At 46.3% G+C, this 139,277-nt stretch overlaps 7 protein-coding genes across 26 annotated transcripts; 5 read left to right on the top strand and 2 right to left on the bottom strand.

Annotated features, from left to right (window-relative positions):
* Positions 1–22,762: 22,762 nt before the first annotated feature.
* On the top strand, positions 22,763–64,271 carry SLF2 (SMC5-SMC6 complex localization factor 2). 5 transcript variants are annotated; one of them, XM_043475705.1, is made up of 20 exons: positions 22,763–23,464; positions 26,018–26,061; positions 26,564–27,288; positions 28,411–28,468; positions 32,394–33,382; positions 34,364–34,434; positions 36,996–37,118; positions 37,996–38,163; positions 39,013–39,115; positions 42,968–43,043; positions 43,844–43,985; positions 49,251–49,353; positions 49,963–50,139; positions 51,502–51,599; positions 52,177–52,264; positions 53,895–54,026; positions 54,474–54,551; positions 56,637–56,723; positions 58,874–58,942; positions 60,995–64,271. In XM_043475705.1, the coding sequence occupies exons 1-20, from the start codon at positions 23,325–23,327 to the stop codon at positions 61,028–61,030; spliced, it is 3,507 nt and encodes a 1,168-aa protein (XP_043331640.1). In that variant the 5' UTR covers positions 22,763–23,324; the 3' UTR covers positions 61,031–64,271. The 5 variants fall into 5 exon arrangements, with proteins under 5 accessions (XP_043331640.1, XP_043331644.1, XP_043331641.1 ...); XM_043475706.1 differs by having other exon boundaries at positions 23,047–23,464; positions 32,397–33,382; XM_043475708.1 differs by lacking the exon at positions 26,564–27,288 and having other exon boundaries at positions 23,367–23,464; positions 32,397–33,382.
* Positions 64,272–69,325: 5,054 nt separating this feature from the next.
* On the top strand, positions 69,326–83,129 carry SEMA4G (semaphorin 4G). 2 transcript variants are annotated; one of them, XM_043475692.1, is made up of 17 exons: positions 69,368–69,455; positions 70,183–70,250; positions 72,414–72,879; positions 72,975–73,123; positions 73,389–73,451; positions 76,419–76,517; positions 76,622–76,715; positions 76,863–76,976; positions 77,181–77,350; positions 77,435–77,604; positions 77,870–78,014; positions 78,117–78,339; positions 78,749–78,864; positions 79,008–79,183; positions 79,379–79,440; positions 80,828–81,885; positions 82,013–83,129. In XM_043475692.1, exons 3-16 carry the CDS (start codon positions 72,756–72,758, stop codon positions 81,655–81,657), a joined length of 2,535 nt encoding a protein of 844 aa, XP_043331627.1. In that variant the 5' UTR covers positions 69,368–69,455; positions 70,183–70,250; positions 72,414–72,755; the 3' UTR covers positions 81,658–81,885; positions 82,013–83,129. The 2 variants fall into 2 exon arrangements, with proteins under 2 accessions (XP_043331628.1, XP_043331627.1); XM_043475693.1 differs by lacking the exon at positions 70,183–70,250 and having other exon boundaries at positions 69,326–69,455.
* Positions 83,130–83,918: 789 nt separating this feature from the next.
* On the bottom strand, positions 83,919–85,114 carry MRPL43 (mitochondrial ribosomal protein L43). The gene is made up of 3 exons (XM_043475703.1): positions 84,922–85,114; positions 84,726–84,832; positions 83,919–84,610 (listed from the first exon to the last, which is right to left on the bottom strand). Exons 1-3 carry the CDS (start codon positions 85,050–85,052, stop codon positions 84,369–84,371), a joined length of 480 nt encoding a protein of 159 aa, XP_043331638.1. The 5' UTR covers positions 85,053–85,114; the 3' UTR covers positions 83,919–84,368.
* A 44-nt stretch (positions 85,115–85,158) lies between these two features.
* Positions 85,159–90,551, top strand: TWNK (twinkle mtDNA helicase). 2 transcript variants are annotated; one of them, XM_043475695.1, is made up of 6 exons: positions 85,165–85,524; positions 86,852–86,978; positions 87,171–87,411; positions 87,545–87,652; positions 87,954–88,095; positions 89,303–90,551. In XM_043475695.1, exons 3-6 carry the CDS (start codon positions 87,290–87,292, stop codon positions 89,621–89,623), a joined length of 693 nt encoding a protein of 230 aa, XP_043331630.1. In that variant the 5' UTR covers positions 85,165–85,524; positions 86,852–86,978; positions 87,171–87,289; the 3' UTR covers positions 89,624–90,551. The 2 variants fall into 2 exon arrangements, with proteins under 2 accessions (XP_043331629.1, XP_043331630.1); XM_043475694.1 differs by having other exon boundaries at positions 85,159–86,978.
* A 2,374-nt stretch (positions 90,552–92,925) lies between these two features.
* On the top strand, positions 92,926–102,840 carry LZTS2 (leucine zipper tumor suppressor 2). 6 transcript variants are annotated; one of them, XM_043475697.1, is made up of 5 exons: positions 92,926–93,039; positions 98,216–98,665; positions 99,284–99,946; positions 100,476–100,733; positions 101,501–102,840. In XM_043475697.1, exons 2-5 carry the CDS (start codon positions 98,258–98,260, stop codon positions 102,182–102,184), a joined length of 2,013 nt encoding a protein of 670 aa, XP_043331632.1. In that variant the 5' UTR covers positions 92,926–93,039; positions 98,216–98,257; the 3' UTR covers positions 102,185–102,840. The 6 variants fall into 6 exon arrangements, with proteins under 6 accessions (XP_043331632.1, XP_043331635.1, XP_043331637.1 ...); XM_043475700.1 differs by having other exon boundaries at positions 92,939–93,029; XM_043475702.1 differs by lacking the exon at positions 92,926–93,039 and adding an exon at positions 95,654–95,790 and having other exon boundaries at positions 99,284–99,931.
* A 40-nt stretch (positions 102,841–102,880) lies between these two features.
* PDZD7 (PDZ domain containing 7) lies at positions 102,881–122,546 on the bottom strand. 7 transcript variants are annotated; one of them, XM_043475687.1, is made up of 17 exons: positions 122,469–122,546; positions 121,458–121,842; positions 116,716–116,856; positions 116,230–116,404; positions 115,264–115,440; positions 114,880–115,027; positions 113,642–113,702; positions 112,866–113,267; positions 112,204–112,401; positions 110,373–110,423; positions 109,601–109,776; positions 106,193–106,284; positions 105,976–106,067; positions 105,753–105,824; positions 104,641–105,240; positions 104,255–104,355; positions 102,881–103,843 (listed from the first exon to the last, which is right to left on the bottom strand). In XM_043475687.1, exons 2-17 carry the CDS (start codon positions 121,675–121,677, stop codon positions 103,628–103,630), a joined length of 2,922 nt encoding a protein of 973 aa, XP_043331622.1. In that variant the 5' UTR covers positions 121,678–121,842; positions 122,469–122,546; the 3' UTR covers positions 102,881–103,627. The 7 variants fall into 7 exon arrangements, 4 of the variants coding, with proteins under 4 accessions (XP_043331622.1, XP_043331623.1, XP_043331624.1 ...); XM_043475688.1 differs by having other exon boundaries at positions 110,373–110,420; XM_043475689.1 differs by lacking the exon at positions 116,716–116,856.
* A 154-nt stretch (positions 122,547–122,700) lies between these two features.
* SFXN3 (sideroflexin 3) lies at positions 122,701–130,996 on the top strand. 3 transcript variants are annotated; one of them, XM_043476227.1, is made up of 12 exons: positions 122,706–123,158; positions 123,779–123,943; positions 125,257–125,420; positions 126,062–126,232; positions 126,534–126,632; positions 126,978–127,053; positions 127,204–127,289; positions 127,490–127,617; positions 127,814–127,863; positions 128,741–128,790; positions 129,256–129,303; positions 129,625–130,996. In XM_043476227.1, exons 3-12 carry the CDS (start codon positions 125,260–125,262, stop codon positions 129,719–129,721), a joined length of 966 nt encoding a protein of 321 aa, XP_043332162.1. In that variant the 5' UTR covers positions 122,706–123,158; positions 123,779–123,943; positions 125,257–125,259; the 3' UTR covers positions 129,722–130,996. The 3 variants fall into 3 exon arrangements, with proteins under 3 accessions (XP_043332164.1, XP_043332162.1, XP_043332163.1); XM_043476228.1 differs by having other exon boundaries at positions 122,710–123,158; positions 123,779–123,963; XM_043476229.1 differs by lacking the exon at positions 125,257–125,420 and having other exon boundaries at positions 122,701–123,158; positions 123,779–123,963.
* The last annotated feature ends 8,281 nt before the right edge of the window (positions 130,997–139,277 follow it).

Below are 139,277 nucleotides of genomic sequence, written 5' to 3'. Positions count from 1 at the left end.
TAAACATCAGGCATTTTGCCAGGCATATAGTAAGGATGGTAAAAATAGATATAAATAGGTGGCTCCCCAAGCAGTCCAGTGGTTAAAACTCCACACTCCCAAGGCAGGGAGCATGGGTTCAATCCCTGGCTGGGGAACTAAGATCCTGCATGCTGCAGAGCATAGCAAAAAAAAAAAAAAGGAGCGAGAGAGAGAAATACACTCCCTTTCTTAGGCAAAATGGTGCTCCACATCAACTCTCCAATATCCTTCAGTGACACTACCTTTTCGAGAAAAGTCTGTCTCCTTAGAGAGACCGTGATGCCTGCAGGAGCATCCTAGTTCCATGTGACAGACTTCTTATTACAAATTGATAAATTCATATTTGCATTTTAGACATCAGTCTTTCAAGCCTGATTAATATGCTTTTGCTACCAGAACAAGGATCTGTTTTTAGTTGCACACAAAATGAGTTTTCTGAACCTGTAACGCTAAGGGTCAGACCCTGAACCAGGGAAAAGTCTTCAAGTTAGTGGCCATCCCCTAAGAAGCTTCCCAGAAGATAGTCTGATCACCACCCCCAGGATGACTGGTCACCCCCATCTCTGCCAGCCCTGGGCTTGCTGCCTCTTCCCCCATTTGGAACTGCTCCACACTGTGTAGGCGTTCACGTATAGCAGGTGTTTAGGATTGACTTGTTTTGTCAAGCGTGTGGCTAAGTGGGTAGACTGTTGAGGGGGTCACCGGGCATTTGTGCCTCTTCTTGAGGCTGGGAAGAAGCAGTTGTGGCCTAGCAACAGGGGAATCTGCCTAGCAACAGGGGCGGGAGGAGGGGCCTGTTGGAATCCTGTAGAATGGCTGAGGGAAAAGCAGACAGCAAAGAGACCTTTCTGGATCTTGTCAAGCTGAGGTCTCAGGCCAAAAAGAGAAACCAGATCCACAGAGACCAGGAGAGAAGCGTGGGAGGCCGGGCAGGAATGGAGGCAGCCTATCTGGAAATGCTACAAACCCAAACTGGAAAAAGCCCGGTGCCTTTCCCAGAGACCGCTGAAGCAGAAAGGAGCCCTCGCCACCTCCACCCCTAGTGAACTGATGCCCCCACACGGACACCTTTGAGGAGGCTAGCCACTTTTTCTGCACTCCAGTTTGCACGAGTACGACAGGACACACTTTCACACGTGTGTCAAGTCTGGAATTTGTTCAAGTCAGAAGGCCACAGCCCACCCACCCACCACCACCACAGAAAGTGTAATATAAAGACCTAGATACACTTAAAAATCAATCCAGAGGGAGATTAAGCAACTTTCCAACATAGGCTGTCTAGGGCAAAGAACCATTAAGGACTCAGACCCTTCTGGCAGGAAACGCTTCCTTCTTCCCTCTTTTCCACCCATCACAGGACAAGGGCTGGGACAGCCAGCCCTTGTCCTGTGAACTTTCCAGACCCTCCCCTGAAGAGAAGAAAAATTGTCGTCAGCCTTTGACCTGATTAATAATTAAAACTGCTGAGTTTGAGCTGCCCCTGACAGCGAGGTGCTCCAAAACCCCAGCAAACTTTAACAAATAACCAGCCCGCTCAGGGGAGAGAGGAAGCTTTCTTCACTAGACAAACTGACAATTAGCCGCTATTCAAATCCCCCTCTAGTCTTAGCATATTGGTTCTCCTTTGAAAGTGGCTCGGCATGGGGTAGAATTTTTGGCCTTGAGTTTAGAACTACTGTGCATAAAATCAAAGCAAGGAAGCCAGCGGTAGAGAGAATAGAGGTTATTTGGGGATTAGTGATTTCGGAGTTAGATTTCTAATAACTTGGTGAGTGGTGGGTTAGGAATGTCCTCCAGGAGCATCAGACAGTCAACACCGTGGGACATGTCCCCACATTGAACTGGAAAGCAGTGAGTCACTACCCTAGAGGGCGGAAATAGAAAATGGCACGAACAGCAGCTCAGCAGCGCTGCATGGTAATCTGCCTTTTGTAACCGCTGCAGGCTGCATCCGATGCTGACAATCTTGGGGTTACGTGTGAAACCCCAAGTGGGGCTCAAAGTTTTCTCCCCGAAGAGCCACAATACAAGCACCCCCACATCGGGGAACCATTCATCGAGAACAAAGGGAGGAGAGTGGGTGAGATGGGAGAAGGGAGGAGGGGGCAGGCATTCAAACTGCTCATTTTCCCCTAGGAAGCATAAGGCCCAGCCACTACGGTGGGTGAGCAAAGCAAATTGGTAATGGGTGATCCAGATTGCATCGCAGAGTCTTGCCTGCTTTCCAGGCACTTACAGAACTTTATAACTCTTTTGGGGGTAAGGCACAAAAATCCAGGGTTTCTTATTGACCAGTAGGGGAGAGGGAGTTCGAGCTGGCTGCTTTGAGCTGGTCCAGGTCTGCTGCTTTTCCACAATACTGTACTGTATTCCATCAAGAGATTTTTTTAAACATATTTTTTAAAAGGGGGGAGGCAGCTGGAAAATCTTGAAGTTGACAGCAGCTGCATGCACTTCAAGACTGCAATAGCTAAGCCTAAAAAGTACTAGAGAACTTCAGTTTTTCAGCGATGGAGAAGACAGAAGATGGGACTAGGCAGATGGTTGTTCACCCTAGGCACCTGAAAAGGAGGAAGGCAGTTCCATGAGGATGAATTCCCTTTTATTTATTTAATTTTTTTTTTTTTTTGGTTTTAATTGAAGGAAGACTTAAAAACAGTAAAGTGGATGGTGCATAATACATGGCCTGTTAAAAGTATATATGTATTCACATCATCAATAGTCAGATCACCCCAGAAGTTTCCCTTGTGCCCCTCTCTTTGTCAATATCCTCTAAAAGTAGCCATGTTCTACTCTATCTCAGGATAAACTTTACCTATTTTTGGACTTCATATAAATGGGACCATAGAGTATATACTCTTTTGTGTTCATCTCCTTATGCACAACCTAGTATCTCTAAGATTCATCTGCATTATGTATCCATTCTACTGAAAAAACATTGGTGTTACTTCTAGGTTTTTTTCTATTATACATAAAGCTGCCATGAGGTGTTTTTTTTGTTTTTTTGTTTTTGCTTGTTTGCTTTTTCTTTTTCTTGCATGAGTATTCTTGTACATTTATTTTGGTGGATTTTAGCACTCATTTCTGTTGGGTAGGAGAGTGGAATTGCTGGGCTGTTTATTTATTTAAAGAAAAAAAAAAACCTGAACTCAAAGAGAGCAAAGCCATCTGTCTTCTTCACTGCTATATCCCCAGAGCTTGTCACAAAGTAGGTACTCAGTAAATATCTTTGGAAAGAATATTGATTAAAATGTCATTTTTTCCAAAATTAATGTACACATTTGATGCAACTTTAATTAGATAATAAAGTTCTGATTTGGGGGGAAAACTGAATAAAATGATCTTAAAGTTACACAGAAGAATAAATGCTTTAGAATGGCAAATAAAAACATGGAAAACAAAAAGGGTGAGATCTGTCTTACCAGATATCAGAGTGTACTATAAAACTACTGTAATTAAATCAATTCAGTATTGGCATGGAAATAGATAAATGTATCATTGGAATAAAATAGAGAACCCAGAAATAGATCAAGTGTATATATATATATATATATATATATATATATATGAGAATTTACTGTATGACATAGTTGGTGTTTCAATTCCATGAAAAAGGATAGGTTATTTAATAAATGGTGCCAAGACAACTTCCATCTGGAAGAAGGTAAGACTGGACTCCTATTTTATACCACATACAAATATAAATACCATATAGATTAAAGACAAATTAAAAAATAAGACAATAACCATCTTGAAAATTTAGGAGACTGCATGTTCAATATAGGGGTGAGAGTTCAGGGGGCTTTGTAAACCAAGACTGGAATCCAGAAGCCATAAAAGAAAATATAGATATATTTTCCCTTGTGACTACAAAAAATTTGTATGGCAATAGAGAAAATAAAGTCAAAAGAAAAACAATAGATTTAGGGGGAAATATAATGTATAGGACAGAGAGATAAATAAAAACAACAATAAGCAAAAAGGTTTTATAAATGGACAAGAGAGAGACAAATAACCCAGAAGAAATATGAGCAAAAGTTATTAGGAAGCACGCCACAAAAGAGCATATTTAAATGGTCAATATGCTTAGGAAAAAAAGCTCAAAATTATTAGTATTCAAAGAGGTGCAAATTAAAGTACAATGAGATATTATTTTATACCTTTCAAATGAGCAAAAATTAAAATGAGGCTAATTTCCATTGCTAGCAGGGATGCACAGTTTTTACACTGTTGGTAGAAATTTCTACAGTCCTTTATGATCTGGCAACATCTTTTGAAACTGAAAATATGTATTCCCTTGATCCATCAATTCTACTCCTATATCCCACAGAAGTAAAAATACCAGTACATAAGGAGATACAAGTGTACACACACATATGTGTGTATGTGCATGTGCGTGTGTGTGTTTCAGCATTGTTTATTTGTACTGGCTCACTACACCTCCACCCAGAAAGACAAAAACCAAAAACCTGAAAACAAACTAAAAACCCATTCATAGAGATCAGTAATTTGCTAGTTAAAAAACCACTGGAAAAAGTCCTAATTTGTAGCTTTTGCATATTCCTATCATGTGAGTATTCCTTGCCCAATCTCAAGCGGCCATCCTAGTGTCATTGAACACCAAACTGGGAAGAGATGTGAGCAATCAACTCAAGAAAGCTGAGGTCTCCAGCACAGCCTCACCTTGGATGAATTATCACAAAGCCACACCTTACACTACTATGCAGCTATTAAAAATAACAAGATCATCCTATAGAAGTTTACTTGGTAGATTTCCAAGAGATATTGTTGAGGAAGAAAACCAAGGGGCAGAAAAATTTTCAAATGACACAATTAACTGTTTGTAAAACATCAATTGACAGACACAAAAAAACAAGTATATGTGTGCGTTCTAAAATTAATATATGGTCATAAGAATATGGGGTTTCCGAAGTGGTGCTAGTGGTAAAGAACCTGCCTGCCAATGCAGGAGGCATAAGAGACTCAGGTTCTGTCTTTGAGTTGGGAAGATCCCCTGGAGGAGGGCATGGCAACCCACTCCAGTATTTTTGCCTGGAGAATCCCATGGACAGTGGAGCCTGGCAGGCTGCAGTCCATAGGGTTGGACACAACTGAATCAACTTAGCACGCACACATGCATAAGACTATGAGAAGAGGGGGAGGGCAAAGACAAAGAAAAACAGTAAACAAAAAGGACACACTTATGCATAATATATCTGTATAAAAGTAAAACTAATTCACAAAAATGAATATATATATATTGAGCCTCCGATACATGCTCAGTTCTATATAAGGCTCTTGATAAAATAGGAACATGTGAAACATGGTTTCATTCTAGCTAAGTGTATAAAAGTAAATAGTCACAGGGCAAGTTATTTCCTCCTATGAGGTGTGAAATAAGTGCCACAATAGAGGGATAAGTAAAATGGGGTAGGGGCAAGAAAATCCCACAGGGAAAGCTTTTTTTTTTTTAATTAAAGGCCTCCTTTGCACAAGCTTAATGCTAGGTCTGGGTTTTCTCCATCTTACAGTGGACCCAGGAGACCAGCAGGCTTTTGTCTCTTTGGGGTGGTGCCTTTGCCAGCCTCCCCAGCTCCCCACATCCTTGCTACCCCCAAAGACAAACCCACTTCATTTTAAAGCTTTTGCTGTTCTACTGCTACTGGTTTATAGCTAATCACCTTAGAAACTAACATGGCAAAATATAAATACCACACCTAGGGAAGTCACACAACAGTTAAGAAACACACAGGTGTTGGACTTCCCTGGTGGTTCGATGGTAAGAATTCACCTTCCAGTACAGGGGATGTGGGTTCGATCTCTGGTCGCGGAACTAAGATCCCACCAACCCTGGGCAACTACTGAGCCTATGAGCTCCAGAGCTCGTGCTCCAAAAGAAGAGAAGCCACCTCAACAAGAGACCCATGCACTGCAACTAGAGAAAGCCTGTGCACCACAACAACCGGAATTCTTTTTTTTTTTTAATTAAAAGAAAAAAAGAATCATACAGGTGTCTCCAGGTTTGGTGCCTGGTCCTGGCTGTTGACTCCTTTCTAATACTGGAAGTGCTCACTGGCCTGCTTCTATCCCCTTTCTTTCCTTCTCCCAGTCTTTCTCAGAGCCTCTTTCTTTGTGTGGCCAGCTATCTATCAAGCAAAACCTACCTACTCTGACTTGCCATCAGCTCCACCTTGGAGAAGGACCCTTCCACCTCCCAGGAGTTCTGCTCTCCAATCTCTTTTACTGGGTTTTGTTCTCTGTATGACACACCCAGAAATAGGCCAGACAGGCAATCTGTGTGTTTCCAAGCCCAGGATTAGCTAAAGCCCAGTAAATGCCAGGTGGCCATAATAGCCTTTGTCTTCAGGAAGCTCAGACCCTGGTGAATTCTCCACCCAGAGAAGTCTCTCGTCTGTCAAAACCCCTCACCACCACACAGTATCCTCACCTCCCCAAACTGCTCTCTCCTCGCTGCCAACTAGCCACCTCTTATCTTGCTCTTGCAGTGGTTTATCCTTCATCCCTAGACTGTCAGGAAACTACCAAGCATCCTCTGCCTGGTATCAACCATTTCCCATTCAAGCGCAGCTTTAGGAACTTACTGTGCTCAATATCTTTAATGGATCACATCCACATTTTACATTCATCCAGCTTGCCTGAATGTTTACATAAAGTTATGAATCATGCACAAAAATGGCCAGAAGTCCTATTTACATAGGAAAAAGAAGTAAGATTCCATTAGAAGGTCTGCAGTAATGTCAATCCTAGGGGATTGAGCCAAGCTGGAAAAGAGAAAAACAGATTGGGATTCTTAACAGTTAGATGAATTCCCGCCAAGCCAAGCTAGACAGGGGGACAAGTACAGCATGTCCAGAGATCAGAGGTGGCAGCGAAAGGTCACAAAGATGTCACAGGAAACTGCAGTGCATAAGGGTGAGCTTTCAGGTTGTGCTTGTGGGAAAGATTGTGTAGCTGAATTTGGCAGCAATGTCTCAGGAGCTGAAATTGGGTAGTAAGACTATACAAGCACACAATTAATGAGTGATATTTCCAGAAAAGCCCTAACTGCTGCCTAAAATGAATTTGTTTTATTTTGTTCTTTCAATTTTCATTCTTCTCCTGATTACAAAAGAATTCCTACTCACTGTAAAAAATGTTAAAAGTTCCAGAAATCTGTAACGTGGAAATTAAAACTCTATCCTTCAGAGATAACCACTTTTAATTAGAGGTGTATTTAAGTTTATTTATCCAGCTTGCTTTTTCTGCATAGATGAACATCTACTATATATGTAAAATTTTACAAAATCATATTGTTAAATCATGGCCAGATTTATCAATAGAACTTAGGCAACCCTAATCCTGAAAAGGGTTACTATGATGTCCCCTACCTCACCCATGTTTCATTCAAAATAAAAATTCTAAACAGTAAAACAAGCATATGGAGATCAAAGCTGTTATTTTTCCTTTAATTAGTATTTCAGTACTTTAAACTAAATATATATTCTTTTGAAAATTGTTTTTGCTTCCTTGGCACACTAGGCACACACTTGGTTTCCACATTAGATCATCTAATACTACATATAATACATACACATTGTCTTATAACTTGTTTTTCTCTTTCATACAAGATATATCTTGGGCACCTGTCCATGTCAGTATCTAAAGTATATTGTGACTAGCAGGTGTGGGCTTCTCTCCAGAGGAAAACAGGATCCTTCAACATGCCTGTCACCATGGGTTAGGTTCTTAGAGGAATTTTATGGCTTTAATACATTAGCATTATAACCAATAACAAGGAAAGTTCCTCCATATTCAGAATTGAGTTCAAGCAACTGAACCATTTTCAAACCTTTACAGGAAGAGATGAGACAGAAACAAATAAACTTACTTGTTCATTTAGTCACAGTGTAGTTCAACTTAGGAGCAGTGAATATCCTCATCATGATTAAGGGTGAGGGTAAAAATCAGAGAAAATTCATTAATAGAAGTTTTTCTTTTACATTATCACTGTTAGAGAATTTAGAATGAGACTACATTTTGATTTGGTTACTTCACTACTGCTTAAATATGGTACTTTTGTTACTGATTTATAATTTTATTGCATTGTAGACAGCGAATGCTGTTTACATGCTATCATTTCCTTGGCATATTGTTGAATCCTGCTGTGACTTAGAACATGGTCATAAATATTCCACATGTGCTTGAAAAGAATATATTCAAACTGAAATTTTGGGGCCTCCCTGGCAGGTCCAGTGGTTAAGATTCCACACTTTCAATGCAGGGGATGTGGATTCGATCATTGGTTGGGGAACTAAGATCCCACATGCCATGTGGCCACCAAAAAATAAAAAAAAAAAACTGCAGCTTTGTCCACCATCCTGGGTGAAAGAACAAGAAATCACGAAACTAAAGTCCACATTCCTATTTGAAATTAGAACTGAAGGACAGCTTTCCAAAAATTGTAAATTCTGAAATTATCCTGGCTGAAACCCTTAGAAAATTTAAAAAAAATTTTTTTTAATTATAAATATTTTTTAAACTTTCAAACAGAATAAAAATTACAAAGTTGAAAGCAATAATTCCCCAATACCTCTCCTAAATCTCAATCCCACAGGTGGGAAGTGGCACAATTAACTTTTTAACATATTTCCTTCCAGACACTGTATATGTAAAGAAAGTGCAGATACATATTACATGCCTCACCTTATAAGGAAACACGATATAGAAATGGGATTTTTTGTATGTATACTGTTAGCGCTTTGCTTTTTTCACTAACATATCTCAGGCATCTTTTTATATCAGCACATTTATATCCTCTCCATTCTTTTTAATAGCTGAATGGTATTCCATAGTAAAGCTGCTCTATATTTCACAATCCCCTTTTGATGGACCCTTGGGTTATTTCCAATTTTCTATTACAGACAGTGTTGCTATGAGCAACCTTTGTTCACACATGAAATTGCTGCTGCTCAGCTGTTTTTTCTTGGGTGAACTATTCCCTCCCACTGTGTGCGTGTGTAAGATCCCCTGGTGTAGGAAATGGCAACCCATTCTAGTATTCTTGCCTGAAAATTCCATGGACAGAGGAACCTAGCAGGTTAGAGTCCATGAGGTCACAAAGAGCTGGACATGACTGAGCAACTGAGCATGCTTGCACATTATCATACCAAGAAACAGACACAGAATAATAAGAACAGATGCAGGGTGGTACAAAGCTTATAAAGTTTTTACTTTAATAGTTTCTGGCTCTAGTTCCTGACTATCTTAAGACACAGTAAGTGGAATACCTGATTTACAAGGTTTACCAACCCTTGATCCTCCAATTAGGGAAAGTCATACTGACTCTTTTTTTCCATCGTATTCCTTCTTCCCCATCCTGCAAATGCCTTATTTCAAGACAACTCTTTAAGGCTCTGAGGACCTTAGACTGGGTTCCCAATTCAGCAAGTCTCTGTCCTGTGTGGTCACCCCTGAGCATTTGTTCCAACTATAGTTTTTAATTATTATGCAACCTCTGTAGGTAGGCTGCAATGTCCTCTGACTAATAAACAGCTTGAAAATGTCAAAACTTTGAGTCCTAAAGCCAGCTAATCCTGGGTGAGTCACACATAACCTCCTGGTACCTGTAACGTAAGGCCAACAGAATGCACAATTTCCCGAGCCCTGCAGAGATTGGGTGATGGGAGTCAGACTGAGGGGGCAGATTTCAATGACAGAATTCAATCTCAAGGCAAGCTTTGAGTATGAGTGCCTTGTGGGTCAGTACATCTGTGGACACCTGTTGTTTTGCCATTTGCTCTGCTGAATTGGAGCCACCCAGAATCCCCCAGGCTGAGCACTTGACTTTTACACCTGTCTACATCTGAATTTTTCATTTGTGATCTAAGCCAGCAGCACTTCAAGGGACTCTAGAAAATCAGGCATGGCATTTCTAGGTTGTGCTCTAAAAAACAAAAACAAAGCATATTTTCCTGCTCCTAATCTACCCAGAAAAGTTTTGTTTCTGTTCTGGTCATAAGAACACAAAGTGAGAATTTTGTGCTTCAAAGAGAGCAGAGAAAGAACATATGGTAAAGACTATTTGAGGCCCTGACATGGGAAACTGGATTCTGGAGGAATCTTGGAATGGATGGCTTGGGTTTACCACATGTTGAGACCTCAGACTGAAGCTTGCTTCATGGGTGAAGAGAAGAGGGAAAGTGTGGGCTTGGTGAGTGGCTTGGAGAGGATTAGAGCGGAATTAGCACAGGTTTTTAAAGTGCAAAGAATATTCTCAGATTCATTTAATGTGCTGTATTTTTTTAATGGGCTTCCCTAGTGGTTCAGTTGGTGAAGAATTTGCCTGCAATGCAGGAGACTTGGGTTCGATCCCTGGGTTGGGACGATCCCCTGGAGGAGAGCATGACAACCCACTCCAGTATTCTTGCCTGGAGAATCCCCATGGACAGAGGAGCCCGGTGGGCTGCAGTCCATGAGGTCACAAAGAGCTGGACACGACTGAGCAACTAAGCAGAACACAGAACGTTTTTCCAATGCCTCCAGGTATTTCTGGTACGGTAGCTAGATGCTTGGGATGGATGAACTGGGAAAAGAAGGGAGGAGGCAGGGGCCACTACTGACCAAGACTCAAACCAGGATTGAGTGCACAGTGGGTGTTACTCCTGAAATTTTAGTTGGGAGATACCCAAGTGTCACCTAGGCTAGCAAGGCTCCTACACCAAGTATATCCTCTTGCCCTAGAAATCTCCTTCTGAGGAACTGGTCTGTGTCAGGAAATCAGAGGAAATTAGGGTTGGACAGGAGACAGACTAGAGGAACTGACCCAGCTGTAGGAGCTAGCCCCACTTGAAGATACAATAACTCAAGGACAGTGAGAATAATGAATGATTATTAATAATGTGTTGTTAATAAACAATCAGAATTAACCTTTACTGAGCACCCACTATATACTGGACATCATTATAAGCACTTTTTTCATTTACTGTAACAAAGTATACATAACATAACATTTACCATTTTATTTTATTTATTTATTATTTTTTTTAACATTTACCATTTTAATCTTCTTTTTTTTTTTTTTTGGCTGTGAGGCATTCGGGATCTCAGTTCGTCAACCAACGATCAATCTCAGGCCCTCAGCAGTGAAAGTATGGAGTCCTAACTACTAGACCACCAAGAAATTCCCTAGCCATTTTTAAGTGCACAGTTCTGTATCATAAAGTATGTTCAAACTGTTGTGCAATCGTCACTATCGTCCATCTCTAGACTGTTCATCTTCCCAAAATGAATCTATATCCATTAAACACTAACTCTTCATTCTCCCCTCTTGGCACCCCTTGGTAACCATCATTTTACTTTCTGTTTTTATGAATTTGACTATCACAGATATCTCATATAATTGGAATTATATAGTATTTGTTCTTTTGTGACTGGTTTCTTTGACTGAGCATAGTCTTCAAGGTTGATACAAGTTGTAGCACATGTCAGAAATTTCCTTCCTATTTAAGCCTGAAAAACATTCCATTGTATGTATATATATATGTATATATATGTATGTATATATGTATGTATATATATACACATTTGTTTATTAATTTGTGTTTCCTTGGTGGCTCTTTGGTCAAGAATCTGCAATGCAGATACAGGAGACTCAGGTTTATCAACACCTGACTTGCTTCCACCTTTTGGCTATTAATAAGCACTTTATATTTATTAACTGATTTAATGAAAGCAGATGAGATAGGTACTATTATTATCCCTACTTTACAAATGAGGAATCTGACACATGGAGAAGCTAACCAACTTCCCAAACTGTAACAGAGCTAAGATTCAAACCCAGGCAGTTTAGCTTCAGAGCCCACATTCCTAACCACTCTGATACACTGACTCTTGAGACCAAGAGACAGAGCCCTGTGCTATCGAAGCTTCCAGTCTAGAGAGAAGACATATATACAAAAATCATTTCAATGTGAAGTCACAAAGAGTATTGTGGCATTACCGTGACATGGAGCACAGAAAAGCTGTGTTGAACTGCTGAGAGTGAGACGCTGCTCAGTGCTTTGCTCTACACACTCCCAGCCTACAGGTAAGTCTAAAGCAACTGGGGCCTGGAAAAAATCACTCTTCCTTTGAGATTTCCAGGTGGTGCTAGTGGTGAGGAACCCACCTACCAATGAGAAGATGTAAGAGACGTGGGTTTGATCCCTGCATTGGGAAGGTCCCTGGAGGAGGGCATGGCAACCCACTCCAGTGTTCTTGCCTAGAGAATCCTATAGACAGAGGAGCCTGGTGGGCTCTAGTCCATGGGGTCCCAAAGAGTTAGACATGACTGAAGCATGTATGGATGTGAGAGTTGGACTGTGAAGAAAGCTCAGCACCAAAAAATTGATGCATTTGAACTGTGGTGTTGGAGAAGACTCTTGAGAGTCCCTTGGACTGCAAGGAGATCCAACCAGTCCATCCTAAAGGAGATTAGTCCTGGGTGTTCATTGGAAGGACTGATGCTGAAGCTGAAACTCCAGTACTTTGGCCACCTCATGAGAAGAGTTGACTCATTGGAAAAGACCCTGATGCTGGGACGGATTGGGGGAAGGAGGAGAAGGGGACAACAGAGGATGAGATGATTGGATGGCATCGCTGACTCGATGGACATGGGTTTGAGTAAACTCCAGGAGTTGGTGATGGACAGGGAGGCCTGGCGTGCTGCGATTCATGGGGTCACAAGGAGTTGGACACGATTGAGCGACCGAACTGAACTGAACTGAAGCAAAGCAGCATGCATAGTGCATATAAGAGTTGAGCAAAGAGCAACTAGGTCTTTTTAGGGATGTCAGAGAAATTTTTTCTAGGGGGACAAGATTGCAGTACAGGTGGGTGCGCAAAAGCCAAGAAGCATCAGCGAGGCTGATGTGTTCAAAGAATGGCCAATATCATTGTTCTGAATGGGTAAGAAGTACGGGGAAGAACACGGTGATGGCCTCTCACAGGTAGAGTGGAATCTGATCATGGAGTACCTATACGGTATACCAAAGAGTGTAGGCCTTTAAAATTTGTTTGGTGATTCTGTTGTGGATGGCGATGTTTTAGTTTTTGCTTCGTTTCCCCATCAGTAATGAATTTGGGAGTGACTTGCTCAGATGTGCTTGTTAGAAAGATGGTTCAGGCTGCAGTGTGAAAGATGGAATGAAGAACGGCAAACACAAGTCAGACAGACCAATCTGGAAGCTGTTGCAACATACTTTGCAAAGGACAATTAGGGCCTGTATCGGGGTGCAGCAGGGGAATAGAAAGAATTTTTTGAGTATTTAAAATATGCATTTTTAAAATTTTATAAACAATAAAAAAAGATGAGTTTATAAAATGGGTGAAATACAGAAATAGGTAGCTAACAAAAGAAGACTCTAAATGCCCCACTACAAAATTTATGAAGAGATACCCAGCAAAATAAAGCAGTGAGAAATCATTTTCACCCTTCAGATTAGCAAAAATAAAAAAAGGATGACAATATCAAATATTTGAGCAGACATGAGGAAAACAGTGCTCTCATATATTGCTAGTGGGACTGTAAATTAATTCAGCCATTTATGGAAAGCAACTTGGTAGCATACAATAAACTTGATAATGCAAATACTCCATGACCCAGCAATTTCTATTCTGGTTATATAACCCATAGAAATTCTTACACGTGGGTGAAAAGAAACATGTACAGAGATGTCCATGAAGTATTGTTTGTAATAGACAAATATGAACTGCATACATAAATAAAATGAACATATTTTTAAAACATATACAAAATCATCCTCTATATTTTTATGACTAGATATAAATACATGTGAACTGAATATCAATAACCTCAGATATGCAGATGATACCACCCTTATGGCAGAGAGCGAAGAAGAACTAAAGAGCCCCTTGATGAAAGTGAAAGAGAAGAGCAAAAAAGTAGGCTTAAAGCTCAGCATTCAGAAAACTAAGATCATGGCATTCAGTCCCATCACTTCACAGCAAATAGATGGGGAAACAGTGGCTGACTTTATTTTTGGGGGCTCAAAAATCACTGCAGATGGTGATTGCAGCCATGAAATTAAAAGACTCTTACTGTACAGGAGACAGGGATTAAGACCATCCCCATGGAAAAGAAATGCAAAAAAGCAAAATGGCTGTCTGAGGAGGCCTTACAAATAGCCATGAAAAGAAGAGAAGTGAAAAGCAAAGGAGGAAAGGAAAGATATTCCCATCTGAATGCAGAGTTCCAAAGAATAGCAAGGAGAGATAAAAAAGAAGCCTTCCTCGGAGAAGGAAATGGCAACCCACTGCAGTATTCTTGCCTGGAAAAGTCCACGGACAGAGGAGCCTGGTGGGCTGCAGTCCATGGGATTACATGACTAAGCATGTGTGCACGAGGGTGGAGGGAGATGGGTTGGTAGCAATAAAGTGGTAGAACTGAAAAAAAAAAAAAAGCCTTCCTCAGCGATCAATGCAAAGAAATAGAGGAAAACAACAGAATGGGAAAGACTAGAGATCTTTTCAAGAAAATTCGAGATACCAAGGGAATATTTCATGCAAAGTAGGGCTTGATAAAGGACAGAAATGGTATGGACCTAACAGAAGCAGAAGATATTAAGAAAAGGTGGCAGGAATACACAGAAGAACTGTACAAAAAAGATCTTCATGACCCAGATAATCATGATGGTATGATCACTCACCTAGAGCCAGACATCCTGGAATGTGAAACCTTAGGAAGTGGGCCTTAGGAAGCATCAGTATGAACAAAGCTAGTGGAGGTGATGGAATTCCAGTTGAGCTATTTCAAGTCCTGAAAGAAGATGCTGTGAAAGTGCTGCACTCAATATGCCAGCAAATTTGGAAAACTCAGCAGTGGCCACAGGACTGGAAAAGGTCAGTTTTCATCCCAATCCCAAAGAAAGGCAATGCCAAAGAATGCTCGAACTACCGCACAGTTGCACACATCTCACACACTAGTAAAGTAATGCTCAAAATCCTCCAAGCCAGGCTTCAGCAATACATGAACTGTGAACTTCCAGATGTTCAAGCTGGTTTCAGAAAAGGCAGAGGAACCAGAGATCAAATTGCCAACATTCGCTGGATCATAGAAAAAGCAAGGGAGTTCCTGAAAAACATCTATTTCTGCTTTATTGACTATGCCAAAGCCTTTGACTGTGTGGATCACAATAAACTGTGGAAAATTCTGAAAGATGGGAATACCAGACCATCTGACCTGTCTCTTGAGAAACCTGTATGCAGGTCAGGAAGCAACAGTTAGAACTGGACATGAAACAACAGACTGGTTCCAAATAGGAAAAGGAGTACATCAAGGCTGTATATTGTCACCCTGCTTATTTAACTTAAATGCAGAGTACATCATGAGAAACGCTGGGCTGGAAGAAGCACAAGCTGGAATCAAGATTGCCGGGAGAAATATCAATAACCTCAGATATGCAGAGGACACCACCCTTATCACAGAAAGTGAAGAGGAACTAAAAAGCCTCTTGATGAAAGTGAAAGAGGAGAGCTAAAAAGCTGGCTTAAAGCTCAACATTCAGAAAACTAAGATCATGGCATCTGGTCCCATCACTTCATGGGAAATAGATTGGTAAACAGTGGAAACAGTGTCAGACTTTATTTTGGGGGGCTCCAAAATCACTGCAGATGGTGATTGCAGCCATGAAATTAAAAGATGCTTACTCCTTGGAAGGAAAGTTATGACCAACCTAGATAGCATATTTAAAAGCAGAGACATTACTTTGCCAACAATGGTCCGTCTAGTCAAGGCTATGGTTATTCCAGTAGTCATGTATGGATGTGAGAGTTGGACTATAAAGAAAGCTGAGCACTGAAGAATTAATGCTTTTGAACTGCAATGTTGGAGAAGACTCTTGAGAGTCCCTTGGACTGCAAGGAGATTCAACCAGTCCGTCCTAAAGGAAATCAGTCCTGGGTGTTCATTGGAAGGACTGATGTTGAAGCTGAAACTCCAATACTCTGGCCACCTGATGCGAAGAGCTGACTCATTTGAAAAGACCCTGATGTTGGGAAAGATTGAAGGCAGGAGGAGAAGGAGATGACAGAGGATGAGATGGTTTGATGGCATCACTGACTCAATGGACATGAGTCTGGGTAAACTCCGGGAGTTGATGATGGACAGGGAGACCTGGCGTGCTGTGGTTCATGGGGTCACAAAGAGTCGGATGCGACTGAGCAACTGAACTGAACTGAACTGAAAAAATGAGGAATATGAGGCTTGCAGACAGAAAACCACAGGAGTAGGAGAGAAGAGAATTAAACGGGAGTGTCAATAAAAAAAAAGACTCAGCTACTCCCATAAATAAGGTTATATGTTGGTGGGCTGCAGTCCATGGGGTCACAAAGAGTCGGACATGACTGAGCGACTTCACTTTCACTTTTCACTTTCATGCAGTGGAGAAGGAAATGGCAACCCACTCCAGTGTTGGGGGAGCCTGGTGGTCTGCCATCTATGGGGTCGCACAGAGTCGGACACGACTGAAGCGACTTAGCAGCAGCAGCATGTTTTAAAAACATATAATGTTTTATTATGAAATTAAAGAAAACCAGGAACTTGTTTGGCAGTCCAGTGGTTGGGACTCTCCACTTTCCAACCCAGGGAGTGTGGGTTCAATCACTGGCCCGGGAGCTAAGATCCCACATGACTTGCGGCCAAAAAGCCAGAACATAAACAATGGAAGCAATGTCGTAACAAATTCAATAAAGACTTTTAAAAAATAAAGGGAAACTAAAGAAAACCAGAAAAGAGAAGGAAAAGATTAAAAAATTTTAATAGTTGTGAGTTCAGAATGGTGAATATGTTGTAATATTATTCTTTGTATTTGCCTATATCTTTGTTCTAAAAAGAATCAGGTGTGTGTGTGTGTCTGTGTGTGTGTGTGTGTGGTTATGGCTAAATTAATTTACAGTCCCACTGGCAATATATGAGAGCACTGTTTTCCTCATGTCTGCTCAAATATTTTATATTGTCATCCTTTTTATTTTTGCTAAGAAAGGACACAAGTTATATTTAGAGGGCAAAATCACTGATTTGATGACATAACAGGTGGCAGCTGAGGGTGACAGAGGGGAGAGATTAGTAGGACTCCCAGGTTTTTGGTTTGACCGACAGGTAAGGGAAGATGATGAAATCATTCACTGAGATAAGAAATACAGGAGGAGAGAAGCTTAAATCTGGAAGTCAGGGAGGGAAGATAATAGGTTCTGCTACAGACATGCTGAGTTTGAGAACCTAACCACAAATGTTTTTACTACCAAATCCCTGGTCAGGGAGGGTAACTTAATGGCCTCCATATTGCCCTCCAATAGGGGCAGTAGGAACAAGGGTGGCAGTGGCAAGTGGAAGGGAAATGAAGGAGAAATGAACAGAAGCTAATAGAAACAGTGGAGGATATATGGTGAAGTCTTCATGGAAAGCAATTAAAGTAACACAGTGTAACTTTTCATCCAAAACCATTGGTCCTTTTATTTTATGATAGATAGATGATAGATATAATAGATAGGAAGAGGTAGGGATATGTGTTTCTTTGGAAAAGTAATATATGCACTTGATAAAATAATTTTCACAAATAGGGGAAAACCTCTCTCCAGAGGCAACTGCTCTTATGAGCTTCTTTACCTATGCTCAGGTTAGACACTCAAAAGTACCAATGGATATGGTCTATCAAAATATAAAACATACATATCCTTTGACCCAGCAATTCCCTTCCCAATGTATAGAGATACGCTTTTATGCTTACAAAGGTGAGTATAAAGGTATAAAGGTATTCGTTGCATCATTATCAGTAATATAAGGCTGAAAGGGAACTAACTTAACTAAGTTATGGGCCAGTCCATACAGTAGAATACTATGTTGCATTAGGAAGTTACTTGGAAAGCACAGCATCCTTCCAGAGATAGTCTTTTTGGCACATACATACAAATAAACTTTTTATTTATATAAGCAATAGCACATGTATACACTGTAGCATACACTGTTCTGCAACTCAATTTTTCACTTAGCGTATCTCAGAGATTGTTAGTTTATATTGTTAACAAGGGTTGAGTGCATGCGTGCTCAGTCCTGTCCAACTCTGCAACTCCAAGGATTGTAGTCCACCAGGCTCTCAGTCCATGGGATTCTCCAGACAAGAATACTGCAGTGGGTTGCCATTTCCTCCTCCAGGGGATCATCTGGACCCAGGGATCGAACTCACGTCTCCAGTATCTCATGCATTGGCATGCAGATTCTTTACCACTGAGCCACCTGGGAATCCATCACAAGTGTTGAGAGTTCAGCTAAATTACTCCATTTTATTGCTACCTCAGCATCCATGTTGTGTGGCCAAGCAGGCTTTGGTGGCCTTGAACTGACCTGATTCACGTACTTATCTATCTAGCCTCTGTAGAAAGAAATATGAGACCCCTCTTTGTACTTCTTGGAGCCAGAAATCTAGAATTTTCTGCGAAATCTCTTGATTTTTAAATGTTACCCCGTAACTTTACAAAAGAACTCTTAGGAAGCTTAAAAAGAAGGTGATGAAAGATGGCTCCTTCAGGAGGCCATCTTATCACATCTGGCATAGAGGGTTCAGTATTTTGGTGCTGCGCAAGTTTACAGTTTAAGGAATAGTGGTGGTAGAATGCCTCTGAAGAGGTAAGTCATAACCCAATCAAGAAAGGTCTTACAGGTGTGTTGAATTCTGGGCAGAGCATTGCAAAAGTATGAGATCAGATGTATTATCCTCAAAGAGACTTCTTTGCAGGGTGGTAGGGTTTCACGTGAGGGGTGAGTTGGACAAGGTATATAAGGTCCTTCTACCTCTTTTGTATCATTTCCCCTTTCCTCCTATTTCTTCCTCAGTCTCAAGATTACTGAAGACAAGGAGGGGTCTGATAGGGCCACTTCAGCCACTTCTCCCCCTCTTGAAGTTCTTACAGCCTGGGAGGGGTAAAGGCACGCTCCTTTGAAAAGACAGTCTGTCTCCCTCTTCAAGCCTCCCCCACTCTTGGAAAATATGGTCTTAAAAGGGCATAAGGGGAGCCCGAGTTATGTCTCTCCACCCTCCCCACCAGCAAGAGTGACCACAGAAAGCCTATCTTTTGCCCTCCAAGCAGCTTCTGCTGTTCTATTTCACCAATACACAGAAGTGTGAAATATGAATACAGATTACAGCAACAACTTTCACAAGTTTCCACTACTGCCCACAGTAGGGCCACAGAAATACCTTTTACATCATTGCCATATAAAATACATCTGTGCAACTGAAATAAGTAAAAGTCTTGCAAAACAACACATACTCATACACTATGTGCACCCTCTATTCCGTTGTCTCTCTTTCTCTTTTCATGTGGCCTGTGACTCATTACATCAATTTCAAAACCCTCTAATGAGTGGCTAACCTAGTGTGAAAAACATCTGATTCAGGCTGGAGTTCCAAACCAATATCTACAGTGTCTTATTTTTCAGATAAGATGAATGATATCTATGCCTACAAAAGTAGTAAACAAGATGTCTCTAGAAAAAACATAGAGACTTCTTTCTAGTTATTAATTAGTTTTTAGAACTAGCTTTCATTTGGAAAGTTGTCCCTAAGTGGGAAAATGATTTTTAAGTTTTCTTCTAAAATAAATGTTTAAATTTTAAAAGTGATTTACAGAAAAATATTAAATATTAATATAGGAAACATTCAGGTATGTCAAAAATTACAAATATGTCACTCATGCTCTAAAGTGTGGGAAACAGTATCTTGCACCATTCCATAATGAAATAACAAGAAACTTTCCTTAACATTAGATCTGCTTCTGCAGTTTTTCTAATTAACTCTCAGGAAGTTTAAGTTTCAGAACATGACATGATATCATATTACATTTGGTTTTTTCCCAGCAGCCCTTTAAAACCAAGCTAGTGGGTCAGGTAGATCCCCTGAAATAGGAAATGGCACCCCACTTCAGTATTCTTGCCTGGAAAATCCCAAGGACAGAGGAGCCTGGTGGGCTATATAGCCCATGGGGCCACTAAGAGTCGGACACGACTGAGTGACTGAGCACAGTGCTTTTTCCGAGCCCTTGTTGGGTGGTTTTGAGTTCAGCATCTATTTGCAAAGTGATTCGTGCAAATCTTGAGAGGCTGGAGGTCGCCTTCCCTCCTTCATATCATCACGTGGTCTTTCTCAGTCAGGCTTTCAAGTTAATTATTTCCTGTTTTTCAGAGTCTGCTCCTTATCCCCCCTCCCAGGTCACCCTCTACCCTCCCCTCCACACACACATTCTTGGCCACCAGCAGGCATTTCTGCAGCAAACCCATCTTTGTCTCTCAGTCTGCCCTGGAGCACCCTCCATTAAGAGCCTTGGGGTTTCTTCCAGAGTGTAGCAATGTCAGAGCAAAACTGTGTCATTACTGTAGAATCAAAAGAGCTCCCAGCTTGTTAGTAACATTCTGTGTAACTTACTGACCTTTTGTTCTCAGAGTCCCCGCCTGCAAAGGTACTTCATGAGCCTATCTCCCTAAATCGTTTTCTCTCTTTGTGACTTTGTATCTCTGGCATCAGCTATACCCTCACTCCTTTCAGGATTCCCAGGCTGGGCTTGAGCTCCCAGCAGATTTGATCTGTTTTGCAGGTAACATTGTTTCTCTGACTGACTCTCCCTTCCCATCAAGGCCAGGGTCTGTGCTCCTCTATTTAACAATACAGGATGCTAAATTGTGCCATACCCCATAGAACCCTCATGCCTAGAAGCCACTTCTTCCTGTGGTCTTTGTTTCCTCATCCACAGAAATCTCAAACTAGCCTTTTATGGTCATTGGCCTTCAGTTCTTCATTTACTTTTCCAATCTTGGCTGAGATTTTGTCTTAAATCTCTAATTCAGTCTTGTCTACTTTATTCATCATCCTCTCGCCCCAGCCGTTTTTCTCTCCCCTGGTCTCCTCACCAGCAACATCTTTCACTTAGTACAGCTTCCAGGCCATTTATGTACATAGAGATAGAGATATATACACACACTAATTCAAAGTAAGAGAAGGGATTAAAAACACATAATAAGACTAACACTATTTACAGGAGGGGGGAAGAGCTTCAGAAGCTCCCAGCTGTTCTGGTTGATATGTAGAGCATATTTCACCCTGCAACCTAAATCTGCATCATTCTCAAACACAGTTTAAACAAAGAAGAGCCTTGATGCTTATTGAGGATTTAGATAACTACTTCCCTGTTAAGAAGAGATTTTTAAAATTGTGTTTTTATTATGACTCCATCTCCATTTATTGATCAGGGGATTTCTTGCCTCACTTAACTCCATAATCTGTTGCTCAGATTAAGAAAATTCGAAAACTATTGTTTGGTAGCATAAGTACAGCCTTTAAAGCGATACCTTGGAGGCTGGATGATTCAAATACTATAATCCAAGAAAAGCAACTGATCATGCAGAACGTGCTTTTATGCATTACTCTTTTTTATGGACTGAGCGTGCAATGAAACGAATCAGATTAAATGTTTTATAGGTGTGTAGTTACAGAAATAGGAACTTGCTAGTGTAGTAACATCCAGAACACAGTTATACAAGAGGTTGGAAATAACGTGTAAAAAACCTGTAAATATATAAGTCACTACCATCCAACACATTTTGAGCACCTATTATATTCTTTTTTATCTAAGAAACAATGCTAGGTATAGTAACTTCTCAGATATTGGGAGCAGAAAAAGGCCCCTTATTTCAGTAGCTCCTTTCCTATATCCCTACTACTTAGTATCCACCTATGTATATATACTTTGGGGATGAATGAGAGACCTGTATGTTCAGTTTACCTTCTACCCTCAACTTTGCCCTCCCTGTTAGCCACTTTATTCATTAATTCTTTCTCCTGAGGGCTAACAGGTGAGGGAAAGAGGTGAACTTCAGGCCAGTCAGGCGTGCTTAGCTACAGAAGCCGTTAAATCTCAGTACAATAAACTTGAAAGACCTGTCTAACTTCTTCAGTGTCATTTAAGATTTTGTTCCACCCAACTGATTGAACAGGCCTAACAGTTATGGCTTGAACATCATTAAGACTGATATTTTGGTTACTAGTTATTATAACAATATCAGACCCATCTCTGGAAGATTTTATAGTAAGTTAGAGAGTCTGTTTAAAGAACAATGGCAAGGGAACATTAATTCACACAGTACTTACCACATGAGAGTCTCTGAGCTGTGCACTTTGCATGGCTTATCATTTTTATAAGCAATTACCCAGAAAAGTAGAATGCCCATTTTATAGATGTGGAGACTGAAGCTCAGAGCTACTCAGACCAGCCTTCTCAGTTTGCAGGGAAAACCCTAGCTAACAGCCTCCAAAGCACAAACGTTTTACAAAGAATTGGAGACTGCTGGCACTTTTCACTAATCTATGTGTCCACACTTAACATGAGTGATTAAAAGCTGACCTTATGTTCCTTTCAAAAATCTCCAAGGAATCTGGCTGCACTTTATGGATAACTCATCACAGCAACTGAGAAACAAAATGCGTTTGTGTAATAAAATGTCTTTATTTCAATGAGGTTTTTTCCTTCTTATAAAAAGAGAGAGAGGAGGCACTCCAGCACTCAACAAGAACCCTCACACAATGAACAAGTCTTCACATTGGGTTGTGCCTACTACCGAGGAAATGGTGACAGCATCAGGGCACTTCGGCCTATGTTAAGAGAACGATGTAATGAACAGCTGGGGATTTCTGAGGCACAATTGTGTGACACAAGAAGAGCAACTATTGGCCGTCTTCATTGAGGGAAACTGCTGGGCTCGGGTTTGCTTCAGCAAATCTTGCCCCTCGCCCTCCTCAAGACGGGTATGGCCAGCTACCGCAGCGCCCTTGGCAGCCCGCGCCTTCCGGCCCCCGCGTGCCCGCCAAGGCGGACGCGGCCCGAACGCCGAGGCGCCCCACCCCCACTCCTTGCACGTGACGAGGGGGGAATAGTGTTCCTTCTCTCCTCCCCACCCCCCTCCCCCGAAACCCTGCCTTCTCTTGAGAGGCTACGGCTTTCTATTGCACCACTACTGGAATGACCCCCGTGCCGGCCAATAAGAACGCGCCGCTTCAAGTAAGACCCGCCCCCTGTGGGTCCTCAGGTTCCTTCCCGCTCGCACCGGAGTCACTTCCGAAGAGAGAGAACCGCCATGAAGAGGGAAGGGGGTGCCGCCCACCTCTGCTCCGACAGCATCCCCGAGTCCCAGCAGCAAGACGGCAACCACGCATCCAACTTCTCCAGCTACAGCTCATGCCGCCGTCGCCAGCGGCGCCGACATGACAAGGCGCTGCATGCCCGCTAGGCCAGGTTTCCCCTCATCCCCAGCCCCGGGGTCGTCGCCCCCGCGCTGCCATCTGAGACCCGGTAGTACCGTCCCTGCTGCAGCGGGAAAGAAAACAGAGAGTCCTGGGGACAGGTACCGTGCAGAGGGCTTGAGAAGGGGCCGGGTCGCGGGGGCAAGGGTATGAGGGAGGACTGCGGACGGTCGCTTTTCCAGTTCCCGCCATCCTCCGCGAGCTCAGGCCTCCGCGTCCGGGGCCTGGCAAACCCCTGCCCCGCCTCCACGCGGGGACTGCTGGGAGCTCGAGTCTCCTTTTCTGTAGTTGGGACGGTGTTCTCGGTATAGTGACCACAGCCTGGATGGCTTCGAACCACCCGCCTTAGGTAGAACGTGATTTTTGTCCTTTATTTTAGCTGGACTCTGGGCCCTAACTGCTAAATGCATACTTAAGTGGTTTTCTCTGCATTGTCAGTTCTCCTGATCCTAGTGGTTGAATGGTATAAGCATTTTCTATGTTGTGGGTGAAATTATGTAAGATGTGATGAGGAAAACACTTCCACGAATTGCTTTAAAGTCCAGTATACACGATAAGTCTTAATTTAAAGAACATGCAGATTAGGAATGTGTTGTTTTCTAAGAGGCCAGGTTTTCTTGTAAAGATTTTGTTGGAGCTATGTAAAAAGATGGAGAGTTTCATCAAATGACATTCTCTGACAATAAAACATGTTTAAATTCTCTTCGAACTTGGTACTGTCTTTTTTAAGTTTGAAAACTTGTAATGTTAGTTTAACAGTAAATTTATCTTCTGATATTGTGGTACAGGTCCACAACCCCTTATCTTAATTCTGAAAGCCAGAAACTTATGAAAACCGAAAGTTTCCAGTAAGTTTGGCACCACATGTAACTTGGCAGCCAAACCTGATCAGAACTAGAGGAAGGCTATAATTGGTCTTCTTCCCTTTAAATGAGAGTCTAAGTTTTGATGGAAAAACATTTACCTATTTGCTTACAGAGTGCAATCTCAGACCCCACTGGGGGCTTTCCATAATGCATCCAGGTTACCGCCTTTCTAAAATCCAGTAAATTCAGAATTCTAAAACGCATTGGTTCCCAAAAAAGTTTAAGATAAGGGTTTGTGTGCTGTTATAAATAATTTTGTTTAACTAGTTATAAATACATAATGGACCTTTCTGTGCATTTGAATTTAGGGGATTGTTACTTCTTGAAAGTTACATTCATGGTTATTTTACAGGTTTCTTGTGTTATACCCAAAGCCATTTTTCTCCCAGGTGTAATGAACAAAAAGATGTAATACTTTAGGGAAGAGATACAGTGTTACTTTTAGTAATTAATGTAAAAACATTCAGTATTATCTTGTTTTAAGTTAATTAGCTGCTTTTTAGCTCTTTCTCACCTCCCTGTACTCAACCAATAGCAAGGCATTATCCTTCTCCCCTTTGCAAAACCTGTAGTATTTCTTTACTCTGATGTAATTTATTTCATGAAGAAAAAAATGCATAGATTCTCCATTAGCATTCATTTCAAGGCTGCTTAGCTTTTCTATTAATATCTCAAGCAAACATTGTAGACTGTCAGTAAACCCTTAAAGATGGGCATTGCTATTCTGATGTGACTAGTAAAGAGTGCAAGATGTAAAAGCAGCATAAACTTCAGGGACTTACATTGTTCAAGTTTTCTCTGAGCAGTCCAACCTCATAGTGGATAAATGTTTGGGGGAACTTGTCTACTGCTTATTTTCTTTCAGCTAAAACGAAGAAATTTCAGCAAAATTTGCCAGAAAGGTGGTTTTTTTGCTCTACTTAGTAATAACACCGCTCTGTGCAGTTGGAAACTAAATACATGAACAAATCAGAGTACAAAATTCTGGTAATATGGTCCTACTTCACTTTGTGTTCATTGTAGAGTGCAGAAATCCTTAAAAATTAAAAGTTTGGTTTTTGTCATCCTTTACTCCTTAATGTCTTTTTCTCTGTTTTGTTTTTTTCCCCGGCAACACGTTGATTTTGTAAATATCTTAAGAATTCTTAGTAAATTAAGACTTTGAAACACTCCTTGTTCCAATTTTTGCTATTATTTAGATTAACATCCCACTGTAGTGTATAAAGAATATAGTATAAGGTTAGAACTTTTTCTGCCTTCTGCTCAGCACACTCTTTAGCTGCCTCTCCAAACCGGCAAAATCAGCCATATTTGCCATTCTACCATCTACTCTTAAGAGTCTGCTCAAGTTTTAATTGGTTTTTATAATCTCCATTATTCATTCAGCAAACATATCTAGAACAAATTTTGTACCTGTCACTGGAGATATCAAGGAGTAGGATCAGATCCCTTCAGATTCTTCTGTTCTTCCACATAGCAGCAAGCCTTTCAGTGCTAAAAAGCTGTCTACCAATTCCTTAGATCCACACTCCAGTCTTATCATTTTTGTACTAAAAAGTATATAAACTTCAATTTTGCTTTTATAAATTTACTCCTACAGGAACTATATTAAAGAAATTTTTTTTTATAATCAGCTTGGCAAAGTAGTATTGTCAGAACATGATTAAGCCAGATAGTGAAATTAAGCCTCTAATCTGTAAATCTACTAGTATTCTCAACTTAATCTGAATTATTGAAGTTTTAATATTTGCCAGTGTGATTCCATATTAGTTATGCTTTTATTTTCAGGAAACAGTCAATTATAGATTTCTTCAAACCAGCTTCAAAACAAGGTATGTATACTGTTCATGCATTTTTTGTGGGATCTTTTGGGGAGGGAGATGGAGTCGATTTTTAAATCTACTATAAACTTACTAATTTGATTAAACATGGTGTTCAAAATTGAAAATATAAAGAAGATACAGTGTTGTTTACAAAGATAAACAAGTTCTAAAATCATGAAGAAACTCTGCTGTTATGCTTTCTTACATTTAAAAGATTCAAGTCAATAATGTTCATTAAGTATACTATTTTGATTCTGGGTTAAAGTAACTTCATAAATAGAACCATGGAGAACATGATGTGGTGAAAGAGAGCTTTATGAAAGTAAGGCTTTAAAATCATGTCTTAATTTCTCCCCCCCCATAAAATGTGTATCATTATTTAAATATAAATTTGAAAACATTTGTAATAGCTTAATATTTTAAGTGTTAATTTATAATATTTATACAAGTGTAATAGTTTGTGCTATTTTTAATAACATACAATGTGCATTTGTTTTAATTGGCTATTCAGATAGACGTATGTTGGATTCTCCACAAAAATCGAACATCAAATATGGAGAAAGTGGATTGTCCATCAGTGGGACAGAGCAGTTTGAAAGGAAACTATCCTCACCAAAAAGTTCTAAACCCAAAAGAGTGCCATCAGAAAAGAGCCCCGTCTTAGAGGCATTCATAAAAGGTGTTAAAAAGCACCATAGAGACCATGGTGTACATGAGTCACATCAGCCTTGTGTGTCACTGGACACCAAATATTCAAAGGCAGTTACAAAATACGTTCCTCCTTCATATCTCTTGTCAAAAGAGACCAAGAAAAAACATCAGTCTTCAGAGGGAAGGAAGTCACATTTCATTCATGAAAATAGCAGGGAGAAGAATGATGGCAATCGAGGCAGGATCAGTGCAGATTCTAAGAAGCAGGCCACGGTGACAGAAGCTGACATCTTCAAGAACAGCTCCCGAAGTCTTAGCAGCAGGAGCAGCCTATCCAGGCACCACCCAGGAGAAAGCCCACTGGGAGCTAAGTTCCAGTTATCTCTAGCTTCTTACTGCAGAGAAAGAGAACTAAAGAGATTGAGAAGGGAGCAAATGGAGCAGAGAATCAACTCAGAAAATTCTTTCTCAGAAGCAAGCAATCTTTCCTTAAAATCTTCTAGTATAGAAAGAAAATGCAAACCAAGGCAGGAACTGAGTAAACAGAATGATGTCACACCTGGAAACAGTAATCTTTCAAACCTGGTATGTGCAATAAATGCTAAATTTGCTTGCTACTGTTTTATCATATTTAGAATACTAAATATGAAAATGTTTGATAACAATATGGTGCCTTTTGTTAGGGAAATACTGATACAGAAGCTAGTTTCATTAAGTTTCCTCCAACTGTCCATCAAAACATTTCTGATGGCTGACGTAAAGCAGTGTTTTCTGCCCTTAATTTTTTCAGACCAGGAACAAAGATGTTCCTTAATCAGGAAAATAAGCATTTTTTTTTTTTTTTAAGGTGAGTACAGTTATTTTTAAATTAGGCTGCCCTGAAGTTTGAGAATCACTGGTTTATGTTATGTATGTCTTAAATAATTAAATATGGGCCCTGGAAAACCTACAAAATGATGGCATCTTAGAAAACTATCCAAATAACATCTTAAGCTCATCAGTTTTCTCTTTTGAGAATAGACCAAACTTAGATTAGCATAAAAACTGTCCCTCTCCCCTGGAAAGTCAAGTTGTTAAGTGTACCTGTTTCAAAGAGCTTCTCTATGTATTGAGCAACTAAAGGAAGATGAGATAACAAAGTGCTATGTTAATATAAGATGCTATAGTTTTAAAACCAGATGGACCAAAAATAAACCAAAGTATGACTTTATAAGAGTGAATAGCTGGAAATATATTTATAAACTCATGGGTTTATTTGCAAGGACTTTGGTGCCTTTACCAGTGAGATTTGCTAATGATCAATAGAGGTAGTAATTGGTTCATTTTCATAAGATTTCGGTGTTTGGTGGTGCATTAGTACCTAAACAGAAGTATTGAAGAGGGAGTTGTACCTGTTTGATTGGCAAATATTAGGCTATTTCTTTTTTAAAATAAATAGTACAGTGCTCTAGTTTTAATCTTGAGCTGTTAATAAAAATTACTAAATTTACATTATGAAAACTGACATTTTTACATATAATACAGAAATACTTCATTTTTCAGGAAAAACTTGAGTTTAAAGTATTTTGCTGTAGAAGTTTGGATTTATCTCCAAATTTGATGCTTGCTTTATTCAGTCTAGAAATCTTTGTTTAAATATAATGAAGAAAAGTTCATATTCTTGACTGCTCTCAACTCCTAATTAATATTTTCTCATTTTGCTAATAGGAAAACGGACATCTCTCAAGAAAAAGATCCTCTTCTGATTCATGGGGACCTGCTTCAGGTAGAATCAAAATAAATTTGAAAATTCTAAATAAATTTGTGTCTTAATGGCACTGGTTTTTACTTTGTTTAAATGTACAGTTTCCTTCCTAGAGGTAAATTGGGTGTCTCAGGTTAAAGTTTGGGAAAGTTTTATTAAGAAGGAATAGTTCTTGAATTCAGTATGTATAAACAGTAGTTTGTCTTGACTCTGCCTTCTTGAACAGTTCCTTTCAGTGTGTTTCTCATATTGGAATTCAGTGTTCTGAATCTTTGGCTACATTAAGAAGCATAATCTTACATTCTTGAATTACAGACTGAGGTCTTGATATTGCAGATGCTTTGTTTAAGTGTGAAACTTATGGTTCAAGACAATGTTTCTTAATATTTCAAATATAAAGACCCCTTTTTATTATCAAATTCAAGGACACCTACATGATACTCGTTTATACTTTCAGTATCTGTTGATAAAATACATAACAAACAGCTACTGTTAATTCAGTAGTTCTTAAAGTATTCTTTTTAACTAGAAGATAAAACCCTGTGAAATTCAGCCACCACAAAAGTTTATAACATAGAAAAAGAAAGGCCCCCCAAAATGCCCGCTGTTAATAATAATCTGGTATATCTCGGTTTTTTCTGCTGTGACTGCAAACTTTGAAAAGCAGGCTTTACAGATTTCCACAATCAATAAGATACATTGGACGTACTGATAATAGCCAACATTTACTGAGCACTTACTATGTGCTTTGTGAATCATCATTTGATTCACATCCTTGCTTTTAGAGATGAAAAAACAGGTACAAAGAGACAGTTTTGACTCATTCTTCTGGTTTCATGTAGAACTCTGTTTTCTGTGCATTCTAGAAGTGTATTGCATTTTGACCAAGTGATCTGTGTTGTTTGTTTTAATTTTTACAACAATTTTGGTTTTAGTGATCACATTTTAGTGCATTTTAACATTACAGTAAAAGAACAATAAGTTCTCAGCCGTGAGATTGCTTGTGTACTCACTGTATTAACATATTTGTTGAAGGGAAAAGATATCTTTACACTAGCTCTGTTAGTATAAGGGGCCACTGGTGATGATGTTGCCAAAAAGGCTGTTCAGCATTTTTTTCTCTGATAATGACTAAGATAGTAGTTCTCTTTAGTTCATGGGTTTGCAGATTTCACTAGTGGTGACTGAAGTGGTTTCCTTTTATATAATCCCACATACTGCTCTTCTTGAAAACCGCTTGAAAAAGGTTCTTTCTATTTTCAGAGGCAGGTTTAAAATGATTGCTTTCACTTATATTTTTATTTTCATAATCCCCACTAATAATTATGGTATAATAATTTTAGTATACATTTATACTTCAATTGAATATCAATAGACTATAAAGAGAATAAGGGGATTTTTTTTTTTTTCTAGATAACATGAAGCATGTTTATCTGGTAGTGAATTTGTGGTTGTTCAGTCACTAAATGTGCCCAATTCTTTCCAACTCCATGGACTGCAGCACACCAGGCTTCCTTGTTTTTCATATCTCCCAGAGTTTGCTCAAACTCTTGTCCATTGAGTTAATGATGCCATGCAACCATCCCATGTAGCTCCCTTCTCCTCCTGCTCTCAGTCTTTCCCAGCATTAGGGTCTTTTCCAATGAGTTGGTTCTTTACATCACATGTGAGTATTCCCTACATAGTGAATAGATATTAATCCAGATGTTATGCTATATTTATATTATTGTTGTTACACTTAATAGTTGTGATGATATACATAATTACACATTCATTAATGACATACAAGTTCAGGGACTTCAGAAATGTTGGTAGGATAGGCATTTAGCTTATTGATCTTGCAGAGCCCTGTCCTATGGTTAAATTCTGAGGATCAACTTAATCCCTCCGTAATTTATTCTATTCTATTATTTAGTAATAGCCAATCTTCTATTGAGCATTTGGATTTTTTCTTTTTACAAACTCAGTCCTTGTCTTATCTGAGTATTTTCTATATTAATAGATATTTGAAATGTTGTAAAGCATTCATTCAACCTAAAGATTATACAGGAAACACAAAAAGAATCATGAAGACTTGTCTTCTCCAAGTCTTCTCTTTTCTTGGTTATTTGATTTGTCATCCTGCCCTATAAAGGATCCCTGTCATTTTAAGACATTTAACCCCAGAAAACTGAGAGCATGGAATGATTTATCAGCTAATAGGAAATACCTGTAGAAGAATGCAGACCGGAGCTCTTGGGGATTGAGTTTGTTTTTGTTTTAATTTATTAGCTGTACCAGTCTTAGTTGTAGCATTTGGGATCTAGTTCCCTGACCAGGGATTGAACCCAGGCCACCTGTATTGGGAGCCTAGTCTTAGCTACTGGACTACCAGGGAAGTTCCCCTGGGTTGGTTGGTTGGTTTGTTTTATATAAATTTGTTAATTTATGGCTGCACGAGGTCTTCAGTGCTGTGCACAGGCTTTTCTCTAGTTGGCAGCGAGTGAGGGCTACTCTTCAGTTGTGGTGCTTGGGCTTCTCATTGCAGTGGTTTCTTTTGTGGAACACAGCCTGTAGGGCACAGGGGCAGCAGGTGTGGCAGCTGGGCTCAGTAGTTGTGGCACACAGACTTAGTTACTCCACAGCATGTGGAATCTTCCCAGACCAGGGATCAAACACACGTCCCCTGCATTGGCAGGCAGATTATTAACCACTTGGACTGCCAAGGAAGTCCCAGAACATTTGATTATTAATTAATTTTTCATTCTTATATATTGATTTTCCAGACTGTGTATTGATAAGCTTATCCAAATAATTGCTTAACTCTTGAGTTTTTTTGTTTTTTAAATCCAGCTTGAGATGTGGGGACATCTGTCCATGTGTAGAAACTTGGTTTAGGGAAATTTGGTTTTGAGAATACTAATTATATAAATAGTGAATTTTTCAGAGTGAATTAATGAAACATCACATTTTTAAATGGAAATTAAAAAAAAAACTGGTTAATTCATGTATATGTGGTGTTTAAAATTAAAGTGCTTCTGGATGGAGTTCCTAACACAGAGTCAAGTTGTATTAGTTTCCTAGAGCTGCCATACAAAGTGTCTAAAACTAGATGGCTTAAAACAACAAAAATTTATTGTCTCATGGTTCTCGAAGCTAGAATTCTCCAACTAAGGTTATCAGCAGGGCCATGCTCTCAATAACTCTAGGGGAAGAATCCTTCCTTCCTTCTTCCAGCTTCTTGTGTTTATCTACAATTCTTTGCATTCCTTGATTTGCAGGTGCATCACTCCAGTCATATGGCATCTTCTTTGTATGTGTCTTCATATTATCTTCCCTCTGCATGTCTTTCTCCGTGTCCAAATTTCCCCTTTTTATAAGGACACCTGTTATATTGGATTAGGACCCACCCTAATGACATCATTTTAATTTGATTGCCCCTATAAAAACCCTGTTTCTAATTCAGGTCACAGTCTGAGGTTCTGGGAGTTAACACTTCAGCATATTATTTTGGGAGCTACAGTTCAACCCATAACACAGCTGAGGATTAGAAAGATAAATGGGAAAGAATAAATAGTAGGGGGAAATACGGGAATTTTTTAATTGAGAACTTACCTTACCTTGATACAGATACACAGCTTTTTAGTGTTTTGGCAAGTAACACCTTTAATTCTATTTAGGTAATAAACTTTTAATAGCTTTTGAGTGAAAATGAGCATTTGTCATTAGCTTTGACATGAGTATGTCAAAGAAATAAATACATTATTAACTTTTTCCTCATTCCATATGTGATATGGAATATAATTAAATACGATAGTAGCTGTTTTTCCTCATTCCATATGTGATAATCTCAGCCTAAGCTTTTAGAATTTAAATACTTTGTCAGGGTGTTCTAGACACTCTTTGAATAAACTTTAATAAGATAGAAAAGTATACTTTCACTAATCTGGCAAAAATTAAATTTTAGCAGGCTCTAAGCAGAATAAATTCCCTGACAAAAGAAAAAGGAACTCTGTGGACTCAGATCTGAAAAGCACAAGAGAATCTATAATGCCAAAAGCAAAAGAGTCGTTCCTTGAGAAGCGTCCTGATGGACCACATCAAAAAGAAAAATTTATAAAACATATTGCACTGAAGACACCTGGTGATGTATTGCGCTTGGAAGATATATCCAAGGACCCAAATGAAGAAGCTGATTGCTCCTCTGCAGACTTGACACCGACAAATTCTGGGCACCATTCTTCCAGGAGTAGTGACCAAATCCGTGTGGCAAGTACCAAAGAGACTAAGATACCGAAACCCCACTTATCTTTACCTCAGGAAAAGTCTGCAGTTAAAAAAGCTAGCAACCTTCAGAAAAATAAAACTGCTAGCTCTGTGTCATCACAGGAGACAAAACTTCTACCTTTGCTTTCTCATGTTCCAAGTGCTGGTTCCTCTCGGGTTCCATTAAATGCTAAAAATTGCACTCTTCCAGTTCCTAAAAAAGATAAAGAGCGTTCTTCACCTAAAGAATGTTCTGGGCATTCTACAGAGTCCTCCACACACAAGGAACACAAAGCAAAGACTAATAAGGCTGATTCTAACATATCTTCAGGGAAAATTTCTGGGGGATCTTTACGTTCAGAATATGGCACTCCTACAAAGTCTCCCCCAGCTGCTTTGGAAGTTGTGCCATGTATTCCAAGCCCACCAGCACCTTCAGATAAAGCCCCTTCAGATAAAGAGAGTTCAGGAAATTCTAATGCAGGTAGCAGTGCACTGAAAAGGAAACTAAGGGGTGATTTTGATAGTGATGAAGAAAGTTTAGGTTATAACCTAGAGAGTGATGAGGAAGAGGAAACATTAAAATCACTGGAAGAAATAATGGCTTTGAACTTCAATCAGACTCCTACAGCTACAGGAAAGCCTCCGGCTCTTTCTAAAGGGCTTAGATCTCAGTCATCAGACTATACAGTAAGTAGTTCTACGACATCTATCTTTACTTGAAGAGAGAAAAATGGATTGACTAGTGAAAGAGCGATAGATTTGTTAGAATTTACTTTAAAATTCAGTGTTTGTTACAACTCAGACTGAAAGCAGTATAGTTCTTTTTTGGTGAATGGGTTTCCCACATTTTTAGCTTTATAACTGTAAATCAGTGGTCTCCAAACTTCTTTGATCAGACATACTTTTATTAGTAAAACAAATTTAGAGCATGTACCCCAATATATATGTATACTTATAGGTTATATACATGTACTACTATACTACTATGTACTTTCTAAAGTATATGAAAAAAACAGAATTTGAAAGGAAGAAGAAAAAGTATTTTTCTATAGAAGTTATATAGAAGTTACTATAGAGTAAGTTCTACTGGAGTTTCTATAGAAGTTCCATATAAATAGAAGTTCTATTATTTTCTTCCTGCACCCCAATGGATCACCTTGCACACCCCCTGCTTTGGAGACCACTGCTGTAAATGAAGGTAGAGTGTAGAAATGTTGTTAATTGTGGTGTGCAATTTTATTTATGAAGTGCTTCATTCTATCTTGGGAATAAACTGAATTAAATTTTCATATGTGTGTAAAATTTGGTGGGGAAGGTGATACTGTTTCATAGTAACACCTAAAAATTAGTAGTTTAATTCCAGTAAAGTAGAATTTAAAAGTAAAGACAGGGTAGCCATGGAGCCCTTGGGTGTTGGCAGTCAGTTCCTAAGACTAGCAGGGTTTTTATAAGTAGTGCCTTTTCCTAATAGATGGTAAAATCAAATTGCCTGCACTACAGAATTCTCAATTTTTAAAGCATGATGGTGAAAATAATTAAAAAATATATATCCTCCTGGCCCAGGTTTTTGAAAAATAAATAATTTTTAGTTTCTGAGTAACTTAAAGCATCCCAGTTCTTCTGCTAAGATATGTTATGAAGTATTCCTAAATTTTCTTCTTATTTTAGGAACATGCTCATAGTGGGACTTACACAAATACTTTAGAGCGTCTAGTGAAGGAGATGGAAGACACACACAGGTAGGTTAGCATCATGACTGTCTTGCTAAATTTAATGTACTGTTTGTATGACTGACTTTTAATTTACCTTTTTTAAAAAAAAAGAAATTAGCAGGTATTTTGTGCTAATGCTATGATAGTTTCACAAGTCATTTGTGTTAAAAATAAGGTGTTCTTGTTTACAGGCTGTATCGGAAGATCCTGGTTTTTATGGTATACTGCATCAATTAGTAGTATGAATTCCTTTCTGCTTACCAGAGCTAGTATCTGGTAGCTAAAATTCTTGATCAGAAGCATGGGTAGAAAAGATTTTTTTGTATTTTGTGTGTGTGTGACCAAAAATATAACACATAAAATTGACCATTTCAATTATTTTTAAATACTTCACAGGCGTTACCTAGCACTCATTTGCATTGTTGTGCAACCATCACCACCATCCATCTCCAGAACTTTTTTTTCCCCTCCATTTTCCCTAACTGAAATTTTATACCCATTAAACAGTAACTCCCTAGTCTCTCCTTGCCTCTAGCTCCTGGCAGCTACAACTCTTTCTTTTACTATGAAGTTGACTGTTCTAGGTACCTCATGTAAATGGGATCATACTGTATTTGTCCTTTTATGACTGGCTTGTTTTATTTAGTGTAAGGTCTTCAAGGTTCATCCATGTTGTAGCATGTGTCAGAATTTCCTTCCTTTTTAAAGCTGAATAAGATTCCATTGTATGTATATACCTCATTTTGTTTATCCATTTATCTGTTGATTGATACACTTGGGATGCTTCTATTTTTTGACTACTGTAAATTTTTCTGCTATCAACATGGGTGGACAAATTCTCTTGTCAAGTCCACACTTTAAGTTCTTTTGCATATGTATCTAGAAGTGGAATTTCTGGATCATTTGGTAATTCTATGAATAATTTTTTGAGGAATTGCTATGCTGTCATCCATAGTGGCTGTACCATTTTTTATTCCTGCCAGTAGTGCACATAGGTTTCAGTTTTCCCACATACTCACCAACACTTGGTTTTTCTGATTTTTTTAATGATAGCCATCCTCTAACAAGTATGAAGCAGCACCTTCATACTTGTTAAATGTTTGTATGCCCACCTAGTCCAAGTTTTGAAACCAGTATAACTAGACATGGCGTTTTCACATCAAGTTACTCTTTTGAGAAAGAAGTTTAGAATTATGACTGATAGCCACCACCACCCACACATATACAGAAATCAAAAAGTTTGAAAATTATAATAACCCTAATGAAATTTATGTAACTAGTTGCAAACTGCTTTTGCTTATTAGAGGGAAAAATTAATATTCCTTATTAATTCAAAGACTATCCTTAAAAATAACTCAGAGAACTTCACTAAAACCTCAACTGGCCTGAAGTTGGTATAGATGTGTCTCCAAGTACCTAAGTATAGGAATTACAGACAATTAGTAAGTAAGTACTATTCCCCTTTCTGAGTTTAACAGAGAAATAAATTTGTCTCTACTGTAAAAGTCTTTTGATGAAGGAGTGGTGTGCATTGCACAGCATGTAGGATCTTAATTGCCCAACCAGAGGTTGAATTGGTGCCTCCTGCAGTGGAAGCGTGGATTTGTAGCCACTGGACCACCAGGGAATTCCTGTCTACTATAAAATTCTTTTAAAGTTTCATGATTTCATGTGATTTCTGAGGTCAAATCTGAAGTTTTCTCATTTAAAATTGAACATTCACAGACCAAGGGGAGAGATTCTGGTTTGATCTAATGATTCTCCTGTAGTGATAAAGCGGTGCATTTTCTCATATACTGTGGGGCTGGAGCTAGGAATAAGGACCTTGGTTAAAATAACTTAATCTTGGCAAGCACTCTGAGCAAGGACTCCAGAACTGGCCTCTCTAGTTGAATCCCAGCTCCTTTACATTGTGAGCTTGAGCAAGTTAGCTTTTCTATATCTGTTTCCTTGGTGTATAAAATGGATAATAATAAACTACTTCCTGGGGTTGTTGTGAGGGTTAAGAGTTAATAAAGTCCTTAGGACAGTGTCATAGTAGCTGCTTAGTAAGTGTTGAGTGTTGTGATCATGACAGTGACAATGGTAAAGACTACTGCTTCCTGAAAGCCTAGTTAACTGGAAGTCAAAGGAGCATTTAAGACTAGAAGGGGTAATCAAGTCAGTAGTTTTCATTCTTTGTGATTTTTTTCTTCTCCTTTCTCTAAATGATTTGGACATCATTGCTGAAATCCTGTATGGGTGCGTGCTTAGTCGTGTCCAACTCTTTTTGACCCCATGGACTGTAGCCCATCAGGCTCCTTGGTCCATGGAATTTCCCAGGCAAGAATACTGGACTACCTGGGTTGCCATTTCCTTCTACAGGGAATCTTCTTGACCCAGGATTGAACTCTGGTCTGTTGTGTCTCCTGCGTTGGCAAGCGGATTCTTTACCCACTGAGCCATCCAGGAAGCCCTGTTAAAGTCCTAGCCATAAAGAAATAGTCAAGTCTGTTAATGAGTTTTTGTAGGTACTGCTTTTAGACATAAACTAAAGATTTTTTATTTTTAGGTTAAGCCATTTATTATAACGTTCTTTTGATTCTCAGGCTAGATGAACTGCAAAAGCAACTACAGGAAGACATCAGGCAGGGCCGAGGCATTAAATCCCCAATCAGAATTGGTGATCACGACAGTACTGATGATGAAGATGGCCTCTTAGAAGAGCACAGGTATGTGGGGAATTAGTAAACAGCTAGAAATGGTGGTGCATGACTAGACTCGTCATGGTGATCATTTTGAGATGTATAGAAGTACAAAGTCACTATGTTGTGTAACAGGAAGTAGCAGTGTTGTAGGTCAGTTTTACTTCAAAACAAACCACAGAAAAAGATCAGATTTGTGATTACCAGAGGCAGAGGGTTCAGAGGAGGGAGGGATTGGATGAAGGTGATCATAAGGTACAAACTTCCAATTATAAGATAAATAAGTACTAGGGATGTAATGTACAACGTGAGAAATAAGGTGAACACTGTTGTATGTTGTAGTGAAGATGGTGGATGTTCACTAAACTTGTGATAATCATCTCAAGATGTATGTAAGTCACATCTTTATGCTGTATATTTTAAACTTATACCATGCTGTATGTTTTTTATACCTCAGTAAAACTAGATAAGTAAATCATTCAGAGGAAAAAGCACTCAGGTAATGTTTTTCATAAATACACTCTATTAAAAATACATTTAAAATTTTGTTTTTCATAAAATAAATGGACCATAGGTGGTGGTTTACTTTATGAATAATATATGGTGGGTTCTTAATCCATCTGGGGTGGACTTGAAAGGCAAATGTTAAGGCTAAGTTACATTTCTTTGTCTTTCTTCCTAGTTTTTCCTTTTGCACAGACACATTTAGTGGCTTTGCACTATTAACTACTAGCAAAAGGTGGGAGGGGCAGAACATGTGTTCTCATGTTCGCCTTCTAATCTAGGGTTAATAGTGGTCCTAAGAGAAGGGTTTTTTGCACCCAGTTTTTAAATACAAAACTATATGCAGTATAACTGTTCAGTACTCAATAACTACTTCTTTTTTTTTTTTCTTTTTTCCCAGAGAATTTCTAAAGAAATTTTCAATTACAATCGATGCTATTCCTGATCATCATCCAGGCGAAGAAATATTTAATTTCCTTAATTCTGGAAAAATTTTCAGTCAGTATACTTTGGATTTGAGAGACTCTGGTTTTATCGGACAAAGTGCTGTAGAAAAGCTTATTCTTAAGTAAGTAGGCAAATAGACATTTTACTTTTTCCTATATAAGAATTAAAAGATTACTGACTTGATGGACTTCTTCTGAAAGGTTAATTTCTATTATGACTTATCCCGTTTCTTAGTCATCTTATTACTGTTGCTCTTTGTGTTTATTATTTAATTACAGGAAGCAGTGTAATAACAAGAGCTTACATGAGAAATATAGTCTTTCTTCTTCACCATCTTTAGCACTTGGTTGCTTCAGGCACTACTGGAGCTCCAGCCTTTACACTAAATTCCCAGAAGCCCCACACAACACTTTAACTTAGGGTTAGTTGGGTAGAAGTTGGTCAACATGGCCACACCTAGTGACAAGGAAGCCTAGGAGTGATTTTTATTTCAGGCAGCCAGTGTGCCCAGCTAAAACCCCCAGAATTCATTTACCAAGAGGAAGGACATAAATAGATGTCAGAAGAGGCAGCTGACAGTCTCTGCCACAATACCCAGACTAGTCTAATTTCTCTCGTTGCATGGTTGTTCAGACCCAAAGAGAGAGAGCACTAATTCTGGTGCTGAACTTTTTGGAAGTACAAACCCAGGCTGGCAAAAGCAGACAGTGTTCTGAGACTTGATAGGCTCTTTAACACTGCCAGCTAATGTAGATTCATCCACCAGATAAATCTGGAGCCAGGCCAACAGGTTGGTTCAGTGTGAGGCCATTGATTGAATTTTTTAATGAATAACCTATCGACATTAGGGCAGAGTCCATCTCCATGGACTGCAATGGTTTGCTTGTTCATTTCCCTGATGTCAAATGTGGTGGTACAAGTTTCTTGCCATGAATATAGCAGTCATATTGATTTCACTGTATTTTTTCAGATCAGGAAAAACAGATCAAATTTTTTTGACAACACAAGGCTTCCTTACCTCGGCTTATCACTATGTCCAGTGTCCTGTACCTGTGTTGAAGTGGCTATTTCGGGTAAGAGAAATGTTTTTGAGACATCGTCTCTTGCTGTACTTTTCAGTCAAAAGTAAACTTTTAAAATATAATCTTACTTGCATATTGCTAAAGAAAAAAAAAATTCAGTGTATCAAACCCATGATTTTAGTGGGTTAAAATGAAGCAAAAAGACTGATATAAAGAGGTTACCAGGACTTCCCGGGTGGTATAGTGGATGAGAATCCACTTGCCAGTGCAGGGGACATGGGTTCGGATCCCTGGTCTGGGAAGATTGCACATGCTGCAGAGCAGCTAAACCCTTGTGCCACAACTGCTGGAGCCCACATGCCATAGAGCCTGTACGCCTCAGCTGCTGAGCCCAGGTGTGGTGCAGATACTGAAGCCCAAGTTCCTAGAGCCTGTGCTCTGCAACAAGAGAAGCCAGCGAAATCCAAGCACCACAACAAAGAGTAGCCCTTGCTCGCCACAACTAGAGAAAGTCCTGCATGCAGCAACGAAGACCCAGTGCAGCCAATAAACAAATACAAATTTAAGGAAAAGGTTTGCCAAAGAAATGCCAATGTAGACCGTGTGCAGGATAGGCAGTACTGCTAGTTGCGCCTAAAGACATTTCATCACACTGGTAAATCACTATTGTAGTTCACTTTAGAAAAGGTCTTCTAATGCTTATGTACCTGGAGTTTTTCTCCTTTTCCCCCTATTTTTATGCCAGCAGCTCCATACATTGTTAGGATTTGAATTGTATGCTAATATTCCCCCCAGTCATATTTGGGGAGGTGCAAATCCAACTATTTCTCTCCCCTGTTCATATTTAACTTTTAAATTTATTTTATTTTTGGCTGCACTGGTTCTTTGTTGCTGTGTGGGCTTTCTCTAGTTGTGGTGAGTGGAGGCTACTCTTCTTGAAGTGCGAGGGCTTCTCTTTTTGAGGGGCACAGGCTTTAGGGTGCACAGGCTTCAGTATTTGTGGGTCGTGGGGTCTGGAGCACAGGCTCAGTAGTTGTGAATGCACAGGCTTAGTTGCTCCACGGTGAGTGGGATCTTCCTGGACCAGGGATCGGACCCTTGTCTCCTGCATTGTTAGGTGGATTCTTATCCACTACACCACCAGGGAAGTTCCATATTTAACTTTTAAATCCACTTAAATAATTACCTTAATTTTGTGATATCCACATGGTAACTTCATAAATATCGGTGGTATCAGAGAACTACTATATGTATGAAGCGAGAAGTAAGGGAAGCATGCAGTTTCTATTTTGGACTTTTAAGATTGCATTTCAAAAAATCTCATATTTGGCAAGAACCAGATACTCCAGTATAGTTTCTCATTCATTTTTCATATAGCTGGCATATTTGAGTGCCAGCTGTGCCAGGTACTGGAGAGAGCAGTAATAAAAAACCTTTCTGATTTCTTGAAACCCTTGTTCTAGTATAGAGGAGAAAGACTGTAAATGTGTATACGTTTATATTAATAGATATGTCAAATGATAAATGAGAGAAGAGCATTCTAGGCAGAGAGAATAACAGGTGGGACAGACTATGGGGCAGGAACATTTGCTTCCTGTGGTGAGTTGCTCACTTCTTGGATTCCAGTGATTTTTTTTTGTTTGTTTTTTAAACAATCCTAATTAAATCAAAATTTGCCTCCAAATATTTTTTATCTAGTATTAATTATCTTTTCTGTAGCTCCCCACAATATACCTCATCTAACAGTCCTTCAGTTATTTTAAACAACTATCATGACTCATCACTTCCCACACTAAACATTCTCAAGTCCCTTTACCGGTCATCCTTCTGAATGACCTTTAGCTTGTCACTTTCTCTCCTAAATTGTTCTTTGTTCTCCCCAATAATGAACAAGTGCTCCATATAAGATCTTTATTGCCAGCAGTTTCCAGTAAGACTCTACCCATCAACCCCTGCCCCCAGATATTTATAACAATTCATAACCTCATTTGTTGTCAGGCCAGGATTCCATTATTCTCTGTAATATATTTTTTCTTAAACTTACAAGTAAGACTTTGCATTCATCTGTGTTTTCATCATGTTGATGTGGGCCCATCGTTACAGCCTTTAAAACCCTAATAATGACGTACAAACATACCTTCATGTAAGCAGTTTTTTATACTTTTTTTCATATTTATTCTTTGAAAAGCAAACTAATAATCATTTGTGCTTTTTTCCATGTAAGACACTTTGTCTCATTTCTTCTTTTCAATTCCAAGTCTGTTTTTCATGATGGAGAGACTTACCAACTTATATATATATATATATATTTTTTTTTTTCCCCCCAGAAAATGTGTCAGAATTCATTTTTTTTTTTTCAGAATTCATTTTAATCCTATAATCCTAATAGTTTGAAATTGAATTGTTAAAGTAATTGAAATGTTTGCCTCTTCATGGTCTTATCATGTGTCTAAGTGTAGTTGACCAGAAAGACAATGTGAACAGAATATGGGCTGTTTTATAAGTTTTTTTTTTTTCAGATAACTATAAATTATTGAGTTATTTTCATCTTGATACAGACATGTTATCATTCTTATTAATCGCTTTATAAGTATTGCTTTGTAGTGCTATATCATGATTGATTTATTTAACCCAATCTCAATTGACAGACATTAGATTGTTTTTTATATATATATCTCTCTACTTATTTATCTCCAAGTTCTATATTGCCACCAGGCTTTCCTGGTGGCTCATCTGGTAAAGAATCCGCCTGCAATGTGGGAGGACCTGGGTTGGGAAGATCCCCTGGAAAAGGGAATGGCTACCCACTCCTGTATTCTGGCCTGGAGAATTCCAAGGGGTCGCAAAGAGTCGGACACAACTGAGAGCTTTCACTTTCACTGTATTACCCACCTTAAAGTTCATCACCCCCTACAAAAAGGTTGTTTATCTAGAACTTGTCCTGTAACCAGGAGGCCTTTGAATGATTCTGCCCCTGCTGGCAGAGTGTAATGACTCAAACATCATAGCAGAGACTTCTTTTCACATAGGTTGATTTTGAAATGACACAAGTTATATGCCTGGCTGAAACCGGAGTTTAGGCTATTCATTCTTACATTTTAGATTTAAATTTAATATAATCTGTGGTTCCAAAACGAAATAGAAGCATGATATGTGTCCTCTACAAAACCACTTTAAAATAATTTTCGATACGTTATTGTTTTTTTAATGTCTGTTAAACTTGAGATTTTATTCCCAAAAGTTGTCTTGTAGAAATTACACTAATTATATGCTTCCGTATGTTAATTTTTGTACATAAAAAAGCCTGAGTAGATCAAAGTATAAGGACAATGACTTTGCATAAACATTACCAAATAGCCTTTACAGTTTTTACCAAATCACACTCACATTGGGCATACTACCTCTTTCCTAGTACTCTTGTGAACACTGAGTATTAATTATCACAACTCCTGATTTTTACCAATCCTGAAGTCAACTAATGATACGTCTTTTTTTTTTTTTTGCGTTTCTTTGATTATTAGTGATATTGAGTAGCTTTTAAAAATTCACATTGACATATTAATTTGTATATTTATAGAATGTTTTTTACTAGTTCGTGATTTGATTTTTGCCCATGATGTGACGATCAGCTTAGTAGCCTTCTCCTTTATGGTCTTTTGGTTTCATGGTATGATATGAACTAGAAATGTACTTTTGATCACTTTAAATATTATATTTGTCTAATTATAAGTGAAAGTTGTAAAAAAAGAAAAAGCAGCATGTTAGAATGGAAAGGGCTCTGACTTATGAATCAGATATGTGTTTAAATTCCAACTCATATATTATGTTGGGTGGAGTATGTTAATCTCTCTGACCCTCTTTGTTCTTTCTTCTCTCTCAATACGCTTTATCTACTTTGAACAGATGATGTCAGTTCATACAGACTGTATTGTATCTATGCAGATTCTAAGTACATTAATGGAAATAACAATAAGAAATGGTGAGTATACAAATTTACTGTGATTAGTAGCATGAATTTTTGGTTGCTTTCTACATGATCTCTTTCATATTACTGAACGTTAGGATATTTGGAAATATAGACTAAAAAATTATTTTTAATATAAAGTCTTTAATAATAAAATGAAACTCTAATAAAGAGAGTGCATTCTAGTTGCATTGAGAAAAGGGGTATAAGATCTTACAAGTGGCAGCCGTTACCTAATTTTTACCAAGTCATGGCCTACTGTGCTGGGTAAAGAGAAATAGTTTATTATTTAATTAGCCAATTAACTTTGATGGCTTTTTGGTGAGCAACAGTATTGTACTGATTATGCCTGAGAAGATTGAAAGTATCCACTGTAAGAGTATGACAGTTGCATTCTCACCTTTGGGATCCCTTATAATGAAACAAGCATTATGATTTACCTGTAAGACTTGCGACTGCATAGACCCTGTACATGATAAAATCTTTGTGTTAGCAGTATTTGGTTTCTTACTGTTGTTTTCCAGTCTTCTCAAAATGTTCCTCCTATGTTATACCTTTTTATCATCCATCACTCAACAGATTTTGTTCATAAATGTCATTTCCTTCATATTTATTTGAAAATCTATAGTTCCTTATAAAAAAAAGAAAAATCTATAATTCCTATATGATTATTCTAAATAACTATATAGTTATTACCAGCTGCCATTTCTGTGAAATCATGGTAATAATCCATGTTTCACATGCAAACTATCATCTTAAAACCGAGGGTTTGTGAACCCAGGATTTGGGATAAAATATTTTCTTCTGTTAACTAGATACCTTCAGTGATTCACCAATTTGGCCCTGGATTCCATCATTGTCTGATATAGCTGCTGTGTTTTTCAATATGGGAATTGATTTTAGATCTTTATTTCCTCTGGAGAATCTTCAGCCGGACTTTAATGAAGACAATCTAGTGTAAGTGTTCTTTTTGCTATTAACTCCAAAAATGATCTTTTAAACGATTTATATAACAACAGTTAAAATTCATTTGATAAATTCAGTATTCATTCTTGATTTTTTAAAAATCTCTCAAAGTTGAAATGGATCTTGAATGAGAGACATTCTTAACATCTAAATCTAAATGCCATCATCATATTTAACAGGGAAAAAATGGAAACATTTTTAAATTAAAAAAAAAAAATTTTTTATGAGACTGTGCATTGTTATTTATGACTATTTGGGGGTTACTGGCCAAAACAATTAGGCCATGAGTAGCTACTTCTGCTCAGTCACCTCAGTTGCTTCAGGCTTGGTTGCTTCTGGCTTACCCCCAGCCCCACCCCAGCCACCCTCCTGTGAGCCGGCCCGAAGGCACGCCCTCTGCCCCAGAACAGGGCTGCCTACAGAGAGAAGCTCTTCACGTGGTTCCATCTACCTGATCATTTTTGTATCTGAACTCATCAAGTAAAATACATGGAGAGGCCCAGGACTTTGGAGAGGCTGAAGGGAAGATGTGGGAACTGAAGGAACTGCAGGCCTAGCTGCTTGCCCACACCAGCAAGGCTCTTCTGTGTAGTGGAGTCCATGAGCTATAAGAAGAAAAGGAACTTTCTCCATCAGCTCCCCTTGGAAAAATTCTGAACTACTTCATACAAACGCTTTCTCTATTCTCCGTGGAAAAAATTGTTTAATTCAGGGGGAGAACAAGATGGCAGAGGAGTAGGTGGACATTGAGTACATCTCTCTCCACAGATACATCAGGAATACACCTTCAGACACAGAAGTGCGTGCCAAACATCAAGAGCGGACAGGAGTACCTGACCAGCAGAAAAGAATATACAGGCCCCCACCCAAAACTCGAGATCAAGCCCTGAGGCTTTGGAGTGGGAGCACTGACTCCAAGACCCTAGACTACCAGAAAACTAACCCTAGGAGGTATTAAATAGTGAGAACTCACAGAAAGGAAACCACTGGAATAGAAGACCTAGCATCACCCTACCACCAGTGTGCAGGATGCCTCATCTAAACAACAAACAAAACAAATATACAAACCCAATCAGCAGACAGGATTACCACCTCACTCATCAGAGGAGAAACAAACAAACCAAAACTCAGCACAGATCTCACCCTATAGGAAGCTTACACAAGTCTCTGGACCAACCTTAGAGGGCAGAAACCAAAAGGAAGAAAGAATTCAGCCTTGAAGCCTGGGGAGAGGAAAACTCAAACACAATAAGTCAAAATAATTAAATAAGAAAAAAAAAGATAAAAAGATTGGAAATGGTGAAAGATTCACTGTTTGCAGAAAAGGTGATTTAAATGTATATACATAGAAGCCTAAGAGTCAACTGAAAAGCAATGACAAACTAGTAAGAAAATCTGGTATGGATGCCAGGGTACAATGTTAAAGAGAAGTTACTAACCTTTGGATATATAGGATATATAGATATAACCTATGGATATATAATTAAAAGATATACTTAATTTACAATAGTAAGAAAGAAAAATATGTTAAATACCTAGGAATAAGCTTAAATAGAAGTAGTGTATATGTGTGTAAGATTACTAAAGAACAAAAAAGAACAGTAGGAAAATTCATCATAAATACATTAGAGCTCCCCCTAAGGTAAACTGTGAACTTGGTGAGATCTTAATTAAAAATTAAAACCAACACAACAGTGTAAATCAACTATACTTCAGCAAAATTAAAGAAATGCCACTCAGGTTTTTGTTGAGACAAGGGGAATTGGGACTCTACAAGTGATTCTAAAGTCATATAGAAAAAATAATACCCAGGAAAGTTTTGAGAAATTATGAGGCAGGACTGACCTTAGCAGATAATAACATGGGACAGGTATAGAGATTCAAAGCTCCCATCAGTGGAAGAAAATAAACCGGAAAAGAAACAAATACTTGGTAAATGCTAAAGATAGTGTTTCAAAAAATAAGGAAAGGGTGAGCTATTCAGTATCTGATATTACCCATTATTTGGGAAATGAGGTGGCTTTCTAGGAAAAAAAAAATGTTTCCATACTTCAAACTGATACAGTAAAGATTTAAGTGTATATAATGAAATCACAAAGTAATAGAAGAACTTTTAAATAATCCTAGAGGAAGGGAAGATGATTTTGTTTGAACGTGCAAAATCCATAAGAGGAGATATTCAACATATTTGACTGTTTCCACTGTTTCAGTCAAATATGTTAAATACAGTGGAACTGTAGTGAGTCCCTTGAACTGCAAGGATATCAAACCAGTCAATCCTAAAAGAAATCAGCCCTGACTATTCATTGGAAGGACTGATGCTGAGGCTGAAACTCCAATACTTTGGCCACCTCTTGTGAAGAGTTAACTCGTTGGAAAAGACCCTGGTGCTGAGAGGGGTTGGGGGCAGGAGGAGAAGAGGACGATAGAGGATGTGATGGCTGGATGGCATCACCGATTCGTTGGACATGAGTTTGAGTAATCTTCAGGAGTTGGTGATGGACAGGGAGGCCTGGCGTGCTGCGATTCATGGGGTCGCCAAGAGTCAGACACAACTGAGTGACTGAAGTGAACATATTTGACCACTTTTTTAAAGAAAAATCTCTATGACAGTAATCACCATAAACAAAAGTCAAAAGAAAATTGAGGGGTGAAAGGGAGAATATGTATATCATAATAGTACTGTATTATTTACTAGTTTTAAAAACCCACTTTTAGGTAGACCTGTGCTGTTCAAACCCAGGTTGTTGAAGAGTCTGCAGTACTATACGATCATCAGTTGATTAAATCTGCAGATGTATACAGGGCCAATTATACCTAATACAAGGATTTTAGACTTTGTGGTGGGTGGGTGCTCCAACCCCTGCATTGTGTAATTGTCAGCTATGAATGGAACTCTGGTCACGGATAAAGGCTTAATTTCAAATTAATAAGAAAAAGTTCAATAACTATTAGAAAAATGGGCAAAGGAAGTAAATAGAAAAGGAAAAACAGTTCTTAAACTTTATGAAAATATACTCATCTTTATTTTTTTTTAATGCAAATTTTTGTTATTTGGTATATCCAGAACCAAAATCTTCATCTCTCCATCTCTTTCCACCGCATACAGGATTTCTCTTTGTTGCTTAGATGTAACCTGTATCTGAAAATATGTTAGATAGCAAATTTTCATATGAAGACTGTATTCTGTCACTTTAAATAGAAAACATAATGCTTTATCAGACCATTTAAAAACCCCAATATTTCCCCCCCAAAAAATACTCAAATACCTATATTTGACCAAAATACTCAAATATACCTATATTTAGAAAGTTAATACTATTTTATTATTTAACATTTAATGAACTGAGTAGTATGTGGTGATTTTGTATGTATGTAACAGATTTGAATTTTTTCTCTTCACTATAGTGAACAGGTACTATAGTGAATATAATGAAGTAAAGATAAAATGATTTCATTAAGACATAATAAATGCCAATAATAGTTTTTCTGATTGAGTATTTACCAACTGAAGAGTTGCCTCAGTCAGGTTTGGTGACTGCAGTCAGGAGGTGGTGGCTATAAGTTACTGTTGCTGTATAGTGGTAGGCAAAGATGAACACAGATGAGCAAGAGTGAGCTGGTGAAGGAACGAATGAAGCATAATGAAATATCTGTTTAAACAGCGTGGAGCACAAGACTAAATCCTGTTGAGATATGATCACAACTCACTCTTCTCTTGCTAGGACTCATGTGCAGCCTATCTATTTTTGCTGTTATGTGTATGCATATTCAGAAATATGCATCCAGATAGTAGATTTGAAGGTTGTTAGAGTACATATTCAGATAGAGTAAGACATTAAAGGATCCAAGTAACAGTTCTTTAGCATTAGTCTGCAGGATATACAGACTTAGTTCTAACCCCTTTCTATTCTACATTCCATTAATTGCCTCACATCCCTGTGTTCTCTTCCTGTACCTATCTCACAGCTATTCTTTCCTTTTCATTCCTAGCATCAGCCTTATTCAGATCCTCCTCTCATGTCTAGCATGGCAAAAATCTTCCTCCTGGGAGCGTCCCACCTTTAATATACTTATTCTTTTCACTGTTACAGGCTTCCTTTTATGAAAATTTTCTTCTCCACTTTTAAACCTTTACACCTGTATTTAAGACTCGACAATTGATTCTGACCTGTTTTCTATTTTTTTTTTTCTGTTTTCTATTTTGTTCACCCTTTTGTTCTAACCAGATTGACTCTCTTGCTCTTCCTTCACATTAGCCATTGTTGCATTGGATCTTCCTCATGCAAGTCCCTCACCTCCATCCTCAGTGTCTGCTTATCAAAATCTTATCTGTCTCACTTCTTGAAGCACTGTTCATTTGAGTGGAGCTACCTATACTTACGTATTTTTACTGTGTGCCAGACATGGTTCTGGGGGCTTAATATATAGTACTTCATCTGATAGTCACTACAACTACTCAGATATTTCAAAAAATAAAAAGGTTCTGCACATTGTAGTTATAGGAGTATCTCCAAGATACAAGTATTAAAGCATTGGAGAGAGGTATATTCATATTTATTTGTATGTATATAAAATACCTGTGGGAGGAAGGACTGAAGCTAGTAGTGATTGTCCATGGGAAGGGGAAATGAGGAGCTGAGGGCCTAGACTGCAAGGACCATTCTCTTCAGCACACTGTGCCTTAATATCTCTTAACCTTTTTTTATCCATATGAAAGGGTTATTTATTTTTTAAAAAAATAAACAAGAAAATATTACCTATATTTTGAGGGCTAGGTTCATTTGTCTCTCTGCCATGAACCTTCACTAATTTCCTCAACCAAAATTGAAATGCTTAGAATTGTTTATATTGCTGTGGCAGTTTTATTGGGCCACTCATGAGTCTTCTAAGTATTTTGAGTTCTTTGTAGTCAGAGCCACCTTCTATATAGCTCTCAGACACCAAGAGCAACAGGGAGGTTGCCTTATAAAAAGCAGCTGTTTGAGGGAAAACTAATGTATAGATGGAAATCAAATTTACCTGGAGTGGGCGATAGCTGATTAACTCAGACCTGACAAAGACTCTGGGAAGTAATAGAAATGTTCTATTTCTTGGTTGGGATGGTGGTTACACTAATATATACATATTCATTGAAATTTTAAATGTGCATATTTCTTTTATCGTATGTAATTATACCTCAATAAAATTTTTGTTGTTCAGTGCTTCTCAGAATTTTATTCCTAATTTCTCACTGCTTTATTCACTTTTCTATAGTTCTGAAACACAGGTGACATTGGGAGTGAAAGAAAATGAAGATTCATCTTACAAGCCAATTTTTTCATCTCTCCCTGAAACTAACATTTTAAATGTGGTTAAGGTAGGAAAAAAACTGTTTTGTGTGTCTTTAGCACAGAGCTGGAACCATTTAGTTTTTTGCTTAGTGATTTTCAAACAAAATCACTAGTGTTTTACCATGGCATTTCTAGTATCTGACATTCCTTAGCAATATTCTTTGTATTAAAACTTGATTTTACTGTTTTTATTTTTGTTTTAATATTACGAACAAAAGGGAACTTTAAATCAGCGTTATGTGATTAAAAAATAGTTCTAGGAATACCTTTACCAAGAAGCTTTTTGAAACTAGTATTTTTGAAACCAGTAATTTTCTAGAATTAGAATATACAAAGAAAAATTGTTTACAGTATACCTTAGTGACCAAGAATTAATAAGTGTTAAAACATCTTTAGTGACTAAATCAAATCAATAGTGATATTGAACTGTTAAAATCTTGAAAATTAAAAATGGAGAAGAAAATATTTAGCAATTCAACTATTAACATCAGTGTTTTTTGCCTTTTCCTAGACAGCTGATGTTTTGGTTTCTGTATAGTTCCTGTTTGCATTTTTTATCAAAAAGTGTTTATACTGTAAACTCTTCAAGCAGAATATATTTCCTAAAGTTGTTTTGTCTCTGATGTATGTCAAAGTTTCTAGGCTTGTGTACATCTATACATCCAGAAGGTTACCAGGATCGTGAAATAATGTTACTGATCTTAATGTTGTTTAAAATGAGTTTGGAAAAAGAATTGAAACAGATTCCTCTAGTAGACTTTCAGAGCCTCTTAATAAACCTGATGAAAAACATCAGAGATTGGAACACAAAGGTAACATTACTTAAAACTTTAGTATTGCTTTTTGTATAGCATCACAGTTTGACTTTCGTAGTGCATGCAGAATTGACAGTTTCTAACCTAAGTTGAGATCTTCAGCAGATGAAAACTTAACTGAGGAAAGGACTCTCTTTTCTGGAACTGTATTTAATTCATGAAACTGAATCTTTTCTAAAACTGAAGCTGTTCATTCAAAAAATGTATTATGTTTATTGGGGATTAACTGTGAGCCAAGTGTTATTGATACAGGTGCTAGAGATAAAGCTGTGTGAAGACAAAACCCTTGCTCTCCCTGCACTTTTTAGTCAAAGGGTTAGGTTATAAGCAATGTAAATGTAGATTATAGTATCATATTAAGTTATAGTAAATGTTACAAATTACAGTAAAGCTGGACAAGGCAGGGATCCTCTGCTATTTGATGTGTTAGGTTTTTTAAAATTACGCTTTTTGACCTTTTTTTGGTAGAAAGTGTCAAACGTGCTAAAGTAGGGGAAACATCTGTTTAATGAACCCCTAAGTACTTATCACCCAACTTCAGCAATTATCAAAATGTAATCAATCTTCAGCTTCCCAGGTGATGCTAGTGGTAAAGAACCTGCCTGCCAATGCAGGAGACATAAGAGATGTAGGTTCGATCCCTGGGTTGGGAAGATGCCTGGGAGGAGGCCATGGCAACCCACTCCACTATCTTGCCTGGAGAATCCCATGGACACAGGAACCTGGTGGGCTACAGTCCGTTGGGTCGCACAGAGTTGGCCATGACTGCAGCAGCTTAGCACAGCACACCATCTTATCTCTTACCCTTCCTTATCCTATACTTCCTTTCCTTTTTTTTTTTTTTTTTTAATTCGGTTGGCCAGTCGTGTCTGGCTCTTTGGGACCCAATTCACTGTAGCCCACCAGGCTCCTCTCTCCATGGAATTTCCCAGGCAAAAATACTGGAGTGGGTTGCCATTTCCTTCTCCAGGGGATCTTCCCGACTCTTACTAAGGGATTATTTTGAATACTGAAATAATATTTAAACCTGAGGATTCCTAAATTCAAAAAATCCCTGGTCAGGAACATGTATTGTGCAACTCTTATTATATACCTTTGTGTATTTATTTATTTTTTCAGGTGGTATTTGTATTTAGATTATTCTTTGAAGGACTGTTAAAATCAATGTAGATATGATGTAGCACAAAACACAAAAGTTAAATAAAATTCTGATAAATGTATGTATTCAGTTTAGAGTTTAAGATAAAACAGTCTGTGTGCTCTTTTTGTAATCTTAAGTCAAGAAGGGACATGGATGATCTGTTAGATACTTGATTCCACTAACTTATGTGAAAAGTTTTGCTCATGGTTTGTTTTCAGGTGCCTGAACTCTGTCTGGCCATAAATGAACTCTCCACTCATCCCCACAACCTTCTCTGGTTGGTACAGCTGGTCCCTAACTGGACATCACGTGGAAGGTATTGAAAAGTGAGAATGAAACATTAGAAAAATACATGTTTACATTAATGAAATGCTTTTAGGTCCTTTATTTCCTTTCATCGTTTCTTGAATGTTAAATCAGAGTTTTTTATTTGATATTAAATTTTAAGAAAAGCCATTGACAGCCTGATTCTGATTCTCAACTCAGATCACTTTGTAATAGTCTTGATTGTTAATTTTAGCTTTAGCTTATCTGATAACTTAATATAGATGGCATATACCACAAAAATGAATCAATTCGCTTTTTTTTTTTTTTTTTTTTGCTTTAATAAAAAGAAATTCCAGCAATAAAATAGATTTTCTAACAGTAAATCGTCAGGGTCAAAGATAAAGCCTCTCAATAGTTTTCCTGCACTTCAGACAACTTATAACTTTGTGTACAAATATTTTGCATGAAAATGTTACTGTTCTAATAAAGTTTATATATTTTTATATAGCCTTCTCTTGAAACATTAGCTGTGGTGCAAATTAGAAGAACTTCTTTTGGCTCATTCATTTGCTTCTTAAACAGTATTGATTAAATGCATCCTAAATACTTTAAAATTCTAATTTCAGGCAACTGAGACAGTGCCTCAGCCTAGTGATTATTTCAAAGCTTTTGGATGAAAAACGTGAAGATATCCCTAATGTGAATAATCTGCAGGTATAAATAGCACTTTTGTTTTTTTTAGTAAGTGGGAGAGACGTACAGAAAAAAATGATGGGAAAAAAAAAAGGAAAAAATGATGAGTCCTGTGTCAAAAGTCCTGCAGTTAGAGCTTAGCTCTTTGGCCGAATACTGTTCATGGAATCTTTTGCATGGTATTTAACCAATGAGACCCAGTTTCTTTATCTGTGAAATGGAGACGGTATCATACCTAATCTACCACATAGGATGGTTATGGACAATTAGATGAATTAACTTATAAAAAGTGCTGGGAACATCATAATATGCTATATAAATGTGACATTAATTATTTCACCTTGTCAACGTTAGCAATTTTATCACGAGATTAGAAATTGCAAAACTATTAAATGTTAATTACATCCTGTACTTATTTTTATATTAGTCTTTAAATTATGGAGCTTAAATGTGGTTGCCCTTTAATTAAGTATTTGTTCAGTAGTGAATATATCATGTATATATGAGTGTATATAAACATGTCATATAGAAAACCCATTCTGAGAAGTCCTGAAGGCTTTTTACAAACATCAGTAGCACTAGTGGGGCTATTTGTAGTTGAATTTGAAACATAGAATCTGATCTAGATGTGGTTTTCTTGTTTGAATTGCAGTGCAGTATAAAATAATCTGTCACGTCCTACAGATTAAAAATAAAGTGGAGATAGAGATTCTGGCCTTGAAAACAAACTGTAGTGGTTGAAACAATTAACCAACCATTGTGGTACAGTGCAGCAAGAACAGTGACAGAAGTATGCTCAGGGTGCTGTGGGACAGAGAGATTGAAAAGGACAGCTGTTCCTCTATTAGTAGAGTTGAAGTAGATTTGATTCTATATTTATGGGGGGGACCACAGTTGAGCTACCAGGGTAATTAGAAATAGCTCTCAGTTCTTTCAGTGATATTACTGCCATCAAAAGAGAATTCTTTCCAGAATTCAGTGACTTCTATTCACAAGGATGAAGATTCAACTTTGCTGACATTCAAATAATTTTTCATAAAAAGTATTCACTTTGACCTCTGTTTGGTAATGCAGTTTGGTCTCTTCCTTAAGTTTTCATCCTCAATTAAAAGTACTAAATCTTAAATTTAATATCCCTTTTAGGGAATTTCCTGGTGGTTCAGTGGTTAACACTTGGCACTTTCACTGACAGGGCCTGGGTTCAATCCCTGGTTGGGGAACTAAAATCCTACAAGCCTCAAAGGGCAACCAAAAAAATTAAAATTAAGATCCCATTTAAGCAGTTGATTTTTTTTTCCCCTCTCTCATTTTATTACAGTGAAGTTTAACAGTATATAAAAGCCACATGAACCTTGGTGGGTCAGTTGGAGAGTTTGTTTTTTTGGTTGCACCACGTGGCATGCAGAATCTTCCCTGATTAGGGATCAAACCTGTGCCCCCTACATTGGGAGTGTGCAGTTTTTAACCACTGACTACCAGGGAAATCCCTCGGTTGGGGACTTTTAAGTAAAGAATAAATGGATATCACTGAACTTGAAGAAGCTAAATTAAGAGACGGCAAAATGAACAGAGGACACTGAAAAAAAAAATGCCTAAGAAAGAGCAAGTGTATTGCCTAATATGTTTCATTGTCTCCTCTTTCCTTTGATAGATATCAGTCTTACATCGCTATCTTGTGCAAATGAAGCCTTCAGATTTGTTGAAGAAAATGGTCTTGAAGAAAAGAGCTGAACAACCAAATAGCACTATTGATGATAGTCTTCATTTGGAACTTGAAAAGCAGGTATCCAGGGCTAGATCATCTCAAAAGAGTACATTTGAGCACAACCTGTGATAGCTTCCTAACCATAGACATTTCTTTTTTTTTTTTTTACATTTCTGAATTTAGAGACTAGATACATTGTAGCATAGTTATATGGTGAATGATATTTTTGTTTATTGCTGTCATAAAATCCTTCAGTTAACTTGAAGATTGAAATAAAAGGATTGTTGGTAATTTAATACTGAGTATTTTTTATAGCCCTTTACTAGGGCAGTCATGAGGTGGTAAAAGGAATGAACTTAAAGTAGAAACCTTAGATAAATGCTTGACTTTTGCTTACTTAACCAGTCCAGTTAACTTCAACAAATCCAGTCCTTCCTGGGCAACTTCCCTAATGTTTAAACTGGGATGACATGTATTCTAGGTAATTTCATCCATGGGTATTGACTTTATTCATTTCTCTACCAGGCATATTACCTGACCTACATTCTTCTTCATTTAATCGGTGAGGTTAGTTGTTCTCACTCCTTTTCTTCTGGACAACGGGTAGGTATTTTTTCGTCCTTTTAGTTTTTAATAAATGTCACTGTTGATGGAATAATGATCATTTTTTATATAGGAGAAAATATAATAACTTACCAAATTCACTTTGGATTCACTGTTGAAATAACAATGTACATTGGAAAGGGAGAAGTGATAGTAACCTTGCAGCCTTTTTTTTTTTTTTTGTCTGCACTGAGTCTTCATTGCTGTGCAGGCTTTCTCTAGTTGCAGCAAGCAGGAGCTACTCTCTTATTGCAGTGTGTGGCCTTCTCATTGCGGTGACTTCTCTTGTTTTGGGGCACAGGCCCTAGGATATGTGGGCTTTGTAGTTGCAACTTGCAGCCTCCACAGTTAGGGCACACAGTCTCTAGAGTGTGTGGGCTTCAGTAGTTGTGGCTCACAGGCTGAGTTGCCCCATGGCATGTGGAATGTTCCTGGACCAACCTGTGTCCCCTGTATTGGCAGGTGGATTCCTAACTGCTGGACCACCAGGGAAGTCCAAACTTAACATTTTTTTTTCTTGCCTTGCTATAAGACTTGCAAAATCTTAGTTCCTCAACCAGGGATTGCAGCCATATTGTTGAAAATTATTCGTCTACAAACGTTTTTTCTGTTTATTGGAGTGGAACTTAACTGGGATAACTTGGCAGTAGTGTAATACATTAATATCAAAATCACCAAATACTAAATGAGCTAGCTCTTTGCTCCATTCTTCCCATCTCTGCTCCCACTCCATTTCCTTTTTTCTTTAGAAATAATGTTTGCCTTTAAAATTAAACTGATGGTAAATCAGCCTACTCTATATATACATTCCTAAATTATCTCCCCATGTTAAGATTTTCATTTTGAATTATTTATTCTTCCTGTACTATCATGTTCCTCATTTGTGGGGAAAATTCTTGTTTAATTCTCCATGTTTTACACTTTAGGTAATCCAACCCCTGTTTAAAACTTTGTATCTCCTTAGACATGATCAAAAAGGACCCAAGACTGCTTCCTGTGTTTTTATAAACACTGTTGTACATAGAACTATCTTTGCTCTCCTGATTGGAACCTAATATAATCATCTGTGGGGCTTCCCTAGTGGTAAAGAACCTGCCTGCTAATGCAGGAGACAGAAGAGATGTGGGTTCCATCCCAGGATCAGGAAGATCCCCTGGAGAAGAGCAGAGCAACCCACTCCAGTATCTTGCCTGGAGAATCCCAAGAACAGACGAGCCTAGCAGGCTACAGTCCATAGAATCACAAAGAGTCGGACACAACTGAAGCAACTTAGCATGCACGCAGTCATCTATCTGTTCTTATATATGGTCTTTAAATTTTTTAATTATTCTGATTAGAAAACAATAATTATTGTGTTAAAACTCAATTACTATAAAACCATGTAAGGTAGAAAGTGAAAGACTTTATAATCTAGTGCCCTCCTGTAAATGCTCCATGATTTATGGATATCCTAACATAATTACTTTTTTTAAAAATGATGTCATGCTATTCACATTATTTGTAACTTCTTTTTTTCTTCACTGTAATTTACTTAGCACTTCTGTCTAATTAAACTATAGTATTCCAAAATCTTTACTGATGAACATTCCTTTTTCGGTGATTACACACAGTACCAACATGAACCTTTAGAAGCATTTCTGTAGGGTAAATTCCTAGAAGTAGAAATGCTAAATCAAAATTTGTAAAGTTTTCAAATTTTAGTTATTGTAAAATGATTGTTATCACATTTCCCTCCTCAAAAGTGTCCATTTACATTCTCACCTTAGTATATATATAAGTGTGACTCTTTTAAACTGTACACTTCTAAAACTTAGGACACTTAATTTTTCAGAGAACTATTATTAAACCTTGTTTTGTAAAAATCTTTACTTTTGTGTATGTTTTATGCATTAACTAGCAATAAGCTATAACTGTCTGATTGTTGTGGCAGTCACTACATTTTACTCATATGACTGCTACTGTTAATATCAGAAATTGCTAAGGTAGATTTTTTTAAATGATTGTCAGTTCTAGCTACATAATCTCTTCTTTGTTCATTTGTAATGCTTTAAAGTTGTTTTCATCCTTTGTATTTGTTTTACACAGAAACACTTTGTGCACCTCTGTGGGGCTTTGGAAAAGCACGTTAAGTGTGATATTAGGGAAGATGCAAGACTGTTTTATAGAACTAAGGTAAGTATGCCTTTTTCTTAATAGTTTTGGTGTTTGTTTATCGTTGGCTTTATTAATATTTGAGTAAGAGAAGCCTATAAGCCTCTTTTTTAAGAACATATAACATTAGAAATAAGACTTTCTCCTTTAATAACATTAGGTTCGTCTGAGTACTTCTAGATAGATTGAAAGTGAAAGGGAAAATCTCAAAGCAAAAACATTTAAGACAAGAAGCTGAACAGGAAGGCTGAATATAAGAACATGGAGTTAGGAAAGCAACTTTAGTATTAATAAAACAATTTGACAGCTTTTCCTGAAACATAAACACCACTATTTTTAAAACATTTTCTTCCAAGGATTTTTTTTTTATTTTATTCTTAATCATCCTTTAGCTTTTGCAGTGTAGGGGTGATTCTTTCTTGCCATTTGTGTTTCAGTCAGTTCAGTCGCTCGGTCATGTCCGACTCTTTGCGACCCCATGAATCACAGCACACCAGGCTTCCCTGTCCATCACCAATTCCCGGAGTTTACTCAAACTCATGTCCATCGAGTTGGTGATGCCATCCAGCCATCTCATCCTGTCGTCCCCTTCTCCTGCCCCCAATCCCTCCCAGCATCAGGGTCTTTTCCAGTGAGTCAACTCTTCACATTTGTGTTTAGATAGTCATTAAAAGTGAGGTTTCGGCTTTGTAATTAGCTGTAAAGTCATTTCAACAATGCCTGTTTAGATTTAGTATCTGTATTTGTTTTACTAGATCTAAGTTAAATACCAAAAGGAGTAACTAACAAAATTGTATTAGATTGCAGATTTTCAAATGCAGGTAGGAGATAGCTCTTTGGCTTAGAGTGAAAACCAGTTTCAGAAACACATTCTTTTGAGCACTGACTAGTTACTGGCCTGTAGAACTTGGTGGTGGTGGCTGCTGCTGACAGACATGCTACAGGGGACCACCCCCAAGTTTTTTGTTTCTTAAAGCCAAGAGGCTGGGCATAGACTGGTGCCAGGGCTCCTCTTACTTAGAGTGGAGAGTGACACAGAGATCTATGGAAATTGCTTCAGGGGGCGATCCTGCTGAAATGAATGAGTTGCATGCCTCTCCACAAGCCTCTAGTAGGAAAGGTGCTGATTGTTTTGGAGAAACTGAATCTGCCAAACTGTAAATGGAGAAAAAAGCAGACCGTACAATTTACTTTATAAACTTAAAGCAACTGTAAAATTCCTGACCCTTTTAAGATATTTTGTTGGGACTTCCCTGGCAGTCCAGTGGTTAAGATTCCACATTTCCACTTCAGGGGAACGAGGTCAATCCCTTGTCAGAAAACTGAGGTCCCACATGCTGCACAGCACAGCCCAGAATAGACATACGTAAATACATAGAAACATTTTGTCAGGCAGTTATGTCCAAGAACTAATTGAGAATCCTCTAGTGTGGTAGGAAAGTTTGAGTTTCATACAAAGACTTGACTAAAGCTCCAAATGTAGGAATGCGTCAGGTATTTATATATAAAGAGGATTCATTGTGCAGTCTACCTTTCAGCAACACAGATTCTATCCAAACTATCTCAGCTTCCTGCTCTTGAGTGAGTCATTTATCACTTTCTTTGTTTTTGAGGCAGAGATAGCAGCAGGGTTTTCTATGGTGCAGGGGCTTGGCACCACTAACCCCCACATTGTTCACAAGTCATCTATACTTTGCAGAATCCTAGAGAGACTTAACACGCAGTTTTGGATCTCGTGATAATGTGAAAAGGAGCAAATAACAACCCTCTTTTGTGACCTTGAGTCAAATAGAACTTGAAAGGCAAGGAACAGCCAAAGCCTTGGGTCCTGTAAGAGTGGGAAGCCCACTCTTAGCTTTCCTGTTGGGTGTTCAGAAGCCAGCGAGTTGAAAATAGGTGTCTTGAAGGCAGAAAACATGGTTTTTGGATGATCTTTAGTTAACTAATGGGAAAATGGAGTCCTAAGCATTCAATATCTTAGACATGATGATGAAGAAAGGTCTTAGTTAATCACTGTGACTTGAAAACCCCTCTAGAAGTTGAGGAGTTTATTCTTTCTTGACAGAAACTACATTGAGTTGTTGGGGGTGGGTCTGTCACAATTATCAGGTCTTTTGTGTCAAGTCTTAAATTGTTTTGATCTGATCTCTTTTCCCCTTTGTATTTTTAAGGTAAAAGACTTGGTTGCCAGGATACATGGAAAATGGCAGGAAATAATCCAGAACTGTCGGCCTACTCAGGTGTCATTTTATTAAACAGTTTTTATTTGTTCTCAGTTTGTTGTTGTTCAGTCACTCAGTCGTGTCTGACTCTTTGCAACCCCATGAACTGCGGCACGCCAGGCTTCCCTGTCCATCACCATCTCCCAGAGTTTGCTCAAACTTATGTCCATTTAGTCGGTGATGCCATCCAACCATCTCATCCTCTGTTGTCCCCTTCTCCTCCTGCCTTCAGTCTTTCCCAGCATCTGGTTCTTTTCCAGTGAGTTGGCTCTTTGCATCAGGTGGCCAGAGTATTGGAGCTTCGGCTTCAGCATCAGTCCTTCCAAAGAATATTCAGAGTTGATTGATTTCCTTTAGGATTGACTGGTTTGATAATATTATTTCTTCATACTGTTCTAAAAAAGCATGACAAAGTACTTCTAGATATCTTATGATAAACTGAAAATTCCAATATAGTCCTTTATATATGTTTTTTAAATTTTTGTTCTTACATTCATTCATTTATTTTCAAAGGTGGTTGACCCTATTTTAAAATGTTACATTGCATCCAATGGGGCTTATTTCATGTGGAATATTTCTTAATATCTTTATTGAGATAAAATTCACATGTCATACATTTCACCCAATTAAAGTGTACAGTATTTTTTAGTATATGCACGGTTGTTCAATCATCACCACAGTTTAACTTTAGAACATTTCTGTCACTCCAAAAAGTGACACTCATACCCATTAGCAGTCACTCCTCATTCCCCAAGCACCTACACGCCCATCCCCACTCCCCATAAACCCTAGGCTACCACTAATCCACTTTCTAAGTGTATTTGCCTATTGTTTATATTTCATACAAATGGAATCATATATGATGTAGTCTTTTATGACTGGCTTCTTTTACATAACGTAATGTTAATACATGTTTGGCATGTTGTATGTCCTTTGTATTGCCAAATAATACTCCACTATATGCATATATCACATTTTATATATCTACTTATTAGTAGATTTATATATCTACTTTTATATATCTGCTTATTACGAATTGTTTCCACTTCCTGGCTGTTGTGAATAATGCTTCCATGAACATTTGTGTATTAGGTAGAGTGGTTGCACTCTGTTACATTCCCACCAGAATGTATGAGGCTTCCAGTTTTTCTACATTCTTGCCAACATTTGTTATTATCTGTTTTTCAAATATAGATGTAGGGAGTTGGATGAGGAATGTCATTGTGATTTTAATTTGCATTTCCCCAATAACTAATGATGTTGAACATCTTTTTATGTGTGTGTTGGCCATTCATACATTTTCTTTGAAGAAGTCTCTATTCAGATTCTTTGTCCATTTTTTAACTGAGAATTCTCCATATGTTCTAAATACAAATTCCCCCATTAGGTACATAATTTGCCAATATTTCCTCCCATTTTCTGTGTTGTCTTTCATTGTTTTGATGATGTTATTCAAAGAACAGAAGTTTTTCATTATGATGAAGTCCAGTTTTTTTTTTCCTTTTGTCACTTGGGGTTTTGGTATTACATCTAAGGAGACTTTCCATAAGAAAGGCATTATTTAAACACTTGCTATTGAGTTTACCATCCTGTTTATTTACAGACCAACTACATTACTAAATGGGATTGTGTGAAAGTAACAGGAACACAGAAGTCTTTGAGAAATATTATGTTAATGTTTTGTTGTTCTTGTTTTAGTTACTAATCTCCATAGACTTCTTTTAGGCCAGCCTTTTTTGCTGATGTAGCATTAAAATAGAAAAGAATTTAATACCAAAACTTTGTTAATCAGCTTAATGTTTTCATTAATCTTTTTAAATACATCCCTCCACCTGTGTGTGTTGCTGACGAAAACATCTTGTACTAATTTATACTTAGTTTAAATTGTTAGACTATAAAATGTGAAACTTGAATCAGATTATGATAAATTATCAGAGAAATGTACTATGTCAACATTTTATTAATTTCATTATCAAAGCCCATTGTCTGCTGATTAGCGGTTTTATAAGGATTAATTTGTAATCTGATTTTCCTTTATCCTGTTTTTTTTTCTTCCCTTCCCTTTTCTAGGGGCAACTTCATGACTTTTGGGTACCAGATTCTTAACAGGAGTTGCAGCAAAAAAAATTATGAACCAAGAGAAATTCAATAAGAGCCTTTCCTAAAGGAATGCTACAGAATCCAATGGAAATCTAAGAAAATGTGCAGCAGATGTGCTACTTGAATATCTAGAATGAAGCTGGTAATGAAGAAATTGCCATTTCTGAAGCAGATATGAAATATAATCTGATTAATTAAAGCAACTGGCCTTTTAAAAGAGAAGAATTCCTTAAGAGGGGAGAGGTAGAAGCAGCTGACAGTTGCATATCTAACCTTCCCCTTTTTACTCTTGTTAAATTGTAAGCCTGTTATCTTTTTTTTTGGATTGTATTTGCAGCACTTGGATAATCACAGGAAGTATGTAAGAAAGGGCTTGGACCAACTTGAAAAGCTGGACCTGGAAACCAAGATCAAGTTCCAGTTTGATTTAATTTTCTTTTTAGTTATTTTATGACTCAAAGGGAAAGCTTAGAACTGAGTTTAATAATTGAAAGGATAAATCTTTTCTGTTACTCCTGTAAAACCACTGGGGTGTTTCAATCCATGCATTTTTCTTCACTATTCAAGATTATAAATCTGTCGGGTTTTTAAAATACATTTAAACAAACAGTTGAGAAGCAGAAGTTTGGTACATTGTCAGATCCCCTTAAGGGGAAGAGTTTAAGCTATAAAATAGTGGCTTTGTTTTTATTCCAAAACATACATATGCTGTTTGTTTTGGATTTATTTTACATGCATTTATATATTTTTTAATACTGGTAAAATCTTAGCATCTTGGCTAAATCTTAGAATTCTGGCCCTTCGTAGCCATATTACAGAAGTCTATTGTAAAAGCTAAAGGTATGAACAGGTTTCCAAAAACTTTACTTTCATGAGTATATAACCTTAGCAGAGACCTGAATAACATTTATTCTTTGGTACACTACGCACGCGTGTGTATGTATGTATGTGTGTGCGTGTGTGTGCTTATATTTTAAATTTGTTGCACTTGAAAACCACAGCTGCTCTAAATTCTTAAACACTGGAAAGCCATCCTTTGGTTTCATTGGTGGAGGGTTAGGAGAAATGCACATGCTGGTCTTAGCCCAGGGCCCTTTGAAGCCTTCGGTAGTAATAGACTCTTACTAGCTAACTGAAGAATTCTTTTGTTGACTGAGTGTCCCTTTAGGAGGGTTGGTTTCTTGAAAGATGATGCCAGCTTTGTTTTTCTTTCTTTCAATATTGACTTGGATGACACTGCTCTCCTGAGCACTCTGCTGCCTCCAGTTGTGGGAAAAGTATGAAGGGAAAGGGATTTGGACTTGATGTTTATAGTTTGAGAGGGGAGAAAATAAATTTTGAAAAATAGCTTTCTACCTCTAATTGAGGCTTAGCAGTAAAAAGCATTTTATCTTAAATTTTCATTTAAAAGAGTAACTTTTGAGCCCATGTCAAACATTGAGCAGTTAGAGATTTTATAGGGAAGACTTAAGTTAATCTAGTCCCTAAGAACCCTGACTGAATGAGGCTTCAGGAGTCAGACCAACAAAAGTTTTATTCTGTGTTGCGTTTACTGGTAAGAATATTATTATCTTGATACTACCTCTCAAGGGTATTGTTAGAAAATGCCACTTATGGTTAATGAGATAGATACAAAGAGTTATATTGACAGAAGCTTGAAACTCTGGCATCTATCTGCCCAACAGTGGGGGCTTTCACTCTCTGTAATTTAATATTTTGTAGATATACATTATTTGTGTGTAATTTTATAAGTGTTCATATTTTTCTCATTTTGCATTGTGTAAAGTGTACAATATCTCAAAGTATAAAATACTGCTTATATTGCTTGTAATTACAGTGTGTAAATATTTTCTAATCGTGTACATTGAAAGGGGGAACGAGTGGGTTATTCAGGTTTTTTTTTTTAAGTGACCCTTTTGTATTGCAGTTTCAACAGATAACTGCTCATCAAATTTAAAACCACTTTGATAGATTTTATTTAGGAGTTCCAATAAGAAAAGTCTCTATTTTTAATTGTCTCTCTCCATTGGAAAAAAGTTCATCATCTGTCCCTTTAAAATAAATGACCAAACATCAATTTGAACCGCTACATATATGACTTGGTAGATATCCTTAGTCTCCAGGTCATATTCCAACAGTATTTTCACTGGGGGCTCAAAAATTTTTGTGAGTCTCTTTAGCACAAGTAGCCCATGGTTTTTCTCCCAAATCAAGTATTATCCTTCACCCTCTGAGTCCCCATGCTTTGTCTCCCTCCTGCTGCTGTTGCCCTGTGAATGGGATGGTAGTGGGGGGGAATATGTTCGTTGCACAGAGAATGTCAGGTCACTTTTTGGACTTGGCAAACAAAGCTTGCACTGAGTGGTGGTGTGTTTGGCAATATTACTGTGTCAAAAATCACCTTGTCTAATTTTCTGGATCTGTATGTCAAACTTATTGCCCTTATTGCAAGCTGAAAATTAAGGTACTTGCAAGTGTTTATGCTTTTGTGTGTAACTGTTTGCCTTATCTAAACTGCTCTTCTTGTTATCCTAAACTATAATTCTGTTGGTTATATCATGTTAAGTGAAGAGGCTTTCCATGCACAAAATGCATCTATGTAGCAGTAAAGTAACATTTGTACATTTTCTGTTTGTCTCCTGATGGCAGTGGTGCCTTTGTCACCTTTTAGAAGGCTGGCATTTTATTTTTAAGTACAAGTAATAGCTTGCTTTTGACTTCACAAAAATCTCCCCAGACGTAGAAGAAAATGGCATGTTGTCATCCAGGCTCAGTTGGAGTATTTGCATATTTATTTCTGTCAAAATAAGTATAGTTGGTGGGGATGGGCCAGTAATAATGTGTGGAGTCTTTAAACCAAGAGTAATTTTGACATTTAAAAAATAAAAATTGAAGAGGTGACCCATTAGCGAGTGACTGAGTTGGAGAAGTAGAGGAGGACCGCTCTGGTTTGTCTCTTTAGGAGGCACGTTGGAGTACAGGTGGCTTGGGCATGTAGCGTGTGATCTGCGGTTATTTCTTACTCATTAACAGTGTTGGTGCACCTCATTATCTGTGCATTTGTTTTCCCTGGGCAGTCCTGTGAGCCAGGTAATCCACCAGCTTTTAGGAAGTTTACAAGTAATTGCAGATTTCCTTTTTCTTCCTGTTTTTTTTTTTCTTTTTTAAACAAATTTTATACTACGTCTTGCTTAACGTCCTATGAATGTATGTGTCTGCTATTAAAATGGCTTTTTCCCAGTTTGAACACATGTTTGGTAATATTTGTTTGGGAGTGGGGATGGTTGAGTATCTGGAACATCCTGTTTCTTCCCTTGGCCCACCTAGTTTTTAAACCTATTTCTTCCTCTTGGATTGGATTCTTCACTTTTTCAGTTTGATATTTCCTGTTTCTGGAAAGGAACCATGTCGAGCCATAGTTGTACACAGTTGACTGTTACATACCCAGTTAATAATTTGCTGTATACTCTGCCATTGGGAATGTGGTAATCTCTTTATTACGTCACCTCATTCAGGACAAGCATTCAACAGCTGTACTGCTACTGCATGTCAGGCACTGCTTTTAAGATTCAGTGGTGAACAACACAAACAGGTAGCTCATGAATCTTACCTTCTGAAATCCAGGTGAAGGTATTTTCCTTTATTAGGCAAAGAGGACTGGAAAAGAATACCTTTGGCCTGGCTTCCTTTTTCTGGAGCTGAGGACAAAGAAAGGGGAAGCCATACAGAGTAGAGGCAGAGCTTAGAACCACTTCCAACCTGTCAGGCAGATGCAGCTCTGGATATGACAGCTGAGGGCTTCCCTTGTGGCTCAGCTAGTAAAGAATCCGCCTGCAATTCAGGATGCCTGGGTTTGATCCCTGGGTTAGGAAGATCCCCTGGAGAAGGGAAAGGCTACCCACTCCAGTATCCTGGTCTGGAGAGTTCCATGGACTGTCTAGTCCATGGGGTCGCAAAGACTCAAGACACGACTGAGCAACTTTCATTTTTTTCATGCCAGCCGAAGGGAGACATAGATTGAGCCGACCTCACAGGAGAAACTGTTCTCCTCAGCTCATAGAAGGACTAGGCATGGTTGCCAGAGGCCTCGGGTTCCAGAACCATGCCATTTCCTTCTCTCTTCTGATGGGCTAATTAAGAGGAAACTGACCACCTGTCAAACCAATCGATCCTAAAGGAAATCAGTCCTGAATATTCATTGGAAAGACTGATGCTGAAGCTGAAACTCCCAATCCTTTGGCCACCTGATGTGAAGAACTGACTCATTGGAAAAGACCCTGATGCTGGGAAAGATTGAAGGCAGGAGAAGGGGACGACAAAGGGTGAGATTGTTTGGCATCACCAACTCACTGGACACGAGTTTGAGTAAGCTCTGGGAGTTGTTGATGGACAGGGAAGCCTGGTATGCCGCAGTCCATGGGGTTGCAAAGAGTTGGACATGACTGAGCGACTGAACTGAACTGACCACCTGTGAGCCCTTTTCTCCCCCTCCTGGCATATTCAGAGCCACAGCCTAGGCAAAAACAGACAGTGCCTCAGGTACTTAACTGGGAGGCAGGCAGCACAGCCTTGTCCAAGATAAGCGCCTTGACCTTGCCCTTAGTCCTGACCTCAGATCCCAGATTCACAGTATCAGCCATGTGATCTTTGGCAAGTTACTTGTCTTTTCTGAGCTTGCGTTTCTTCATCTGTTAGTGTGTACCTCAGGATTAGTGAGAGCTAAGTAAGCTAGTGGAGTGAAAAGTGCTTAGCCAAGTGTCTAGCATATAGCAAGAACTTAAATAAATATTATTTAGCTTTAATCTGAAGCTTTTCTGAGATGAAGATTAAAATTAATCTTGGTACTTTGGGGTTCACTGTCATCTGAGCAAACCATATCTCTTAAAATTACAGTGTATGTGTTTATTCTGATACAGGGAATTCCAGAAGCTACTCTGTCCTGCTTTGTCCCTGTTGGCAAAAAATTGTGATTTCCGCCCCCTCCCTCCCCAAACTCAGCATGCTAAAGCTGAGGACAGGGTGGTGGGTGATTTTCCATCCTATGTGGACATGTCCTGATACTCCCTTTTCCTTGCTAACCATTCCCCGGGCTGGAGTCAAGAGAGGGCAAACCAGAAGGCCCAGCTTTGGGTTTGACTCTCAAGATGACTGGCTGGGAGGAAAAGCAACAGGCAAAACAGGCTCCTGAGGCAGTGGAATAGTGAGACTACATCGTTGTTACACTGGTGATAGTGCCTACTGAAGAAGCACCAGAGCTGTGTGCACATACAAAATAAAGGTCATGCCACCTAAAGGGAGAATGCTGGGCAAACTAGAGGTGGAGACGGCAAAACAGGAACAGAAGTGCTGCCACAGTGAACAGAGAAGCAGGACAACTTGACTAGGGCAGAGTTCTCTTATCTCAGGGAACCTGTGCTCAAGTTTCAGGATTTCATACCTATCCCCTTCACCAAGGATCCCTGCTACAGTGAGTATCTTGGTCTGTGCAAATCCTGGAGCCAAACACTGGTGGCTTAGGTGTCCTTAGGTGTCCTTAGGTGGCTAAAGACAACCAGCACTGGCCTCTGCCACTTTTTTACAGCCAAATTGGGGAGAATAACCCAGCAACAAGACCCACATTTGTGTTCTGTGTGAAGTACACTAGAATGTTTTCAAGTGGGGTCCTCTCAGCCACCCTCGGAAGCTATGAAGCTGCCAGGGTAGTGACTTTTAAGGGTAAGTAATAATCTGTGCAAAAATGACTCCTGTGTCCCCAGATTCAGATTTATGTCTTAAGTTGAGGTTAGTGTCTTGGTTTGATTTCTTGTCTCTCCCATTGTCACTATCCCCTCATTCATATTTTATCAACTTGATTTGCTGAGAAGAATATTATCAATCAAAAGGGCTTCCTATAGAAAGTTAACTCTTGTCACACATTAAGTTCAGAAATTGAAGTGGGAGGACAGCAGAGAGAGATGGAATTGGTCTGAATCTATATTATCAGAGATGGTGAAGTAACTGCCCAGCTACAGTTTAGCCAGTGCCATGCTAGAATTCAGCATTGTGATTTATACATTCTGTTTATTTGAAAATGTGTAAGATTCTGAGTCAGCCATCAGAGCACCTTAGAGGAGAAAGGCTTGCCTCATAGAGTTTAGGTGAGTTAAATGCTGAACTGACCACCAAACTATTTTGGCCTACTTACCACCTCATGAGGTACCTAAGTCAGCACTGAGTTCTATGTGAGCATGAGAAGCTGTGTCCCTTAGCCACCTGGGCCCCTGCACTTTAATTTCTCTCCTGTCTTTACCATGAGGTGATAGTCTTCCGGCCCTCCCTCTACCATCCCCCAGCCCACTTTCCCACAAGGACTGCAGATTTACCTTTCATAGCCATGTGTCTCCTGGTCTTCCCAGCTTGCACTTACTCAATCCATCAGCTCTTTCAGGATTTTTTTCTGTGTTCTTTTCTGAATTACTTGCTGACTTTTCCCTTCTGTTTCCTACTAGCAACCGTCTTATCAAATCAAACTCACTTTTGTCTTTCATGCCCCTTCCCTTCTGCCCACTCCCCCAACACTCATCTGTGCACAAACTTGCATATTTCTGCCTTTGCTCAGACAGTTCTTTAGGTTTACCCTGCTTCTCTCTTCTCTACCTTTGCTCAGACAGTTCTCTACCCTGCTTCCCTCTTCTCAGGGTTTTCCAGTCCTGATTTCAAGGCAAGTCACTTAATGCCTTAGAGCCTGTTTTCCCATCTAATAAATAGGCCTGATAATCCATCAGGGTGGAATGAAACTACAACGAAAAATATTAAGTTGGACACTCTTTGTAAAAGTTTGTGTACACTTTAATTTTTGGCTGCACCACGAGGCTTACAGAATCTTAATTCCTCGACTGGGGATTGAATCTGCCCCCCGCAGTAGAAGTGCAAAGTCCTACCCACTGGGCTGCCAGGGAATTCCCTATGTACACTTGCATGTAAACATTTCTTTCCAGCTGCCTCCCCTTCCACATACACACACATCCTATTTACGGAGTGCTGGGGGTGGTGGAAGTGGGACGTGGGCCCTGCTGTCTAGCGGTATGTAGTCTCACAGCCGCACAAACTACAGACTGTATGTGATGAAGTGCCAAACTGAGCTTTGGGGAATTCTGAGAAAAGCGATGACATGTCTTTTCCAGGGTCCCTTCAGTTAAATAATGACAGCTACCTCAATCTTGTTGACCCTCTCTTAGGCCAGTGCTCATCTGTCTATCCCCCCACTCCCTGCTCCTCCAGAGCTCAGATTCCTAGGCACATGTGAGGCTCAGTTACCTATGACCCTGTGGCTCTCATCATTTTGGTCTTATTCTTAGACCATATCAATACTGTCATGAATGAGAGAGGGAGGATCAGACCAGGTTGTGGCTAGAGCTCAGGTCTGATTTGATTTTAAACCCTAAAGGGAGATTTTAATAGGTGTTGGGAAGGAAGCATGACCCGAGTTGAGGGAAAATTGCGGGGCCAGGGTGCATGGGAGGACTACCCTAGTTGATTAAGGAGCTGGAGAGTTGATTCTTAGGAGGCTTCTTAGATTACTGCTGGGTAAGGTGATCAAGCCTAGAAAGGGAGGGATATTTGCTCACCTAGGAGGAGCTCACTGTAAGATCTGGAATAAGAATGATATTCAACATGAACTGGAAGGGAACGCAGGTGTCTGAGTGACCCAGTCCCTGAGGAGGTAGACCCCAGTTACATCTAAGAGTTGGTCTGAGTGGACAAGTGCAAATGTTTGTGGCTTCTTTAATCAGAAAAACAGCATTTTTTTGTATGCACTCCCGGTCAAATTTTTATTCATCCCTTGAAGCCTGACCCCCTCAGGCCTCAAGCTGAAAGAGCAGGCGGCTGGAGACACTTGAGTTAGAAATCAAGACCCTCATCTGGGTTGAGAGCTGCCCCAACACTTGGTGTCCACCTACTCTGGCCCTCCGCCCTAAGCAGAGAGCAGAAGCAGGTGGCAGGAGTGCAAAAAGTGAGCTCCGCATTAGAGGACTGGCCAGAGGGTCTTCGGAGAGTTAAGTCGGCCAGAGGACAGGTGTGCACATCCCCCGGAGAAAGCAAGTCCAAGGGGTCCTAGGTCTGAGGGGTAGGAAGGTGGGATAAGTCCTTACAGAGCGCGCAGGGTGATGAAGCCACCACCAGGGAGCCCTGCCCTAGGGGGCGGGGCATGCCAGAAGCCCGAGGGCACTGTGTGAGCCTTGACCTATAGTATAGGGTGGGGGCGCGAAAGCAGGGAGCGCCTTTCCGCGCGCCCCGCCTCCCTGGCCCCGCCTTCCAGGCCCCTGCCCCACCCCCGGCTCCGCCTCCACCCGCCCCGCCTCCGGCCGCGGCCCCTTCCTCCCGCAGCTGGTGCTGTGGGGCCGCGGAGCCGCGCATCGCCGTCTGCATGGCCGGGGATCTGCTAGCAAAGGTGAGACAGGCGTGGAGTGCGGGCAGCGGCAAGGCCTGCGCCGGGGGGCGGGGGCCAGGCCAGGCCTTCCGTCTGTTAAACCTTCCAGGCTTGGCCAGGCCTTTCTCACCGCCAAGTACCCTGGTCCCGCATAAAAGCTGGAGACGGGCGCGGGCCAGGCCTCGGGCGGCGCTGGTCGCAGACCTGCCACCGCAGAATCGGGATCTGGAGTGGGGCGGGGGCCCGCGTGATGAACAGTGTTCCCCGGGATCTGGGTCACGTCTCCTGGCGTCTGGCGGGATCGAAGGAGAACTCGTCCTCGAGCTGCAGCAGTAGAGACTGAGGTTAGATCAGAAGAGAGGAGAGAACCGCGGACTGTCCAGGATGAAGGAAGGAGAGGGTAGCGGGGGAGGGGCTCTCAGGCCAGGAGAGACCGCCATCGTACTGGGCAGAGACGGATACCGCCTACACTAGGCAGGTGGACATCTGGGATGAAGGTCGACAGCCTGCCTATCCTACATTGATCCTGGTGGCTACCCTCCTCAGTTCCCTCCGCCCCAAGATCTAACAGCGGGAAGGTGGTCAGAGTTCAGGGGGCCGGCCCTGGGGGAGGATCGCAAGCTTTGGAACCGGAGATGGTGTGTGGGATGTGAACTGGAGACCCTGAAGCCTTGTGGTCACTGGGGGAAGGGGGTGGCAGCTCCGCCTGTCCCCCCGCCCCATGTAGCCCCACCCTCCTGCCCAACAGGTTAAATGCAGGCTGAGCGCTCCGGCCCAAATTCCATATCTAGAACTGCAGTAGACATGGGAGTAGAGGTGGGTTAAGTTCCTATTCCATTGCATCTTTACTTTGCTAAATCAAGGGGCCTCCTCCTGCCTGGGTTATGTAGCCCCTCCCTCCCTTGCCAGACTGGCCTTGACCCATGCATGCATCCTATTTGAGCATCTGAGATCAGAAACTTCCCTCCTCTTTACACACACACACAAACACAAACTTGGATTCTGGCCTTAGAATTAGGACTTCGGGGAAGGGAGGCAGGGTTCTGCTCTGCATCTCACCCCCAGTGGATACTGGTAGCCTCCAAACCTGCCGTGAGAACTGGACCCCTGTGTGTACATACACTTGTCTCTGCGTAGATGTCATTGTGTGTTTGAGGACTGTGTGCATACAAATGTAGTTGATCCTTTTGTGGACATGATGGTGCCTGACCCATGTATCAGTGGGATTGTGTGTGTGTCCCTACAGGTGCAGGACCCTCCTGTGAATAGGTGTACAGTTTTCCATATATGTGTGGGTATATAACCCTCCTTGTTAACCCCTGAGACTGGGTGCCTTGCTAATTGAATGGGCATGTGAATACAACTTTACATGTAAATATGTAAAGACAGGTGGCAGGCCCTTTAGGTGAACATATGTGTGCAGACCTTGCTGTGAATGTGTGTGCCTGACTCTTCATGTGTACGTGTGCTCATAGCCCTCCTATGAATATGTATGTGTGTGTGTGTATCTACGTGCATGCACATCTCCCTCCTCTGGACATATGTGACTCGTTTAAACCTCTGTCGGTGTGCCAGGTACCACACTCTGAGTGGTTCCTCTGACCTGGGGTGTATTCCTCTTGCCCAATCCTAGAGACTGATCCCTCCTAGCCTTAGGGCTCCCCCCCCCCTGCTCCACTTCTGCTCTAAGCAAATAGGAGGCCCCAAAGGTAAACAGGTGTGCCTCCACAGTGAGAGATGGGGCCTGGGCAGTTTGCCTGGGGCCTCTTGCTGCCCCAGCCCCCAGACCAGGATCTGATGCCCCTCCTGTGGTCCAGGGAGCCTCTTCAGTCTCCTCATACTCCATTCTCCATTTTTGGGCTCTGCTCCAGAACAGTAGTGACCTTAACCTCTTGAAAAAACCCTCCAAATTCCTGTTCTCTTTCTGGCCAATTCCCAGTCCCTCCCCTCTCTTCAAGGCCACCTAGTTAATATTTGACCTGGAAGGAAAGGGAGAGGCCAGTGGCCCCTCTGGCTTTGTCTCATGAGATTGGGTAAGATTGGATAAGTCAGGTTTTCTCCACACCTAGCCCAGCCAAGGAACTTCAGAGATCAGGCCTGAAGTTCAAGGGTCAGATCAGACCTGCCACCTATCCCAACCCCATCCCCAGCTGGTTGCCATGGGGGAGGGTCCAGGTGTGGTAACAGTCTCCAAGATGTACCAAGGGAGGTGGCCACCATCTCAGGGATCCTGTCGTTCCCCTTTTCCATGTTGCTCATGTCTCAGCTGAGTGACCTTGCACACTTGAGCTTCCTGCACTGGTATGACAACTGCACGGCTGAGGGGGGCGGAGGGGAGAGGGGGCAGATACCCATCTTGGTGCCTGTGAGTGCCTGTTTGCAGGTAGGGGCACGTGTGGATGCTTAGCCAGAGGGTACAGTACAGACTCGCTTGGGCAGGGCAGAGATGTTCACCCCCTTGGCGAGGAATGCTGAGGAGGAGAAATATCTAATTAAAGAGAAATTCCAGAGGGAGCTTTCAGGCCAGGGAAAAGAAAAAACAAAGGGAAAACAGGACAAACTAAACAAAGGCCCATTAAGCATCTCTGCCCAGGCTTTCCTGCAGAAGGCACCCCCGCAGGCGGAGGGGCAGCTACTGCCCGAGTTGGGTCTCACTGCTGGGAGAAGGCTTCTTCCTGAGAACCTGGGCTCTACCAAGATGGAGGCCTAGCTGAGCTTCTGACTGGGTTACAGAAGGGCTGTCACCTGAGATTTGGGTTGAAGGGAGTCTAGGGTCTTGTAAAGCGGGCAAGCTCCACCCAGCTTCCTGCATCTGAACAGCAAGGACAGAATGATGGGGTTCATTCCTCTTGTGGGAGTTTTGTAGATGCTGGGCCTCCTCCCTTTGATACCACCTGAACTCAGAGGGGAATGCTATCTACTTTCCATCTACACACAGATGAAAGGACTTTTTTTCTGTTTGTTTTTTCTTTTCTTCAGAAAACAGACCTCAGTGAACCAGAACTAGCCCTGCTGTTGGGGCAGGGTGACCCCACCAGTGACCTACAACCCCTGTGTGACCCCACCATGGAGTTTGTAACTGATGCCGAGAGGCAGCCTGGAATCCACCCCTCTTCTTGACCTCTTACCTGGGATTCCATGGCCGCACAATCATGTGATTCCATGTCTTCCCAATTCCAGGACCCTCCCTGGCCCCATGACCTCTGACCTTGTGAGCAACCTCCCTGGACCTTAATCCCTGTGACTGTTCTTCCCATCATCCCCCAGCCTCTGGCCCTGGCTCCCTTTGGGGGTCTTGTTGGTCTGAGCCTCCCCAGGAAGATGTGGGGGAGGCTCTGGCCCCTCCTCCTGAGCTTCCTCACAGCAACTGCAGTCCCTGGACCCTCACTGCGGAGACCATCCAGAGAACTAGATGCCACCCCGCGGATGACCATCCCCTACGAAGGTTTGACATCCCCAACCTTGAAAGGCAGCAGGAGCCAGGGGCTGAAGGTCGGGGGGCAGTCCCAGGGCTGGACTCACAGATCCTGCTCTCCCCAGAGCTCTCTGGGACCCGGCACTTCAAGGGCCAAGCCCAGAACTACTCAACACTGCTGCTGGAAGAGGCCTCCGCAAGGCTGCTGGTGGGAGCCCGAGGTGCCCTGTTCTCTCTCAATGCGCACGACATAGGAGACGGGACTCACAAAGAGGTCAGCCCCTGGAGCCTAGACCACCCAGAGGGTATCCAGCTTCATTCAGCATCTTAGGACCTCAACTTCCCGGAAACCCTGTCAGTCTTCCGTAACCCCCTGGTCAGACAGCACTGCCTTTCCTGGCCCAGGTCTCCTTTACATCCAATTCTCCTTCTGACACTTACCTCACCCTGGGGTCCTATCACCTTGTCCACAGGTAATGGGGAAAGGCAAAGGGATTGGGTTCGATGCCTCAGCCTATTCCCTTTACCACCCCCTCCAGATTCACTGGGAGGCCTCCCCAGAGATGCAAAGCAAATGTCATCAAAAAGGGAAAAACAACCAGGTATGTGATCAACCCGGTTCCCAACCCCTTTCCTCTTTCTCTTCAGTGGGGGCTTTCATGGTTGGTGGGGACACAGAGGTACAGATGGATAGGTACAGATGGAGAGGTACAGATCGGTCAGTCAGTTGCAGCAACCACAACGGACACTGTGAGTGCCGCTGGAGTGGCAGGCCTGGGAGCAATACTTGTAATGCAAACATCTGGTGACCTACTAGCGTGGTTTTGGATATTATCTTAATCTCCTCGGGGCTCCCAAATAATAATCATGATAACAATAGGTAATCTCTAGTAAGTGCTGACTTAGCTATTATCTAATTTCATTCTAAAATAATCCTAGAAAAGAAAAAATAAATAAATAAATAAAATAATCCTAGGAAATGGTGTTATCCTCCACTTTCAATGAAAAAAAAATGAGGCTTTGGTCAAGGAATAGCTCAAGTACCCACTTTTCTGTAGGTATTAGTGAAGTGTCCGGCTTCCTTGGTGGCTCAGACAGTAGAGTGTCTGTCCTCAATGTGGGAGACCTTGGTTCAATCCCTGGGTCAGGAAGATTCCCCTGGAGAAGGGCATGGCAACCCACTCCAGTACTCTTGCCTGGAAAATCCCATGGACAGAGGAGCCTGGTGGGCTACAGTCCATGGGGTCACAAAGAGTTGGACAATGGACACGACTGAGCAACTAACACTCTCTAGTGAAGTGTCAGCCCTTTCTAGCTAAAGAACAGAATGTCTGCAGGGGTCCTATGTCTGGCTATGTAACAGATTCATCTGGAGAGCTTTTTACACAGTGTTTTTGTTTTTTTATGGTGTGGCACATCGGAATCTTAGTTCCCCAACCAGGGATCGAAATGGCACCCCCTGCAGTGGAAGCACAAAGTCTTAACCACTGGACTGCCAGGGAAGAACCTGGAGAGCTGTTTAAAAATACCCCAAGGCCCACAAGCTGGGGGATTCTGATTTAGTGGGTCTGCGGCACTTAAAGGCGTCTCCAGGAGATTTCATCAAAGGATGCCTCTAAGTGTAACATGGGTGGGAAATGGAGCTGGTGAAGCATATGGAGCCCAATTTATGGAGGGCTATTAACACCCAGCTGGGGGTTTGGATTTTATTCTATGACAGTGGTACCCTCACCATTTGATATTTTAGAGACTTTCAAACTTTAACATGCACTTAAATCACCTGGGTGTATTATAAATGCAGGTGCTAATTCAGAAGATCTGCGATTCTGCCATTCTAATGAGCTTCCAGATGAAGCTGACACACTGCTGGTCCCGGACCACTCTTTGACTTTAGAAGAACATTTCCCAAAGCATGTTCTGAGAAGCAATAATTTTCAAAAGAGATGTTTAATAGTTAGATGAGTCTGGAAAATGCTGCATGCTCAATCCTACAATGCACAGCGATACCCTTAAGGCTTTGAGGTGTCCCCAGTAAAGGTAGCTTTTACCTGTGGTTTTCTATTCATTTGACCACGGAACTCCCCCTCCCTCCTTCCCCCTTTTTAATGGAAACATCTTGGGGAAACACTATTTTAAGAATATTTATCTGGTCTCAGGCACTAAATGAATTAAAATAGAGTGAGTCTGGAGACAAGAAAGGTAGTGCGAAGGTGGGGGGCATATGGGTCAGAGGAGGGAGGCCTGAGCAGGCTGGTGGAGAGGAGGGCTGGATGCCAAAGTCTGCACCTGGTGAGGGTGGGGTAAAGACATAGAGGCCTGAATGGACTCAAACCCTGGGTAACAGGCAGGAGGAGGAATCATTAACAAGGCAAAGAAGTCAAGAGGGCATCAGCTTAGGGCACTTGATGGGCAGAGAAGGCCTCTGTGGCTGCAGGAGGGTGAATGAGGCCACAGGAAGGGGCAGGGCTCTGTCATGTAGGGCCAGGAGCATGTGGGGCCCTATGTTCAGGACTCTGGTGAGTCACAGAAGGGTTTTAAATACAGCAGTGACATGATCTGGTTTACATTTTTAAAATATGCCTCGGAAAGTGGGTTGCAAGAGGGTGCTGACTGGTAGAATCTCTCTGAAAGGAAAATCCAGACAATGGTAACAGCAGTCTCCTTTGAAGGCAACAGGATAAAAAAAGAGACTGTTTACAACATATCCCTTTGTACCTTTTGAATTTTACACTGTGTGCATGTATTCCTCATTCACTGACTCAATAAACAGCTTTTGTAAAGACAGGCACAGAGGTGCGGGAGCTGGCAGGTGGTCGCTGTGGCTGTCCAGGGAAGGGATGACGGTGATGATGTGGAATAGGGTGGGGGCAGTGGAGGGGAAGTGGACCGAGTCATGGGACGTGTAGGAAAAGACTTAATCATGGGAAAAAAAAGAAAAAAAAAAGACTTAATCATGGAGATAGACTGAATGTGGGGGTGAGGGAATGGGAAGCAGCAAAGATGACGCCTGGTTTCTGGACTGAGTAATAGGATGGATGGGTGAAGTGAGGTGGGAAAGACGGGAAGAACAGGTTTAAGAGAGAAGATGCACAGGACGGAGGAGGCGACGAGCTTGATTTCTGACAGCATGAGTTCGACATGTCTGTGGGCTAGCAGGTGGAGCAATGGCTGGAACCTGGGGGGTAGGTTTGGTAATGCCACCCTGAAGCGGGTGTGGGAGCTCCATGACTGGCGGATGGTGCTGAGAAGATGCAAGAGAGAAGCATCTTCAGGTGGTGAGAGCCCTGGAGCCCCCAGACTAGGGAACTGCAGAAGATGCAGGAGAAGCCAGCCAGGTGTGTCAGGTAAGCTGAGCTAGCCAAGGGAAGAGGAGTCATGCCCCTGAGAGACCAAAGGACAGTGAGTTCCCGGGAACAGTCTGTGTCCTGAGCAGTGAGAACACCCACCAGGATCTTAGAAGGAATTGTTTGTCCTGTGGGTGGTGGCAAGGGCCAGACCACAGAGCTGGCCTAATGGAAGTGGTCTCTAAGGAGGCCCAGGGCTCATAGCCTTCCTCGTCTATCCCACAGACTGAGTGTTTCAACCACGTGCGATTCCTGCAGCGGCTCAACGCCACCCACCTCTACGCATGTGGGACTCACGCCTTCCAGCCTCTCTGTGCAGCCATTGTGAGTGTGTTTGCCTCTGCTCCCTGACCCTGGACCCGTCTGACCTTTGGCGAAAACCCCGGCCTGTCCTCAGGATCACTGACTTTGGGCCCTTCCTCCCCCAGGATGCTGAGACCTTCACCTTGCCAACCAGCTTCGAGGAGGGGAAGGAGAAGTGTCCTTACGACCCAGCCCGCGGCTTCACTGGCCTCATCATTGGTAAGCATGCTCTCCTCTCCACATGGGCCCCTCAACCACAGGCATGCTGTCTGTGGGGCATGGATCTCATTGCTAGGACTTGCCACCCATGTAGTATTGTGTCTTGTGTGTGACGTGTCTCTCACGCTGGACATGTTTGTGCCTCAGATGGAGGCCTCTACACAGCCACTCGGTATGAATTCCGGAGCATCCCTGACATCCGCCGGAGCCGGCATCCACACTCCCTGAGGACGGAGGAGGCACCAATGCACTGGCTCAATGGTTAGGAGGATGAGGCCCAGGGTGGTGGGGGGCAGGGGACTGTTTCTGCATCTGTACTCCCTTGGGCAGTTGGCCATCATCCCATCCCCAAATCCCCAGGTGAGCCTATCTCTTCCTGGGTGTGGTTGAATAAGGGCAGTGCAATGGGGGTGGGGGCGGTGGGTGGAGATCCTCAATCTATCTCAGAAGCCACCTGACCCACAGATGCTGAGTTTGTGTTCTCCGTCCTGGTGCGGGAGAGCCAGGCCAGTGCCGTGGGTGACGACGACAAAGTTTACTACTTCTTCACGGAGCGTGCTGCTGAGGAGGGTGCAGGCAGCTTTGCTCAGAGCCGCAGCAGTCACCGTGTGGCCCGTGTGGCCCGCGTGTGCAAGGTGAGGAGGACTGAGGTCAGGGCAAGGGTGTAGAGGGTGAATCTCTGACCCTGGCCATTGACCCCCTGCCCCCTGCTTCCCCAGGGAGACCTGGGAGGGAAGAAGATCCTGCAGAAGAAGTGGACCTCCTTCTTGAAGGCGCGCCTTATCTGCCACATCCCACAGTACGAGACGCTGCGCAGTGTCTGCAGCCTGCAAGCTGATACCTCAGCACACACACACTTCTATGCGGCCTTCACGCTGACCACACAGTGGTCAGTTCGGGGACGGAGGGAAGGCGAGGGATGGGGACAGTGTAGGGGCTGGAGCAGAGGTCAGGGGAGATGAGATAGGACCCCCTGGGGGGAAGCCAGCCACAGACGGAGAACTTCAGGCACATCCAGGGGTCTGCTGCCACTCAGGAGAGGGCTTGTGGACTTGGGGCTGGGATTGGTCAGGGCAACAGTGGGCTCCAAGCTGGGCAGGTAGGCAGGCTCCTTTCAGTGTGACTCAGCCCTCTCCCCTCCATCCCATCCTTAGGAAGACCCTGGAGGCGTCAGCCATATGCCGCTATGACCTGGCCGAGGTGCAGGCTGTCTTTGCAGGCCCCTACATGGAATACCAGGATGGTGTCCGGCGCTGGGGCCGCTACGAGGGCGGGGTGCCAGAGCCCCGGCCTGGCTCGGTGAGTAGACAGGACCCCTAAGATGGAGAGGAGGTCTAACCTTGTGGGGAGGGTGGGCCAGTGGTAGAGTTCTAAGATTCACCACCCTATTCCCCACCACAGTGCATTACAGATTCATTGCGAAGCCGAGGCTACAACTCATCCCAGGACTTGCCATCTCTGGTCCTGGACTTTGTGAAGTTACACCCACTGATGGCTCGGCCTGTGGTGCCTGCACGCGGACGGCCCCTGCTGCTCAAGCGCAGTGTGCGCTACACACACCTCACGGGGACACCTGTCAGCACACCCGCCGGACCCACCTATGACCTGCTCTTTCTGGGCACAGGTGCTTCTGACCCCTGGCCTGAGCCCTTTGGTGACTGCTGGCCTGAGTCCTTGATCCCTGTTGACGTCCAGTCCCCTGGATGACCCCAATCACAAAACCCTGGTGACCACTGATGTTGATTCTTCAGTGAACACTCACTACTGGTCCCCAAGGACCGCTAGCTCTTGGTGACTGCTGACTCCTGTCACCAACCACAATGACATTTGACCCTGGTCATTAATGCTTCTAAATCCAATAATTCTTGCCATGACTAGCTTGGAGTTTCCAATCTCGGGAGAACCCACTGCTACTGGCTGAATCCTTGTCCCTGACCTCAGGACTCCAAGCTGTTCCCATTAGGCTATTTATTGCAGGGGGCTGAGAGTAGATTCCACTGTTGGAGTCTGACCTTCTGCCATTCCCATACCAGCTGATGGCTGGATCCACAAGGCTGTGGTCCTGGGCTCTGGGATGCACATTATTGAAGAGACACAGGTGTTCAAGGAGCCCCAGTCTGTGGAGAACCTGGTCATCTCTCCGATGCAGGTAGTCCCTGACTCATGACCCTCAATATTCTGGTCTTGCCAGAGCAGACAGAGGGAGGTGGAAGGCTGGACACTGGCTGCGTGTGTGTGTGTCTGTAAGTGGGAGTGAGGTGCTGCCAACCAGCTGTCCTCTCTGACTCCTAGCATAGCCTCTACGTGGGGGCCCCAAGTGGCGTCATCCAGCTACCACTGTCCAGCTGCTCCCGCTACCGCTCCTGCTATGACTGCATCCTGGCCCGGGATCCCTACTGTGGCTGGGACCCCAGCACCCATGCCTGCATGGTGACCACCACCGTAGCCAACAGGTCCCAGAGTAGCAGGTGAGAGGCATGGGGGTTGGGGGGCGGGGTTCGAGGGTCCCATTTGCCCTGGGGATCAGGGCCGAAGGGGTGAAGGAGGGCCTGCCAGCTGCGGGGAGTAGGGTCCAGTGGTTAGTAACAGCTTTACTGACCCTTCCACTGGGCAGACTACAGCCCAGTTCCCCTTGTTCTTGAATCCCAATCCTCTGTCTCCAGGACAGCACTCATACAGGACATGGAAAGAGGAAACCGAGGCTGCGAGGGCAACAGGGACACAGGTAAGAGACATCATGGCCATGTGTGGGTCTCGTAGCATAGTCTGTCCTCTTTACCATTTGATGCCATTTGTATGTGCATATATATATCTGAATGACTCTGTGCTTTCAGTGAGAATGACCTAGCACAGAGTAAGTATTCAACAAACATTTGTTGCAAAACGAAAAGTTATAAATAAGAAAATAGATTCAAGGTGTGAAGTTTCTCCTCACTACTGGAGCTTACAGCCAAGTATGTGCGCAGGCAATTAAATGATCACACAATAAATTACAATTCTTTTCTTTGTTTTTTTTTATACAAAAGAAATAATTACAACTATGACAAGGGTTTGAGAGATAACAGGTTCTTCCCCAAGGAAGATCAGATGACTGAGCTGATATCTGAAGCAAGAGCAATAATCATAATAATCATAGCTAATATGTACCGAGGATTTACCATGCGGCAAGCACTGATCAAACACACGCATTTTATTTGTTCTCAGAGCATTCCTATGAGAAAGGTGCCATTATTACCATCTCCATGAGGGGCAATCTCTCTGAGTAACAGAGAGAATATGTAAACTACCCAAAATTGATCAGCTCTTAAGCAGTAGGGTCAGAATTTGAGCCTAATCCCAAGCAGGCTGACTGGAATCTGTGCTTTTGTTCACTGTTATGCTTTCTCCTCCAAGTTAACCTGGCTAATACAGGGCACGAGGAAGGGGACAACACCCAAGTAGAGGGAAGAGCAAGCTTGGTGTTTGAACGAGAGAAGAGGCTGGAGAGATGGGCAGGACTGTGCTGAGGCAGGGGGATGGCATCATCAGCTTAGTGTTTTTAAAAGGTCACCCCACTAAAAAAAAAAAAAAGGTCACCCCACTGCTGCATAAAGAATGGATTAGGTGAGGGCCAGCAGCTGGGGAAGGAGAGATGTGAAGGTTTGAGAAAGATTCTGGAAGCAGAATCTTAGTGAGGGTTAGATACAAAGGTGAAGGGGAGAGAGAGACAAGGGAGACTCAAGTTTCTGGGAAATGGCTGGTGGTGCCATACATGGTGATGACAATTCAAGAAAAATACAGTGTAGTCTAAGAGGGAGCTTTAGGCCTCAGTTCCTGTGACATGTCCAAGAGATGCACAGCACATAGAAGAAAGTCAAGTCTACGCTCAGTAGAAAACTCTTTGTTGGAGACAGAGATGAGGAATCACTAGTAGATGTCAGGAACTGAAACCACTGACATGGCCAACTGAACCTTGCGTGGGAGCATGAGCACAGAGGGTTTAGTCTGTAATTCGAGATTCTGTGCTTGGTGCGGGGGACCTAACAGTGAACCACCTGGCTTGCCATCTCCAGTGCCCTCCCAGGATAAGCAGGATAAACTGACCACATTCTCCTGTCCCTTGCTCCCTCCAGGGCCACCACCACCACTGAAGACCCGTTCTGTGCTCCGGGGCGATGATGTCCTATTGCCCTGTGACCAGCCATCCAACCTGGCCCGGGCCTTGTGGCTGCTCAATGGGAGCATGGGCCTGAGCGATGGGCAGGATGGCTACCGCGTGGGTGTGGATGGGCTGCTGGTAACAGACACGCAGCCTGAGCACAGCGGCCACTACGGCTGCTATGCTGACGAGAACGGCCTCCGCACCCTGCTGGCCTCCTACAGCCTCACGGTGCGGCCAGCCACTCCAGCCCCTGCTCCACAAGCCCCTGCCATGCCTGGGGCGCAGCTGGCTCCGGATGTGCGGCTGCTGTATGTGTTAGCCATTGCTGCACTTGGTGGCCTCTGCCTCATCCTGGCTTCCTCCCTCTTCTACGTGGCCTGTCTTCGGGGAGGTGGACGAGGGCACCATCGAAAATACTCACTGGGTCGGGCTGGCCGGGCAGGGGGCTCTGCTGTGCAGCTGCAGACGGTCTCAGGCCAGTGTCCTGGAGAGGAAGACGACGGTGATGATGGGGAGGGGGCTGGGGGCCTGGAGGGTGGCTGCCTCCAGATCATCCCCGGAGAGGGGACCCCAGCCCCGCCGCCGCCGCCCCCCCCACCACCACCAACTGAACTGACCAATGGGCTGGTGACGCTGCCCAGCCGGCTGCGCAGGATGAATGGCAACAGCTACGTGCTCCTGAGGCAGAGCAACAATGGAGTGCCGGCGGGGCCCTGCTCCTTCGCGGAGGAGCTCAGCCGCATCCTGGAGAAGAGGAAGCACACACATCTCGTAGAGCATCTGGATGAGAGCTCTGTCTGAGCTCAGGCTCCCAGGACAAATGCTTTTCCAAACCAGCCTGCCTGTACCAGGCTGGGCCGCTGCCTCCCCAGTGGAAAACTTACCCTCATCCCTGCAACTCCAGGCCCTTATCCCAACTTTATGATGTCCCTGTAGGGCTGGCCAGCGTCAGGCCCAGCCAAAGCCCCCTTCTCAGTCTCTCCACAGACCCATCTGTGAGCAGCCCAGGTCAACCGGTGCTCCTCAGAGGTAAGTGCCCCTCAGGCTCTGCAGTCCCAGCCCCCACTCCTCTTCCCTTTTAACCTAAGCACTTGGGAGGAGAGGATGCCATCTTCCTGCCCCATTCACCTGCTTACACCCTTCCTCTTTCTCCCAGGCAGGGCTCTGCAGGTCCAGGTGGCCTCAAGGTCACCACCCTCTGCCTGGCCCTATGTGCTGGATGGTCCTGGAAACAAACCAGACTTCTGCCAGCCACCAGAGCCACCTGAGCCCTGCGTGCATTCACGTGCACACGTGGAAGAATACCTATCAGCTGGGCTGCAGGTCCCCCACCCCCACCTCCTGGTGCATTCCTGCGTTTCATCCCTTCTTCTGAACTTTGGGTACCCTCTCAATTGCCACCTCCCATCCTATCTAGTCTTTTCCTGTAGTCCCAGCCCCATGTGATGATCTCTTTGGCAAGAGCTTGGCAACAGGCCAGCCTGGGAAGGTAAGACTATTGTATCCTTCCCTCTTCTCCCCTAATGTGTAGCCCTTGTGAGTCAGCCTCCCTACCCCTTGGTCACTCTCAGGAGTGCCAGAGACAGCTCCAGGCATGGTCTTCCTCATGCACATGTGCTTACATTTCCATTCACATGCACCTTCTGAGCCCCCCCTTGCTGCACTGAACCTGTGTCTGTCGGATTTCGTCCATGAACATTTCAGAGGGAGAGCCGTCTCCCATTTAGCTGTCCTTGCAGACACTTCTTAGGACGGGTGACCAACACTGCACTCAATGAGCCAGCCTCCCTTATGGGGACCAAGCATTTGCTGCCCCTAGATCAGAGCAGGGGGAGGAGAGATCTGATGTCTCACCTGGCACTGATGCCCGTTCTCGGAACTATGCAAAGGGCAGAGGTTGGGAGTCTGGATGCTTGGCTCCCACCCCTGTCCTACCTCACCGGGGCACTTTCAGGGTCCAGGGGCCTCTGAAGTCTCCAGGCCCACATGGGACAATCAAAACCTGACTGAACTCCCCCATTTCCCTCGGGTGAGGATGACTGTTATTTTTGTAGCTGAGAACGTGGAATCCCACGGATTTTTACTGCCCTTCACCCAACCTCTCCTTCCTCTACCCCATAATGAATGTATTTATTGTAAACTGGCTACACTTCTTTAGAAATGCCCCCGCTCACCACGCAGGTAGGCGGGACAGGCATGTGACAAGAGTGGGGAGGCTGGGCTCAGCTCCTCCCCCTACTGTTGGTTAATAAATACCCTTTTCCCCACAGCTACTATGAGTGGTCTGCTTGGTCTAGGCTGGTCTTCCCCTGATCACCAGGAAACAGGCTTCTAAGCTTATGATAAATATGTTTCAGAGTGGGGTTTGCTTTCCATAAACCATTTTCAGGGCTTCCCTGGTGGCCCAGTGGTAAACAATTCGGCTGCCAATGCAGAAGACATGGTCCAGGAAGATTCCATAAGCAACTAAGCCCGTGCGTCGCGGCTACTGAGCCTGTGCTCTAGAGCCCGGGAATGCAACTACTGAGCTATTTGCCACAACTACTGAAGCCCACGTGCCCTAGAGTCTGTGCTTCACAAGAAGAGAAGCCACTGCAATAAGGCTATGCACAACTAGAGAAAGCCAGTGTGCAGCAATGAGGACCCGACACAGCCAAAAATAAAATTATTTTTTTTTTAATTTTGCAGAAGTTGGGATCCTCAGCTTCCATCCTGATTGTCCTGAACAGGCACAGAGTAGCTTTTTAAAATGATCACTATTTACTGATCATGGTGATAAGGGGATGATAAAATTAATGACAATTCAAGAATTCATACAAAAGTTTCTAGGTTTTTACCTCCTGGCTCTTTTTCTCATCATCTCCTCCCCTCCCTAGGTCTAGAAGATGCTGCCTATTAATCAGATGGTCTGAGAATCACTCTTTGCAAGGGTTAAACCTAGATTAATCATATGGCCTTTGATACTACACCATCCTGAAGAGTTATTATTCATTTTGCTTCTGGTTTTAGGATAGTCAAAAAATGGTGTTACAGTTTAAAAATGCACATATTTTGAAGCAAACTTCAAGTGTGACCTTGGCAAATTTATTAACTTCAGTTTTCTAATCTGCACACAAACATTCACATAGATATAAAGGGCCTAGCCCAATGCCAGGCTCACAGCAGACTCTCTTGGTCACTGGCTACAGAAACAGGCCAAAAGGAATTCTTCAGAAGCCAGCCTTGAAAGCCTTCACTGTGACTTGAGATCACTATTATTGATTTGGATTTGAGAAATGAAGACCCAGTCAAACCTCTGAAGATTCTCAGGTTTCAGGATGCCAACTGGCTAAGAATGAGGAGACTCACAGTCCCTGCCCCTCAGGGTGGACATCAAAAGAGACAGGCAGCTCTTCTTTATCCTAAGCAAAAGTACCCACTGGTGGACTCCATCTGTCTCCCGTGAAGCAAACCAGGAGCAGGAACCACCTCTGCTGGAGTGAGAGTCCAAACTCTGGGTATTAAGTTGGTCTTCATTGTGCTGGCCGCTGGGTCGGGGCAGGATTCTGGACCTCTCGAGGGCGCAGCCCGCCCAGTGCTGTCGGCTTGTTGGTGAAGGGGTGCCACTGGCCCTGGATGCTAGGACTGTCCGTGTGGAAGGGCTTGCGGATGCGGATCACGTCCAAGCCCGACTGGTCGGCCAGCTTCTGCACCAGCGTGGCAATCTCCTCAACCGACTTGCAGTTGAGGCTCTCCTCGCGCACAGCTCCATTAACTGGTCGAAGGGAGATGGGAATAACAGAAGCGGAGCAGGGGTCAGACGAGCGGCAGGCAAACGGGCCGAGCCCCCCTCCGACGCCGCTCTCCAGCCCTCGCCCGGCCCCACTCACGGTATTCGGCCACTACTCTCGGCACACAGCACGGCCGCGGGTTCACATATATGACGACCCCGGGATTCCGGCGGGCGAAGTCGGCCACCTCCCGTTCCACGAACTCCCTGAGGGACCCGAGAAGGGTGAGCAAGGTGACCCCTGACCCGGGGCGACCGCGGCTGGAGTCGCAACCCCACGCCCTTCCTTGGCTCACCTGACGCCGCGGGACGAGGGCGCGTCACGGCTGAGGCTAAAGCTGAGGCGCTGCAGCTGCTGCACGTAGCGACCCAGCCCGTTGTGCAGGACGCTCGTCAGGAAGCGGCTCGCGGTCCCGCGGGCCGTCATGGCCACAGCTCTCCGGTCGTCAAGCCGGGTCTCGCGGAGTTGGGGCGGGACAGACAAGAGGCTTCCGCTTCCGGTAACACTTGCATCGCGGCAGTTTTGCTTCCGAAGTCACGACTAGTGGCTCGCGTGACCCATGTTGCAGGCGATAGGGGTTAGACGAGAGTGGTGACCCGGGGGCTGGGGTCAGGAGCGGCGGAGCTCCTAGCCGTGGAGCCGAGGAAGCCACCCGGCGGAGGCACAACGGGCGCCCCTCGGCGGGAGCGGCGGAGCAACACTCTAGTTGCCTGGAGTCCCCTTGAGAGGAGCTGTGGAGCGGTCCTTTAGCAGGGGGCCCAGAGGAGAGGGACCACGGAAGGGACACAGACGGCCGCAGAGATGAGGACGACGAAGAGGGGCAGAGGAGGGTCGGTAGCGGCGAGGAGATGATCGAGAGAAACCGCGTCAGGAAGGGGCGGCGCGGAAGGTGGCAGAGGTGAGATAGCTGCGGAGGGACCGGCCAGAGGGACGCGGACGTGAAAAAGTCGTCTGGCGTGGATGTAAGGTGGCAATGTAGAGGAGCTGAAGAGGATTCAGAGGGAGAAGAGAGCAGCGTGCAGGGTCCCTAGGGTATGACCTAGTAGTGAAGGCACCCGAACCAGGCACCTAAGGCATTTCAAGCAGTAACTTCCTCCGTTTGAGTAGGAATGTGGGTCCTCCTCCGAAGCGGATACCCCCTCCGCATCCTGCTGCCCCTGCGTGGGGCGTGGATGGGACGGAGAGGCCTGCCCCGAAGCTTGGCCCCTGGCCCTCCTCGCAGACGGTACAGGAAGGAGGCTCTTCCCGCCTTGGAGGCACCAGTGTTGCCTGTAACCACAACTGAAATCCGCCAGTATTTGCGGGCCCGTGGGATCCCCTTCCAGGATGGACACAGCTGCCTGCGGGCACCGAGTCCTTTTGTGGGGGCCTCAAAGCTCAAGGACCAGACTGTTGCAGCCACTTCTTTCAGCCTGTTTATTGACAAGACCACGGGCCGCTTTCTCTGCATGACCACCCTAGCAGAGGGGAGCTGGGAAGACTTCCAGGCCGGCGTGGAGGGGCAAGGGGATGGGGCCAGAGAAGGGGTTCTACTCAGTGAGGCCCCAGAAGCTGAGGACAGTGAAGAGGTCCGGAGGATCTGGGACCGAGCCATACCTCTCTGGGAGCTGCCTGAGCCAGAGGAGGCCCAGCTAGCTCGCATGATGTTTGGCCTCACCAAAGTGACAGATGACACACTTAAGCGTTTCAGCGTGCGCTATCTGCGGCCTGCTCGAAGGCTTGTCTTCCCTTGGTTCTCCCCTGGAGGTTTGGGATTGCGAGGCCTGAAGCTACTAGGGGCCGAAACCCAGGGTGGTGGGGTGCAGTATGTGGAGACCACCATTCCCCGGCCTGGTGCCTACCACAACCTGTTTGGGTTACCACTGATCAGTCGACGAGATGTTGAAGTGGTATTGACGAGTCGTGAGCTGGACAGTCTGGCCTTGAGCCAGTCCACAGGGCTGCCCACTCTAGCCCTACCCCGAGGAACAGCCTGCTTACCCCCTGCCCTGCTTCCTTACCTCGAACAGTTCCGACGGGTTGTGCTCTGGCTGGGGAATGACCTTCGGTCCTGGGAAGCTGCCAAGTTGTTTGCCCGAAAACTGAACCCCAAACGATGCTCCTTGGTGCGGCCTGGGGACCAGCAGCCCTCTCCTCTGGAGGCTCTGAACCAAGGCTTAAACCTTTCTCGTATCCTGCGTACTGCCCTGCCCGCCTGGCACAAGTCTATCGTGTCTTTCCGGCAGCTTCGGGAGGAGGTGCTAGGAGAACTGTCAAATGTGGAGCAGGCAGCTGGTGTTCGCTGGAGCCGCTTCCCAGACCTCAATCGTCTCTTGAAGGGACATCGGAAGGGCGAGCTGACAGTCTTCACAGGTAACCCTTTGGGAACTCACTGCTTGGGTGGGTTTGGGGGCAGAGGATTAGATGACTAAAGCATGTGGGTTTGGGCCATAGTAAATGTTTAAAAGGAGCCTTCCCCTCCCAACTTTGAAGCTTCTTGTGGATCTTGGTTTCAAGGTTAGGGCTTTACTCCCTCACCCAGGTCTGTGTTCAACCCCTGTGCAGGGCCGACAGGCAGTGGAAAAACAACATTCATCAGTGAGTATGCCCTGGATTTGTGTAACCAAGGAGTGAACACGCTGTGGGGTAGCTTTGAGATCAGCAACGTGAGACTAGCCCGTGTCATGCTGACACAGTTCGCTGTGGGACGACTAGAAGAGCAACTCGACAAATATGATGAGTGGGCTGACCGCTTTGAGGACTTGCCCCTCTATTTCATGACTTTTCATGGGCAACAGAGCATCAGGTGAGGTTTCCAGGCCTGGGGCTTTCAAAGAACAGGAGGGCAGAAGAACAGACTCCCAACAGTCTTCAGACTGCCATGGTCTAGATATTACTTGTAACTGACTCTTGAATTCATTGTCTCTTCTTCTTCCCAGGACTGTAATAGACACAATGCAACATGCAGTCTATGTTTACGACATTTGTCATGTGGTCATCGACAATCTGCAGTTCATGATGGGTCATGAGCAGCTGTCCACAGACAGGTGACATCCTCCTCTTGTCTAGCTGTAACCCACTTAAACACACATCTTCTCAGGCAGCTGGCCTCTGGGTAAACACTGTACTCTTGTTTTCTGACATATGTGCAGGCACATAGCTCTCTATATGTATTTCTGTCTTTATAGAGGTGTGCAGTATGACAGTGGTAAGTGTGGACAGGAATTTAAGTGTGAGTCCTTGGGTAAAAGGAAGTAGAGTGATGTTGTGGTAAGATGTGAACGAACCAGGAGTATGCGTTCATTCTTGTCCTTCTGTGTCTGATAACCTCTTTGCTTTGTTGGGCAGGATTGCAGCTCAAGACTACATTGTCGGGGCCTTTCGGAAGTTTGCAACAGACAGTAGCTGCCATGTAACACTGGTCATTCATCCCCGAAAAGAGGATGATGATAAAGAACTACAGACAGCATCCATTTTTGGCTCAGCCAAAGTAAGTGGACTTTAGAAGATCTCAAGCTATGGAGAGTAGAGGGGGCAGGTATGACCAGGGACAGCCCTCATTCAGTCTTAAATCATCTTGACTACCCGTGTGGAACAGGCAGGAGGCAGCTGTCTCTGGAGTCATAACATGAAGAATACATGTGCTAGAATAAGACAATGAGGGACTTCCCTGGTGGTGCAGTGGTGAAGACTGTGCTTCCAATGCAAGGAGCAAGGGTTGGAGACCTGGTCAGGGAACTAAGATCCCACATGCCATATAGCACAGCACAAAAAAAACGAAGACAGTGATTACAACTCAATATGATAATACTTGGGGCTTCCCTTGTGGCTCAGCTGGTAAAGAATCCGCTTGCATCATGGGAGACTTGGGTTCAATCCCTAGGTTGGGAAGATCCCCTAGAGAAGGGAAAGGCTACCTACTCCAGTATTCTGGCCTGGAGAATTCCGTGGACTGTATAGTCCATGGGGTGGCAAAGAGTCGGACATTACTGAGCGAGTTTCACTTTGATAATACTAAGAACTGTGATAGGCAGCACAGGTATTTGGGGAGAAAAGGCATCTGAGTCAGCCTGGGACATCTGGGGAGACTTCTAGAAGAGGTGTCAACAAAGGTTGGGTTGGGTTTTGGCAACAATAGGTATGAAATAAGCAAGTAAGTGGGAGGGCCCTCTGGGCAGCAGGACCAGCCTGGGATCCTGGAGCTTCCATGGGACACGGAGTGAGTGCCTATTACGTGCCAGGCCTGGGCTGGGCACAAGGAAGACAGGGCAAGGAACGCAAACTATGTGTCATGATGAAACGGACATGGAACTGGGGAAAAGAATGATAGAAGTGGAAAGATGCTGGTGCCTTTTTTATTTATGGGTATCCAGAATGTTCTCTCCAGGGAAGTGAGACATTTAGACTGGGACCTAAATGATAAGGAGCTCAGGTTGAGTGAGGTAGCAAGCCAAGGAGCCAGACGTGTTCGCAGCAGAGGGAACAGCATGTACACAATCTGGGACAGCAACAGGGTTGTCAGGGAACTAAAATACTCAAGTGACCCCAGCATTTTGGTCAGTAGTTCAGAGAGCTTTGGTGACAGGGGAAGTACTTTTTCCTTACCACATTCTTGCTATTCCTGCACACTCAGCCTTCCTTTGTGCTTCTCTCATATATCTTCTTGCTCCTTCTTCCTTCTGTCCCTTATCCCCCAGGCAAGCCAGGAAGCAGACAACGTTCTGATCCTGCAGGACAGGAAACTGGTAACTGGGCCAGGGAAACGGTATCTGCAGGTGTCCAAGAACCGCTTTGATGGAGATGTAGGTGTCTTCCCACTTGAATTCAACAAGAGTTCTCTCACCTTCTCCATACCACCAAAGAGCAAGGCCCGGCTCAAGAAGATCAAGGATGACAATGGACTAGTGGCCAAAAAACCCTCTTCTGGCAAAAAGGGGGCTATGCCCCAGATCTCTGACACTTGTTCCAACCAGGCCCGCAACCCCAACCATCCAGACTTCTCCAAGCCTTCAAGATGAAGACACTGCAGAGCTGGGCATTGAAACAAGCTTAGCAGGACAGTCTGGGGGTAGAGATTCTTAGTCCTCTGCTAGGGCTGCCTCTGTCCTGTAGTTGTGAGCTATGGGCCCCTGTCTTAGTCTGAGGGGCCTAGCATAGGGAATGGTTTCATTGTGAGAGAATTCAATTTAGCAAATATTTGAGAACCTACTATGTGCTGGGCTTGGTTCTAGATTCTGGGAATATAGCACTGACAAGATAGATGAGGTCCCTGCTCCCATGGAACCTATAATCTAGTAGAAGAGACAAGCAATGAGCAAACACACACAAAACATAGTTCTCAATAGTGAAAAAATGCTCTCAAGGAGAAAAATAGAGTAATGTGATAGTGCTTACAGGCTAGTTTAGAGTAAGATTTGAAAAGGTATCTCTGAGCAGAGGACATTTGAGCTGGGACCTCTAAAGAACTACGACTGAGCCATGTGAACATGTGGAGAAAGAAATCCAGGCAGAGGGAAAAGTAAATACAGAGGCCCTGAGGTGAGAACGAGCAAGTTGAGGTCAAAGCAGGGGGGTCAGGCTCCCTGAACCTGTAGGGGAATAGGGGAACTTCTTGCCAGAACTGCAGCCCAGGCTTTCAGAGCCAAGGGGTGACATGGTAGACACCAAACTCCTCTACCCACCACTCTGAAGCCTTCCCTGAAGTGGTGCTTAGTACCATCTGATCTAGGTGCTTCACCCTTGTATTAATAATACCAGGGCTAGCTACAAAGGTGGAAGTCTGGAAGAGAGCCATGGAATGGAGCCGTGAGTGCCTGCCACCTACACACTCATCCCATGGTATGCTGCCTGGGACTACTGGAGTGGATGCAATCATGACTTTTTGTAGAGCCTTTTCCAGTTTTACTGAAAAAAAAAAAGAAAATATATATATTTTTTCTATTGCCTTTGTTACTCTTTTTCTTATTTGACCACCAGGTGTCTCCCTAGTCTTTAACTGGATTTTCCTTGAACTGAATTTTCCTCTCACTTTTTGAATTGGGAATGGATAGGTCCCCTCCCCCACTCCATCTGAGCTGCATGCTCCCAAGAAAGCAGGATCTGCATGCATGCACACCCTTAGACCTCTTCACGGCCTAGGGAAGATAGGATGCTGCTTCTTTATCCCTGTCTTCCCTGAGGATCTCCATGTGATCCCTGGCAGAGGTGTGGGTCACTGGGCCCCATGCCTAAGACCTTGCCTGACCAGCTGTCCCTCTGTGATATGAGTCACTCAGTGGCCTCAATCATTGTGGATTCAGGCTCAGCATATTCTTATCTGCTCCCCACCCACTTCCATTTCCCTCTCCTTGTACCCTCTCCGGGTTTCTCCTATGTTAGTGTGTGTTAGAACTCGGTCTCTTGTTTAAAAATGCAGAACCTAGGCCCTCCTCTTCCCCCAATCCTGACACACAGGCATTTCTGATTCTGGAGGTTTCAGGAGAGGTGCAGGACTCCTTGTTTTTAAGATACTCTGAAGGAGATCAGTAAAATAACTTATGCAGAAAGAGACCATGTCAGAAATATTGCTAAATAATAACACTTTCCCATGTTACTTCCTCTGATATTCTGAAGTCTGTTTCCCTTTAGATTTGCCTGCAAGAGTAGTGAGAATGCAAGATGTTCTAGGGCTGGGGAGAAGCCTTTTGTTAAGGAAGGGGGTATTGCGGGGGAAGGGGGGGGAGGGGGGGATGTCCTGCTTCCTGGAAGCAAGGCTGCCTTATGAAGCATTCCCTGTCAACCTAAGAGGGAGGTCTAGAACCCTGTGGAATGGTTTGGGGTCTCTGGTCTGTTGTGTGTGAGAACTGTGACTACAATTGTCTCCTGAAAGACCCTGGAACAAAGCTGTTCTCTGGGGGGAGGAGGGGGACCTCCTCCAGGGCCTCCCTTCTTGGGGGTCTCTCCCAGACTAGCTGGAGCCAGGCCTCCTAATCCTGCAGTAATCATTCCCAGCCGCTGGCTGGTCTAGGCCTCATCTAGGGTCTATAACGTTGAACGTCAGCCATGCCTTCCAGATGCACACTACCAGGTCAATCCTACCTATAAGGATGTGGGTTCCACATTCTGGTCTTCTGTGCTCAGGAAATCCTTCAGGGATTTCCATTAGGGGACTTTTATGAGGTCTATGAATTGGGGATAGAGGGATAGATACACACTTGCCTGTCTTGCCCCACCCTCCTAGCAGACAGCCCACACAGAGCAAACCAGAATGGTGGGGGGAGGGGAAGCTAATGATCCCCCAGCCCCACCCCCTACACACACACATTTCATTCCACACCTGTCTTAAACTCCTCATGTGAAAATTAGCCCAAAGTATTTCAGGAGCCCCTGGAGCCCAGAAAGTAGCAGTTAATCCCTGGGTCCTATGTAAGGTCCCTGCGAGTCACTGTTTCTGTACCCCGCCAAAGTAGATTGAGGCAAACTGCCTGGGCTAGAACCAGTACTCAGCCTGTGCCCAACTGGAATCTTCCTCAGAGTTGAGGGACAGCCTGGCCCAGTAGAATCCAGCTGGATCTGCAGCCTTGTCCTCAGATTCACTAACCCACTTGGCTATGAGGGGGCAGCTTTGGTCCTCCATCCCTTCACTGGGGATGGGTCCGAGTAGAGACTCAACTCAAAGGACTCCTGCTGCCCAAGTACTCAGGCTGCAGACATGACCCAGATACCTGTAGACATCACGGTCTGCCCTCCCACAGGCTGCCTTGGGTGCCATGGAGGGAGGGAGCCTTTGGTGCAGTACAGGTCAACTTCCTGTTTGTGCCTGTGGGTGGAACTTTATAAATCTAAGAGAAGCCTGGCCACCCTCTGTGGGGGGTCAGAACTGGCAAGCCTGCTCACCTGGGCAGACACCTACTCCAGGGGAGGGGGAAGTGTTGGTTCTGCTTGAGCAGCCCCAACCTCAGAGGTGTGTGTGAGAAAGGGCGGGGTCTGTTTTGGTGAAATCCGAGCTTTCTTTGTCTGCTTCCCAGGGGTTTTCCCTGTGTCTGGGGAGTGGGCCGAGAGTGGACCAGGCTGGGCTCCCTACTGACCAGAGGATGGTGGCAGTAAAGCCCTATAGCCAACTTGGTTAGGGCAGCCAGGTAGCTTAGCTTAGCTGTGGCGCCGCTGGCCCCTTCCTAAATCAAAAGCCAGTTCCAGAAGCTGCGAAGTCAGAAGTCCGAGGGGCAGTCTTGGGCCACCGTCGCGACACTGCTTGGCAGGGTACCAGATCGGCTGCTGAGGGGGTGCTGGGCAGACCACTCCCCTGCCTTGGTCGGGGGCGCGGCTTCAGCCGCCCCGCCCCCTCCACCAAGCCCGGGCCGAGCGCGCTGGAGAGCCGGCGAATCTGCGGCCAGGAGGTGCCGGCCCTGGATCAGGAGCCCGGCGGGAGCTGGAACGGCGGTTCAGGTAGCGCTGGGTGAGTGAGTGGGGGCGCCGCGGCGGTGTAGGAACTCTCGCCTCCTGCACACCCCCGCCCCGGAGTGAACTTTCCCAGTCCCGGGAAGCGGGGGATTGGGGTGCAGAGACGGGTCTTCAGTCCAGGGTCCGCGGGCGAAGAGTCTGAACAGGGAACGTACACGAAAACTCACACCGACGGGCGCACACAAACGTGCACACAGACCCACGCGCGTACTGGAGACACCCGAATACACGTGCACTGCGGGACGGACGCGCTCATAGAGTTTCGCTTGCTGTCGGCGGATCAACGCCGCTGGCCCGCGCGGAGCCCCAGCGGGCAGGGTGTGCTGCCGTCGCGTACTTGACGAGGGTGGGAGAAAAGGGCCGCCCAGTGACCGCGGACGGGGGCGGGCCAGGTGGGACGCCTCCGGAGGTTCCGGCTTCCCTGCTGCCCGCAGGTGAAGACTAAGACGTAAACAGGCGTGGAGCACGTGATCGCTTCGCAGACCCATGGGCTGTACTGGGGGAGCCTCGCGGCGGGAACCTCCCTCCCCCATACTAAGCGAGTTTGAAAGATACCTTGCCGGGCTGTATTCCACTCTCCACTTGGAGGGGATAAGCCCTTCCCCAGGAATGGGAGCACAACGCCCCCTGGAGTTGGGGTAGCGCAGGAGGACTACCTGGGAGGGTTGGTTACCTGGGCTCCTCACCTTCCTTCTCCGGAACATGTTGCCTCCATTCCTGAAGGTACCCGAGGGGGGCGCAATTCTGCATGGCAGTGTACAGCAGCCTCCGCCGGGACCTCGAGCCCCGGGGAGCAGCTGCGCGAGCGCCTGTGGGTCCCCTTTCTTACTACACTCCTCCTTGCGGAACTGCGAGCTCCTCCCCTCAAAGTAGGAGCAGAAAGCCCACTCACGCAAGAGTGGGAGCCCCCCTTCCCCAAAGAATGCATGACGGTACACATCCTGTCTATACCAGAGTGGGCCTATCTCCCTCTGATAGAAGGGAGCACGGCCCCCTCCCCTCAGCGAGTGAGTGAGTGGGCAGCGGCCCTCGGCCTCCCTCCCCCCGCCCCTACACACACGCTGAGCCCAGCTGCTGCCTGAGCTTCTGGGCAAGCTGCCAGAAAGGGGAGGAGGCTCCTGGTGCCCCAGGAGGCTGGGATCAGGGCAAGGCCAGAAGAGGGGGTCTCTATGGGGGTGGGGCTCAGTCTGTACTTGTGAGGCAAGAGGGTCTAGGGTGAGCCTGAGGGTGGCTGGGCTATGTTTCCCTTTCCAGGGAAAAAGAAAGAAAACAACTCTTTCCATGGAGCTAAAAATAGAGCTGAGAGCCGGCCAGGCTGCGGCCTGGAAGGGTGGGGGGTGGGGGGGAATGCTCCTTCCTGGGGCAGAGGAGCTCTGGCAGGCCTCAGTTCTGGGGGGCGGGGTTAGGGGGCAGGAGGCTGTCCTTGCCCAGGGATGCGGGCATCAGCTGACCTGGCTAGGTCACAGAGACCCCTATGGGAAAGTCTGTGTGATAAAATGTTTGTGAAATACGACGTGTATGTTTAAGAAGTTGTCTTTGTGACTGTGAAAAAGACTGTCATAGTGTGAAAAATGCTTGAGAGACAAGTATATTCAAGATTGTGACTGGGTGCAAAGGAACTTGAGCTGTGAAAGCTTATGCACAACTAGCCGTCACACCGAGTGTATCTCTGAGTTGGCCTGATTATGGAAAGAAGGGACATGGAACCTTCTGATGTACCAGACAGACTGAGTGATTGTGTCTGAGACTGAATGTGGGAAAGGTCGTGTGGGTGTTTAGATTGTTGTTTGCCAGAGGGTGAGAGTATCCCTGACCCTGAGAAGACAGTGGAACGTTGTCTGCTGTGAGGCTGGCGTAAGCTTGGCCTGTAGGTTTGGACCAGCTCACCCACTGGGGTGACTTTTGGGGGCCCAGGGGACGTCTCTCTGTGAGTACTGACCTCTTAGCAAATGACTCTGAGGGAAGGTTGAGGAGCAAAGAACCGTGCTCGAGGAAGGCCTGGGCTTTCCGGAGAGGGAGTACAGCACTGGGGAGAAGGGTAGGGGCCCCCCAAGGTTGGGGGTGGCTGGGTGTGTTCTCTGAACGGGCCGCCAGGTGGCGCCGCCTCCGCAAATCCTAGCGTGCCTTCTGCAAGCCGCTGGGGGTGGGGCAGGCACCCACCAAGCGTCGGCCCCCGACTTGTGCCGGGACGCAGGGCCCAGAGTTGGGTGCAGGTGACCCTCAACCTCCCTCTCTGGACTCTGAAGCCGGAGAGTGTGCCTGGGGGTGAGGCATCGACTGGAGGAGCGGAGGGGGAAGGGCGGCCGCCGCGGCGCCTGGCCCTTTGTGCTCGAACAATGACCAGCTGCCGCTGGCCCCGGGGCCCAAGTAGGGGTAGAGGGTAATTCGCCGTCGCCTAGTCCTGAGCCGACCGAGCCCCAGACACACAGTCATCGCGCCTCGGAGGGAGGGAATCTGAGTCCCGCTGCGTAGCTCCAGCGTGCGCCCCGCCGGACACGCGTGACGCCGGGTGCCTGCGCGTGTCCGCGCCCCGGGGGCGGGGTCACTCCTCGGACCCTCCCCCGCGCTGCACCGCCCACTTGGGCCGGGCGGGGGCCGGGCCGGGCCGGGCCGGGGGCGCCGCGGAGGCGGGGCCGGGTCGGACCCTGCCGCTCCGAGTGGCGGCGCGCGGCAGGCTGGAGCCGGGCGGCGCGCCGGTGGAGCGCTGGGGGCGGCCCGGGGCTGAGCATGGAGCGGCGCGGTGGAGGTGAGGGGGGGGCCGGGGCTGGGAGGCGACCTGGGGGCGCCCCCAACTTCTGCGCGGCGGAGGTCCCGTGGGGAGGCCGCATTCCACAGCTGCCCCCACTTTCTGGAAGAGGCGGAAGGAGGGGGATGAACTCCAGAGGGCGGATTGGGGGCTCCCGGCTTCCTGTCTCGTAATGGAAACTCGTGATCCCAGACTTGATCCCGCTGGATGGTCCTGGAGTTTGGTGAGGGGGAGACTTTCCCGAACTCTTCTGCCCCCAAAACAGGTCTGTGGGAAACTCGGACCTCGGCCAGACCTCCCTCGGGCCCCGGCTGGATCCAGCCCTCAACCGCCCCCGGCCCACCGAGCAGGGCAGTGTGTGCTGTACCGGAGCCGTTTCTCAAGGATGTTGGGAGTGCGAGGGGTTCCCTTCCCACAGCCACAAACGCATTTCTCAAAATGGAGCCTCCACTTGCCCCTCCTTTTCTCTCGGGCTCCAAGAGCGGGAGCCGGGCTGGCTGGGCCTGGCTTTCCAGGCGCCTGGCTTTGGCTCCGTGGGTGTCTGGCTCTCAGGGCCCAGCTCAGCGTCTCTTCTCGGTTTAGGGGCCCCTGGCTTCGCGGGGACCCCGGCTCACTGGGTCCGCCTGACCCTGGAGCCGCTCTTCGTCTTTGTCTCTTGTCTTTTGGGTCCCTGTCTGAATCTCTGTCTCCTCCCCTCAGTTTCCACTTTCTGTATGTTCACTGAAGTGGGGAAACACACCGAGATGCCAGCCCTCTTGGCCCCTTAGGGAAGCCCCTTCCCCACGGTTTCCTGCATGCCCTGGATGGTCTGGGAGAGGGCAGAGGAGGGGGTGTTCTTTCGTCTTTGCTCAGGTCTGGCATTTGTGGGGTGGACTCAGTCCCCACCCCTGCTCCAAGGGCACCAGTCACCCCCACCCCTGGCTCCCAGCTCCTCCTCCCTCAGTCTGGACACCTTCCTCCAGATATTTTGACTTGAGCGGGGAGGTGGGGGAGGGTGGACTTAACGGAACACCAGCAAGAATGAAGGAGAGCAGATCAAGCAAAAAATAATGTCTCTCCTCTCCACACACTCCAGTGAGTGACAAAAACCAGGCTCCCACTCACCCATTTGGCCCTGCGTGCCACCCAGACTCTCACCCTCTCACATGCACACACAACACTCTGTACACACTTGTGCACTGTTTCCTGTTCACACACTTGTGTAGGATACATAAACTCATGTATATATGAATGGACATCAAACCATTCTCTGACATAGTCACACTCATACATCACAGATTCACTAATGTATGCATTTATAATTTTCACATACTTTCTGAGAGAGTTGCACAGATTGTTGTAAGGTATGCCCATATGAGTTCATATATATGTACATGTATATATCTGAATGTATTGATACATCTATTCAAACATACATGTACTTGCATACACTCATGTTTTCACACACAGTGCTCATGTTCATGTTCTTGTGCACAGTTTCACACGCACAAATAAGTGCATACACTCCTACTCCTACGCAGTTCTCTGTCCACTTCTTGGCCCCCGCTCTGCATGATGACTTCAGCAGATGCCTGAGTCCTGGTCTTCAGCCTCAGGACTGGGGAGGGAGTTCCGGGTGGAGGCTTGCTATCCCCTTCCAGGAAGGAGCAGGGCCTGGGGAGGTGGAGCCCTCTTCCCTGGAGCAGCTGCCAGAGGTGATGGTAGAGCCTCTATCCTCATCCCTTTGGAGTTACTCTGGGGAATGTCGAAAGCTAAAAGGTTTCATAGAGGTTGGCAGTGGGCCTGTGGAGGCTTCTTTAGGCCTGACTGACTGGGTGCGGTGAGGCTAGGAATTGTCATGGAAATAGGCATAAGCCTGCATCCACCTCCGGAAAGCAGGAGACCCCAGAGGGCACCTGTGGGCTCCCTAAGAGCTCTGGTTCTTGTTTGACCAGCTCCACCCTTGCCGTCTCTCTGTCTGGGAGAAACTGAGGCCCAGCTGGGTGAGGCTGGGCACTGCCTGGCCTTAGCTCTTTGTTCCCTAATTACCAGTTGAGTTGCTGACTGCACCCCTGAGTTTGCCCAGACTGCATCTAATGAGTCCACTTGTCCCAGGGGGCCAGGGACCAGTGCTGGGAGCTGGTACAGAGGGCTCCCTCCCTGATTCCTGGCCTCTGTGGGACCCCCATTCCCTCATCATCCCTGCTTGATAGATTCAGTCCTCAGCCCTATTCAGACCAGAATTGAGCGGTGGTCTGGGACCCAGGGAGGATGGAGGTTCTTGCCAAGATGCAAGAGGGGATGTGTTAGAGGGAGGATATCAGTGCTTTTCACTGATTTCGGGTGGACTGTTTGACCTGAGACTAAGGACCAGGAGGGACTCAGGACTTTATACAAGGAGGGAGCTCAAGATGGAGAGACTCAGATGCCACTTCCCTGCTCACAGGTTTCCCTGGAGGCCCTTGGCCAGGCCTGAGCCTCTGCTGCCATGGCCATTGTGCAGACACTGCCAGTGCCCCTGGAACCCGCTCCTGAGGCCACTACTGCCCCACAAGCACCAGCCATGGGCAGCGTGAGCAGCCTCATCTCAGGCCGGCCCTGCCCTGGGGGGCCGGCTCCTCCTCGCCACCATGGTCCCCCTGGACCCACCTTCTTCCGCCAGCAGGATGGGCTGTTGCGGGGCGGCTACGAGGCACAGGAGCCACTGTGCCCAGCTGTGCCCCCCAGGAAGGCTGTCCCTGGTACCAACTTTACCTACGTCAATGAGGACTTCCGGACAGAGTCACCCCCCAGCCCAAGCAGTGACCTTGAAGATGCCCGAGAGCAGCGGGCACGCAATGCCCACCTCCGTGGTCCCCCACCAAAGCTCATCCCTGTCTCTGGAAAACTAGAGAAGGTGAGGACCAGCCCTTCCTTTGAGGGTCTGGGTGGAATCAGAGGTCCCCTGGAGAAGCTGAAATTTGGAGACCTATTTATAGGAAGGAGTATGGGCTCCAGATTCACCAGACTTGGGTTCTCATCCCAGCTCTACCTCACTCAGGGAAGTCATTTAACCTTTCTGAGCCTCAGTTTCTGTGTTTGTAAAATGGAGGTAACAGGTCAACTCTCATAGGATTGTTGTGAGAATTAAATCTAATAATATGTGTGAAGTGTTTAGCCTAGTGCCTGGCACATAATAGGTACTCAATAAATGTTAGCTTCTTAGAAATACTGTTCTATATAACTACTGTGTGTTTGCATTTGAGCAAGGCCTGTAACTCCCTCAGCCTCCATTTCCTCATCTATGTATGCGATAGTGATAATATTTTGCTTGCATGGATTTTGTAATTACCTGAGAGGTACATTTTAAGTTGCCTGACATAAGTAAAGCTGACACAGGAGGCCCTCAGCCAGTGGTAGCAATTGTTATTACTATATGGGGGTTGGGGGCCCTGGATGGGAGGGCAGGGAGTGTGATAAGGGCTTCGAGAGATTGGGCGGCTCATCCCCATTGTCAAATGGCACCTTATTTCAGAACATGGAGAAAATTGTGATCCGCCCAACAGCCTTCAAGCCAGTGCTGCCCAAACCTCGAGGGGTACCATCCCTACCTAGCTTCCTGGGTCCTCGGGCCACCGGACCGTCGGGGAGCCAAGGCAGCCTAACGCAGCTGTTCGGGGGCCCGGCCTCCTCCTCCTCTTCCTCCTCCTCCTCGGCTGCTGACAAACCCCTGATACTGAGTGGCTGGGCCAGCGGCTGCCCATCGGGGACTCTGTCTGACTCCGGCCGAAACTCATTGTCCAGCTTGCCCACTTACAGCACCGGGGGTGCCGAGCCGGCTACCAACTCCCCAGGCGGGCACCTGCCCTCCCACGGCCCTGGGCGGGGTGCCCTGCCGGGGCCAGCCCGAGGAGCCCCCACTGGGCCTTCCCACTCAGACAGCGGCCGTTCTTCCTCCAGCAAGAGCACAGGCTCCCTGGGGGGTCGCTTGGCTGGGGGGCTCTTGGGCAGCGGTCCCCGGGCCTCCCCTGACAGCAGCTCTTGTGGGGAACGCTCCCCACCACCGCCCCCACCCCCTCCACCCCCTTCGGACGAGGCCCTGCTGCACTGTGTCCTGGAAGGAAAGCTCCGAGACCGGGAGACGGAGCTGCAGCAGCTGCGGGACAGTCTGGACGAGAGTGAGGTGACCATGTGCCAGGTGTGGTCAGTGGCAGTGATGGGGGTGGCATGGCAGGACATCCACAGGTGCTGGGCATACAAGATGCATTTCTGTCTGCTCAGAGGCAGGTGTTGGGCTGGTGACCCCCATCCCTACCCCAGCTGTCTGGTTTAAAATTTAGAGTGGTGGACATGGCACCACTATATACTGTCTTTCAGACTTGAGCACGTTACTCGGTTGTACTGAGTCTCAGTTTCCTCATCATAAATGGGGATATTCCTGGCCCCAGGGTTATCATGAGGAATAAGCAGGGCAAAGGGTGTAAAGTGCTTAGATCAATGCCTGACACCTGGGAAGTGTCACACACATGCTTGCTATTATTGTTGTCTTTCTTTTCATAAAAGTAGTTGTTACTGCCGGTATCCTAATTATTGTCACTGTTGAATCCATCTTCCCTGAGCCCAGGACAGTGGGCCACCAGGGCAGTTGGTGACTGGGGCGCTGGGGGTGGTCAGGGTTGGAGGTGTGGGGGAGCCTCCGGGACCCAGGCCTGCCCTCTCGCCTGCAGGTGTACGAGGAGCGGCAGCGGCACTGGCCCCGTGAGCGAGAGGCTCTGCGAGAGGATGGCGTGGCCCAGGCCCAGCGGGCCCAGCGGGCCCAACAGCTGCTGCAGCTTCAGGTGTTCCAGCTGCAGCAGGAGAAGCGGCAGCTACAGGACGACTTCGCGCAGCTGCTGCAGGAACGCGAGCAGCTGGAGCGGCGCTGCGCCGCCTTCGAGAGGGAGCAACGGGAGCTCGGGCCACGGCTGGAGGAGACCAAGTGGGAGGTGAGCTGTACCAGGAGGGGCAGGGAGCAGGGCCTTCAGTGAGGGGGTAAGCCTCGAAAGGAGGGGCCCAGCCACATCCCCTCGTGCCATCTCCAGAGGGCCTCCCCTTCCTCACTTTGTGAGATGAGGCTCCCCCCTCTGACCTCCCTTCTGGGTATGGGTCTCCTTGGGGGCCTTCACATTTGGTCTCCTCATGGTTCTGCTCTAAGTGCTCAGGTAGCCAGTGACACTCCCATCCACTGCCTTCCCACCAATAATGAGAATGTAGTGCTTGTTCCTTGACAGGTACTGCTACTCGAAGCATGTAACGTAGAGTATCATCTAATCCTTGTAATAACCCTGTGAATTGGGTGCTGTTCACACCCTCATTTCATCAGTGAGGAAAATGAGACCCAGAAGGGATGGAGCCTGAGATCACACCTAGTCAGTGGCAGAGCTGAGATCTGAACCCAGGCAGTCTGGCTCTAGTGTCTGTGCTTTCCACCAAGACACTGTAGTGCCTCCCAACTGGAAATGCAGGCACTGCCCTTTGCTGCTTCCACTCCTGCCAAACCCGCATGAAGCTGGTGCTTCATGATGGTATAAAGACCCCAGCTTTGAAACCAGAAGATCTGGGCCTATATTCCACCTTAGCTGCCTCAGTGTCTTCATCTGTAAAATAGGTACAGTGATCAAACTGGCTCTCCCCAAATGCCCAGCTTGATGTCAGGGCCTGGCCACCTGGGAGAACCTTCTCACCATCTTTTCCAACTGTCTCCTACCCCTAGGTGTGCCAGAAGTCGGGTGAGATCTCCCTGCTGAAGCAGCAATTGAAGGAATCTCAGGCAGAGCTGGTACAGAAGGGCAGCGAGCTGGTGGCCCTGCGCGTGGCACTGCGGGAGGCCCGGGCAGCGCTTCGGGTCAGCGAGGGCCGGGCACGGGGCCTCCAGGAGGCAGCCCGAACACGGGAACTGGAGCTGGAGGCCTGTTCCCAGGAGCTGCAGCGGCACCGTCAAGAGGCTGAGCGGCTGCGGGAGAAAGCTGGGCAGTTGGACAGTGAGGCCGCTGGACTCCGGGAACCCCCTGTGCCACCTGCCACTGCTGACCCATTCCTCCTGGCAGAGAGTGATGAGGCCAAGGCACAGCGGGCCGCCGCCGGGGTCGGGGGCAGCCTGCGGGCCCAGGTGGAGCGGCTCCGGGCAGAGCTACAGCGGGAGCGGCGGCGAGGCGAGGAGCAGCGGGACAGCTTTGAGGGGGAGCGGCTGGCCTGGCAGGCAGAGAAGGAGCAGGTGATCCGCTACCAGAAGCAGCTGCAGCACAACTACATCCAGATGTACCGACGTAACCGGCAGCTGGAGCAGGAGCTGCAGCAGCTCAGTCTGGAGCTGGAGGCCCGGGAACTCGCAGACCTGGGCCTGGCGGAGCCAGCGCCCTGCATCTGCCTGGAGGAGATCACTGCCACTGAAATCTAGGGCCTTAGCTCCCCCCTCTGCACGGAGGTCTACTGAAAGCAGGCAGCCTCAGATCCACCGAGGGCCCCAAAGTCTGAGGGCCCAAGGGCCTTTAGTCCCTGGGATGCAGGCCTCTGGGCCTCTGCCAAGGACTCAGGGCTGCCCGATGACTTGGATCAGACTCCCTGAAGGTCCCCGTGTTCACTGTCACCCAAAGGCTCCTACTCACTCTACCTATTTCATTCACTCCCCAAATACTGCCATTGCTACTTTGCCAACCCCACACCCCCCCAGCGCTCCCAGCCTACTCAGCCAGGGGGCTCAGAAAAGGAAGGGGCTCCCTCATCTCCACGTTCTCCCCACCATCCCAAAGCTAGAGCGAGCCATATAGCGCCAGCTGCTCCAGATGTGCCTGCCCCCAACCCCGCCCATGTTGGGGAACAGGGCTGGGACTGGGGTCTGATCCCCAGGTCCCAGCTCTGCAACCCCTCTCCTGGGGAGAAGGGGCTGTAGTCAGACCAAAGGAAGAACTCAGAAATGTTTATTTGTGTTTGTGACCAAGTGGCCCCTCCCCATATCCAGGTTTTTGGCCTCGTTTTTCACTTGTATATTTTTCACATTGTAAATTTCTTGTACAAACCCAAAGAAAAAAATTAAAATTTTTGTTTTTAAAAAAAGATGAGTGTGGTGGATAAAGATTAGGGGAACTTGTTTGACCCCCCAAGCCCTTTTATTTGATGGCTATTCCCCTACCCCTCATAGAGATCTTAGGGAGAGAAAGGGTAATGGGGAAGGACAAATCAAGTAGAAAATCTGACGTCCTAGTGGACTACAACATGAAATGGGCCCTCAGGGTTTGAGAAATTAGAAAAGACCTTCCTCTCCCTTGAACAGAACACGGCTGGGGGCTGGATGCGGTGACCCCCTTGAGGGCCATCTCTGAGAATCCCAGTCCCTCACTGCTTCAGGGAATCATGAGAAAGTGCACACCAATCCCCAGCTCCAGACCCTGGGTGTCCCCTTCCTGTCTTGGGAAGTTGGGGGCAGTGAGCTGGTGACACAGCTACCCAGTAGCACCTTGTCCTTGACACTAAGTTTATCTGGAACGGGCAGAGCCTTAGTGACAACTGGGGAGGGAGACGTGAGGGAGGGGATCTGAGCCACCAGTGTGGAGGAGGCAAGGCGGGCAGGAGTGGGAGGTTCCTGAAGCCTGAAGAGGTTAGTAGGTGAGGTCTGGGGGATGACAGGAGGATTCTCTGAGGTCAATGGGGAGAGTTATGGGATAGGATAGCTGGGGAGAATCTGGGATTAGTGTCAGGACGCAGGAGGGTTGGAGAGAGGCCTGGGCTTGGGGTCAGCTGGAGAAGCCCGGCATATCAGCAGGAGGGGTCTGGGTTTGGGTGGGAAAGGCATTAATGGGAAGTTTGGGAGTCAGTGGGAGGCAGTTGGAGTGCCATCAAGGGGTCAGCGGGCAGGGGAATGGTCAGCAGGAAGCTGCTGTTCATTGAGGGCTGACGAGTCAGAGGGCAAGGGCATTGGGCCAGGCTTGGGGACCCTGACCACAAGCTCCATGGGCTCCCGAGCCTTGTTTCGATAAGCCCGGCGGATGGTATCTACCGCCCGCTGGTGCGTCACCTGCTCCAGGCTCTCTCCATCCACGGCCACAAGCTCGAAGCCAGCCTGGGGTGGGGGTGGGAGAATCACAGACCTCCCTCCTCAGGTCAACCCCACCCCACCCCGCAACCTCTCACCTCCATCAGCTGGGACACTGCTCCCCAACTGGGCGGAGGGGATGGACAATGGGACTTCTGTGCCTGGAGCCCAATGGGGGCAGGGTGGGGCACAGACAATGGCCTTTTGTTCCTTGGGGCTAGGGGTGGAACAGGATGGGCCACCCTCAGGCCCAGGCTGGCATGAAGGCACAGATTTTTCCCTAGGTCTGCTCAACCTGCAGGTTAACCCCCTGCTCCAAGCCTCCTCCCATGACCTGGTCTACACATGTCTGGCTGGAAGATGGGCATGCACTGGTCCTGCCCTCTGCCAGAATTCAGATCTGGGCCTAAAGAGGGGGCCTGGGTGCCCTTCACCCACCTGAAGGGCCCCGCTGAGGAAGGCAGCGCCCCCGGGGAAGATCTTTTCTATCTTCACCATGGGTTGTACCTTGGACTCAATGCCCCCAGAAATGCTGATGCCTAGTGAGAGGGAGAAACACTGGGTGACAGTGCAGCCACACCACTAAAGCCTAGAGCTCCCTGGAGAACCCAGGACCCATCCCCAAATAGAGAGCCCCCCAAGCCAATCCCCAGATCCTACTACTGCTCCATCCTCAACTCACTCTAATCCTAAGCCTCCCAAATTTAGACCTTCCCAACTGTACCCTGATTCTTTCCCCAAGTCACACCCCAAAACCAAGCCCACCAACCGCACCCACACCCGAGCCCCCACCCCCCACCAGGCCCAGTCCTGCCAGGACTCACCCAAGGACTGTTTCATCTTAGACAGCGTGACAGTCCTCAGCTCCCCACTGGGGACCTTCATGGCTGTCTCCTCAGCTGTCCTGCCAGCTCCATTCTCAGAGGGCTCTTGACTGCCCCCTGCCTTGGCCACCTGCCCATCCATAGGTCGTGGCAGAGGGGGCCTGGCTTTCCGAGGCTTGTGGTAGCGCCCATTGGCTGTGCTGGGAGTGGGGATGGGTGCTGGGGATGGGGAACGCCTGCGGCTGGGGGACTTGCCTTGGCCCCGGCTGCGGCTGCGGCTGCGGCTGCGGCTCTGGGCTGGGCCCTGGCTCCGGCTCTGCCGAGGGTCCTCTAGGGTCAACGGTTCAGTCAGCAGCCAGTTAGGCCTCGGGGGCCGAGGAGCCACGGGAGGTGGCTGAGGAGGGGGTGTGCAGGCGTTTCGGCGTGGGGCGAAGGCATCTACTGGCACGTCTTGGAGACGGGGGATTCCTTTATGAGGGTGGCAGGAGGCAGAGGCACCCAGGGAGACCTGGAGGCCCCCCAGCCGCTCCCTCAGCTCCCCATCATCTTCCTCTTCTGAGAAGTCATTCACAGGAAGCAGGTAGAAGCCGCCACGACTGTCTGGGGAAGAGGGCCAAGGTCAGGCTGCCCTCTCCTCAACAGCCCAAACTGCCTGGCCAGAGCCCGGTCCTCACTGCGTGGGTGTAAGGAGACCTGGGTGTGCTCAGGCTCTGATGGCAGTGTGTCCCACAGTGAGGGACACTGCCCCAGTTCTATTGCAAAAGTATTTTAATACTTTCTATTGGAATAGTTACAGTTTTATTTTATCATGTTTGAGTAAAAATATGACTCCCACACCAAGCTGGTAATTTCTCAGAGATTATTTCATAGAATGAAATGATTTAACAAGTGAGTGGGTTTTAAAACCAATTAGTAAGTAAATAATAGTACAGATGGTTAGTGGACGTGATAAAAATGGTCCTGGGAGATGAGGGATTCCCTTCAGGGAACCACACCACACGTATCTCTGAAGTCATGAAGTCCTATGTGGGAACAGGGATGGAACGCCCATTCTCCCTCCCCGAGTCCCCCTGGGGTGTGCCCCCTCCCTGCGCTCTGGAACTCTGACTGACCAGGCACGGGGGTGATGAGGTGACGCTTGGGTAGTGTGTCTTGTCGGGTTGGTCTCAAGGCAGGAGGCCGAACTGGTTGGAGAGGAGAGCAGGTTAGAAACAAGGCTCCCTGAGGGACACAGCTGAAAGGGCCCAGGCATCTCTGCCCCTCTCCCCTGGGAGGCCCCTGCCTCCAGCCCCACCTGGGGCTCAGGAGCCTCAGTCCTGCCCCCTGGCTGCTGACCTGCCTGACTCTTGAGGGCCTCAAAAGCCTCCAGCTCCACAGGCATCACCATGCTGTCGAAGCGACCCAAGTCTGTGGGGGCCACCACACTCCTGGGGGAGGGTAAGAGATGAGGTGTGGGCAGGGCTCAGTTCCAGGGAGGCCTGGAGGGGCTTCAACCCTGGAGCGATTAGGGGAGGTATCGGGGGTCCCCTCCCTGCCCCCAAGCCCTCCCCACCTGATGTCCCTCAGCAGCAGCAGCTTGGCGGGCCTGTCCAGAATGGCCAGCAGGGGCCTCACTAGGTCCTCCACGCCGCCCTCATGCACGTACTGCAGAGAGAGGTACCACAGGTCAGATAGCAGCAGGGGCCTCCAGAGCCCGGTGAGGGGGCATGCGGGGGTCCCCATGTTTAGGAAAGGTTCTTCCCCAGGCCCGGGCTGTCCACAGGATTGTCTTACTCGGTGACTGGGTGGAACGTGCAATAATAATGACAGAGCGGTAACAGCAACACCAGTAACAGCTTTGGGCCTTTTTCTAGGCCTTTTACACATGGTCTCCCACTTTGAGAGGTGACATCAGTTATTCTTGTTTTACAGATGAGGGAACTGAGGCTCAGAGAGGACTTTGCCCCAGGCCACACAGATGAGGAAGTGTGAAGAGAGACTGAAAGTTGAGAAATCTGGCTCCTGCCTACTACTGTACCGGAAAAGGATATGCAGGGAGTGGACTCTCCTCCCCACCCCCACCTCCCAGGCTGAAGGAAGGAATTTGAGCCAAAGGCTAGGCTGTGTGCCTGGCTGTCCCAGCTTGTGTCTGCATACAGACCGACAAATTAGGCTTTGTTCAAGGCTGGAATGGGGACTTTGGGGAAGGGGTGGCCCTATAGAAAGCCTCTCCAGTCTTTAGACAGGGTAGTGGAGGCATTTCTGCCTGGCACTGCCCGGATGCCTCCAGCCACACCCCACCGTCGCAACTTGGATAGCACACTGCCCCCTAGTGCCACAAGGGACACACACAGAGCATCCCTGGCAAGCACAGGACACTGGCAAACAGCACATCCTGGTGGCCAGAGTGAGACATTCATAAATAGCTGGAAATCAAACGTGTGTGCTGCCCTAAACCACACACAAAGTTGCAGGGACTCACATACACGTACCAACACACCCCCTTTTGTCTGTAGAGAGATACACGTAATGGCAGAGAACCAGTCACATATGTGCACACCCTTCAAGTCCACAATCCTGCGTTCAGCATCCACTAAGTGCTGGGTCCTGTCCTGGGCAGTAGGGGCACAACGACAAAGAGCCACAAGCCCAGTAAACTACAAACCACTGGCGACGACCCAGAGGGAGTCTCAGAGGAGGGTGGGAAGATCAGAGTAAGCTTCACGGAAGTGGTGGCATTTACACTGACTCTTACGGATAAATGAAAGGAATATGAGAAAGTTGAGAAGAAAGGGTGGTATGGAGTAATGTGTTCATAGAAGTTTAACTGGGCTTCCCCTATGGCTCAGTGGGTAAAAAATCCACCTGCAATGCTGAAAACGCAAGACATGGGGGTTTGATCCCTGGGTTAGGAAGATCCCCTGGAGGAGGGCATGGCAACCCACTCCAGTATTCTTGTCTGGAGAATCCCCATGGACAGAGGACACACACCCATGCACACGGTACATGAAGGGGCCTCCGTATAGGCTGTGCGGGTTGTGACTACAGTGCAGGTGGTGCTCCTAGAGTTGTGCGATCGTAACCTGTATCAACCAGGTTACATGTTATACCGGGGGAAGATGAAATGGTGACCATGGGAAAGCAGAGGTTAGTGAGCTGGGGAGTCAAATCAGGGAGTGCCTTGAATGTGAGGATAAGGAACTTGTACTCTATTCTGCCAAAGACAAGAGACTGCAAGGGGGTTGGGGGAGTTTGTAAAGTGATCAGAGAGGTAGTTTATAATGCCTGGTCAGGAGGCTGTGGGGAGATGGCTCAGAGTGGGAGCTAGAAGGGAGGCTTGGGGTTCAGGACCACACATCTAAGGGAGCTTTACTAATCATTCCAGCCAGGACACTACCCCGAAGGTCTGATCTATTGGTGTGGGTGGGGCTTGGGTCAGACTCGGATGGTGGGCATTGCTCCCTAGGTGCTACGGGCTCTGGAACAGGCCTTCCTGGTCAGGGCACGGTGGGAGGAGCAGAGAGATGGGGGAACAGCATCCAAAGAAACTGACACAGAGCTCCACCTGGTGGCCAGAGCCTAGAGTCGCAGGCTTACAAAGACGGTACACTCAGCCCCACTTGGCACTCTAAGCTGAGCATGACACTCAAGTGAATTTAGCCCAGAGGCCTTTAGCTGCCCCCAACATGCATCTCCATATGTAGCTCTGATGTAAATCAAGCATTGGGAAAAGGATGCATGAATTATTGTGCCTCAGTTTCCAGGTGACATGCACACAGATACAATCATACAGTGCTGTTGTTTAGTCCCTAAGTCTCGACTCTTTGCAACCCCATGGAGTGTAGCCCGCCATGCTCCTCTGTCCTGGGGATTTCCCAGCAAGAACACTGGAGTGGGCTGCCATTTCCTTCTCTGGGGGATCTTCCTGACCCAGGGATCGAACCTGTGTCTCCTGCATTGGCAGCTGGGTTCTTCACCACTGAGCCAACAGGGAAGCCCAAATCATATAGTTAAGTCAACACAAACCCAGATAAACAAAGGTACACATCACACAGACATAACAGCCCCGCCCTGACCAAGGTGAGGGAGTGGGGGGAACCACAAACAATTTCCTGAAACTCTTCAGTTTGCCCTGGTACAGAGGATCACGCATGCACTGATGCAGATGCAGTATAGGGAACCCATGACAGGAAACCTGGGGCTTCTTGAGACAGAAGGATAGGAGAGGGACTTCCAGTTCTCCTGGAGGGGGTGACCTGTGCCTCCTACAGTCTCCCCAACATTCAGGCTACAAAGACTCCCTCAAATCTACCCTCGACCCTACTGTGGGAACCTCTGCTTCTGTCTGAAGTGGAAAGGACTGCTCACTTTGGCAGCACATATACTGAAGTGGAAAGGAACAGTGAGGAACAGTGTAGATGTTGAGGGAGGCTTGGGGTATGTTGGGAGAACAAAAGATTACTTACTTGGGTAACAGGGGAGAGGCCAGGCCTGATGGCTGACCCAGTAGTGAAAGGAGGCATGAGCTGGGGAAGGCTGAAGTTTAGAAGAGAACAGAAAACAGAGCAGGTGACTGCAGGGACTCAGGTCGCAAACTCACCTATCTGGTCTGGCTTCTTCTCTTCTCAGCTTAAATATTACCTCCTCTGGGAGGCCCTGGCAGACCACACCATCTAGTTTGTGCCTCAGGTTATTTTCTCACGTCCTTTTCCCTCATAGTACTTCACATGATTTGTCTCTATGGGTGCTTAGGTTCTAGCTACTATCTATCTTTCCTTCCTTTCTGTGAGCTCAGTGTGTGTGTCCATGTGTCTGTGTGCACTCTTGAGCAACCACATCACAGGGGTGACTTCTGCTTTCCTTACCACTGGGCTCACAGCATTAAGCCCAGATACTGGCCAGCAGATAGTGGCCTGAATGAGTGAGGGGTTGGGTGACTGAGTGACCAAGCACTGGGGCTGAGAGTGGGCTGGAGGCTCACCCGGGAGCAGTGGCGGGTGACAGCCAGCACCTCGTCATCAGTCAGCAGTCGCCGGGCCAGGTCCTGAATTAGGGGCCGACGGCTCTCCCAGGCCTGCACCTGCTCATCCACATTGGGCAGGTGGCTGGAGGGGCTCCCAGACCTGGCAGAGAGCAGAGCCCGGCCCCTCTCCCGGTCTGCAGGGCAGGAGCAAAAGGATACAGTGAAGGAGCCAGGAGCCATCAGAAGCCAAGGCAGGGGCTCCCCTCAGTGGGGTCAGACTCCAGAATAGACTGGCTAAGTGTCCCAGGTTCCCCCGGTGGAATCCCAGCCTATCCCAGATGCTCCCCACCATAGTCTCCCACAGCAATTTGTCCATCACTGGAATTCCAATTCAGGCCCTTCAGCCCCCATCCCAGACCCCTAGCCCAGTCTGCTCCTTAGTTGAGCCCTGGTCCAGAGCCCCTGGGCTCCCTGAACATGTACTGTCATACCAGTCTGTCCACATTGGAGACCTAGCAAGGCCTCCTCCGTCATCTCCCCAATAATCTGTCTTTGGAAGTCCCAGCTTAAGCTCCTAGTCCTCAAAATGCACCCCAATATCTATCTGTAACCCTATATTCCTAGAAAGCATAGTCCAATTCTTTTAGTTGCCCCTAATGTGCACCTCTCAATCTGTCTGATACTCCATGCTTGACCACGAGTTTAGCCCAAAGTCCCTTAGCACCCCCAACATGCACCCCATCTGCAGCTCTATTGTAGACCAGGCTCAGAAGTGGGAAGCAAGCATTACCGCGTCTCAGCCTCCAGGTGACAAACTTCTGCACGGGCCCCACTCCCCCTGCTAAGAAGAAGAAAGAGGCTCAGTTATAGCCCTGGTCTCCCAGCTGAAAATGGGGGTTGGGGGCTCAGAACTGGCTGGATCATGGGCTGGAATGGAGAGTTCAAGGCTGGAATGTGGTGGGACTAGGAAGCAAGAGGCCAGGCTATTGAGGCAGGTCTTGAAGACCAAGGTCAGGCTAGGAGCTTCATTCACAGACAGTGGGGAGTCAGTGAAGGCTTTGGATCAAGAGAGGGCCTAGTCTGGGCTCTGCTCATAGAAGTCCATTGGGAAGCAAATGAATGGATGGAAGAATCCCAAGGGCAAATCACCTACCTTCAGGGCACAGAGAGAAAAAGAGGAGCCTTGGAAGGAGGGAGAGGAGCAGCCAGAGAAGTGGGGAGAGAACCAGGAGAGAGAAGGGCCTTGGGGGCTGTGAGAAGAGAGATGAGTTTAGGGAGGGGATTAGGCTGCCCTGATTTGAAGGGATTGTCTCTCCCATGAGTCCCAGGGAGGGGCAGGGCCCAGCCCCTCTTTGCCTACCCAACATTCATTCTCCTTTCTAGAAACGGCACCCTGATTTCACCAGGGGACCCATCCCATCCCCCACCCCCAGCATTCTCAGTCTCTGTACTCCAGGGTGGACACATGACCCAGGATGGCCAATGAGAGCACCCCCCCTCTCTCTCTCAGGTCACAAGCGATGTGTCGGGCATGTGATCCCAGCTGGGCCAACCAGAGCCTGGGACATCATCTGGAACTATTTAAGGAGAGGCTCTTTCTCCTGGGTTGCTAAGCAACAGTGGCCTTCTTACCTTTAAGTGGCAAAGCCAGCAAGATGATGAAGACACACCACGGGAAAGAGGAAGCAAAAGATGAAGAGTACAGATGGCTGAGGAGACTGTTTAAACCTTTAGACCCAGTTTGCATCCATAGCTGAGCCAAGAAGTGCTTTTTAAAGCTAGCTTGAATTAAGTTTTTCTCACAGATAATCCCAAGAGTCTCAACTCATCCACTTTTGGTCCAGCCTTTGAATCTCACCAGAGAGATGAGATGCCCTCTGGAAGGGTCCTCAGGAAGCCTTTGACATGAGTGAAACCTGTCTAGGCCTTCCTGCCTGGGCCTTGGTCTAGAAATGGCCTTGCTCTAGGTGGTTCTAGAACTGGCTAGAGCCTGTGGAGCTCTGGCCAGGGGAGGTGAAGCCAAATGCTCTAAGAAAGAAGTGTCCTGCCTCCCAAGAGCACCAAGAGCATGGGAATCTGACCCAAGGTTTTCTTGTCTGTGCTGTGACTCCTCTCAGTTTTCCCTTCTGTAAAATGGGAATATGAGGCAGTACAACAAGGACCACTACATATTCTGAGCACCTACTGTATGTCAGACCATGGACTAAGTGATTAACATACACTGATTCACTGATTCATCATTATTCCCAAAGAAATAGTATTGTGTGTGTGTGTGCTAAGTCGCTTCAGTTGTGTTGGACTCTTTGCAACCCTATGGACCGTAGACCACCAGGTTCCTCTGTCAATGGGATTTCCCAGGCAAGAATACTGGAGTGGGTTGCCATTTTCTTTTCCGGGGGATCTTCCCAACCCAGGGATCGAACCCATGTCTCCTGCATTGGCAGGCAGGTTCTTTACCACTAGCACCAACAGGTATTATTACTCCTGTTTTACTCATGTGGTTCGCAGGGGAAGGTGGTGGCTCACAGCTGGGATGAGGCAGTGTGGGATTTAAACTCAGAGCTGCAGAATATCAAGTCGACTTTTCCTCTGTCCTCCCATCTGACCCGCCCAGTACCTACCTTTCTCCAGGTCCAGGCGAGGGCGGGGCTTGGCTGGGCTCCTGCTGTCCATTGTCCAGGCCTCTCTGTGCCCATCCCCTGCCAGCCGCCCCTGCCGCCCTCCCTTGAAGAAGAGGTTCATCAGAGTCTTGGAGCGCTGCAGGGCCCCCTTCTCCCCAGGGGACCCTGACTTCTCCTTCCTCCGCTGCTTCTTCTCCTCTGCAGACATGAGGGAGGGGTGGGCAGAAAGGAAGGACTAGGGGCAGGGGTGTGGGGAGGGGCAGAGAGAAGGGAGAGTTGGGGGCAGACAGGGTCTGCAGCCATGTGGGGAGGTGGGGATGAAGATGGGGGTGGGGTTCCTCTTCCAACTTCTCACCCCTTCCCCACCCACAGCTCCAACTATGTGAGGATTGTGTGTGTGTGTGTGTGTGTGTGTGTGTGTGTGTGTGTGTGTGCTCATGGACAGGTCTGGGAGCCCAAGGATGGAGGGTCTAGGTTAGGGCTGGTTTGGGGCCCAGGACTAGTTTAAAATGGAACCCAAAGCAGGATCTGAGTGTGTTCTGGAGCTCTGGTTAGGGCAAAGCCTGGTGTGAAGGAAAGTTTGGGGCCCAGGACAGGGTGCAAGACAGATTTTGGACCCAGAGCTTTTGGGGGGGAGCGACAGCCACCTGTCCCTCACGTACCCCACAAGGTCAGGTGGCTCTGGGAGCGGGTGATGGGGGGCCGGGGTCGGCTGAGGGCCAGCAACAGAGCAGTCTTGGGGGACTCAGAGAGTGCAGAGTCAAGGTGCCGGGTGGGTGGCGGGCCGTCTGAACGGATGGCGGTGTCCCTCAGGATGACCGTGGGCCGCACGCTGCACCAGGTCTCCACGAGGCTCCCCACGTCAGGCTCCGTCTGCATGGCTGTGTCCGCCCGCCCCCAGCCCGGGCCCCAGCTGCCAGGCTCCTCAGGCCCCAGGCAGACATCCATGCGGTCCGAGGGCAGGGAGCCCTCAGCCGAGCTGTAGGGGGCACTGGAGGTGAAGGAGGAGACGCTGGAGCTGCTCTCCGAGGTGGGGGACAGCTGCTGCAGCACCCCGTTGCTCACTGCGGGCGGTGGGGAGGGCAGGGGCATCTCAGAAGTCTGGCCGGGTGGCTCTGGGGCCCTGCCGGGGCTGCAGACCACTCATGGGCTTGGAGGGGGAGTGCTGGGCAGCAGCAAGGTTGTGAGCACAGGGTCTCGGGAACCAGCCACTACTCAGCAGTCCTGCTAACTGATTGTGGGACCTTAGGCAAGGCACTTCTCCAACCACCCCTGGACTTGCCCCTGGGAGAGCCTGGATCAGAACCTGCAACTTCTTAGAGGGGAGCCCAGAGACAGCAGTCCTGAGGAGATTTTGGTGCCCCTCGCATTCATTCTTCAGAGATCCCAGTCCCACTTAAGGGCCCTTCCCCTCCAGCCTCGGAAGCTGGTCACTTACGCCGGTCCAGCCAACAGTACTCAGAGACCATCTCCTTGTAGGCGGGGTACCGGCCGGTCTCCTGGGGAGGGTATGGTGGGGATAGGAGGGCAGAGGGGCGTGAGTGAGCACAGAGTGGGAAGGGAGGGTAGGAATACAGGAGCAATGGGATAGGAGTCAACTTTTCAACCCAATTACTCTGCTCTGAGCTCATCATACTCCAGCCACACCAGCCGCTTCATTTCTGAATGTGCCAAGTTCCTCTACGCTTCAGGGCCTTTGCACGGGCTGTGTCTTCTGCCTGAATTCTCTTCCTTCAGTTCATCTTATGGCCAGCTCTTCAGGCGTCTCCTCCTTAGATCCCCCTGGCTAAAAGGGCCTTCCCAGATTACCCCGTCCCACCTCTCCATCAATTTCCTTACAACAGCCGTCACAATCCACATGCATCTAGTCTGTTTGTTTCCCTCCAGCAGCAGAGACCTTGTCTATCTTTTTCAGTGTTGTCACCCAGTACCTGGTATAATGGCTGTCATATAGTAGGTACTCAAAAGAGTTGAATGAACGAATGAGGGCAGAGTGGGAGAAGAGGAATGTTTGGGATAATTTGAGAGGAAGGAAAGGGACAAACGGAATGCGTGAGAGGTGGGAAATAGAGGTGGTGGGAGGATAGCAGAGGAGGTACTGAATGGTGAGAGGGATGAAGGCTCGGAAAGGAGAGGACCAGGGCAGGGGCCAGGGCTGGGGGCTGGAGAGAGGGAGACATCACCTCCTATGGAAGCCAGGGTGAGAAGGACTTGATCCTTAGGCAAGTGTGAGACCCACATGAATAATGAATTCAGGTACCTCCCCTGAAATCCAATCTCTGTCCTGCCCTGTGCCCTAGGACACCCACCATCCAGGTCCTGGTCCTACCACTTGCCCTTCTGGGCAGGACATTTTTTCCTTACCCTCCAAGACCTTCACCACTCATACAAAGGGGCACTGACCACTGCATCTGGGGAGGGGGGTGGCGGGCAGGGCTGAAACCAGGTCCTGCTCCTGATCAGCTGAGTAACTGACTGTGATTCCTGAGTTACTTTGCCTTTCTGAGCCTCAGTTCCTTCTTCTGTGAAGAGAGATGAGGACAATGCCTGCCCTGACTCTCAGGAGGCTGTGGAAAGTCATAAGTCACAAAGCAATGGGCAGCATTAAGTGCTAGACTGGTCTGGGAAGTCCTTCCTAGAGTCTGGCCTCTCCCTGACTCCCACAGTCCTGCCCACCTTCACGGTCAGCATGATGTGCGTTTGACCCTTCAGCACCTCCACGGCCTGGCTGTGGCTGATGTCGTCGAACCTGACTCCATTGGCCGCCAGGACCTGGTCTCCCACCTTGATGCCGTTCTCCTCGGCCAGTCCACCGTGGTCCACTCTGGGGTCAGGAAAGGGGTGATCTGATGCCTTCCCTCATCCACCCATTCCAGACTCTTCACTTGAACACAGGGATGACCTGGTTAAACTCCTTGACCCTCCTCCTGGTGAGCCCCGGCCCCCTCCAGATCCTATCGCTAACCTAGGTTGCTGGGACATGCCTTTGGCCAGGACCCACTTGCTGATGCATCCCCAGGTCCCAGCCCGACTCCGTTTCATCCCCTGCCTCAGTCTCACTTGGACACATAGATGCCCAGGCCAAATTCCTTGCCCCCGCGGATGTTGAAGCCCAGGCAGAAGTCATCGGAGGTTGTGTAGAGGTGGACAATGCGCCGTGCGCCGTCCTCTGAGCTGCTTTCGGAGGGTGTTGAGCTGCACTTTTCTACCACCAGTCGCCGATTGACTACATCCACCCTGGACAATCACATGGGGCCCTCAGCCTGGATCCCCATCCACCACCACCCACCCCTCTCCTCCCAGAAGCCAAGACAATTGCACGGGAAAGGAGAAGTTGCTTTGGGGGGCCTGAGATCTTCACCAGGACATAGATTTCATCAAGTTAGGGAAACCACGGAAATCTTACTTTATTGAGCAGCTCTAACTGCCAAGCTGCATTTTACATCCTACCCAGGCCCAGGAGGGAGAGATACTATATTGTCAGGCCTGCAGCAGCAGCAGCTTGGGCTTCCCAGGTGGCACTTGTGGTAAAGAACATGCCTGTCAATGCAGGAGACATAAGAGATGCAGGTTCGATCCCTGGGTTGGGAAGATCCCCTGAAGGAGGGCATGGCAACCCACTCCAGTATTCTTGCCTGGAGAATCCCATGGACAGAGAAGCCTGGCAAGCTGTGGTCCATGGGGTGGCAAAGAGTCAGACACGACTGAAGTGACTTAGCAGGCACACACGAAACTGCCAGGCTCCATTTTAAATCCTCCCTGGGCCTGGGAGAGAGATACTACCCTGTCTCCAGGTCTGCAGCAGCAACAGCATAGAGGGGAAGGGTCACTGGGGCCTGAGACAGCAGTGTTGGGAGGAGGGCTGGGGGAAAGACACAGCCTTTTCTTATTTCAAGGTCAGGCCATTAGATCCCTGTGTTTCCAGTACCAGGGGATGGGAAGAGCAGAAGCCCTGGGCTCTGGGTCTCTCCCACCATGGCTCTGGGTGGTGGTGCTGGGCTGGGGGTAGAGGCCAGGCCTGCTCACCATGTAGTCTTCTCCTTGGAGAACTTGATGCCCGGCACACGACCCATGCGTCTCACCATCATATGTAGGCGGCTGCTTCCCGTCAGCACCTTCACAGCGCTGCCCATTGTGGTGCTCTCCAGGCTCAGCCCGTTCACCTCGGTAATCTTGTCCCCCACGCACAAGCCAGCCCGCTCTGTATGAGGGGAGAGGGTGGTGGGCAGGGGCCCCTGGGGAGAAGTCCCCCAGGTTGAGGCTGAGTCTCTCCCATCCCTGAAGCTCCCTGGGATACAGCTTCTTCAGTGAGATTGGGATCCCCAGGTAGGGTCTGAGTATCAACCCATCGGACCAAGGATCTATTCATTAGCCCCTTTCATCTCCCCACTGGATCAGCCCCTCCAAAATTGAGGGTCCTCTCCTCTCATCCCTGCCAACAGCATCTCCACATACCACCGAAGTGGGGGGTCGCATCCTAAGCCAGGATTTCACCCCTGGGGTCCCACTCACCTGCACTGCTCCCCTCCTCCACTTTGCTGACGAAGATGCCCAGGCCGTGCTCAGAGCCGCCCCGCACACTGAACCCCAGCCTCCCAGCTGAACTCTTCTCCACTCGAACTGCATGGATGATGTCACTTTCATCGCTGTTGGCTGATGGGGGTGGGGACACAGGCATGACTCCCCTGCTCATTCTGGGCACAGAGGGTCCCTGAGTCCCCTAACTTGGGGCCTGCAAAGGCTGGGTTGCTGGGCACAGCCACCCAGGACCCAAAATGTGGGCATAGGCAGCTAATTTCTGAGTCCTCTCTGGGTGATTTTGAGATCATGGCAGGAAGGGTATGGGAGCCGGCAGGACAGGACTCCATGCTAGAATACACTGTTTTCCTTCCCTTATATTGTAGGGGTGTGTGTGTGTGTGTGTGTGTGTGTGTGTGTGTGTGTGTAATCCTTACTAAACTTCCCATACCCACTGGGACAGGCCAAATTCTAAAAAACCCTGCCACTCAGAGTCAGATGGATGAAAAAGATTCCATTCTATGAGGCACAGTCGAGGGAATCCGGGCTCTCTGGCTTACAGCAGAGACAAGCCTATCTTCAAATAGTTGAAGAACTATTCTATAAAAGGCACTAGATATTTTTGTCTGTGTAACCCCTAGGGCAGAACCAAGCCCACACAGTGGAGTTATATGGGGATTTAATAAGGGAAAACTTTCTCTAAAACCTTTAGCTGGCAGACAATGGAATGAATTTTCCATGAAAGATAGTGAATTCCTCATTATTTGGAGGCATACAAGCTGATAGTAAATCCCTGTCTGGGATGTTGTGGAAGGATCCCTGAGGCTCTTTTTACCTTGTAGACTCTGTGATTCTGGAGGTGAGGATTCTAGGAGCTATTTGACTACACGAGGAGAGAAACCCAAAACACCATCATGCCTTACTATGCGCCTAGAGCACAGAAGTGGTTCCCTCCATCAGTGACAGGGAAAGTCAGGAGGGGAACTTTAGGGACCAGGACTATCAGGGAAGGCTTCTTGGAAGGTGGGATTTGGGTGGGTGGAAGGAAAGGGGAAGGCACTGATGAAGGGATGGAGTGAGCAAAGGCGCAGAGGCGGTCTTCTGGTTAGAGAAGAGTGAGAGGACTGGAGGGTAACTTGGGTCCCAGGTGGGAAGGTGAGAGTTCTTGGGTGAGGCTTACTCAGAGGTGTTTGAGAGGGGAAATCTCTCTCTCTCTCTCTTTCACACACACACACACACACACACCCACTTGATCTAAGAGAAATCAAGTTCCAGTGCATGAGCAGAGTGGCTCTGGAAGAAACCCCCAAGGGCAGCCTGTAGGCAGGGACAGTGCAGGACAGAGGCATGAGAGGCACTGGGGCTTCCTAGCTGATTCTATCTGCACAGGTCCCAGGACGTTCTCAGCCCAGACAAGGAGACTTTTGCTCTCCTGCCCTCCAATGCTCTTTCTCCTCATTCCCTCCCAGAGAGCCAGCTCCCTGGGCCAGGGGGGATGTCAAAATCTGGGTTTTGAGTCTAGGAGCTTGGAGCCCCTGAGGAAGGAAGCTTCTCTACCTCCAGTGCCCTAGCGCTGCCAACAGGCATCTCTCCAGATACCCAGCAGCCTCACTATCTCCTCACTTTCACCTCTGTGTCCTTTAATCCATTCTATACACAGTCATGCCTTTGCCCTGATTAAAAACCTCAATGCATGTCCCTGCTTCTAGAAGGAGTTCCACATTCCTTCCATGCCCAGTAAGGCCCTCCCTGGTTTCCCTCTGCCCACCTCTCTACACTTACCCCTGGCTACCCTCCCTGGCCTCATGACCTTGGGCCACACTGACCTTCTCCCTGTTCCTCTCACCAGCCAGTCCTTTCAGTGTTCCCTCTGCCTGGGGTGCTCTTGCCCAGACCTTCGTAAAGCCACCTCCTATTTCCTCTTCCTCCTGGCTCAGGTGCCACTTTCTCAGAGAAGACTTCCTGGGCGATCCTGCTGAAGAAAGGCCCCTCCCCCTCCTCCCAGGAAGTCTCAAAATTGATCTCAAAGCGAGCTCTCCAGATCAGCATCAGCAGCCCTTGGAAAGTTATTACACATGTGAATTTGGAGTTTTACCGCAGACTCACTGAATCAGATGCTCTGAGTGCGGGATCCAGTAATCTTTTCACAAGCCCCCAGGCAATTCTGATGTATTCTGAAGTTTGATAACCACTACTCTATCCTATCATCCAAATTAATACCTTTAAGATTATTACCATACTTTCTCATTATTTGCTCATTTGTAATATTATTTATTCTCACTCTCCTTTCACTGGACTATAAGCTCAATCATCGTAAAGTGAAAAAGTGAAGTCGCTCAGTCATGTCTAACTCTTTGTGAACCCAAGGACTATAGCCTATCAGGCTCCTCTATCCATGGAATTTTCCAGGCAAGAGTACTGGAGTGGGTTGCCATTTCCTTCTCCAGGGGATCTTCCTGACCCAGGGATCAAACCTGGGTCTCCCTCATTGCAGGCAGACACTTTGCCATCTGAGCCACCAGGGAAGCCCTCAATCATGGTGAAATGAAGTGAAGTGAATTCGCCCAGTTGTGTCCTACTCTTTGCAACCTCATGGACTGTAGCCTACGATGCTCCTCCGTTGATGGGATTTTCCAGGCAAGACTACTGGAGTGGGTTGCCATTTCCTTCTCCAGAGGATCTTCCTGACCCAGGGATTGAACCCGGGTCTCCCGCATTGTAGGCAGACACTTTACCATCTGAGCCACAAGGGAAGTCAATCATGGTAGGGACTTAGTAATCCTTTCCACCAAGGTATTCCCCAGTATGTTGCACAGTGGTTGATATTTGCTAAGTCTTTTAAAAAAATTATTTTGGCCACACTGCACAGTATGTGGGATCTTATTTCCTCAACTAGGGGTCAAACCCATGCCCTCTGCAGTGGCAACATGGAGTCTTAACCACTGGATCTCCAGGGAAGTCCCTGCTAAGCCTTTTTTTTGATGAATGAAATAATAAGCAGAATAATGAATAAATGAATGAGCTGGGAGAGTGAGAAGAGGGGCTGGTTGGGATTAAAGATAATGCCATTTCTCTGGGACCCAACGAGTTTGAGGAGCTGGTGGGAACTCTCGAGGACAATGTGGGTAGCAGTGTTCCCCTTTCTACTGTGTCTTCCTCATCAGTTATGTTAGGTCTCTGGAAGGGTCTAAATAATAACATATAAAATAACATGGGGGAGGGGCTCCAGCCTGTGGTGAGTTGGGAGATGTTAGTGCTCAGGTAGAGGGGACGATTCTGAGCTCACAGGCTCCCAACCCAGACAGACCAACTGGTTGACTGATGCCCCAGTCCTTCCATCATCGCTAAGGGAGGCTGCTCTCTTGACTGCACTGGGGCATGGGGTGAGGGAGAGAACACTCATAGAACTGCTGGAAGAGGCTCTTCAGAGGGACAGTGTGCACAGGCCTTGCATCATCGTCGAGCATGGAGTGTGCGGGGGACGGGGAGGTATAGGTGTAATTCTAATACAACGGGATTTGCAGAGACTGTACTGCAGTGCCTCCCTTCTGCTCCTCCGTGTCTCCTAGTTCATCTGAGGACTCCAGCTCCATGTCCAGAATGATATACTGCCTTGCTGCTCACCTGAAAGTGAGGCCAGTATGGTGGATGAGCATGCTGAGCCACTGGTGTGGGAAAGCCTGCTCTCTGAGCAGAATATTCCACCCCTGCCCCTATGGCAGGGGGTAGAGGGGGCCCAGTGGGGTCAGAGGGAAGAGCAGGGTCTGAAAAGTCCAGTCTGAGAGCCAGCCAGGGGAGCTCTGCTGACTGAGAGAGGAGGAGAGCTGGAGATACTTATCTGGTTCTGCTCAGGGAAAGCCCAGGCCCACGGAGGCCCCCTCCCCTGCTGGTAGGCAAGGTCCTGCCTGGTTCACTGGCTTTTTGTCACCTCACATCTGTCACTGCACCAGGCTGTCTCCTAAGTGCCCACCTGCCATATTCCACACTTACCATTTCAACCTCGCCTGTGATATCTCTACCTCACTACCAGCTGCTACCATGGCTCTGTCTCCAAGCCCTGCTACACTGGAAATTTCTGGAAGGTGAAAATTGAGACTTAGTTCTCTGTAGGTTCCCCTCAGGACCTAGTGAGAGCTGGTATAAGATAGGTGTGCCATGAAACAGCACTAAGCAACTGCCTAAGATTAGGTGTCCCCCTCCCTCAGGGCCCAGATCTGGGACTCTGTGCTAACCCTTGACCCCTCCCCATTCTTTGGAGCATCTTCCAGTCTACCTCTGTCTCCATCCTCTGCACCTGAAGCCTTTAATTCTGCCTGTCCCTCTGGACACTGACTCCCATAGCCAGCCCAGAGCTGGGCACACAGAGGGCAGGCTGATGAAGAATGTCCTTCTCCATGCTTCCCCAAAAGTCATGCTCAAATGAGCCTGGAGAAAGGAAGAGTCCACAGGAGGGAGGGGGCCAATTTAATACTTGGCCTTGCTTACTTGGGGGTTAGCATACCACACACCCCTTCTTCGCCTCCATGCCCAGACCTCCCAGCTCTGACTTCTCCATAATCTTGCAACACAAAAAGCTGGTCTGAAGATGAGAAAAGGATAGACAAGGAACAGTCTATGGGTTACCAGAGGCCCTCTCTCTCCCTGCATCCCTAGGACTCCCCCACCCACACTGGCTCTTCAACTACTTAAGCCTGCTGTCCCCTACCCACTCTGGTAGTTCCTGGCCCTGCCCCCACCTTCGATAGGGGAGTTGATGAGGATGACTCGGCCCATGGGCGATGAGGCTCGGATTCCGCGGGGGGGCCCATTCAGCAGCCGTTGCTTTCTCAGCAGGTATCGCGTTGCGGAGCCCGACTCGCTGCCTAGGTGGCCTCGGGAGGAGAGGGAGCTCAGAGAGCTGGAGCTCAGGTCTCCAAGACCCAGCGGGTCGAAGCCCACTGCAAATCCATGTGCCATGCTGGCTAGATTGGGGTGGCGCCCTGCAGGTCCGAAATGAACCTGCTGACCCTCGAGAGGAGGGCCCCCCACGCCTGGGGCTCCATGAGCCTTCTGTGCCAACCGGGGTCTCAAGGACTGGGAGCCCCAAACCTCTGCCGCTTCTCAGGAGTGTGTGCTCCAGGCCTGCACAAGGAGATCAGGGATTGGGGAAGGGGTGTAAATGCTGCCCCCCAGGACCCCCACCCCCTCCCCCCGGCTTGAGCATCCTGTTCAACCCTTAGGCCCCTCACCTCTCCCAGCTAGAGAACTGCCCATTTCAGGCACCATTGTGGACTTTGGAGCCATTTATACGACAAGCTGGGTGAGAACCTCTCTTTTACCCCTTGTTCCTGCTCTCAGCTGAGTCATCTATTCAGGTAGGTCTCCAGTCCTCAGTAGAGGTTGAGAGAGTGGAGGTGGGATTATTGCCAGTCCTTGGGCTGCAAGCACTGAGAGAGATTTGGGCCAGGACAGTTCACCGCACCACCTCTCCTGTATATGTGGGCTGGGGCCTCCAGGGACTTCAGAACCTGGGACAGCTGCAGCCAAGGGCCCCAGAGATCTCCAAGCCCCAGGCTGCAGTCTCCTCTGTCCCCCCTTCCCTTGGGTCTAAAGAGGTGCATGAACCTCTCCCAGCCTTGGGGACAGGACCTGCTGCTGAGAATCCCACAATATCCCACGCAAAACCTCGGGCCAAATCCCGCATAGCAGTTCCAGAACCCAGAATGCAGCAGCCCACCCCGGGCTCCAACCTTCCCGTCCCCCCTCACCTGCTCGCGCTTGCGGCAGTCGCCGGCCTCGCCCGCCTGGTTGCGAGAGAAGAGCGCCTCGGCCTGGGAATCCCCGCCCACGCCCCGCGGGGGAGTCTGCAGGAACAGGGCTGGCCAGCTCAGCCTCGGGCTCCCATTGGCTGGGAAGGCCGCCAGTCACTCCCTCCCGCCACCTCTCCTGGGTGCCTGGGGCTGCCGTTTGTAAACTGGGCTGGGGCCGGTGGATTCTACCCGCTCCAGTTCGAGTTCTGATACCCCATCCTGCACTACGAACTTAAAGCTTGGATCTCGGCTCGCCCAGCTCCCGCTACCTGTTCGGTGCAGGCGAGCCTAGAACCGCGTCGTTTCCAGGCCAAACCAGCTACTTACTAGGGCTTATGGAATTGCCACCTCTCTGCGGTCACCCCTGAGGCCTCAGCGAAGGAATGTCACCTGGGCAGAGAGAGAAGTGAGCCTGCAGTGGGCAGGAACTCGAGCTGGAGCCTCAGTGTGCAGCATGGATGTTCTGTATGATGACTGAGTTGAGTGTGTGTGTGTGTGTTTGAACTTTGCCTTCACATGCATCCTCCTTCTATGTCAGAGTGTCTCTCTGGCTTTCCAGTTCTGGAAAGGACGCATAGCAGGGAAGCTGGTTTCCGGGCCACCAGAAGGAGGAAGAATGTCTGATCCACTTGCTTGATGCAGAGAGAGGTACCTTGAGCTTTCTGCCCCTTCACCTCCTGGACAGGGCCAGGGGCCAGGGTCTGTGATGCAGGGATAGGGACTGGAGTCATAAGGAAACTGGGGACCCAGCGGAGCTAGAGGTTACAGAGGGGAGGATAGAAGGGACTGGAGGATGGAGGGGAGGATAGAAGATACAGAGGAGGAAAGGTGCGGACACTGAAAAGACAGAGGCGCGAGCAGAACTGGGCTGTGAAGGGGTAAGAATGTCCAGATGCTGCGAGAGGACCTTACGGGAACCGGGGTAGGAGCCCAGGGGACCAAGTAGGCAAAGGCCACGGCCAAGGTAGCCATCAAGTAAACAAGCCTGGAGGTAACCCGAGTCCCTCTGGGCTCACCGTGAGAGGATGCTCCTCCGCGCCGCCTGCCTTCGCCGGGGGCACCTAGACCCCTTGGGCAGAGGCCGGGTGCCTCCCGAGGCCAGCCAAGGGAATGCAAGTAAATGGGGCAGCTCCTCCCCTCCTCTCTCGCGCTGGGGACGCGGCCAGAACTGATTCCCGAGCCAGGATTGGCTCTGGGAGGCTGTGGAGGGCTGGGTCTAGGTAGCCAGGGCTGGGGGCGTCGCCCTTAATGACACCCATCGCCCCCAGGCCCTGCCAATCCCTGGCCTCGTCGGGCGGAGCCCCCGCCCCTCAAGCCGGTGAGCGTCACGCGTGACGTTACGCGTGATGGATGTGAAGGCGGTGGGGGGAAGCCCGGAGAGGAAGGCGAGTCTGAGAGCTGCAGAACCGCGGAGCCCAGGAGTCTAGGAAAGCGTGAGCGCTCGCTGTGCCGGGTGGGTTTCGGGGGTCAGGGGAGTAGAGGGTTGAGGGCTGGGAGTCAGAAAGGGAAGCTGCCCCTGTCTTATAGGATTCAGTATCTTCGGCTCTAGGGAGATCCATGGGGCAGAGGGGAGGTTGGTTAGGGAGGGAATGTTAGGGTGGGGCTCTGTGTGGTCACACATTCAAGTGTCTGCAGCTGATGGATGTAAGCTCTGTGTGTGTGTGTGTATAAGTAAGTAACAGTCTTGGTGTACAGGGTGTGTCCACCCTGTCTGCAGGTCTGTGTAGGGCGAGTATGCTGGTGTCTCTGTGTGGGTATGTGAATGTGAGTGTGTGAGAGGGGAGGGTGTGTCTGCCTGTGAGGAAGTGTGGTCGGAGAGGATTAGTCATTTTGTAGGATTTTGCCCAACATGGCCAGATGGCTGCTTCAGACTTTCCTCTCTATGCTGAGTGAAGGGATCACTTACTGAATCCTGCTCCTTTAGAGGCAGGTGGCTCAGGAAGAGGTGAGTGGGTGTCCATGCCAGCCCTGCCCACCTGGGGAACAAGGAGAACTTTGGGCAATTCAGTGTGGGGTTGAGGAAGACAGATCTGGAGAGGGAACTTGTGGATGCCCGTGAGTACACCTGGCTGGCTGGCATCAGTCCCCTGTTTGAGATCCAGAATAGATAAGCCCTGGAGCTGTTGAGCCCTTGCTTGCCTCCATTTAGGGCCTAGAGTGTGGTACAGCTTATGCCATTTTTCCAAACAGCCTCAGGTGTTTGTATGTAGGCTGTGTGTGTGTGTGTGTAAGTAACAGTTTTGGTGTACAGGGTGTGTCCACCCTGTCTGCAGGTCTCTGTAGGGTGAGTATGCTGGTGTCTCTGTGTGTGGGTATGTGAATGTGAGTGTGTGAGAGGGGAGGGGCCTAAATCTGACATGAACGTGGATGTGTGATGCATATAATCTGCATTTTTGTGCATACAGAGCACAAGAGCAGCTGCATGGGATTAGTTGCCGCTCATGCGTCAACCACACATATGTAAATCCTCACTCATGAAAATCTGCAGCAGGCCAGAGCACAAGGACATCTGCTTTCCTGGCCCTGTTCTCTTCTGTCCCCTCCTCCAGGGGCTGTAGGTCCCTGGGCTGGAACATTGCCCAGAGAACAGCTCCTCCCCCGCTTGCTTACCTATCTGAAATCACCTTGAGCTCTAGAAGGATTGGCAATAGGCCCAGGGACCAGGGCAGCACCACCAAAGTCTCCCGCATGTGGAGCCCTTGGACCCCCTCCTTAGAGTCCTCTGACTTTGGTCCTTGCCCTGCAGAAAATGGGTGAGTTGCCTTTAGATATCAATATCCAGGAACCTCGCTGGGACCAAAGCACTTTCCTAGGCAGAGCCCGGCACTTCTTTACCGTGACGGACCCCCGAAATCTGCTGCTGTCTGGGGCACAGCTAGAAGCTTCCCGGAACATCGTGCAGAACTACAGGTGACCCCTGACCCCATCTGACCAAGGGGCTCATTCCCTGCTATTCATACAGTACCTTTTGTACCTATCTCTCCTCACTTGAGTATGACCCAGTTCTACTCCACCCCCTCACTCCTTGACTATCTGTCGGAATCACTGACAACTAAGACACAGAACTTCAACCCAAAGGATTTCAGGGTGTTTGGGTAGAGGAGGTGGTGTTGATATTTATGGGTAGGGGGCTGTTCTATGCTTCACACACCCTCTACAGGGACCTGTCCCTCTGCTGGGCCACCCTCTGCAAGGATGGAGGGGCTCAAAGTTGAGTCCTAAAAAATTAGGAGGGCAGCCTCCCTGTTTCCAGGAGGAAAAACCCTCAGAGTACCCCAGCCATTTTTGACCCACTGGAAACCACCATGACCCATGACCTAGCATTAGACAGAAACAGAAGGGTACCCCTCTTTGTGTGGCTAGAAGGGAAATAGAAATAGGAGCCCTCTTTCTGGAAGATTTGATTCTTCCCCAGAGACAAGGAGCTCATTTGTTCTGAAACTGGGAGCCAGAGTCCTCTGCCCAGATCACCCCTGAGCTGGGTGGGCAGGGCTTGGGAGGGTGGATCTGCCCCCTAGAATTGCCTGTCAGCTCCTTGCCAACTTCTGCAGGGCCGGCGTGGTAACGCCAGGGCTCACTGAGGACCAGCTGTGGAGGGCCAAGTACGTGTACGACTCTGCCTTCCATCCAGACACAGGAGAGAAGGTGGTCCTGATTGGCCGCATGTCAGCCCAGGTGCCCATGAACATGACCATCACTGGCTGCATGCTCATCTTCTACAGGCAGGTCCTATCTTGTGTGTCTCCTCCTTGGTACTCTTTTCAGGCTAGAGGATAACCTGATGATTAGGCATGTCCTCTCTGGGCCAGTTTGGGCAGAAAATAGTGGGTGGCTGAGAGCTTGTGTTGCAATCTCTTCCATTCCTCAAAACTCAGGTGTGTTTGTGTAAGGAGGGTCATGCACAGGTCATCAGAGCAGGTTCACCGGGGCCCCTCTAGAGGGTTTGGGGATAACCTTTGGGGTTTTATTGTCAGTGTCCAAGGATGTGGGGCACTGTGGAAATAAGTGCCTTTGTTCCCTCAGGAAGACCCCAACCGTGGTGTTCTGGCAGTGGCTGAATCAGTCCTTCAATGCCATCGTGAACTACTCCAACCGCAGTGGCGACGCTCCCATCACTGTGGGGTGAGAGCTCACCCCAGGAACTCTTCTCCTGGCTCTCCATTTCTCTCTCTTGTCCCCCCAGGCCTGTGCAGCCAGTGGCTCAGTGCCCTCCTCTCAGCCTGTCACTTTCCTGGCCTGAGGAATGGCGCGAGGTCTTCTTGTATATGCTTGAAGAGGACCCAGCCCTCTTCAAGTGGAGGGATTGGGGCTTCCAGACAGGTCTACACTGGAGCAGGGGAGACGTTTCTCTGCAGTGAGGCCAGCCTCCCATGCCTCAGTTACTGAGGATTTGACATGTCCCTGAAGCAAACAGCCACATGCTGGGTTGTTCATTTCCACCTCATTTCCTGGCTCTTCCACCCACAGGCAGCTGGGAACAGCATACGTGAGTGCCACCACCGGGGCTGTGGCCACGGCCCTGGGACTCAAATCCCTCACCAAGGTAAATGCCGCCCCCCCATTCGCTCTTTACTTACCTCCTTCTTCCCTTTCCCCTCCTCCACTCAACCTACAGGCTCCCGGTAACTCTCCTCGGAGTTCCCCGCCACCCCATGGCCCTTACGGCCACTCAGTGACACCTTTTCTCCCCCAGCATCTTCCCCCACTGGTTGGCAGATTTGTGCCCTTTGCAGCCGTTGCAGCTGCCAACTGCATCAACATCCCCCTGATGAGGCAAAGGTGAGTGGCCCCTACTTCTGGCATGTGCACGCACAGAGTGCTTGGAGGCATACCAGCTGGCCGTGCAAACTGCCGGGCCTAGTCTCCATCTGGTGCTGGGGGGATGCTGGGGTGGGAGAACCAGCCTTTGAATCTAGGCTGTCAGGGGACCCCAGGGACCAGCTGCCTGTGATCTGATCCCCACCCCTTTCCCTTCTCAGGGAGCTGCAGGTGGGCATCCCAGTGACCAATGAACAGGGTCAGAGGCTTGGCCATTCTGTGGCTGCAGCCAAGCAAGGAATCTTCCAGGTGGTGATATCAAGAATCTGCATGGCGATTCCTGCCATGGGTGAGGCAGGAGTGGCTCTGTGGGGCACGGGAGGCTCTAAGAGAAAGGGATGCCATTATCCAGGGGGTGTGAGGACTCTGGGAGCTGTAAGATTCTGGGGGGAGTGGGAGGAGCTGCTAAGGGGGATTGCCCCTTCCTGAGGGTCCTGACTTTCACTCCGTTCACTCCTTCCCTCCCTGCCCTGCTCTTCCCTCAGCTATTCCCCCAGTGATCATGGACACCCTGGAGAAGAAAGACTTCCTGAAGGTAGGTCACTTTCACTTTTCCCATCCTGGAAGTAGTGGTGCCTGGGGGCAGAAGTGACCAGTCCCCAACATCCTCTCCAGCCTGACCTAAGACTTGCTACCTGTCTGCACCCCTGTGCTCCCCCTCCCGCTTCATTAATTCATTCAGCAAGACTAAATTGAACTGGAATGAAGGAACACTGAGGGTGCAGGAGAAGGGCAGGAAAGGAGGGAAAGAGTTTCTGTCCTGAAGGAAGCTGGTGTCACTCCAGAGACACACATAGGGAGGGACCATCACAGTTACACCTGGTATCATGCTCATGCTGTCAGCTGTGAAAAGCATTGAGACACATGCACACATACACACAGGTTCACACATGTGTGAATGGGACAGAACATCCTGTACTTTACAGCATAGGAATATAAGCTCTGACTCATTTGATGAATCCTTTATTCACAAATATTTATTGAGTGCCAACTACACACACACACACACACACACACACACACACACACACACATGGAGCAACAGATTGGCGGTCTCTATGGCTGGAGCAAATCAAGAAGGGTGTGCAGAGCAGGAGGTGAGTTTGGAAACGGACAGATTCATGCAGTGGGATGGGAGGGAGTGAGTGGAGGGTTAGAGAAGGCTTCCTGGAGAAACGCTCCTGGAAGAAGTGTAAGAAGTGATTCTGAGAGGTAAGGGTTAGGATGGTATGCTAGGGTGGGTGTCGGCAAACATGCCTGGCTGGAGTGGAAGGTGACCAGTCACTGCTATGGGATTGGGGGAAAGAAAAGGGTCATATATCAGAGGCTTAAAGGTAGAGCTGATGGGATAGAACCACCGTGGTATGGGTATACAGGAGACACACACTGTTATATTCTCTCTCTCCCCATAGCGCCGCCCCTGGGTGGGGGCCCCACTGCAGATGGGCCTGGTGGGTTTCTGGTAAGTATATAGGAAGATAGCTAGAGTGGTGCGAGTGTCCTTTCTGTGGTGAATGTGGGTGGATATTATTGCTTTTAAGATGTTTATATATGTCATTCATTCATACAATCAGCTGGTAGGGGTCTTGGACACCTGTAAAGCATACTGTGTGCGTTAAGGGGTGAGGTCTGTTCTTGAAGGTCAAGAGTCTAGTCGAAGGGGTCCCACATCCACCATGGAAATAAGCCTTTTGGTCCCATCTCAGAGTTTCATGCACATGTAATTCTTGGTTCTGTCACTGGCTGTGGCGCTCTGGATCACTGCTCTGGAGGCTCTTTCCTCAGCCAGAACGTACTGTCATCTGTCATCGTTGGCTTTAATCAGTTTCCACCCATAGGCGCTGTGTCCAGAGATGGGGTGGGGGACTGGGAGGGAACACTCTTAGATCAGCGCCTCACAAACCTCTCTAACACTCTTCTCCCTCAGCCTGGTATTTGCCACCCCACTGTGCTGTGCCCTGTTCCCCCAGAAAAGGTAAGTGCTGTCCCTGGGCTTGGCTGGGGGCTTTGGACAGGCCCATGGGGTTGCAAAGAGTTGGACACGACTGAGGGACTAACACTTTCACTTCCACTTTTCCACACCTGTGGGAGCAGCTGACCTTAGGTCCCATCATTGTGTTCCAGGAAGGGGCCTGGTGGGCATTCAGCTTATCCTGGGGGTGAGGGAATGACTGTGATCTGGGCCTCTGGCAATTGGAAGAGAAGATTCTGCAGCCTGGGAGGATGAGGGATGGTGGTCCCTGAGCATGAGGGGTGGGCTCAGGGGACACTTAGCCAGCCTGCTCTTCTGTTACAGCTCCATACACGTGAGCAGGCTGGAGCCGGAGCTGAGAGTTCAGATTCAGGAGCAAAACCCCAGCATCGAAGTGGTTTACTACAACAAGGGGCTCTGAGGCAGAGTCAGCCCCTGGCCTCCTTCCTCGCCTCCTTGGGCTGCTGCTTAGTGGAGCCTTGCTGTCCTTGCTGCTTTCCATCTGCCTGGTGCTGGGCAGAGGGCTTGGTGGGGGAGCAGCCACTGAGACCAGTGATCCATAGGCTGAGAGGTGCCCCCAAAGCCTTTTACTCTCCTCTGATTTCAAAAGACAGGGTCATATAACCCCTTTCTCCTACTCTAGTACATCTGTGTATGTACATAAGTGATAATGTGTGTGTGTACAGGCTGCCCTGGGGTGTCCTCATGTCTGGCTTCCCTTCTTGGCTATCTACCAGCCAGGGTACAGGGCTTTCTTGCCTAAACAGTTTCACCAGCCAAGTCATTTCTGATGGGACCTTGCCCCTTCTGGACATAAGAGGAGCCCCAGGATCTCATGACAAAGATTGAAGGACACTTAGCAGGCCAAACTGGGCTGAATCCTTCAGATTTCTGCTTTCTGGCTCCCAAAGCTGACTCGAGAACTGGGCTGGCGGAGGAGGACATGTGGGGATAAGGGAGGCAGGAGGCTTGTCCCATTCCCTTCATCCTGGAATGGGTCATTTCCTCTCCTCTTCTCTATAGAACAAAGGAATGTCAGCATCCTGTACTGCTCTTGCTGGCTTCCCATCCTCCCTCCCTCCCACTACAATAAGGCCATCTTAGGGCACAATCCCAGGAGTTCTTGGTCCATTCTGACATCATAACCTCAAAGCTAAACTTAAATCCCAGCACCCTCCCACAACCAAAAAGCCATGAAGGCATAGCAAGCATTCCTTTTTAAGAGCCCCCGCAGCACCCTCTGACAGAGGGAGGCAGCTGTGGGAATGGTGCTTACACTCCACAGGTGTCTGAGTGGCTGTAAGACACCTCAGGGCGACGAAGCCTGAGTGTACAATCTTAAGACAGGGGATTTTGTGTTGCGCTGATCTTGTTATACATTCCACAGCATCCTGATCTTAGTTAGTTCCTTCTCTTTCTTGAGGGTTGGTTCTGCTTCCACCCCCATCCCCATCTCCAAGAGGCAGGAGGGCCCAGGTGTCAATGGCTGGTCCAAAGGGGAGGTGCTCTTGGGGATGTAATATGTGCTGGTGAATTCACAGAGTAAAGAGTTGGACCTTGCCTCCAACTCCTGTGACCTCTGGCTGAAGTGGGGTGAAGGCCCCAGTGTGATCCTCTAAGAGCACCTTCCTGCTTCCCGCAACCAACCACCACCAGTAATAAAAGCTATGGTGCCATTGTTACTCCGTAAACTGAACATCTGTCTGTTTCTTCATTGTCACTCAGTTCCACGTCCTGAGTGCCAGGGAAGAGCCTCCTTTCTGCAGTCTTCTGTAGGGCGCCTTCTCTTCCTACCAAAGTTCAAGTCTTAGTCTCTTCCTTCCCCATTTGTAGGGAGCCTCAGATCCCAGCAGAGGGCGCTCTGAGATTAGAAAATCAATCTTCCATCAGCATCCAGAGTACTAAAGTAGGAAGGATGCAGGTAGATGGCTCCACCTCCTAGTCCCTTGGAGGAGAGGAGAGCTAGGGTGGGGGGCGGGGGTGGGAAGGGGCTGATCACACACCTACAAATCAACTCAGGCTCTGGGCTTCTTGGTTGTGGCATGGGATGGAGTGGGGACCTCTAAGAGAGGAAGGCTGAAGGGCTAAGGACTGCCTAGCTCCATCAGAGAAGTTGTTAGCGTGCCACATACCTCTACACACTCATCTCCTTTTTTTTTCAGCCTAAAGCTCTCACAGTAGGTGGCTAAGAGAAATCTTTAGGAATCTTTAGGACTGAATGGTCCCACAACAGCCTCAGGTGACCTGTTCCCCCGGCCTGAGCTCACCCATTCCTTGTGGAAAGTAGTTCACTTGATGGGCAGTAGGGGGCGACACTAGCTACTGCTCATTGAGTCCTTCCAGTCATGCCAGGCAGGCTTAATGAAACTAAGTGCTTTAAGTCCATTGTGTCTTTGGAGCTCCACAACCACCCTTGTGAGGCCAGACATATTATATCAATTCATAGCAAGAAAAATGCAGGAAACCCATGGTTCAATCCCTGGGTTGGGAAGATCCTCTGGAGAAGGGAATGGATACCCACTCCAGTATTCTTGTCTAGAGAATTCCATGGAGAGAGGAGCCTGGCAGGTGACAGTTAATGGGTCGCAAAGAATTGGACATGACTAAGCGACTATCACTTTCACTATAGCAAGAAAACAGGCTTATTTAAGACATTAAGAAAGTTGCTTACAGCTACACAACTATGTGGTGGTGAAATCAGGATTCGAGCCAAGTTGAGTGACTCTGAATCATGTGTTATGCTTTTTCCTAACCCACCAGTTAACCTGAGGTCGTTCTTCTAGTCCTTTTGACATTCCAGGGCAGCTCCTCCCTGGCCCATTTTGTTTACAGGACAGAAAAAATTGACAGACCTTTTACCAAAGCCACTGAAGAGTTTCCAGGCTTGAGGGTTTTATAACAAGGAGTATAAGCAAAGATTTCCATTCTTGACTAACTATGGGATGACAGTTAGATAACCAGTTTCAGTTGCATCCTGCCAGGGAACAGTGTTTCCCACCAAGCCCAGCTGGCACCCTGGGTCAAATCTTGAAACCTCTTTCTACAGTTATAGCTTTGGCCATTAAAAATCCCCTTGAAAAGAGGCCTGGCACTTCACTGGAAAATCTAGGCAAAAGAAATCCACTTAGGGAGTGAGGTGCAGGAATCTTTGTAAAACAAAATCATTAAGAATATTTAGTAACAATTATTGTACTCTGCAGATAAAACTAAGCCATGTTAGAGAGAAGACTGGCCAGGGCACCAGTGGGCCAGTTAGTAGGAAGGCTTTTCTGCCACCAAAATTCCTAGTTTCACACCAACTTCTCAAAAGAAAAAAAGTTTGGTTTAGGTTAACTTCACAGGTTCTTTAGGGGCAAATCCTAGTGAGGTATGCTTTCAAGACTGCTTCCACATGCTTGGAATTTTCTTTGGAAGCTAGCATTTGGGCAGAGATAGCACTTTACTCACTGGAAAGTAATCTGCCCCATTCTTGGGTCTCCTGTCTTCCTCCCAGTGCTCAGACTCTGGGTACCTTCTCTGGAAACTTGTATCAGCATCCTTGGCCTTCCTCCCCAGCCTTCTTCCTCTCTCCTGGTCCATGTTCTAAGGGGAAAAAATGGCTTGGATCTGGACACCTGGCTTACCCTGGCTATAAGGAGGGGGCCAGGTAGGCATATCCTGCTCTTTTCCTTGGCCATTGGGGCTAATGAGTTCAACATTTTTTTTTTTTAATGTATATATTTCCAATGGAGGCCAACATCTTTTTTTTTCTTCTTCTTTAATTCTTTTTTTAAATTAGAGGATTATTACTCCATGGTATTGTTATGGTTTTTGCTACCCATCAATGTGAATCAGCATTAGGTATGCATACATCCCTTCCCTCTTGAACTCCCCTCCCACCTCCCTCCCTATCCCAACCCCTTGAGGTTGTCACAAAACCCTGGCTTTGGGTTCCCTGCATCATACATCAAACTCCCACTGGCTATTTTACATATGGTAATATATATATATGTTGGAAACAGTGGCAAACTTTATTTATTTATTTTTTCAAACGTTATTTTTTTGGGTTCCAAAGTCACTGCAGATGGTGACTGCAGCCAGGAAATTAAAAGACGCTTACTCCTTGGAAGAAAAGTTTTGAAAACCTAGACAGCATATTAAGCAGAGACATTGCTTTGCTAACAAAGGTCCATCTAGTCAAGGCTATGGTTTTTCCAGTAGTCATATATGGATGTGAGAGTTGGACTATAAAGAAAGCTGAGCGCCAAAGAATTGATGCTTATGAACTGTGGTGTTGGAGAAAACTCTTGAGAGTCCCTTGGACTGCAAGGAGATCCAGCCAGTCCATCCTAAAGGAAATCAGTCCTGAATATTCATTGGAAGGACTGATGCTGAAGCTGAAACTCCAGTACTTTGGCCACCTGATGCGAAGAGCTGACTCATTGGAAAAGACCCTGATGCTGGGAAAGATTGAAGGCGGGAGGAGAAGGGGACGACAGAGGATGAAATGGTTGGATGGCATCACCGACTCAATGGGCATGAGTTTGAGTAAATTCCGGGAGCTGGTGATGGACAGGGAGGCCTTGGCGTGCTGCTGTCCATGGGGTCACAAAGAGTTGGACACGACTGAGCGACTGAACTGAACTGAATATATATTTCAATGCTATTCTTCCAAATCACCTCACCATGTCCTTTCCCCGACTGTGTCTAAAATGTCTGCGTAGAACAGGTGGTTCGGGCTAGCTTTAGCTCCTGCCCTGTGGGCTTATGCCAATCGGACTATCCTAGTCCCGCCCTGGCTAGTGCCCTACTTGTTAAAACCAAGTCCCATTTCCTCCCAGTCAAGCTTGTCAGTCTCACGCCAACCCGCCCCAGCGGCAGCTTGGCCGTAAACGAGCCACGCCCCTCGAGAGGAATATAACCACTCAGAAGCAGAGTCCCGCCCCTGCCGTGGTTGCTGTCAGTCCAAGTTCGGTTGGCTCCGCCTCCTCCCCGTTTCCTGGGCAACGGCTTTAGCGCCGTTGGCTGAGGATACCGTTCACTTCGCTTACCTGAGCCTGGAACCTGCGTCACAGGTCACAGATCCGCTTCGTTGATCATCTGGGTCCTGGGCCGTTAAATCCGCCAAATCCCCTCCCTAGTTTTCAGTTTCGAAACCCACAAGCGCCCCAGCGTCCGCCTTTTGACTTCCCGCCCAGAAATACGCGAGGTTTTCGAGGAATCGAGGCCCTTCCTGGGTTCCAAGGCCTCTTTCCCCCTCCGTCCCCCCACCCCGCCGCGGCCTGTGAAGCTGTTGACTCTACATCTTGCGCCTTCCGCGGTCTTTCCGTCTCTACCCTTGCGTGCCACAGTTCAGTAAACTTTGCTAAGTGTGGCTCTGTGCCCAGCGCTGAGTAGAAATGGACTGTTGGGTGAAGAGTCCCATCCGACCTGCTGGCACACAGCCAGTGCTCGGCAGGCGGTCTCCTCTTCGTCAATCTCCTTGCATGTTGCACTGATCTCGGGTCCTGAAGCCGAACAATCTTTTGCTAGAAATTGTGGAGGAGCCTCGAACCAGTTGTATCATTTTGCCAAAGAGAGCCTCTGAAGCTGCCCCCTTCACTCTTTTATAAATATTTTTTCCTCACTGGCAGCCCCAGTCCAGGCTGCCAGAAGGACAATAGCAGCCACAACTTCAGGCCACAGCCTCCTCAAGCTTTCTCCTTCCAGTCTTCCCAGCAACATTTCCCAACTGAATAACAACGACCAGGAGAATGGGGGAGGAACTGTGAATAATTTAGACTATTCACACAACTCTGTCCTTCCCCACATCCCCTCACATCCAGTAGGAAGATAACTCCGTCTGTAACAGGCAACACTGCAGCTCCTTCAGGGTAAAGTGCTTATGAAACAAGAATTTGCTATTTCAATCTATAAATTAACCACCTATGCTGTTTTCTGACTGAAGACCTCCCCTCCTCTGTCACCAGCAAATCTTCAACTGATAACTTTTATTTCCTAGAAGGAGCACTACTGGTTTGGCTTATAGTTGAAGTTATTTGTGGACAGCAGTAGCGAATGATTGTGAATAGCTTCATTAAATTGAAAGGATTCTGCCATAGCTCTCAGAACCAGAGATGGAGCTAATCAACCAGGCCTTAGAAAAGGCAAGAAGCTGAGCAGTTCCGGGGGCCTCAGCAATGGGAGTACTCAGACACTGTCAAAAAGGTAACAGCTTCAGTCTCTCTGTTCAAGTTTCAAAAATTGGTGCAGCTTAGATCAGTTGTCTGCCCCTAGGAGGTAGCCAGAGGTCAGGGTCAAAGGGCATTGTGCATCATCCTTCAGGTCCCTCTCTGTGGTTGGGGCTGTTCTCAAAGAAGGGCAATTATCCTGAGCTGGGAATTAACCTGAGTGGTATTTGCTACAATATGTTTTCCTATTGATCCTATACAAATGATTCTCTCCAATTTAAATGAAAAAGCTGAGGGCAGGCAGCATATCTTCACTATTTTTTTTTTTTTATCTTCACTATTTTTAAAATTGTGATTAAAAAAACATGTAATATAAACCTTACCAATCTTAACCACGTTCAAGTGTACAGTTCAGTAGTGTTAAGTATATTCACATCATTGTGGAGTAGATTTTCATAACTTTCTCATCTTGCACGTCTGAAACTCTATACCCATTAAGCAACCACTCATATCTTCACTTTCACTGCAGCTGTAATAGTGCCTGATCCACAGTAGGTATACGCTACATGTTTCCTGAATAAATGAATGTGGAATCCAAAAGTGCTGTAAACCCCACTCACATATTTGTCCAAGGTTAGTTAGTTTACTGACACAGTGGCTCTCAATCTATTTTACTCCTCAACAAACTTAAAAGACATGACATATTCACAACAGAAACAGTGGCTCACAGCTTCAGGGATTTCCAGCCTATCCTCCCAGGGAGATATGTCAGACTCTTGGGAGTAATGTGACTTGATAAGTCCCCTAGGCAAAGTGAAGCTTGTTCCTAGAGATGTTCCAACATGTGATAGCCAGCAAGAGAAGGAACTCAGCCCTCCCTCTCTGTGTCTCTCTAGGAGTCCTAAATGCAGGGAGGTGAGGGACAGAATATCTAACATGTAATCAGAGCCACTGTCTCCAACTCTGCTGTCTATCTGCTTCCTTCTACACACCAATACCTTTTCCTCTTGGCAGTTTCTGTGGTGCTGACCTGCCTTCTGCCTCTGCTTCTTGGAGCTGGCTCTGAGCTGCCATCTTTTAAGGTATGCTGGGAAAGAGACATCACCTCATTCTTGTTTGGTTTCCCACAGCAGAGTTGCTGGTCTCTGGTGATATACTTTCATTGTCATGACCTCCTTTCCAGGGTATCACGGCACAGTAGGATCACGGGTGGTGGTGATAAAAGATTAAGGAACTGCTTTTTATGATAATCAAGCCTTCTGTGTCTGGTTCATCCTGCTAGACTTGATCATCACTGCTAGTGATTTTCTTTCAGAGCCACATTCTGCATTCTGGCTTCTAACACCTGAACCCCCAGGCTATCAGACTCCCCTGTTTATATGACCCACAAACTGTGGATAAGATTTTAGTTCTTTTCCTTTGGCTAAATCAGATGACTTCTTACCAGTCCATCCTAAAGGATATCAGTCCTGAATATTCCTTGGAAGGACTGATGTTGAAGCTGAAGCTCCAATACTTTGGCCACCTGATGCTGACTCATTTGAAAAGACCCTGATGCTGGGAAAGACTGAAGGCAGAAGGAGAAGGGGACGACAAAGGATGAGATGGTTGGATGGCATCACCTACTCAGTGGGCATGAACTTGAGTAAACTCTGGGAGTTGGTGATGGACAGGGAGGCCTGGCGTGCTACAGTTCATGGGGTCGCGAAGAGTCAGACATGACTGGGTGACTGAACTGAACTGAACTTTTCTAAGACTACTGAGAAGGCTTGTTGCTTAAAGAAAACAGGTAGACTCTCTAAGTCTGTGGTTTCCAAACTGTATACTGAGGCACCCCAGAGTGCCACAGTAAACTCAGGACTTCCAGGGAAACCCCAAAATACTCAATATTTCTGGGACACTGCACAAACTACTAGCTCAAGGTAGTTCACAGTTTCAAAATTAGATTGTGCTACCTTACTTTTTTTTACTTACTTATTGCCAAATTCACACTTAAACTGAAGAAAGTAGGGAAAATCACTAGACCATTCAGGTATGACCTAAATCAAATCCCTTATGACTATACAGTGGAAGTGAGAAATAGATTTAAGGGACTAGATCTGATAGACAGAGCCTGATGAACTATGGATGGAGGTTCATGACATTGTACAGGAGACAGGGATCAAGACCATCCCCATGGAATAGAAATGCAAAAAGGCAAAATGGTTGTCTGAGGAGGCCTTACAAATAGCTGTGAAACAAAGAGAAGTGAAAAGCAAAGGAGAAAAGGAAAGATATTCCCATTTGAATGCAGAGTTCCAAAGAATAGAAAGGAGAGATAAGAAAGCCTTCCTCAGTGATCAATGCAAAGAAATAGAGGAAAACAACAGAATGGGAAAGACTAGAGATCTCTTCAAGAAAATTAGAGATACCAAGGGAACAATTCATGCAAAAAATGGGCTCAATAAAGGTCAGAAATGGTATGGACCTAACAGAAGCAGAAGATATTAAGAAGAGGTGGCAAGAATACACAGAAGAACTGTACAAAAAAGATCTTCACGACCCAGATAATCACAATGGTGTGATCACTAACCTAGAGCCAGACATCCTGGAATGTGAAGTCAAGTGGGCCTTAGAAAGCATCACTACAAAACAAAGCTAGTGGAGATGATGGAATTCCAGTTGAGCTATTTCAAATCCTGAAAGATGATGCTGTGAAAGTGCTGCACTCAATATGCCAGCAAATTTGGAAAACTCAGCAGTGGCCATAGGACTGGAAAAGGTCAGTTTTCATTCCAATCCCTAAGAAAGGCAATCCCAAAGAATGCTCAAACTACCGCACAATTGCACTCATCTCACACGCTAGTAAGGTAATGCTCAAAATTCTCCAAGCCAGACTTCAGCAATACGTGAACCGAGAACTTCCAGATGTTCAAGCTGGTTTTACAAAAGGCGGAGGAACCAGAGATCAAATTGCCAATATCCTCTGGGTCATCGAAAAAGCAAGAGTTCCAGAAAAACATCTATTTCTTCTTTATTGACTACGCCAAAGCCTTCGACTGTGTGGATCACAATAAACTGTGGAAAATTCTGAAGGAGATGGGAATACCAGACCATGTGACCTGCCTCTTGAGAAACCTGTATGCAGGTCAGGAAGCAACAGTTAGAACTGGACATGGAACAACAGACTGGTTCCAAATAGGAAAAGGAGTACGTCAAGGCTGTAAATTGTCACCCTGCTTATTTAACTTATATGCAGAGTACATCATGAGAAACGCTGGGCTGGAAGAAGCACAAACTGGAATCAAGATTGCCAGGAGAAATATCAATCACCTGAGATATGCAGATGACACCACACTTATGGCAGAAAGTGAAGAGGAACTAAAAAGCCTCTTGATGAAAGTGAAAGAGGAGAGTGAAAAAGTTGGCTTAAAGCTTAACATTCAGAAAACTAAGATCATGGCATCTGGTCCCATCACCTCATGGGAAATAGATGGAGAGACAGTGGAAACAGTGTCAGACTTTATTTTTTGGGGCTCCAAAATCACTGCAGATGGTGATTGCAGCCATGAAATTAAAAGACGCTTACTCCTTGAAAGGAAAGTTATGACCAACCTAGATACATATTAAAAAGCAGAGATATTACTTTGCCAACAAAGGTCCATCTGGTCAAGGCTATGGTTTTTCCAATGGTTTTGTATGGATGTGAGAGTTGGACTGTGAAGAAAGCTGAGCACTGAAAAATTGATGCTTTTGAACTGTGGTGCTGGAGAAGACTCTTGAGAGTCCCTTGGACTGCAAGGAGATCCAACCACTCCATCCTAAAGGAGATCAGTCCTGGGTGTTCAT

The sequence above is a fragment of the Cervus canadensis genome, chromosome 8, assembly GCF_019320065.1.
Source record: "Cervus canadensis isolate Bull #8, Minnesota chromosome 8, ASM1932006v1, whole genome shotgun sequence".
NCBI classification, from domain to species: Eukaryota; Metazoa; Chordata; class Mammalia; order Artiodactyla; family Cervidae; genus Cervus; species Cervus canadensis.
This window is presented reverse-complemented; position numbering and strand designations above follow the sequence as displayed.

Excerpts from the sequence above, each read along its gene's own strand:
- LZTS2 (XM_043475697.1), top strand. The coding sequence starts at position 98,258 with ATGGCCATTGTGCAGACACTGCCAGTGCCCCTGGAACCCGCTCCTGAG. Across the intron at positions 99,947-100,475 it reads GTGAGGTGACCATGTGCCAG|GTGTACGAGGAGCGGCAGCG; the intron begins GTGTGGTCAGTG and ends TCTCGCCTGCAG. Across the intron at positions 100,734-101,500 it reads TGGAGGAGACCAAGTGGGAG|GTGTGCCAGAAGTCGGGTGA; the intron begins GTGAGCTGTACC and ends TCCTACCCCTAG.
- SEMA4G (XM_043475693.1), top strand. The coding sequence starts at position 72,756 with ATGTGGGGGAGGCTCTGGCCCCTCCTCCTGAGCTTCCTCACAGCAACT. Across the intron at positions 76,716-76,862 it reads CTTCACTGGCCTCATCATTG|ATGGAGGCCTCTACACAGCC; the intron begins GTAAGCATGCTC and ends TTTGTGCCTCAG. Across the intron at positions 78,865-79,007 it reads TGGTCATCTCTCCGATGCAG|CATAGCCTCTACGTGGGGGC; the intron begins GTAGTCCCTGAC and ends TCTGACTCCTAG.
- SLF2 (XM_043475705.1), top strand. The coding sequence starts at position 23,325 with ATGACAAGGCGCTGCATGCCCGCTAGGCCAGGTTTCCCCTCATCCCCA. Across the intron at positions 38,164-39,012 it reads GTAGAAAAGCTTATTCTTAA|ATCAGGAAAAACAGATCAAA; the intron begins GTAAGTAGGCAA and ends GTATTTTTTCAG. Across the intron at positions 58,943-60,994 it reads AGAACTGTCGGCCTACTCAG|GGGCAACTTCATGACTTTTG; the intron begins GTGTCATTTTAT and ends TCCCTTTTCTAG.
- SFXN3 (XM_043476227.1), top strand. The coding sequence starts at position 125,260 with ATGGGTGAGTTGCCTTTAGATATCAATATCCAGGAACCTCGCTGGGAC. Across the intron at positions 127,290-127,489 it reads ATCCCCCTGATGAGGCAAAG|GGAGCTGCAGGTGGGCATCC; the intron begins GTGAGTGGCCCC and ends TTCCCTTCTCAG. Across the intron at positions 129,304-129,624 it reads GCCCTGTTCCCCCAGAAAAG|CTCCATACACGTGAGCAGGC; the intron begins GTAAGTGCTGTC and ends CTTCTGTTACAG.
- PDZD7 (XM_043475687.1), bottom strand. The coding sequence starts at position 121,677 with ATGGCACATGGATTTGCAGTGGGCTTCGACCCGCTGGGTCTTGGAGAC. Across the intron at positions 113,268-113,641 it reads GTACTGTTGGCTGGACCGGC|TGAGCAACGGGGTGCTGCAG; the intron begins GTAAGTGACCAG and ends CACCGCCCGCAG. Across the intron at positions 112,402-112,865 it reads GAGCCACCTGACCTTGTGGG|AGGAGAAGAAGCAGCGGAGG; the intron begins GTACGTGAGGGA and ends TCATGTCTGCAG.
- MRPL43 (XM_043475703.1), bottom strand. The coding sequence starts at position 85,052 with ATGACGGCCCGCGGGACCGCGAGCCGCTTCCTGACGAGCGTCCTGCAC. Across the intron at positions 84,833-84,921 it reads CCCTCGTCCCGCGGCGTCAG|GGAGTTCGTGGAACGGGAGG; the intron begins GTGAGCCAAGGA and ends CGGGTCCCTCAG. Across the intron at positions 84,611-84,725 it reads GAGAGTAGTGGCCGAATACC|TTAATGGAGCTGTGCGCGAG; the intron begins GTGAGTGGGGCC and ends CCCTTCGACCAG.
- TWNK (XM_043475694.1), top strand. The coding sequence starts at position 85,736 with ATGTGGGTCCTCCTCCGAAGCGGATACCCCCTCCGCATCCTGCTGCCC. Across the intron at positions 86,979-87,170 it reads CGAGCTGACAGTCTTCACAG|GGCCGACAGGCAGTGGAAAA; the intron begins GTAACCCTTTGG and ends ACCCCTGTGCAG. Across the intron at positions 87,653-87,953 it reads GAGCAGCTGTCCACAGACAG|GATTGCAGCTCAAGACTACA; the intron begins GTGACATCCTCC and ends TTTGTTGGGCAG.